The following is a 144,179-nucleotide window of genomic DNA, read 5'->3' as shown; positions in this document are numbered from 1 at the left end:
GAGAACTCTGGAAATATTCTGGCTTCACTTCACTATCTTGATACCACCCCTATGTATATCAAAATCTTATCATTAAGTATTCTAAAAATTCCTGAAAATATGCTTTTCATATATTCAATTTATCACTAATGTACACTAACATTCTAACACTTAATTTTTTATTATAGGCACATTTTTCTTTTGACAAATAGGAACAAATTATCAAGAATTCCGGTAATATTAAAGTCACAGTCTTTACTGAGTCACTGATTTTATTGCTTAGGGATGTTTGACCTTTTTCCTAGACTGTGTCATTCTCTGAGAGTAGATTCTATAATTTTATATTCCCAAAATTATCATTCGTGAGCCTCTATCAGTGCATTTATATTTAATAGTCATCCCCTAAGATACAATTAACTCCAAGTAAAAAAGTATACACTAAGATGGTGGTACAAGAACAATAATAATGAAACATACACAGACATACAATGATAAATCTGGGAAGCGCTTTTCCCAGAAGTATATAACGTAAATGATAACCTAATAGAGAAGCACATGCTCAAGGAACAAATAGAACTGATGGAGCGGAACCCCAAGGCCTTTGTGGGTGGGGGTGATGTCCTCATGCTGATCCCCCAGGGGTGCAGCATCTTTACTAGGCAGGTTGTTCGGCTGAACTACCTGGGCCTGCTTTGCCATTGAGTGGTTCTGCTGCAAAACACCAGGGTTGATGATTCCAGAGAAGAGAAATTCCCTCTTTCTCCTTTCCCCAAAAGTCAAAGAAGAATTTCTTCTTACAGATTGAGTTTTTCTTCCCTAGCTGGCTCCCTTCTTGATTCACATGCCTTGGAAAATCCTTGATCCCCCCGCCCCCTGTTTTTGGGGGATCTCTACCCCCAGATTACTTTGTATAATTGTTCATCTTTCAATTTTCAGCCAAACCTCCTCATGAAGGGAATCTCTGCCCCTGGAAATGCCTTCTATAGGGACCCATCACCCCCTTCTGCCCTTCCCTCACCAACACCCCGAGGGAGTCAGCACCTTCAGCTTTTATGGGTGGAGCAGCTAAAGGCCAGTTTCATCTGGCCACTGTGGGCAACACTCCCACCACTCGTCCAGGTATCCCAGTTTTAGCATTGTTTCCCTCTACATCCTGTCTCCCCATATCACGGACCACAAGAGCCTGTTTTCTAGAGTTTGTTTACAAAAGGAGAAAAAAAACATACAAATTTAGAAATCATACATCAGGCTAAGGTAATTAGAAGTCCATGTAAAGAAAATCTGCCCAGTCCCAGACGGAACGGCACCAAGGCTTTCTGACCTAATTCTTAGCTAAAGTTCCTCAAGCTTTACAGAGCGGATATTTTATTTACAGTGGAAGTCCAAAACCAGAGCAAGAACTGCTCTGCTCGGTGGACTTTGCCCAACCTGGCTCTGTGATTGAACCCATTGGTTCCTTCTCCCAATCCGCGACCAATTCTTCCCAATCCCTCAGCCAATGAGGACATTTTCTGATACCATGGCAAGTCTTCATTGTTCTATTTCTATTACTTCTGCTAAGGCAAGTTTAGATAGTAGATAGAAGGCTAAACTTAAAATCTTGGAAGACTAGTGTATAAATCTTGCACCTGACATTTACTGCTGGGTGACTTTGGATTGTGCTGACCTCTTTGGCCCTCACCAGGTACCCAAAAGGGGCTGAACAAGCCCAGTGGAAATGAAGCAGATCAAAGCTTCCATTGATCAGGACTGTGAGGGGTCGCTGGTTTTCCAGTCAAGGCAACATAGGGAGACCAAGTCTCAAAAAATAAAATAATTTATTAGTCCTAATGATATCTACATAGATGAAAAATAATATATAGATGAGTCACATTATATATTTGTCCTACAGAAATTTATTTATTGATTATGGTGAGTCAGCATTTTGAGGACATAGTGGAAAAAGGGCTGGACCTGGGTGCAAATCCAGGCTCTTTGTTGCAAAAACAAAGTCTGCTCCTTAAGTCTCAATTTTCTCATCTTTTAACAAAAGGCCAATAAGGATGATAAAACCTATAATATCTGCCCTGGGAGCTTGTGCTGAAGTCCAAATGAGATTTTGTATGTAAAGTGTCTTATAAACTTGGAAAAGTCAGGAAATCATGAGCTCAAATATGGCATTGGTCATACACTGGCGATGTGGCCCAGGAGACCTCTCAGTGCACCAAGTAACTCTCTAGGACTAAGCTACAGAGAATCTTTTATGGTGGGTACAGGAAGTCCTTCCACCAAAGAAATCATAGTTGTGGACAAAATACAAATAATTATCAGTTGTTGTTGTTCAGTCGTGCTCAACTCTTCGTGACTCTATTTTGGATTTTCTTGGCAAAGATACTGGAGTAATATGATATTTTCCTCCCCAGCTCATTTTACAGATGAGGAAACTGAGGCAAATAAGGTAAAGTGACTTACGCAGGATCATACAGCTAGTATCTGAGGCCAGATTTGAACTTGGGAAGAAGCTTCTTCCTGACTTCTTCTACCCACTTCACCATCTAGCTGTAAATATCAGCTATTCTTTATTAAATGCTAAGGATTGAAATCACTAGGATAGCAATTAGTGGAGAGAATGCTAGAGTTGAAGTCAGGAAGACCTGAGTTCAAATCCTGCCAAAGATACTTATCTGTGTGATCCTGTGCAAGTCAACTAATTTCTATCTACTTCAGTTTCATCATCTGTAAAACGGGGATGGTAACAGCATCTACCTCACAGGTTGTTGCGAAAAGCAAATGAGATAAACAATGTAAAAGTACTAGTAAATCTTTTTTTTTTTTTTTCTGATCAAGATTTTATTTCTAAAACATACAGAAAACATAGAAATAAGAGCCTTTCCTCAATTGATAAATGTTCAAAGGATATGAACAGATAGTTTTTGGACAAAGTAATCAACACTATCTATAATCATATAAAAATGCCCCAAATTACTATTGATGAGAGAAATGCAAATTAAAACAACTGAGCTACTACCTCATATTTGTCAGATTAGCTAATATCACAAAAATAGAAAATGACAAATGTTGCAGGGAATATATGAAAATAAAAACACTAGGCCCCCGAAATTAAAAAAAAACACACACACACATACTCTTTGACCACCAATGCCACTACTAGATCTGTATTTTTTTTTTTTTTAGTACTAGTAAATCTTAAAGAAGCATATATTGTTATGGCTAACATATTAACCTATGCTATGAATCCTAGAGAATAATAATAATAGTGCACATTAATGTAATTATCTATGTATATGTATCAAATAGCATATCACATATAAATATTATGTATCATATCATATCCTATCATTTTACCTTACAATTACCTTGTAAGGTAGGAACTATTATTATCCCCACTTTACAGATGAATAAATTGATGGATTAGATAACTTTTTCAGGAGCAGTCATTCAACAAGCAATTATTAAGCACCTACTCTGTTCATGGCACTAAAGTAAGTGCTGGGTATACAAAGAAAGGCAAGATAGTCCCTACTCTCAAGGAGCTCATAATTGGTGGGATTGTACACACAATGCACGCACAAGATGTAGATGGGATAAATTGGGGCTCTATTCCAAGGGAAGAAGTTAAAGCACAAGTTTGCTCTGGACTTAAATTATCCATGTATTTACAATACTCAGGTAAGCGACTGGATAGGTGAGATGGGTGCACCTCCAGGGACAGGGACTCACTACTTCCAGGACAGATAGACCACTTGGCCCATCTTCTGCAGAAGGCTCAGGGAGAATCCCAGGGACTCGACAAGAATTATGGGGCAATGTAGCCCCAGAGAAGCTGAAACTCCTGCCTTGTGGGGCTCTGTGCTCTGCACTCCAGGGAATTCAGCCAGGACTGTGAGTCAGGACTGAGGAAAGCCAAGTCGGCTGTCAGCAATGTCTGCTTAGTCACTGAACAACAGACTTGGGAGGATTCTTCTGGGCTCACTCCATTCATAGCCTTCTTTGCTGACACATACTGACACATGCCAGTGCAGACTGTTTCTCTTTTTAATCTCTGTCTCTGTCTCTCATTCTTCTCCTTCCCCGTTCAAGTTCTTAGAGAAGAGAAAATAAAGATTAAATTTTTTTAAAAAAAAATTCCATTTTCCCCTACGTTTCATAAAGCATCCCCGTTAAAGACATAAATTCTGCCTGAAGAAAAGAGAAGTTTGGACAGTCTGGATCCTTAGGATTAGCCCTGCAGGACTCACTGATATCCAGATAGCCCTCAACGATAACTGTAACTAAGATGGAATGACTGAAGAAAAATTCCATTTTCCCTCTACATTTCATAAAGCATCCCGTTAAAGACATAAATTCTGCCTGAAGATAAGAGAAGCCTGGACCGTCTGGATTCTGAGGATTAGCCCTGTAAGACTCCCTGATATCCATATAGTCCTCAACCGTAACTGTAACTAGGGTGGAGTGACTGAAACTTTGCTTCAGGGCACCAAAATTTAAAAGGTGAGGACATTCCTTCATTAGCCTAGCTACAACTGGGCCTATTAGGACCTAGTTAGCAAAAGTACTTAAAACTGGAAGCCAGCCTGGAAGCTGGAAAGAGTCTCTCCCTCCCCTTTGACTATATTTTGGGAAAAGCTTCACAAAGCATGCACAGGATCTACTTTTGCATTGTTTGGCTTAGCCGTGTTTTTTGAAGCTTATCCAGGAGCCAACTTTGCTAGTTATTGAGCCCTGTAATTCCTCTCCTCCTCTGCATCAGCCAGACCGAATTATTAACCATCATGAAAATTCAGTGTCCACTAATGTAAGCCCTATGAGGTTATCAACTCTTGTGCTTCTCTATATCCTCCCATCATGCTTAGCATTGTATCAAAGACATTTATTAATATTTATTATGATGATGTGCTAAGTGCTGAGGATACAGGACATCAATCATACAGTTCCTGCTGTTAAAAAGCTGACTCATACATAATAAATGTTCAGTACAATGTTCGATGACAATTTAAATTTAACAAATATTTGTTAAGATTTCCCGTGTGGAAAGGACTTGCAGGTACAAAAATATCTGTAGCATTTCTTTTCTGGTGGCAAAGAATTAGGAAATCAAGGGGATGCCCATCAATTAAGGAGTGCCTGAACAAGTTGTGGTATAAGATAGTGATGGAATACTTAAGAAATGATGAGTAGGATCTACTCAGAAAAACCTGCAAAGACTTAACACAAACTGATGCTGAGGGAAGTGAGCAGGACCAGAACACTGACACTGTAATAGTCATATTGTAAGACGACCAACTGGAAATGACTTAGTTATTCTCAGCACTACAATGATTTAAGACAAATCAGAAGGACTTGTGTGAAAAATGCCATCCATCCCCAGAGAAAGAACTGATGGAGTCTGAATACAGATTGAAACACACTTAAAAAAAAAAAAAACAACAACAACAAATTATTTTTCTTGGATTTCTTTTTGGTTTATTCTTTCTTTTATAACATGAATAATATGGAAATATCTTTTACATGGCAGCATATGTATAATCTATATCAAATTGCTTGCCTTCTCAATGAGGAGAGTGGGAAGAGAGAAATTTGGGAATTCAAAATGTTAAAAACATATGTTGACAATTGTTTTTACATGTAATTGGGGAAAATAAAATATTAAATAATTTTTTAAAAAAGATTTCCTATGTGCAAGGAAGCATGATATAGAAAAGTCAGAAAGAAATGGGATCAAGTCTATTTCTTGACAGCTTGATAACAGGCAAGTTTTGAAGATGATAAATTGCAAAATAATCCGTGAAACTTTTCTCTTTGAAAGTTCTCATAGTGAAATCATGGTGCAGTTTATCTATACCAGGTCCTGCGAAAATGTGGTGATACAAAAGGGTCTTTGCTGTTTTGTTTTTAAAAAAATATTCCTGCTTTGCCCTACCAAGATTGAAGAGGGGGAGATATAAGGAATAAGAACTAGAATTTATGTAGCACTTTGAGATTTTCAAAGCAGTTTACCCATATTCTTCCATTTGACTCTCACAACAATGAGAGGACAAATGGAAAGATTGAAAGATTAAGTGTCTCATCCAGGTCATACAACTGGTGTCTGACGTGGAATTTGAATTCATTTCTTCCTATTGCAAGCCCAACACTCAGCCTAACACACCACCTAACCATGTGACTGGTGATAAGAATAATACAAAGAAGGGAGGAAAGGAGAGTTTCAGATAAAGTTCCATAGGAAAACCGGAGGGTTCAGAAAATCCTTTTTGCTAGAGGTCGGGGAAGGAGGCAAGCTGGATCAGGGAAGCCTTCATAGGCAGAGAAAGGAGATTTAAGTCCTCATTTTTCAAATTCCTGCTTTTTTTTAGGCTGATCATAGAAAACAGCTATACTTTACGTACTCTTGCCACCAACATATTCCAAGTCAAATGGGGCCTTGGATAAATTCCTTTTTTTCTTTTCATTGCTATGTAACACCAGTTAAAACTGGGCTAGCGAGGTGACCTGTAGGCTTGGCAGCTCCAAGCCTAAATACTTCTGCCTGGTATTTTATTACCAATTAAATAAATGTATTGTTTTTCCACCTGGGTAACCAAGGGTAAAAAAAGCCCATGGCAGCCTCTTCCAATATACAGCCATGCAACAGATGGAGAGAATTTAACTCTCAATACTCTGGGATTAATAAGAGGAAACAGAGAATAGAATTTTGTTTATTTCATCTTGGACTTTCAGCCAAACCTTGGATTCCTTCTTGTCATTTTGCCTCAATTTCTCCATCAGTAAAATGAGAGTAGTACTTTATATCCTAACTCTGCCCCCAAACTGGGGAACTCACTCATCCTCATCAATTTTTGAGCCATTTGGGCTAATTTGATTTTATCAGTCTAAGAAGCTTCCAGATGTAGAAATTTCTTCTAGATCAAAGCAATAAATTATTGTTCTACAATCTATCATCTTAGACAGTTGCCTAGAGAACTAGGGGAAGCACTAGAGGGAAGAAGAAGGACTAAGAAATTTAGTGACTTGCCCAGAGTCACACAGCCAGTATATATCAGTACTGGGACTTGACCAGGACCAGGAAGAAACTGACTGTGAGTCTGGTTCTCCATCTGCCATACTACTCTGCCTCTTCATCTTTCTCTAACAGCCTCAAAAGTTATTATTAATGTTTTTTCCCACATGTGGGAAATGTGGGTAATGATAAATGCTGGGCACATTTTTTTTAAGTAATAATTTTGACCTGCAGGGGATGATAAACTTGTAAAATGTAGTGGGTTAGTAAACTTGGGAATACTTGTGGGTATAATGGTTTTTTTTATTTAAAAATTTCTAAAAAATTAATAGACATCTTCCCATTTTTTACACCCATACCCCATTGGGGAAAAAATAAAAGAAAACAATTCCCTACAAAAAATACAATTTCATCATAGCCAGGCTCTAATTAGCAGGAAAAAATACAATGCAAATTCAAATAACACAGTTGCTTCCCAGCATTCATACCTCCCACTGATGGGAATCTAAGTATGTATCTCTTCCTGCATCCTGAGCCCATCGCTTGTCAGGAGATGGATCCTTTGGCATCATGGATGGTCATTCAGAGATGGCCAATGCGAGTATTTAGAGTTTTCATTTTGCCTTTATGATATTTTCATTAGTGTATAAAACTGCTCACTTGGCTCCTTTCACTTTGCTTTAGGTCATTCAACTCTATGCTACTACAAAATCATCTATTTCTTCAGTTCTTGCAGCACTATAGTATTTCATCACATCCATATATCACAGAACTCCTCTCCGCATTGCAGTTCTGGCAAGCACCAAGGGTGGGGGAGAAGGGTAAACAGAGAGACCTTGGACTAAGCCATCTGTAGTTTAATTCTTACCCAGCCCTTCATCATTGAATGGGTGTTGCTTCAAATGAACTGAGACCTGGGAAAGAACTGATTGAGAAAAGCCAAGGTCACCTACTGCGTTCTGGGCCATCCCCAGGAGGGTTGACTTATGTCCTGCCATTGGACCTCAGTGATTCTGGAGGAGAAAATGAGGCTGAGAGCTTTGTGCAGCTCTGTGTCCCTTAAATCCAGTGCTCATGCAAGTCAGGTCATCACCCTCACAATGTCATGGGTTCCTTTTCAAACATGAAGGGCGAACAGCCACAGCAAAGTCCTGTGGGCAGAGAGACCCCCAGGCTCCTTCTGGGGAGGGAGCAGGGCAGGACCAAAGTCCCTAGTGTTTGGCCAAAGCAAAGGGGGAAGTAGGTCATCTGTTAACTTCTAAACCGAAAAGTCTGGCTAAATAGATGCCCAAGAGTTTCCATGATAATCTAGAGAGAGAGGTCTTTGGAGACCTAAGTAAAGCAGATAAATAACTACTAACATCAGCCATGTGACCCTGAGGATCTCAGTGCTTAGTTAAGTTATAGGGAATGTGTTGATAGGTGCTGGTAGTCCTTCCCTGGAAGTTCCCCATGAGGTGAAAGCATAGGATGCTTATTATTTATTTAACTAATTATTTTTATTTTAAATTAATTAATAATCATTATTCATTCACTTATTTATTCATCTATTCACCCATTTATCTATTTAGTTTGCTACTCACTCACTAATTTATTTGTTTGTTTGTTTATTCATTCTTTCATGTATTTACGTATTTGTTTGTTTATTCATTATTTAACTCATAAAATGAGTTAAAACAGAACAATCTTCAATTCCAAGCTCAGTTATCTCTACCTGCTAAAGAAGTATAAGCCGTTGTCCATTAGATGGCACAATTGATATCATGTTGAATCTGGATTCAAGAAGACAAATTTGAAACAAGCTTTTGAAGCTTACTAGCTGTGCAAAATAGGATAATAATAGCATCTAAATGATAGAGATGTTATGAGAATCAATTGAGATAATATATGAAAATGCTAACTACTGTTGTTACTCAGTCCTGTCCAACTTTTTGTGATTCCATTTAGGAATTCAATTATATTATATTCTCATTATATTGATATTATATATATGATATATCATGCTTATTTTACAGATGAAGAAACTGGGTGTGTACTGGGTTATATAGCTGATTTGGCTGGATTTTAAATTCAGATCTTTTTGACCCTAAGCACAGTATTCTATCCATTATGTCACCTAGCTATCTCTTTCTAACGACCAGAGACAATTAAATTAGAAAAACATTAAGCACCCACTATGCATAAGAAGAATGTCAGCATGAAGGGACCAAAGTCAGAGTCAAGAAGACCTGAGTTCAAATGCTACCTCTGAGTAATTTTGACTCTGAGGTATAACTGCTCAGTGTCCCCAGGAAATTCTGAAAGACTTAAGTACAGAATCCCAGATCTACCTTGGTAGAGGGAATTTGTGTCCCACACAAATGAAACCCTTGATCTGGACAGAGAAAAAAGCAAACCAGACTTTGTCCTGGTGGCTAAGGATACAAGAATATAAAAAGAAAAGCCCCTTTCATCAAAAAATTAAAGTGGCCAGGGCAGTGCTGGGGGAAGGGAGGAGGATACAACTGGATTTCCATAGATGATGTACAATCAAGGCAACTTGAGGAAAGCGAGAACTCAAACAACTGGAGAAATCAAAGATAACTTTTTGTAGGAGGGAACTTCCAAGGACAGCCTGAAGGAAGACAGGGAGATAGAGATAAGGAGGGAGTACATTCCTTGAATGAGGGATGATTTCTATGAGTGCACAGAGACAGGATATGAAGTATCAATTTCAGGAAATGGCTAATAATTCTGTAAGGGAATAGAATATTAAGGGAAATAGTTTGAAACAAGATGGGGAGGGAGGTTGGAGGCAGATTGGGAAGGGCCCCTCTGAGGGATTTGTATGATCACAGAGACCATGGGAAGCCACTGAAGATTAAACAGAAATGATACGGTCAGAACTGTGTGTTAGCAACATGATTTGGCAGCTATGTGGATAATGGATCAGAGAGGCAAGAGCCTAGAGACAGGAATTATCAATGAAGAAACTGTTACAAGAGTCTGGGCAAGAAATGATGAGAGCATGAACTATCATGGTGGTGTCCTTAGTGGAGAGAAGGTTTCAGATGTGAGAAATGCAAATATGGCGGCCAGACTTGGCAGCCAATTGGATATGGAAGTGTAGGGTGAGGGAGAAGGGAGAATCAAGGGTAATAAACCTGTGCACAGTGGTGCCCTCCGGAGAAATAAGGAAATCTGGAGAAGAATTAAAGAGAAGGTGATGAGCTCCATTTTGGTTGATGATGTTCAAGATCCCTACAGAGTAGGCTGGGAGAGATACTGGACAGCAGGTCCCTGATGACACTGGAGTTCAGATGAAAGACTAGGATAGGAGAGATACACAGAAGGGAGGGAGTTAGCACCAGCCATGCTATCTGAACCCATGGGAGATGGTAATATCTCTCATAGAGGAAGAGGGAGAGGGAAACACACAGAGAAGAATAAGAATGAGAACAAGGAGGAAGAGGGAGAGGGAAGAGAAAGAGAGAGAGAGAGAGACAGAGAGAGAGAGAGAGAGAGAGAGAGAGAGAGAGAGAGAGAGAGAGACAGAGACAGAGACAGAGACAGAGACACAGAGAGAAGAACAAGAATGAGAATGAGGAGAAGGAGGGAGAGAAACAGGGAAAGAGGACAGAGAAAGAGAGAAAGAGAAAGAGACGGAGAAAGAGACGGAGACAGAGAGACACACAGAGAAAAAAATTAGAATGAAAGCAAGGAAGAGGAGGGAGAGAGACAGAGACAAAGAGACAGAGACACACAGAGAGAAGAATAAAAACAAGGAGGAGGAGGGAGAGAGAAGAGAAAGTGAAAGAGAGAGAGACAGAGAAAGAAACGGAGAGAAAGAGAGACACGGAGAGAAGAATAAGAATGAGAACAAGGAGGAGGAGGAGGGAGAGAGAAGAGAAAGAGAGACAGAGACAGAGAGATAGACAGAGAGACAGAGAGACAAAGAGATCTGGGATAGATCTCTAGTAATTACTCCAAGTAAGGGACAAGGGAAGAATGAGGGCACAACAAAGAACACAGAGAAGAAGTCATATTACCAGAAGAGAGGCTGACATGGACGCCAAGGGAGGGGAGAAGGTCCAGGGGAAGGGAAAACCAACAAAAGCACACTTTCCAAGGATCAAAGAGGATGGAACCTAAGGTCTGGCTAATAAGAAATCATTTGTAACAGAAGGGGAATTTACCTTGTGCAGTGTAACTAATATAACATTTACCATCAGTACAGAAGGCGACTAAGTGGTGCTGTAGTGCATGCATCAGGCCTGATGTTCAAGAATAACCTCAGACATTTACTAGCTCTGTGGCCTGGGCAAATCCTTTAGCCTTTTTAACCTCAGTTTCCCCATCTGTAAAAAATGATAGGAAAAAATGATAAACCACTGCACTATCTTTGCCAAGAAAATTTTAAATGGGATCATGAAGAATTGGACATGACTTAACAAAGTTCCTAAAAAGCCAATTTTTTTCTTATACTAGACAACCTGTCTTGGTAAGTAGCCAGTAATAGAGCTGGGTCTATAGATTATGTTGGAAGCAGAGATGATATGGGTCTCTGCCATTTTTTTTATGGAAGAAAGCTGAAGTAGGTACCTAATGATTGACACAGGCCTGCCAGCTTTTCCATCTTCAACCATTTTTATTTCACTTTCTTATTTTTATCCCCAGGCTATAAAAGAATCTCTTCTTCTTTTTTTTCTTCTCTTCCTCCTCATCCTTTTCTTCCTGCCTTCCTCCTTGTCTTTCTCAACCCTGCTTCTTCCATCTCCTCTTCTTCCTCCACCTCCTCCCTTTCTCTTTTATCTAAAAAAAAAAATTGTAAGACATCTGTGAAAGGAGAATCTATGCAACAGGATCAGCCATGTGTAGCTAGGTACAAATGGGTACCAGCTCCATCTCAGCCTGTAGGTCCCCCAGTATTAGTTTTCTGCTACTTAAAACTTTCAATGTATTTAATTGTATCTTCCCAAGCTCTATAGCAATTTAGGAATGTGTTTGGATAATTTATTTTCTCATTTAAAAAGTGCGTGATCTCTTTTCATTAGATAATTAGCTAGAGAGCACACTCCAGTTCATTAAATATTAGTTATTTAATGACCTAGAAAAAACTTCTTTTCCTAATAGCAATCACTCTTATTTACCTGTAATTAGGCAAATATTAAAATTATAGCAAGAATGAGAGCAAGAAAAATAAATATAAAGACATATAATTATATGTATTATTTTGCTGGAGACCAATTTCACAGCTTGAATTCCCTCACACTCTCTCTATATAGAATTTTTTGGTCTAGGTTTTCTGCTTCATTTCTTATCTAGCCTTAATCTTTGCCTTGGTCAAATTGAGACCTGTCTCCCATTGCATCTGGGGCCATCTCCAGTCATCCTGTTCTATATCTTGTTACTCCTCCAGATAACTCTGGAGGAGAAAGTGAGGCTGGTGATTTTGCACAGCCCACTCTTAACTAAATCCCTGAAGTCATGGTCTTCTTTGAGAAAGGACAAATAACAACAATAACTCTTCTAAGGTATATATAAGCATCAAGAGACCTCCATGTTGGCTCCTTTAGTTTATAAGAAAAAGTCAAATGACCATTTTAAAATTAATTATTCACTAGCCATTTTTAATAAAATGACTAACTACCCAGAAATTCTCTTTTGAACTTTTCACTCATGACAGTGGTTCTCTGATCAGCCTTTTTATATAGATCAGAAGTCCTCAATTCACATGTCTTACTAGCCTCAGCCTTCCCAAAAAGTCTATATATGGGCATGTATTAGTTCACCTAGCTTGTTCCTAAATATTTAAAGCATCCAGACTCAGTGTTTTGCATTATGAATGTACAATGAATATGATATTAAGATGGGTTTGATGTACCCCTGATTGATTTTTTAGGACACAAACTTTTTGAAGGAAGTTGGATAACACAGTGAGTAGAGCACTGAACCTGAAGTAAGGAAGAAGCAAATTCAAATCCATCTCAGAGAGAGGCAAGTCACTTAATCTCTGTACCTCAGTTTCCTCATCTGTAAAAGGGGAACAGTGACAACACTTCCAGGATTGTTGTGAAGATAGAATGAGATAGTGTTTGCAAAGAGCTTAGCAATCATAAAGCAGTGTATAAATATTTTGTGCTCAGAAAAAAAGTGATCTTATTTTCAAATGTCTATCTCATAGAGGCTAAAGATAAAGTTATTAAAACTTTAAAAGCCAACAAAAAACTCAAATGCAAAGATTACTTAAGAATATAACAACTTTTTTGTGGTTGCAAGGAATTGGAAATTGAGTGAAATGGCTGAATATGTTGTGGTATATGAATAGTATATTATTGTTCTATATAAATAGAAAAAGTGATGAGCAGACTGATTTCAGAAAAGCCTGGAAAGGCTGAGTGAAGTGAGCAGAACCAGGAGAGTGTTGTACACAGTAATAACAAGATTATGTGATGATCAGCTATGAGGGACTTGGCTCTTCTCAGCAATGTGATGATCCAAGACAATTTCAATAGACTTGGTACAGAAAATACTGCACATATCGAGAGGGAGAACTATGGAAACTGAATGTGGTTTGAATCATACTATTTTCACCTTTGTTTTTGGTTTGCTTTTCCTTTCTCATGGCTTTATCCCTCTTGTTCAATTTTTTTTCACAACATGACAAATATAGGAAAATGTTTAAAACGTATACATGTATAATATATCAGCTTGCTTGCTATCTTAAGGAGAGTTGAGGTAAGGGAGGAAGAAAAAAAATTGTAACACAAAATCTTACAAAACAAATATTAAAAACTATCTTTATGTGTAATTGGAAAAATGAAATACTATTAAAAGAAAAAGAGTATATAGCTCGATATTAAATACTCTTTGGAATTATGAAGAAAGTACTTTTTAAAACCCCAACTTATCAGGCTAAATATTTGCCCCACTGACCCTGGAAGTCCCTTGGTTTATCTGATAGTCACAGATGATGTTCTCTAAGCATTCATTGCCCTGATAACATGGTGTGCTGATATCTTGCCAAGCTGCCAGGGCTGAAAAGGAATCTAGGCTAAACAGTGGAGCAAGAGCTTCCAAGACAAACAGTCTGGGACAGCTGGAGTTGTCTTTTGGGATAAAATCCAAAGAGTATTATTATGGCCTTTGGCCTCAGAGTAGAGCAATCTCAATCTTGTTTGTTTGCTTTCCTTCCACTATATTAAGACAATAGGATAGGAAACCAGGAGGGAAGAATGTGTGAGTGAGGGACCAGCTTGGAACAGCCCAGGACTCTTTCTGCTTTGCTGTATCTCCCATCCATAAGTGACTTGTTCATCAGTTATCGCTGTCATAAGTCTTTACATCCAACAGCTGCACATAAATGAGGAGAAAGGGAATGTGTGTGTTTTTGAGTCCTGCAGGTACTTCTTTGAGATGTCTGTGAGACCCAGAAATATCTTATGTTCATAGACACTTAGAATTAGGGTTGGAAAGAATCTTGTGAGCATCTAGTACCCCTCTCGTGTTAACAGTGGGCCGGAGAGTTTCATTGATTTACCCAAATTCATACAAGTAACAAGTAGCCAGAGCTGGGATTCGAACCTTAAGAATACTAATTTATCAGTGTTGTTAGGGATAGTTTGAAGAAGGAAGAAACTAAATGTAGGGAAGCCATTTAGGAACTTATTACAGTAGTACAGGCAAAAATGATGAGGACCTGGACTAGGTTAGTTGTAGTGGGAGTAGAGAGGAGACAGATGCAAGAGATGTTGAAGATGTGGAATTGGCAAGATCTGGCAACTAATCGGAGGCGGCTGGAGGAGAATAAAGTGTCAAAGACAATTTCTAAATTGTGAAACCAGATGACCTGAAAGACTACTCGTGTCCTAAACAAAAATAGAGAAGATGGAAGGAAGAGTGAGTTTTTGGAGAAAGGCAATAAGTTCTATTTTAAATATGAAGAATTTGAGAGACCTGGGGCTTCTCATTGGGACCCTTTATGAGACATTAAGGTATAGTTGTTTGATAGGCTGTTGGAAATATGTGATTATAACTCAGGAGAGAATTGAGAAATGGATATGTAGATCTGACATTCATCTACAAAAAGATAATGGTTGAATCCATGGAATGTGATGAGATTACCAAGAGACAGAAGATAGAGTGGGAGCCTAGGATACACCCCATGGCAAGGGGATGGTACAGAACATATTGATAGTGAATCTTCAAAAAAGAAACAACAAGGACTAGTCCAAAAAGTAGAAAGAGGATCCTGAGAGAGGCTCTCAGATATTGCTGAGAGGGCAATATAGGAAGGAGAAACTATCCAGAGATAGATAACAACAGTGTCAAACATGGAGAGAGGCTAAGAAAGATGAGAGCTAAGAAAAAGGCCTTTGCATTTAACAGCAGAAAGAGTTTTGGCAATTTTAGACAAAAAAATTTCAATCTGGTAGTTCCAGAAGCCAGATTTCAAAGTGTTGATATATTAGTGGGAGGGGAGAAAATGGAATCCAGTGAGTTTAGATACCTTTAATCAGAATTTGACTATGAAAGGAAAAAGAGCAATAAAATGATTGTTTAAGGGTCTAGCAAGAGGATTTCTGGTTTTGTTTTCTCAGGATGGTGTAAGTCTGATGACAGTAATAAGAATCAGGGAATGAGCCAGAGGATAAGAAGATAAAAGTTCTGTGTGGAAGGCATCATAATCAAAGAAACAAGATCCTTGTTCTCTAGGAGGAGAGATCCAGGGAATAAGTAGAATGTTTCAGGTTGGCCAGCAGCAAAGAGGAACAGGATGAGACCAAAGAGGCCAACAAGATCTAGTGTTGCATTAAGAAAGGGATAGTTTCCTGAAATGGAACTGATGTACTCTGCCCTGGTCAGACCACAGATGAAGTATTATGTTATGTTATAGGTTCTACAGATTAGGAAACTGATAAGGACACTGATTAACTGGGGGTGAGGGGCAGGGAATCATCCAGGGGAAGGCAACTAATATGGTGAATGGTCATAAATCCATAATATTTGAGGATGGGATGAGGAAACTGGAATATTTAAGACAAAAAAGAAAGCACCCAGAGAGAACATGATACTTCAAGTATTTTGAAGGAATGTCACATGGAGTATCTGCTGGGCTCCAGTGGGTAAAACTTGGAACTAAAGGTGAAACGAAGAAATATATTCAGGAATATAAGGAATAACTTACCAAAAATTAAGATTCTCATGATTTGGATTGGGATGCTGGGAGTGTGTGTGTGTGTGTGTGTGTTGATGAGGATGGAATAGTAAAAATGTCCCCTTTATTGAAGGTCTATGAACAGTAACTAGATGTCCACTCAACAGCTATGTGATTGTGGCAATTCACATTTGAGGATAGTTTGGCCTAAATGGCTCCTGACATACCTTCCAATTCTCAAAGGCTGATAACTTTATTCACTTCATTAAATTTCATTTTAGTAGATTAAGTTTAATATTCTAGTCTATTAAGTCACTTTTGACTCTGTCTTCCGATTTGTGTCATCTGAACTGTGATAATCACGTCATATGACTTTATCTGAGCATTGATAAAAGAAACAATAGAGCACTAACCATAAATCCTTGGGTCATTCCAAGTAAAGACCTATAGACTACCATTGAGCCAGTGAAGACCAACCACTCTTTGGGTCATCTCTGGGGACACGGAAGTTGTCATTGGATGGGTAGAAACAAAAATTCCGAGTATGGTCACCCTAAAAAGTGGGTATTCATTGTTATAGCAATCAAAAAGAATTTATTATATCAAAGACTGATTGTATATGACATCTCCACATGCGGGACTCATTTTTTATTAAGGGAAACCCCAAGGATCTTTAAAAAGCAAACAAATACAAGCACAGGAAATTCTCTAGGATAGTAGGACAAATAAAACTGGCATTGTGAAAGAGACACAAATCTTCCAAAGCAAGTGGTTATCTGTTAGCCTGATCAAAACTATCAGCTGCCAGTGCCAATGACCTGGATTGGGAGGGGGAGTCTTTGGTTAGGGACAGAGGGTCTCAAGCTCATCTGGCTCAAATAGGAATGCACACAGAAGAGCCTGTGATCTTGGGCAGCAGATGCTCAAAGCTGAAGGGATGGGAACTTCTTCCTGTGGTACGGGTGTTGCCCATTCCCAGTTAAGGACAAATTTGTAACTTCCTCATGTTTCCCGCTAGCTCTCTAAATGAAGTTGTAAACACCCTAATCAGAGGGCTATTTTTATCCATCCCAAACACTAGTCTATTTTCTATCCCTGTAATTTGTAACCTTGGTCACATTGACATTATAATTCCCCAGCAGATGCTTCTCCCTCCCTTGGGGTTCATATCTTTCATTTGGTTTTTGCTGCTTTCCATGGGAGACCAGTCATTTCTAAATATTAGGAGACTAGCCATGAAGGAGAGATGGGAAGAAGAATTTGGAATGAAAGATTCAAATGAACCCATGGCTTTAGGAAATGCCAACACTTGATATTTATAGAATTATAAATGAGACACTAATGTACTGTTGGTGGAGTTGTGAACTAATTCAACGTCTGGAGAGCAATTAGAACTACGCTCTCAAAGGGTTATAAAACCATGCATATTTTTAAACCCAACAATATTAATATTAGCTCTGTATTCCAAAGAGATATACAACAAAAAGGGAAAGGGCTTCTTTTTTGGTGGCAAAGAATTGGAAATTGAGAGAATAGCCATCAATTGGGGAATAGTTGAACAAGTTGTGATGTGTGATTGTAAAGAAACACTACTGGATAAGAAATCAAAAGATGCTCTCAGAAAAATCTGGAAAAATTTGAATGAACTGATGCAAAGCAAAGTGAGCAGAATCAGGAGAACATTATACACAGTGTGGGGCAGCTAAATGGCACAGTGGATAGAGCACTAGTCCTGGAGTCAGGAGGATGAGAGTTCAAATATGCCCTCACACTTACTAGCTGTGTGACCCTGGGCAAGCCATTTAATCCCAACTGCCTTGCAGAAAAAAAGAACATTATACACAATAATAGCAATATTATAAATATGATCAACTGTGAAAGACTTAGCTATTCATATCAATATAATGATCCTAGACAATGACAAAGGTTTTATCATTTTTAAAAAATACTATACAATTCCAGAGAAAGAAACAGTTTTAAAAAACTGTTTACATTTTTTTAGGAATTTTTTTTTGTCTCCTGTGTTTTCTTTCACAACATGAGTTCACATGTGTAATATATATCAAATTTCTTGCCTTCTCAATAATAGGGAAAGAAAGAAAAAGGAAGAGAACTTGGAATTCAAAATTTTATTTATTTTTTTCTGTGATGATGTATTTTATTTTATTTTTTCCGATTACATGTAAAAAATAGTTTTCAATACTCATTTTTGTAAGATTTTAAGTTCCAAATTTTTCTCCTTTTCTCCTAGAAACAGTGTTTAGGTTATATATGTAAATCATGTTAAACATATTTTTACATTAACCATGTTGTGAAAGAAGAATTTCTCCCCTCCCCCCCTCCCCCGCAAAGAAAGGGAAAAACTGCAAGAAAAAAAAGTGCAATTAGTACGCTTTGATGTTCATTCAGACTCTGTAGTTCTATCTTTGGATGTGGATAGCACTTTCCATCATAGCTTTTGGAATTATCTTGGATCATTGTTCTCCTGGTTCTGTTCATGATGATTTGCCATCAATTCATGTAAGTCTTCTCAGATTTCTCTGAAATGATTCTCCTCATCATTTCTTTTAGCATAATAGTATTACATTACATTTATATGCCACAACTTGTTCAGTCATTCCCTAATTGGTGGACATTCCCTTCATTTCAAATTCTTTGCCATCATAAAAAGAGGTGCTATGAATATATATATATTTAATGTAGGTCCTCTTTCCTTTTAAAGTTATTTCTTTGGGATACAGGCCAAATAATGATATTGTTGAATCAAAGATTATGCAATTTTATAACCCTTCAGGCAAAGTTCCAAATTGCTCTCCAGAAAAGTTGGATCAGTCCACAATTCCACCAACAATGCATTAGTGCTCCCAATTTTTTTTACATCCCCTCCAATATTTATCATTTTGTTTTTCTGTCACATTGGCCAATCTGGTTGGTGTTAGAAGGTTAGACTGTGTCAGAATTGTTTTAATTTGCATTTCTCTAATCAAGAGTGACTTAGACCATTTTTTCATGTAACCATAGGTAGCTTTTATTTCTTCATTTGAAAAATACATGCTCATATTCTTAATCATTTGTCAATTGGGGAATGACTTGTATTCTTATAAATTTTTTTCTCATTTTTCTATGTATTTGAGAAATGAGACTATTATCAGAAACACTGTAAAAATTGTTTTCCAGATTGCTACTTTCTTTCTAATCTTGGTTGCATCAATTTTTGTTTGTGCAAACCTTTTTAATTTAAAATATAATCAAAATTACTTTATAAAGCTAGAAAAAAATAATAGCAAGTAATAATATTTATGCAGGTAATTTGTCAATTTGGTATAAAAGACTTCACAGAAGGGGGAGAGGAGGACTATTATTCTATATACATTTCTATAAACCTGTTGTGCTATGGGATAGGAAACCTACCAGATTGCAAGCCAGTTTATTAAAAGAATACTGTACTTTTTCCTTTTAAAAACTTTTTTTGTGACTTTACAAGGTAAAAATTTACAAAATATGTGATAGCTATTTTTGATACAATTACATCATATACAGGCATTCTGTGCTTTGCCAGCAATCCAATCTGATAGGTCTTTAATCAGGGCTGGAGATATTCTATCATAGAAAAAATAATAACAAAATTCATCTGGAAGAATAAAAAGTCAAGACTACCAAGGGAATTAATGAAAAAAATAGGAAAGTGGCCTAGCCATACCAGATCTAAAACTATATTATAAAGTGAAAATCATCAGAACTACTTGGTACTATTTGGTACAGGTTAGAAACAGAGTGGTAGATCAGTCAAATAGGTTAGATACACAAGACACAATAGTCAATTACCATAGTAATCTGCTATTTGATAAAGCCAAAGATCCCAACTTCTGGGATATGACAAAAATTGTTGGAAAAAATTGGAAAACAGTATGGCATAAATCAACATCTCATACTGTGCACCAAGATAAGGTCAAAATGGGTATGGGATTTAAGTAATATCGTAAGCAATTTAGGAGGGCAAATTACCTGTCAAATCTATGAAGAAGGTGAGAATTTATGAACAAACAGGAGATAGAGAACATTATGAAATGCATGGTGGAATTCAATTTTTTTAATGTTAAAAAATTACCTTTGGTAATTGGGGAGAAAGTAAAATATTTAACATCAAAGAATTATAAATCTAAAATAGAAACTTTAGAAGATATAAAATCCAGCCTTCTTATTTTATAGATGAAAAAATAGAAGCCCAGAGAAGTTAAGTGACTTCATTTCAAAGGTTTCTTCAAAGTTTCTGAGTCAAGATTTGAATTGAAGTCTCCCCAATCTAGTTCTCAAGTCATTATGTAACAATTATTATACATGGCATTATATTGTATAATATATATATATATATATAATATGACATTATCATATAAATATAGCATGATATGATATGATATAATATGCCACTATCACATAAATAAAAAGGCATTTGTTATACTGAACATATTACATCACATATGTCTCCCCAAAAGAATATAAGCTCCTTGAAGGAATTTTTGTCATTGATTAGTACAGTGCTCAGCACATAGTAGGCTCTTAACAAATACTTATTGATTGATTGAGTTGGTTCATCTATACATTTCTACATATGGATTTTTTTGGTGCATAAGACCTGCCTCATTTCGTAAGCAAGTTAAGTTCCTCAAAATTTTGTTCCACTGAATTTTAGCCAATTCTCTTTCATTTTTATAGTGCCAGAGATTTAGAGACCAACGAAAACTTAGAGATCATGTAATTCAACCCAGATCCAGAGAAGTGAAATAACTTGCCTAGAGTTATAAGTAGTAAGTATAGTAAATACATGGTAGTATCAGAATTTAAACAAATTTAAATTTAAATTTGAGTTTAAATTCCCAAATCTTCTCCCTCTGCATATAACATTTCTACAACTCTGTACTGAGCTACTCTATCTTCATTGCAGACTATCTGGTCTTCACTTGGCTCAATGCACAAGAAAAAGCTTCTGGTTTAAAGGGAGGCTGCTAGGGGGCACCATAGTGAATAGAGCTCAGGCCTGGAGTCAGGGCTTCCTGAGTTCAAATCCAGCCTCAGACATTTAATAGTTGTGTAACCCTGGACAAGTCACTTAACACTGATTGAACAACAAAACAAAGAAGAAGAAATTATGTTGGGGTCTTTAAAAAAAATACATTGAGTCAAATAACTTTCAGTCAGTTAAATAGTCACTTCCTGATTGGTCATCCCCAAGTTCTTTGGTTAACTAGATTCTATACAATGTGAAGAAATGTCTACCTATTCCTATTGTGTCCTTCCACCAAAACTGCAAGTCCTAGGAAATCTCTTAGGGGTACACAAACTCAGCCTTTGCATCTTCAGATTTGGGATTTAGTCATTACTTCTAAAAATTCCCTCTTTTCTTGACATTCCAACTCTAATGCAGGTATCTGCCCACAGGTGCCTAATAAAGGTGGACCAGCTGTCCAAAAATAAAAATGAAAACATAATTCTCACCAGCATTTTTTAAAGAGGAGGGGAGAAACTCTCATGTAATGTAATGGCCTCACACAGAGAAAGGGAGGGGAAAGCATTCCATTTTAACAAATTATTCTTCCTAACTGATTTGAACTAAGCACAGTTGTTTATAAAAACTGAAGGAATATAAGGGCTCTCAAAATCTTACAGATTTTTGCATTGTGGGACAAAGCTCCAGTTGCTCTACCTTAGTTCTAGTTCTGCTTTAGGCTCTTTAGAGATTCACTGATCTACTATAGTCATAAAAGAATGAGCATTTCTTTTTTGAGATCTTCCTATGGGGGATGAAGACCAGCATTTTAATATGCCTCCTTTGGAGGCATCTCATCTTCAATATGTGAATACTTATTGCTATGCACACTGTAGAGTATAACCTGCTTGAGGGCAAGCACTGTTTCATTTCTACCCTTGTAACTCCAGCACTTAGGACAGTTCCTGGCACCTTGAAGATTCTTATAAATAATTAATTGTTTGATTGATTCTTATTATTCTGTTAGAGCAGTGGTGGGGAACTCTTTTTCTGCCAAGGATTTTGGATAGTTATAACATCATTTGCGAGCCATACAAAATGATCAACTTTTAGAATTCAGGCAGTGAGAGATTGTATCTAACTTTCAGTTCATCACCTGTGGCTGCCTTTTCAGGGACAGACCAAATGATTTCATTGATCTTATGTGACCAATGGGCCTGTCATTCCCCACCCCGACCTAGAGGAACAGAGGGGATAGAGAAAAGGTAAGTAACAGAGATTAAAGTTTCTGATCTCCCAGTTCAAAGACATAAAAGGCAAACCTTTCTGGCCCATTCACTCGTGAGAATGAATCCCTCTATCATACCAAGTGTATTTCCTCCTCTTCAAAACGAGGACATTGCCTTATATGACCTCAAAGTTCCCTTCTCGCTTTTACACCCCATAAACCCAAGCTGTTAACCTAAATTTTACTATCTATGAGACATATGCTTATACTAGCCAATCCTACAGATAGAGGTAAATACATGATAAGACAAGGGTTTTGCTGGGATGCCCAGTAGATAGAATGAGCTGGCTGAATTCTCTTCATCCTAGCCTAAAATTAGGGATAGTAGAAAGCTAAAGAGAAGGCAAAATTGATTTTAGATCTTTGATATAGAATTTTAAAAGGACTTTCAAGGTCATATAATCCATCGCTCTCATTTTACAGATGAGAAAATTGAGATCAAAAGACTTTTTAAAGAGATTCAGGCCAATTCCAATGGTCTTGTGCTGAAAAGAGCCATCTGCATCCAGAAAAAAAAAAAAAAAAAACTATGGACACTGAATGTGGATCACAACAAAGTATTTTCACCTTTTTTGTTGCTGTTTGCTTGCTTTTTGTTTTCTTTTTTATGGTTTTTCCTTTTTGATCTGATTTTTCTTGTGTAAAATGATAAATGTGAAAATATGTATGGAAGAATTACACTTGTTTAACCTATATTGAATTGCCTGCTGTCTAAGGAAGGGAGTGGGGGAAGGAGAAAAGTTTGGAACATAAGGTTTTACAAGGGTAAATGCTGAAAACTATCTTTGCATATATTTTGAAAATAAAAAGCTATTATTAAAAAAGGACTTATTTACATCACATAAGCATCAAAAGTGGCATTTAAGCACAGGTCTTCTGAATATAGACTGCTTTTTTTTTTTTTTTTGCTGCACTAAACTGCCTTTAATCCTTCAGGACCCATTTCTGTTTCAGGCTAATAGTTGTCTGTGGTAGCATTCATTATTAAGAGCTAGGCACTGAAGAAGGTAAAACTACATCCTCCAAGCAGGCTGTCTCACTTAGCACACCAAGGTGTTTAAACTCTGAGTAGAGTTTGGGGAAATGAGTTTCTATGTGATTGGGGGCACATGCTATTTTGTCACAAGGAGGTAGAAAAAGTGGTGGAACACACAAAAAATTCTTACCTGCTTCCTCCCAGTCCAGTTCTAGAAAAGCTCCAGCCACCAGTCCTTGGGACTAGTAGTTTCTGAGTTAGTGTGGACACTTAACTAAGAAAATCTGGGTTCAAATCTTGCCTCTGACAGTTATATGACTACAAGCAAAATACTTCATCTCAGTTTCCTCAGATACAAAATGGGTATAATGAAAAAGCAACATGATATGATGGGCAACAGGCCAGAATTAGAATAACTTGGGTTTAATTGTGTCTCAAACACTAGCTATATGATACTGGATATTTCACTTAATATCTCTAGGCCTAAGTTTCCTTATCTGTAAAAATGAAGATAATGATACTTGAACACCTACCTTACAAGCTTGTGATAAGGCTCAAATGAGATCATGCATGGAAAATACTCTACAAACTTTAAAGCCCGATATAGATAGTAGTTATTATTTATTAATCATAAATAATATATCAACATGCATTATATGTTATTTCATTTTCTCTCTGTATTCAGTGGAACTCAAAGGAAAACCATATTGGGACAAGTCAATATCCTACTATTTTTCTTCATGTGGGATTATGCAGGTGACTCCTATGATGGATTTTTATTTTATTTTAAATTTTTTTATTTCCTCCAGTTACATGTAAAAAACCATATTTTTTTAGTTATACGTGTACATTCTTTTTTTTTTTTTTTAACATATTTCAATATATATCATATTGGGAGAGAAAACTCAAAACAACAAGGAAAAACCATGAGAGAAAAAAAAATGAACACAGCATGTGTTGATTTACATTAAGTCTCCATGGTTCTCCTTCTGGATGCAGACGGTGTTTTCCATCCAAAGTTTATTGTGATTGCCTTGGATCACTGAAACACTGAAAAGAACCAAATCTGTCATAGTTGATCATCACACAGTTTTGCTGTTATTGTGTACAATGTATTCCTGGTTCTGCTTGTTTCACTCAGCATCAGTTCATATAAATCTCTCCAGGTCTTTCTTAAAATCAGCTTGTTCATAATTTTTTATGGAACAATAATATCTCATTACTTTCACATACTATTCAGCTATTTCCCAAATTTTGGGCATCTATTCATTTTCCAATTCTTTGCCACTACAAAAAAGCTGCTACAAACATTTTTGAACATGAGAGTCCATTTCTTTGGGATACAGACCCAGCAGGGGTACTTTCTGGATCAAAGGATATGCACAGTTTTATAGCTCTTGGGCATGGTTCCAAATTGCTCTCCAGAGTGGATGGATCATTTTGCAACTCCAACAACAATGCATTAATGTCCCAGTTTTTCCACATCCTCTCCAACATTTACTATGATATTTTTTTTATTAAAACTTTTTATTTTCAAAACATATACATAGGATAATTTTCAACATTCACTCTTGTAAAACTTTGTGTTCCAATTTTTTCCTCCCTTCCCCCTACTCCCTCCCCTAGATGGCAAGTAATCCAATATATGTTAAACATATGCAATTGTACATATTTCCACAAATATCATACTACACAAGAAAAATCAGATCAAAATGGAAACAAATGAGAAAGAAAACAAAAAGTAAGCAAACAACAACAAGAGCAATACTATGTTGTGATCCACACTCAGTTCCCACAGTCCTGTCTCTGGGTACAGATGGCTCTTTTCATCACAAGACCTTTGGAAATGGACTATGATGGATTTCCAAAAGTGTCAGGATACAGGTTCTTCTCTGGTAGACAATGAAAGCATCACTGGGACAACTCCACTGGAAAAAGAGGTAAGCATACCTCTTTCTTTTCCTATTTGGTTTTGGTTTCTTCTACTAGGTCCTTATGTTTTTAGAGCCTTTTATTTCACATGGTTTAGAAATTATAACTATTCAAAATGACAGATATTTTAAATGTTTTAAAATGTTTGTGTATCCATACTGTGTCTGGGAAATAGTAATAATAATGATAACTGGTCATGCTTCTTTCCAGAAAAATATATCTGTTGAACTTTGAAGAATACTTGAATCTTAGGATTTAGCACTGGAAGAGACCACTAGTCTTCAAAATTCAGAAAGATTAATAATTTGCCCTCAGTCATGTTGCTAGTGAGCATTTGAGCCAGGACTTGAATTCACATCTAGCACCTACCTGCCTTTGAGGCATATATTTGTAGTTCAAGGATTTGCTATTCATTTATTTACGAAAACTAGTAAGCTTCTAGTATAAAACTGTTTTTCAGACAATTGGGGTAAGTGACTTGTCCAAGATCACACAGCTAGTAAGAATCTGAGGTTCAAATTTGAATGCAGGTTCTCCTGACTCCAGGACCAGTGCTCTAATCACTGCACCATGAAGCTGCCCCTCTAGTATATAATTCTAGCTATTATTGTTATTCTTAGGAATTGTAGCAATCATAGACCTATACATCAGCATTGTAGGAGTTAATCTTCTAATACAAGTGCCTTAAGAAAAAAAAATAATGACGCAGTAGACACATCACCAGCTTGGACCAAAATGCAGATATCTAAATCTCCAGCATGATAATTAGAATCAGATGGCTTATTTTATTTTATTATTTTTTTAAAGCAGCTCAGGGCATTCTGGTTACCATAGGAACCCATACCCTTTGCTTCTTTTCTGATGTCATTCCTGGGCAACATTGCAATGAAGCTCAGCTGCCAGGCCGCCCTTGCCATTCAGAGCTGGTTTGAAGGGAAAGAACCCTCTCTGACTTCTGCCTGGCCAGCTGAAACAAAGAGGCTGGAAAGTGAAGAATAGTCATATTTTGATTTGGTTTCCCTACAGTAATCCTGTGAGGGGCATAGAATAAGTCTTATTATCCCCTCAGATCAAAAAAAAAAAACTAGTTTCAGAATTAAAATGACTTGCTTAAGGATGTCTACTAAGTAGCAAACTAATGATTGAAACTTAGGTTATTTTTTCCAAAAGTCAATTCTCTTTCCACTACGCCATATTGCCTCATGATGATTAGTTGCTTCTGAAATGATAACATAGAGGGGACGAGGGCTGAGTCCAGATTCACATGACTTGTTAAGGGTAAAACCTAAGTTTTCTACCTTACAAATCCTTTCTCTTTCCACTAGGCTGCCCTGCCTCCAGTTATTAGTCACAATTTTGTTCTATTTTAGGACAAAATTATAAACATTATTCTCCCTAGGTTACTTGGACAACTTGGAACCAGGGAAAACAGGCTTCTTTTATTCTGTTTCAGTTCTGCTATTTGTTGCCTGTTGAGTCTTTGAGGCTCTGTTTCCCCATTTGTAAAATAAGGACGTTAAACTAGATAACATTCTTGTTCCTTCACACTCCCAATCTATGGTCCTGTGAGCTAATTTAGTGTGGCAATCAGTGTGTTTCGGTGTCCAACTCAAAACAAAACAACCCATCTATAAGATGAAACTTATGGTTTTTCTTGTGAAACAAGGAATGTTTAAAATTATTGGAGAATTGAGGACCAAACTGGGGAATATGAATATAATGGAATTTTTTCGTCCAATAAGAAATGATATAGCTTGACTGCTGTTTTCAGCAGAATGATGATCCATGACTACTCTGACCTTATAATAAAAAATCCTATCTATATCCAGAGATGGAACTGATTGTGTCTAAATACAGATTGAACAATTCTCTCTAAAGTTTTATTTATCATTAGGGATGGGAGAGCTAAGTTTTCTTTCACCACATGACTTTTATGGAAATATTTCGCATAACTTCACATGTGGTTTCTTAATTGTGAGTGGGGATAAGGGGGAGAACCTAGAACTCAAAAATTTTAAAAGCAAATGTAAAAAAAATTGTTTTACATGTAACTAGGGAAAATATTAAATAAATAAATTAAATCCCCCCCAAAAAAGAATGAAAATCTGCACATGAGCAAGAAGTGAGACCAAAAATATTTAAAAAGAAATGATAGCTTGAAAGGACTTAGAGAAATGCAAAAAGATCAGCATGAACTGATACAGAAGACTTCAGAATTCTTTGGGCAGACCCAAAAGAAGAGCGCACACATATATTTTATATATTTTTATGTATATATGTATACATATATAAATGTATGTTTACATTATATATATTTATATGTGTGTGTATATATGTATATGTGTGTATATATATATAATGACTTACAAAAATAGAAAAGAAAGGAACGCCAGCTGAAAAAAGCAGCCTTGAATCTAAGTGACAGATAATAAAACTCTGACTTCTGACTTCTCAGCAGAAGAGAGGGATAAACTTTGGGTGACAAAGTGTCAGATATTGCATCAATTGAGATTGCATTGTTCTTCCTTAATTATTTTGTTGTCAATTTTATAAGAGAAAGATTCATTTTGATATAGAGGAGGGAGAATGGTGAATCTAGAAATATTACATTTTAAATAAAGGCCTTGGGAGAACTTTTTTTTTTTAATGGAACTAATATCTACAATGTAAATGGATGGGGAAAGAATTAACTAATTTATTGTTGTTGTTTTTTGGTATTTCTGATAGAAAATATATATACCCTATACTATGTAACATACTATATAACATAAAGCTTCAGATGCACAGAAATAAAATAATCACCGGAATACTCAATAGAAGGATGAATTAGGTCATGTCTATCTACAATTCCCTTGACATCAATTGGATATAAGTAAAATGAATCATTGATGTTAACACTGATGCTAACAGCATTAATGTGATACACACAAAGAAGGCTGCTAATTCTTAGGAGCTCTTTGCCAATTCAGCTAATGCACTGGGAATCTCAGAATCCAATGCTTCCACTTCTCCCTTTTTCTCAATCTGGGTTGACCTACAGAGCTGCTCAGTCAAGCATTGGAACCTGGAGATCAGAGGGTCAAAGGTCTGAACTCCCTGGTATTGGGGGGGGGGGGAGTGAGAAAATCATGGATTTAGAACTGAAAATTAAAGGCACTAGAGATCCTCTAAACCAGTTTTCTTATTTTACAACTGAGGAACCAGTCTCAGAAATATGAAGTAACTTGCTACAAGTCCCAGAGAAAGCAAGAAACAGAATCAATTCAGTCCAGAAATTTGACTTAGTCTCCTTTCTCCAAATATTAAAATGAATTGCCATGGGGGGTGGGGAGTGGGAGGGGGTCGGACATCTTCTTGGATTACATCTGAGGAACAACCTTTGTGAACCTGCTGGTCCTGAACTATTAGACATATAAGTGGGCCCTGGATTTGAATCTCCTTTCCTTCCTTCCTTCCTTCCTTCCTTCCTTCCTTCCTTCCTTCCTTCCTTCCTTCCTTCCTTCCTTCCTTTCCTTCCTTCCTTCCTTCCTTCCTTCCTTCCTTCCTTCCTTCCTTCCTTCCTTCCTTCCTATATGTTAGCACCTGCTGTTTGGTGGGGTCCACCAGAATTTTGCTCCTTTAGTGTAATCTTCACCTTCACCCACCCAGGGTCTCTTCCCAAATGCACTGAGGTCTGAAAGACTTTAGTAGGAGAATTAGACTCTAATCTTGCCTTTGAGAGTAGAAGTCCCAACGGGTTGAGCAGAGCTCCTCCAGCCTCCGTGTAGGGAATTGGGGTGAGTGGGAGAACGTGACTCAGACTAGGGAGACTTTGAAACTTTCAAAGAGCCCTGAGGATTTTCACAAGGACTAGAGGCTGGGGAGAAAGAAGTAGGAGGGGAGAAAAAAACCTTTTTTTTCCCTGTCCGTGAGGGATCCCCCGTATCCATTGAAGGAGCAGGATGTTCAGTTGAGGGGCGGGGAGGAACAGGGAGAGGCTTCAGAGAGGCAGCCCAAGGAGGGGGATGCAGGGCCGGCCGGCCCGGGAGGCGCGCAGGGAACAAAGGCCCATACAGGGGTCCTTGTTCGTTCTCCGCTCCCCGGAGGAGGGGGTGGGGTGGGGTGGGAGCTAGGGCACTGGGCTCGGGAGGGGGCTCGCGGCAGGCCTGGGGCGGAGGAGGGGACACGGGGCTGGAAAACTCCCCTTCTTGGGTCTCCTCCTTTCTGTGCCGCGGCCGCCTCGGCTCCAGAGCGCCCAGCCCAGAGCACCAACTTTGCGAACGGTTCCCAAGTTGCCGGGCGCGAAAGGGAGCGGGGTGGGGGGAGAGGAAGAGGAGGAGGGATCCCCAGGCGTCTTGGAAGGGGTTCAAGAATCTGCCGCCCGGAGAAAGCTCGGTAGCGGCCTGAGCCGGGGAGGGAGAAGCAGGCGCTGCTGCGCGGACGGACTGGCTCCGGCAGCCCTTCGGAGCCCCGGGCACATGGGACCCGGGCGAGGAGGCCCCTCCTCGGCTCCCCCGCCGCCGCCGGCGCCTCCTCCCCTGGCCCGGTGATCTCCTAGCCCGGTGATCTCCTAGCCCCAGCCGATCCCCGGGCCCGGGAGGTGCGAGCGGAGCCCAGGACAGAGAAGGCGAAAGGGAGGGCTCCCGGGCTCCGGGCGCGGGGGGCAGGCCCCAGGGGACCTTCCTTCCAGAGAGCGCCTGGAAGAGAAAGTTAGCAGCGGATGCTGCCCGCTCCCTACTCCATCCCTAGAGAGCCAGCCATCCGGCCTCGGCCAGAAGAGGCTGGGCGGGCAGGGTAAGGCAGACTTCTTCCTTTCCTCCTTCTTTCTTTTCTTCCCTCTTTCCTTCCCCTTTCCCTCCCTCTTTGACCCACCGCTGATGCGGGGCTGGAAAGGGCCCCAGCTCCTGCCGGTGCGCTCCCATGCCAGTCCCAGAAGAGAGATGGAGCCGCTGCCATTCATGTGCCCCCAGTCTCAGCCCCCTCTGTCCCCCTCTGTCCCATCCCCAGCTTAGCCCCGGGCTCGGGGCAGCGGAGTGGGCTCGAAAGCGCCCAACTAGCTGAATGTCACGACTCCGGACAGCCCTGAGAAGAGAGGCTCCTGCACGCCCCCCCTGGCCCAACCTAGCACAGCCTGGCGTCCTGGAGCTAGGAACCCAGAGATCTTCACCCCTCGCCTGCTCCCTCCCCCTTCCCCTCCCTCCTCCACCCCCTCCCCAGCCCATCGAGCCGGCTTCTTGGGCTGGAGCCAGTGGGGAGGCGCTGCGAACAAGCTGGGTGCCGAGGAGGGGAGGAGTTGGCCGAGTCAGAATCGGGCCCCCAAACTGGTGGGTGGAGGGGAAAGCGGCATTTCGGCCCGGCCTCGGAGTTGCCATTGAGTCTTGGAAAGTCGGTGTCTGGGCGATGTGTCTGGGTGTGCTTGGCGCTTCCGGAGGTGAGGCAGGCAGGCAGAGGGAGGGGAGCCAGGGGAGCGGACAGAGTGATTCACAGCTCCCAGAGTCTGGCAGCTGGGGTCCGTCAGCAGAGTGGGGAACGGAGGCAGAGCCAGAGCCGGAGGGCTGATGCCGGGCCAGGCAGAGGAGAGGCTCGGCAGCCCTTCCCAGTCTTGCCCACTTCCTTCCCTTGTTAAAAGGTGCCTTCCTGACTGGAAGTAAGTTGGGGGGACCTTGCCTTTGGAGAGGGGCCCTGCAGGACCAAAGGGGCCCAGCCAGAGGCCCGGCCTGCTTGGGCACTTCTGGCCTCCCGCTTTTCTGCCCGGCCCCTCCAGCTGGCTTTCTCTTTTCTGCCAAAGACTTTATGACACCCTGAGGACCAGAGCCGGCCTCCGCCGGGGTCAGTCACAGCTGGGTCAGCCAAGCAACAAATACCGCCTTGCCAGATACTGCATATTCACCACCTTATCTGCAGGCTCCTCCCCCTAGTCACTACTCTCAAGCAGATCTGGAGATTGCAGATCCCAGAATCTCTGAGCAGGAAGGAATCTTGGACCATTCTACCTGAGCAGAAATCCCTTCTCCAGCACCGGCCACAGTAGGCATTCAGCCTTCACTTGACACCCTCCAGGGCTGGGGAAGTCCATTCCTCAACACTGGTGCTTGGTGCTTTTCCAGCCTTTGGTGGGGAGGTGTTTCCATGCAGATCTAGTCCCTTCACTTCCCTCTTTTTTTTGTTTTTTAAACCTAACATCTCCATTCCTGGCTGGAACAGAGCTATCCTGACCTTCATCTCTTTCCCTGTTGGTCCCCCAGATTTCGAACTCCCCTGGAGTCTTGGCAACAACAGTCTCCGCTGCCTTGGTGGACGGATGCATCCCTCCCGGCCAGAGCAGGGCCTCCAGACTCAACTTTCTTGTGAGTATATTCTGAGCAGGAACTGGGAAGTGAGGGTCAGCTGAGGAAAGCTTAGCTAAGGTTTCCTGTTATCCAGTGCAGGTCCTGAAATCGATTGATGTAAGGATCTTGGGGGAGAACGGGGGAAGCACAAACAGGAAGACTTGACATGAGCCTTGCCTTTTGTGTTTGAAATTATCCTCCAATTCATTCACTGCTGTCTTGGACACAGGGGAGGACCCTGTCATTGTGTGGCTATAGTTGTGAAACAAATTGGTTTCTAGAAAGGATGTCATTCTGAGATCCCAAAGCACTCTACTGTGTACATTGAGGAGGTGAGCCTTCTATCTAGGAAGTGGCTAACAGAGGCAAAAGGCTCCTCATTCCTTGTGATTTGTTTGCTGTGATAAGCCAGGGGTCCCAGGCTTATATTCTGGCTCAGTCATCTATTAGCTATCAAGTTCAGTAGGCATTTATTAAACACCTGTTATATATAAGAACAGAAAAAAGTCTTACTGTGGGATGGGAATGTACACAGAAAAGTAAATACAAAATTAGTCTGTCGACAAGCATTTACTTATGCTTACACTATGTGTCAGGCAAAGGGGTGCCTGATAAATACAGAATCACTTGGTAGGAAACTGAATCTAGGGAAATGTGGAAAAGCCTTGTAGTAAGTGGTACTTGAGCAGAGCCTGAAGAAGGTACTGGCCATTCCAAGAAGCAAAACTGAGGAAAGAGAATATTGGAGGTAACAGGAACAGCCCAGCCAAAGGTGCAGAGGTGGGAGATGGACTGTTTTGAATAGAGAACTTCAGACAGACCAATTTAGCTGGAACACCAAGTGCATGAGGTGGGGAGTAATGTGTAACAAGCTTGGAAAGATAGGGTGGCATCTGAACTGATTTTAAAGGGCTTTAAAAGCTGTGTGATCTTAAGCAAGTCATCACCTCTCAGGGTGATCTAAAAGAAGATTGGACTAGACAGGGAAACCACTATGGAGGTATATTGTCCTGTTGGGACAAGCTCCAGGGACCAGCCACCTACCAAACCATATTAGTTATACACCCAATTCCTACTGAGGTTGGAGAATAGGCTTTCTCTCTCTCTCTCTCTCTCTCTCTCTCTCTCTCTCTCTCTCTCTCTCTCTCTCTCTCTCTCTGTTTCTGTTTCTCTCTCTCTGTCTATCTCTCTGTCTCTCGGTCTCTGTCTCTTCTGTCTCTCTGTCTCTGTCTCTCTCTGTTTCTCTCTCTCTGTCTCTCTGTCTCTGTCTCTCTCTCTGTCTCTGTCTCTGTCTCTGTTTCTCTGTCTCTGTCTCTCTGTCTCTCTCTCTCTGTCTCTCTCTCTTTCTCTCTGTGTGTGTGTGTGTGTGTGTGTGTGTGTGTGTGTGTAAGTCACAGTACTTTGTCCAGGAGAGGGGCGGAAAAATCTTAATATTAATAGGACCCATCCATCCTTACCACTTCTTGGGTTGATTTTCTGATCTAGCAGGAGAAAAGGAATCGATCTCATTAGATCTACCCATACGCCCACTGGTTCTGAAGAGGAAGGTAGAAGAGAGGCTTAGATTGCTTTCTCTTAGTGATACCGGTGCTATTATGTAAGTGTTTTCTGAGCAGAAAAATTTTGTCCCACATCTTGCCTCACTGGCTTGCTGGGAGGAAAATGTTTTATAAACCTTCCAGTATTCTCTAGTTTGTGGTTTCATTAGTTCTGAAGAACTCCCATGTGTGGAAATTCCCTTCACTAGGGAAGACTAGCCATCCATTTGTAACTGAGTGACATTAAAGCTTTGCCTATGGGCACTAAGATATTGGAACTTGCTCAGGGTCATATACCAGAGACAGACAGTCTTCCCCTCTGGACCTCCCGACTGAAGACATTTGACCGGAATGCCCCAGGAGGCTGCCACATCTGTAGGAGAACATCCAGCTTCACTAGTGTAGGGCAGGGCAAAGGAGTAGGCGGGGAGGGAGGTGCCTGGAGACCAGCCTGCATAGCTCTGGGGAACAAACAGACCTTGCTTTGAGCCTGGACTTCCATCCCCTGGAGCTTTTTCAGGAGGGATTTTAGAGGAACAGAAACATTCCAGTCTGAGGGACCTTGGGTGGCAGGCCATCTTAGAAGTCCCCCCCCCAACATTGGACCAGAGACTCTCCAGATGTGTGGGAGGCTTGGATAGGAAAATACAAGGAACTCGCTCCCCTGGCAAAGAACTGTTATTGGATTTACTTGTAGTTTCAGGCATGTAAACCTGCCTTGGAGATGAAATTAGGAAGAGGCAAAAACTTCCATCCTTGTTGGAAGCAGAGACAAATTCACAACCCACGCTCACTGCCAAAACCCAATTTGGGGAGGTCCTTTAGATCCATCACTATCATCCCATTATTCCATTTATCCCAAGGCTGGAGATCTTTCTCATTTTTTCAGAGGTACCCCAGGAGGTCGCCATAGCAGTGAAAATATCCTGAATTGGGTACTTCCTGATGTAGGAACAAAAAAAAGAAGGGAGGGAGAGAGAGAGGAAAGAACAAATATTTATTCAGCATCTACTATTTTCCAGGCACTTTATATAAGTATGACCTTATTTGATTCTCACAACAACCCAGGGAAGCGAGTGCTATTATTATTTTCATTTTACAGTTGAAGAAACTGAGGCAATAGAGATTTATAGTCTAGAGTCACACAGCCAGTGATTGAGGCCAAATCTGAATTCAAATCTCACTCTAGATTGTACTCCCCATATCACCTAGAATCATAGGATTTTTGAGTAAGAAAGGACCTTGGAGGTCATTTTTGTTCAATCCAACTAGTAAGCATCAGAGGCGACGTTTGACCTAACTAGGTTACTAACTGTAAGTCCCATTTGCTCAGATGGCCTCTGGGCCAGATCCGGTGTTTTCCCACCATGCCTTGCTGAATCAGAATACTTGAGTTCAAATCTACCATTTCCTAACTGTGTGACTCCGGACAAGTCTGAGTGTGGTATCACGCAACCGAGACCATTTGCCGCACCTGACAAGGTTAACTTGAAGGACTTGCTTTGTAAATAGCAAAATGTTGTGTAAATGGCAACTATTTTTGCCACTGGACCTCAGGTCCAAAGCAGGTTGGGCTGAGTCTGCTCTCAAGAGTCGACTGTCAGTTTTTAATGTGAACTTTCATATCTTAGAAACCCACAAATTACAATGGGGTTCTATTCAGCGTTTTTTCTGTTGATTGTCTGGATTTTCAGAAGTGACGGAGAACATGTCAATCCTGCAGATTAAACTGAAAAGGTGCACGACTTCTTTTAATCCCCTTTGGAGGGCCACTTGTTACACATTTACCAGCATAGTGATGGTTTAAAAAAAAGGCTCTAGACATCCAGGGACAATCATGTCCCTTAAAGCCATGTTTGAAGACCTGCTATAGAGGAGCACGGTATCAAGCAGCTCCCTGTTTTCCTTCCCCATCCCCCTTCACGCAGACTGTGGGAACCCAGCTGTAAAGATATTCAAGACTTTCCCATCCCTCTCATTCCCTTCCAGAACAGGCATTACAGTGCCGCCCCAGCTGGGGCCACAGAGAAGCCTGGCGCCCAATGTAAGGGCCAGAGGGAGCCTTACAATGGGGATGGGACAATACTTCTGTAGCCTTGGGATGCCTGAAGAGATTTTAATAATGGAACCTCCCTCCGATCCTTGGACCCCAGCCGAGTTTCTTATTTTGACTCTGAGGATGTTTTTACAGGCAAAGGGAGTCCCCTTCAGCAGAATCTCTTTCTTCCTTTAAGGATAGGTCATGAATCTAGAGATGGAAGAGACAAGAACTCATCTAGTCCAACTGCTGCCTCATTTTACAGATAAGGAAACTAAGGCCTAGAGAATTAAGTGATTTGGCCAAAATCACACAGGTAGTTTGGATGGAAGATAGGAATTTAATCCTGGAACTTTAATTGGAGCAAGTATTCTTTCTAATTATACCAAACTTTCCTTCCCTTCCCTTCCCTTCTCTTTCCTTTCCCTTTCCTTTCCAGTTTCCTTCCCTGTTCCCTTTCTTGTTCCCTTCCCTGTTACCTTCCCCATTCCCTTTCATATTCTTTTCTCTTCCTTCCCCTTTTTTCTTCTTTTTGCTTTCCTTTCCCTTTCATTCCTTTCCTTTCCTTCCTTTACCTTACCTTTCCTTTCTTTTCCATTCCATTTTCCCTTTCTGGTTCTTTTTCCCTTTCTCTTTCCCTTCCTTTCCTTTTTTCTGTTCTTTTTTCCCCATTTATCCTTTTCTTTTCCTTTCTTTTTTCCTTTCCTTTCCTTTCTTTTTTCCTTCCCTTTCCTTCCCTTTTTCCTTTCCTTCCCTTCCCTTCCCTTCCCTTTCCTCTCCTTTTCCTTTCCTTTCCTTTCCTCTCCTCTCCCCTCTCCTCTACACTCCTTCCCTCTCCTCTCTTCTCCTCTTCTCTCTTTTCCTTTCCTTTCCTTTTTCCTTTCTTTCCTTTTTCTTTCCTTCTTTCTCCCCATCCACCATTTCTTCCCTGCCTTTACAAACATCACCTACCTTCCTTCTTTTCACAAAGGTTGCTTGTCTCTTCAGAAGGTTGTCTTCTTTTCCAGTTCCCAGGAAATTTATCAAGTTGGGGATCTGGAGGGCTCTCAGAAAAGGATTTGGAGGGAACGTGTGGAAAATAAACAAGCCAGTCCCAGCCTGACCTCCCCAAGTAAACAGTCTAGGGAAGAAAACTTCAGAGCCCAGCTTGGGAGTTCGGCATTTGGGTTCCAGCTCTCTCTCCGGTTGGCCCTCTCATCTTTAGTCGGCCACCCTGAAGAAGGCAAGTCCTTCTTTCTCTGTTCTTGTGAATCAGACTTCAGCCTCTTCACTTGGAAATTAGGCTGCCCCAGTCAGTATGCTCAAGGCAGAAGACAAGGGGTGGAGATAGACAATGGGGACCACTAGCCTTGTTGGTGGTCTGGGTAAGTTACCAGGAGTTGCCCCTTCTCGAGACATTCAGCTTGTTTTATGTTTTTGTTTGTGAGTTTGGCTTTGAAAGATTTGGGGGAAAGTTTAGTTTTCTTTTGTTTTTTTTTTGTTTTGTTTTTTTAAAGTTCTGGTTTTGTGGAATCTAAAGAAGGATCCTTCTCTGGCCACACAGGCAAACATTTCGATGTCTCATAAATGCTTGAGATTGGATGGGTGAAGAAATTAGATCTGATTCTTCTTCAGTTAGGTCTGTTTAATGGCTGGGCTGGGGGGAGTCTTAGGAACATAGATTTCAATCTGGAAGAAGCCCCAGAGGCCATCTAGCCCAGCTCTTTCATCTTACATATGAGGAAGCCAATGTCTGGGAGAGTTAAATGGCTTGCCCAAGATCACAGAGAACAGAAAGCCGGAGGCATTTATGAACACGGAACCTCTGACACCAGAGCCAGTGAGTGCCCTTTCTGCTGTCTTAAGGCTCCCTGAGGGAGCCTATCTCAAATTCAGAGGGCTGCAGACTTCTTTCTTCATGACTCCCATCTCTCTGGAGCTGTTGTTGGACTCCTCTTCATTTAGGGCATGGTAGCCCAGGAGCTATCAGAACAACAGAGAATATAACCTATTTATTGGCCTCTGAACTCTTCCCTGGAGTTTCTGGCAAAAGGATATAATAGGGTAATAACTGGGACACCAATTATGGTGAAGACTTCTACCACATCCCAGCTTTTTGCAATTGGTTCAAAATCCTGGACCTTCCAAAAACTCCCTGTGGGATGGTAGCTCAGCCCTTCCATAGGAAAAGGAAAGGAATTTGGCTCAGAGACCCCATTATCTGGTCTAAGGGACCCCACTAAGTCCTGCTAAACCCAGCTCAACATCCCCAGTGTGGATTGGGGTAACCAAAGCAGCTCACATTGGAGGGGCAACCTCGGGGATGGCTGAAGCCTTGTCTAACTGGACTGCCAGGCTGCCGCAAATATCAGGTATATCCTGGACCCTCAGAGGTATGGGGAGAAGAACCTGGGGATCAGGAGAATGCACACACACACACACACACACACACCTCACCGTTAAACACACATGTGCAGATGAGCACTCACACATCCTGTTAGACACTAATACACAGGCACTCTCAGACCTGCAAATCCAACTATGATATTCACCAACATACTCAATCATGCCCCCAGACTACTCAGTCCACAAGTAGGAGAGTAGAGAGGTGAACACTCGGCACAGATATATTTGGGTCAAGCTGGATAGATGGAACACTGGCTCTGAAAGGAGCTGGAGGACTGGGATTCAAATCTATCTCTGATGTTTAATACTTGTGTGACTTTGGGCAAATCGCTCTATCTTGCTGAAACTTAGTTTCCTCATTTGCAAAATGGGAGGTGAAGTGGGGGTGGATTGGAGGATCTCTTCGATCCCTCCCAGATCTGGATCTAGAATCTTGTGAATTGTTAGCAATGTATGTGATCAATTAAGGTTGTATTTTTAAAGCTCTCAGATGTACAACATTAGATGTATGTAACTATTCAGAATTTGTAGGATCATAGATTCAAAGCTGGGAGGGGCTTTAGATACTATTTAGTCCACATCCTTCTACCCCCTTTCTCCATTTCATTTAAAGGCTTAATATAAAGAAATAAAGTCTTAGGAATACCTGCTCCCCCCCCCAATATATATTGAAACACAGCTTGGGCAATGTCAGAAAAAAGATTATTTTCAAATGAAAAGAAAAAATATATTTAAATTAATCAGTTCAGAGAGAAGCAGAGGTAGGATAGGGTAGAGGTATCTTATGGCCTGAAGTAGATTGAAATGCAATTGGGAAATTTTAAACAAAATAAATAGAACTACAATTAAATAAATAATGTCACATTTTAAAAGTAAGCCAACATGTGGCCTATTGAGATCCTTATTTATGGTGTCAGTGGCCCCCTTTTCTGTTTGAGCTTGACATCACTGTTAGAGCAAATGGAATGACTCAGTTATAGTCTCTAGATGGGCTCTAGATCAGTCTCACTGGTTTTGTGTGATCCTGGGTGAGGAACAACCACTCAGCTCTCTCAGAAATTTTTGTTAGATTATAATTGCAATGCAAGTATCAACTTGCATTGATAGAGGTAGTTTTCCTGTACCAATGAATCACAAGTTAGTTCTAAATGTATTTGCCATTAAGTCTTTATGATCTCTTTTTGTATTTTCTTGATAAAGATACTAGAGTGGTTTGCCATTTCCTTCTCCAGCTCATTTTAAGGATGAGGAAACTGAGTAAACAGGGTCACATAGCTAGTAAATGTCGGAAGCCAGATTTGAATTTGAATTTAAATTTTCCTGACTTCAGGTTCAGAGCTCCATCCATTGCACTACCTTGCTGTCCTTCTAACTGTATATAGTATGTATATAATGCATATAATAATGATTAAATTAAATAAGCAAGGTATATAAATAACAAGTTTTCCAGAGGTGTGTGTGCTAGGGGAAACAGCATGAGAAGTCTCATTTACAAATGAGGAAATTAAAGCACTGAGTTGTGAATTGACTTGCCCAAGATTACATACTTCTTTAGTGTCTGAGCCAGGATCCAAGTTTCCCTTAACTCCAAATCCAGTGCATTAATCTGCTGTTTGGTGCTGCCGTGGATTGGTCCATTCTTGTCTTCCACGTTGGTGTTCACACACGTACACACACCTGCCCACACTTGCCTGCTTCACACACAGCTGAGCTTCATAGATCTGTTTTTCCTTCCCCTTCTTGTTCCCATCCCTTCCCGTCTCATAGTTTGCAAGGCTCTGAAATGTGCAAACATGGCCAGTGCGCAAAGCCAGTTTGAGCTCAGGAAATACTTTAGAGACAAACGAAGGACTTTTTCTTGCTTGGGTGATTTTGCCAGGAATTTCACAACTCAGAAAATAGCAGCCCTGGCTTTGTAGGGTAAGGGACAACTTGGGAGGGCAAAGGCGTGTCTGTGTGTGTGTGTGTGGGGGGGGTGATGAAAGAAAGAGCCAGGCTCAGTCCTAAAGGAGTAAATGGTAGATGTGGAAGGGATGTAAGATTGGAAATGATGCATCAGGGACTAGAAGCTATCTTCTAGTTTCCGAGAAAGAAAAAATGTGTCACCACAATGATCAGTAACCACAAATGTCAGTAACTGCAATTGACCTGTGCAACTGACATCCACCTCTTCCTTGGCTATTTGTAGAGATGTTACTCCTTTCCACATACACCCCTATCTCTCTCTCTGTGTCTCTGCCTCGCCTCTCTGTCTCTGTGTCTGTCTCTGTGTCTGTCTGCCTGCCTGTCTGTCTCTGTCCGTCCATCTGTCTCTCTGTCTTTCTCTGTCTTTGTCTTTTTCTCTGTCTGTCTCTGTCTCTGTCTCTGTGTCTCTGTGTCTTTTTCTCTGTCTGTCTCTGTCTCTGTCTCTGTGTCTCTCTGTCTTTTTCTCTGTCTGTCTCTCTCTCTCTTTCTCTCTCTCTCTCTCTCTCTCTCTCTCTCTCTCTCTCTCTCTCTCTCTCTCTCGGGGACCAGAAAAGATTTCTAAGAATTCTTTTCTGTGGTTGAGAGAATACAGAAAGATTAGTAGCCTTCTGAGAAGATAAGTGTCTAAAGTGTCTAAGATAGCAAGGAAACCTCTCTTATTTGTGGCTGAAGATCTGGAGATCAGAGACTGGGTGTGACTGGGACAGGGTAACCACTGAGGATAGGAAATATTTCCAAATCAGAGCACTGCAAGAAGGAAGCTTGTGAAACTTAGTTTTTTCCGAGTGTGATTCAGGTGCCACTTTGGGTGACCCTGCTCACAATGCCCGAATCATTTTGTTGTGTAGCTGAAGCTTGTGCAAGACCTTCAGTCTATTTCAGGAAATGGGTTTAATTTGCAAGAGGAGTGGCTTAAGTCTGCTGCATGGGCATGTGGGAGAAATGAGGGGAGAAAAGTTCCTTTTAATTTAGATAAAAAGGCTTTATAAAGGAGGGAATAGTGTTGGCTCTGGAATCAGAGAACCTGGGTTCAAATTCTTCCTCTTATATTGGCCATGGACAACTTGATTTCTTTGAACATTTACTTAGAAAGATTGAATCCAGATTTTTTATTTCATCAATGTGTGTATGGAAACTCCTTTCACAAATGCAGGTGGGCAAGGGTGGGTACTTTATCATTTTAGAGAGCTTTGTGGTTCATAGAGTATTTCGGTTTTGCCCATAGACACATAAGTCTTCCTGAATCCAAATCCTATACCCCAAGCTAGGCTAGATCTTTTACCCTTTAGTAACTGAAGATTCAACAGATTTAGGGATGGGAAGGTCCCCCAAAGAGTCTATGGGTGATATTTCTCTCCTCTTCTCCTCAGGGGATAAGCAAAAGCAATAGCTGACAAGGTCCATCCCTTGCCTTGGATCTTGTTTGCTTGTCACTGTCTGGTGCCATTTATGGCTGCAAATCAATTAAGAAATCTTAGGTAGGGAGATTTAACTGACACGGATATTGTCCAAGAATCCTTAGCTTATTTATCCTTAGGGGATCTCTGATAACAATGTAAAATTTCCCTGAAATATTAGCTCGGACCCCTTTCAGACTGGGGGTTCTCAAACTGTAGGAAGGCTTCTCATGTACTTAAAAGTTAAGGCATCTAGAATATTGATGACCTAATTCATAGAGTGAGAAGGGATTTTAGAGGCAATCTAATCTAACACTCTCATTTTACAGATGGGGATATAGAGACCCAAAGAGGTCTACTTCCCAAGCCCCATCTCTCTCTCTTTATTTTTCCTTTTGCCTCTTGTAGAAGTCAAGGTTATACAGGTAGTAAGTGATATAGGCGCCCAGGCTATTTCCACCATGTTGCCATGATGCCCACTGTACCAGCCTTTGCTCTAGTGGTCTTGTAGCTTGACTTGACTCTGAGTTGTGCAGACAGCATATCTTGACTACTCGTGTTCTTTTAGAAATTTTAAAGGGAATTCTTTTTCTGTACATAAAAAGAAAGTCTACAGGAAATAATTTACCATTCTTCATTTTCAAAGATGACATTCCATCACCATCTGTCAGGCAAGCGTTATCTCAGCTTCAGATTGCATTTATAGAAATGGTGGTGGATTGTCCTGAGCTATTCATGCTCTTGGCTAGTTCCTCCTTTCCATGGTAGTTGTGGTCCTGAAACATCACTGTGCTGAGTGCATGCATTCATAGGACTGGAACCAAGAGTCACGTGTGTTCCAGACTCGCATCTGCTTTTTTGTGTGTCACAAATTAGAGGTGAAAGTCATTTCTGAGGCCATCTAATCCCTCTTCTGACTTTTGAAAAGGAACTGAGACCCAGAGAGGTTAAGAGATTTTCCTAGTCTCATTTGAGTACTTAAGTAGAAGAGGTAGAATTTTAGCCTCGGTGCTAGAAAACTGGACTTGTAATACTGCCCTCAGACACTTCCTGTGTGGCTTTGGGCAAGTAAATAACTTAGCCTCTAGATCTCAGCTTCCTGTTTAAAATAAGAAAAATAGAGGTTTTAGATTTGATGGCCTTGAAAGTATCTTCCAATTCTAAATATCTGATCCTCAAACCATTAGTTTTTTGAGGATCTTCCAATTCTAAATATCTGATCCTCAGATCAGTGGTTTTTTGAGGATCTTCCAATTCTAAATATCTGATCCTCAGATCAGTGGTTTTTTGATGATACTCTCCCCTGCCTTGAATTGTATTTGAGCAAAGCAGCAATAGAACAAGGCCACAAAAAGAAGAGATGGATGTTATGGGCCAGAACTTGAAACAAAATGCTAACTCACTGGAATTGATAGAAACAATGCTTATGTACTTAAGTTCACACCTTTAAGAATTCACACATTAGTTCACACATTAGCATTCAAGATTCACAAGTCAGGATTCAGTCGGGAGATCAACAAGTCCAGGATTTTCACAAGTCAGGAACCCACAATCCCACTCTCTGGAAGGAGGAATCAATCTTTGAGTTCACACCTTTAAGAGATCATATATAAGAAGCTCTTGGAGCCTCAGCCAGGAGTCAGTTGGGGAGATTCAGAGAGAGCTGGAGCTGAAACTGGCAGAGGTAAAGGACTAGCAACGAGAGCTCTCAGAACCAAAGAAAGCTAACTGGGCTATTTTGGAAGAGACAATAAAGGACTGAACTTTTAACTCCTGGCTGCACTTGAAGTGATTATTGATCAGAACTGAAACTAAGGCTGCCTCCAGAAGCGCCCCAAGAAATCTGCTCCCAGAGAACAATTATATTCTAGAGAAGAGAACATTACAGTTGCAGACAAGTACTTTAAAGTTAAAGTTGAGGTAGCTGTCACTGTATCCTTCAGGGATAAAGTAATCTCATTCAATCCCTCCTTCCATTCTCTCTGACAAACTTTGTGACATCAGGAACTTCTCAGGTAGTGAGGTGACTTCTGCTCCCCACTCTCCTGGCCATCAAACCATGGAGGGAGCTAGCCAGGGACCTCTTCTTTCTTGACTTCCAAGTGTTCTTGCTCCTTTCCCAGGGCATTCTTTGTTTCCTATACTTCTTTTTTGCAGCTGTCATCTGTGGCAGGTGATATCCATCTTGCATGCCTTTTGTACTAATGCATTCCCTGCCCATGTTCTCAAAGAACCGAGGCGTGGAACTTTCAGAAAGGGAAGTATGAGGGGAGAAGGTGCGGGCTAGATAGCCACGATAGGGCTCTTCTTACAAAGAGGCTCTGGAAACCTTCCAGGGTCTGAGAGAGGCAGGGATGGAAGCGAAACGGTACATTGGCCCATAGACCATTTTCGGCGTTCTGCAGCATTTCTTTCAGGGGCAGGGAAAGCAGGAGAAATTCGAGCCTATATTGGGATTTGAGTTGGCCATAGAAGTCAGTCAGTGCAGGCTGCCCGCCAGCTTGGGATTTCTATTCTATTAAAAAAAGGGATTGTTTGAGAGGTGCACAGCTGTAGGCTGCAGGCAGCAGCCTATTACTAATGATGCCTTGCCTACCAGAAATGCTTGAATGGATATCATTGAGGGGCTCTGGGATCACAAAGGGAGTGGAGCAGGTCATATAGTAAGAAAGGGGGGAAACAGAGGAAGAGCCATAGGGGTGGACTTTATGAACTCATGGAATGTAAAAAGGTCCAGACATTCTTAACTTCCAGTACATGAATGTCTCGTTTTAATATTTTGGTAACTGGTTTCCTTTGTAGTTCTTTGCATTTTATTTTATGCATTTAAAACATGATTCTGGGAAGGTTCCATAGGCTTTTCCGGGGAGGTTCATGGCACACAAAATGTTAAGAAGTCTTGACCCAAGAATATATAACTTATAGAGAAGAGGATTCAGTCATTTTCACTCACGTCCCAATCTTTATGACTCCATTTGAGGTTTTCTTGGCAATGATTCTGAGTTGGTCGTCCATTTCCTTCTCCAGCCCATTTTTACAGAAGAGAAAGCTGAGGCAAACAAGGTTAAGTGACTTGTCCAGGATCACACAGTTCATAAGTTTCTGAAGCCTGACTTGAACTCAATTCTTCCTAACCAGGTCCAGCACTCTATTGGTGGATGATGTGCTTTGAGACCCTCCTCTCTAAAACAAATCCTGGAAGTATATTGTCTACATGCATTTCACTGATTAGCCATTTTACAGCTGTAGAAACTGAGGCAGACAGTGGGGGTATGACTTAAATAGAAATAGCCCCAGGGTTTTCTGGCAGCAGCAGTAGGTTACATAAGATTATATTGCATGCTTAGCATGAGTCTCCCTGGGGGAAGAGAAGAATTAATATTTCATGACCCATTAAGCCAAAATTGGTAAGAAAAGAAACAAAGCCGTGCTCTTGAAATTCTGTCCTGAGCTGAAAAGTTAACTCAGAGATGCACCAATTACAGAAGGGGTGGTGACTAAGACCCTGAGTTCAGCCTGCCACTAGCCCAGGGCTTATATACTTCTTATAGACTCCAGGGAGATGTTGCCAGACTTGGTAGCCTGGATGAAAAGCAGGGCCCTGGGAGGAAAGAAGCACAAGCTAGTGGCTAATTGTTTGTTATTTGTCTTGAATATGACCATAACGTCAGGGAGGTGTTGCCATTTTATGCAAGTGGGTTGGAGTGAAATGAGAGAGGGCTGAAAAAGGAATGCCAGCCTGAGAGAGAGCAGAGGATCATGGACTTCAGAGATCATGTCGGCCAAGGCTCTCATCTATGGACGAGGAAGCCGAAGCCAAGTGGTTAATGGTTTTGCCCAAGGTTGCCCAGCCAGTACGTTGCAGTGCTGAGAGACGGATCCAAACTGTTTAATTCTAATGCAGCAACCTGATGGAACTTAAAAGTAAAAATGATGAGAGGGATGGAAGGGTGCGTACAGATACCCAAAGAACCCCATCATTTTACCAACTCTATGTCTGTGACTGTGGCTGAGGGTCAGCCTCTGTGCCTCAGTTTCCACATTTGTGAAATAAGGATAATAATGTCTTTCTTGTAAAGACCAGAGAGATCATAAGATCACAGATTCAGAGGCTGAAGGCATCTTAAAAGTCAAAACCAAGATCACTGTTTTATACACGAGGGTTCTGAAGACCAGGGAGGTAAGTGTATAGCCCAAGATCCCACAATAATAAGAGATAGAAATAGAATTTGAACCTGGGAATTCTGCCTCCAGTGATAGTATTCTTTTTATTTTATTTTATTTTTTAATTTAAATTTTATTTTATTTAATAATAACTTTGTATTGACAGAATCCATGCCAGGGTAATTTTTTACATTATCCCTTGTACTCGCTTATGTTTTGTTTTTTCCCCTCCCTCCCCCCACCCCCACCCCCCCAAGATGGCAAGCAGTCCTATATATGTTAAATATGTTGCAGTATATCCTAGATACAATACATATTTGCAGAAGATGGTATTCTTTTTAAAGCACTTTCGTTGTTGTTGTGCAATCGTGTCCAATTCTTCCTGACCCTATGGACCATATCATCCGTGGAATTTTCTCAGAAAAGATATTGGAGTGGTTTGCCATTTCCTTTCACAGAAGTAAAATTACTTGCCCAGAGTCATGACGTTAGTTAAATGTCGGAGGCAGCATTTATAGCCAGATCTTCCAGATTCTTTCCTGATTCTATCTAGCTGTCTCTCTAAAGCACTTTGCAATCCTCAAAGGACTCCACCAGGGCCAACTGTTTCCTAACCATTATCTTTGCTACCCTGAGGGATGTGTCCATGAGAAATGATTTAAATGCTTCCTTCTGCCCCATGCTATGACTCACTCAGATTCATGGTATTTCTCTTGCAATTGCCACCCATGTTACCATACGTAGTAATACCAACTTCGGGAAGGATCTGTGATTTCTCTAGCCTGGAGCAATCCTTCTCCTGTTGCCAGTCAACAACCCTTCTTTGAATTGGTAGATGAATCCTCAGGGATTGCCTATGACACATAAGCACATAGAAATGCCACAGAGCTAAGAAGTGTCAGAGATGAGATTTGAACTCATTACTCTCTGACTCCAAGCCTAACATTAGCTGGGACTCTCACACTGCTGCCCTACCTGCTGTATAAACTTCTGTGTTTGAAAATCCAAGATTAAAGTTGAGGCTAACAAGAGTAAAACTTTAATATGAGAATGGAAGTTACAAGAACTTAGAGAAGAGCACCAGCCCTGAAGTCGGGAGGATCTGAGTTGAAATCTGGTCTCAGACATTTAATACGTCCTAGCTGTGTGACCTTGGGCAAGTCACTTAACCCCAATTGTCTCAGGGGGGGAAAAACCTTACTCTGAGGTTAATTTTCACCTGTTGAAAGGCAAGTCTTTCTGCCTCCAATCCCACCCACTAGGCTATTGTTTTTGTTTTATTAATATTGACACACAATTGTATCAATAATTGTTTCAATGTGTCAACAGTTGTGTCAATGTATATCATATAGTATTTTTCTGATATAGTAGCTTTCTGATAACGATGAACTTTACAAACATTATCTCATTTGATCCTTGAAATAATACAATGAAATCAAGTTAGAAAGCATTATTAAGTCCCTACTATGTGCCAGCCACTATACCAACACTGTGGGCTCAAAGAAAGGCCAAAAACAAACAAACAAACAACAGTCCCTGCTCTCGAGGAGTTTACAACTAATGCAAGTATCACCATCCCCATTTTACAGGTAAGAACACTGAGACTCAGTGGGGATAAGTGATTTTCATATATATCCAAGCAAAGCTGGGACTGAAAACCACAGGTTCTGCTCCACTTTGTGGGAAAGCAGCAGTGGTTGCCACCCTTGCCCTTACCAGGGGTTATGCAGCCACACGCCTGCACAGGGCTGGAGCTTCCTTGTGTAACATTCACCTGACGTTTAGGTTGGGATTGGGTAGCTTGGCTTAGCTTGGCTTCCATGATGAGATTTCCCAGCTCACCTCTCCGTCTCCTTTTCTAAACGGCCAAGGGTGGAAGGGCATGAGAAAGCGGACAAGGTGAGCTCCTCCCCCTCCATGCACACGCAGCTGAGTGGCTCTGCTCCTGGTCTCTGGGGGCTGGAGAGGAAGCATGTTGGAGCAGAAAGAGGGCTCAGGCAGTCTGGGCTGAGGAGACCTGGCTCGGATCACATTTGTTCCATGATCCCAGGCAAGGCAGAACTCTCCAAGTCTCAGTTTACTCGTCTGTAAGACAAAGACAATTAGAAGAGTTGTTGAGGAGCAACAATGGAGGGATTACTCCAGGTTAAGGAGACCACAGGTCCTTCCTGAAGTTGGTACGACTATTAATGAGATGACACTGGTTGCAAAAGCAAAGCAATATCATGAATCTGAGTGAATCACAGTGCATAGCTCTTGTTCACACAAGGTTGATGTAAGTATTTGCTTTGCAAACCCATGTAAACAGTGAGGGTGATGATTGAGTTTTTGTCTCCATCATTTTGTGACTGTGTTGAGATTATTTAATGTCCTGGACCTTAGAGGTTGGACTGGACAGCTCAGGACTCCTTCCCACTCTAGCTCTATACTCTATCCAATGACTTGGAGTCCTGGCTTTGTATAAGTCCCTGTATTAGGTGAAAGAAATAGAAATCTCACCAGCTCTGAAGTCAGGAGGACCCGAGTTCAAATCTGACCTCAGACATTTAACACATCCTAGCTATGTGACCCTGGACAAGTCGCTTAACCCCAATTGCGTCAGGAAAAAAAATTAGGAATCTGAGAAGTTCAGTGCCTTAATGTTAGCCCATGAACAAATCTGTCCTTATTGTTCAGTATTGTGTCTGAGCTTTGTAAACTTTTTTGAAGTTTTCTTTGCAGAGATATTGGAGAGTTTGTTATTTCCTTCTCTGGCTCTTTTTACAGAGGAGGAAACTGAGGCAAAATTAAGCAACTTACCCAGAGTCACACAACCAAGTAAGTGTCCTGGGCCAGATTTGAAGTCAGAAAGATCAGCCTTCCTGGTTTCTGGCCCAGCACTCTCACAGTACCGCCATATTTCTCTCTCCCCCCAAGTACCCAGAATGCTTCTGAATGTCCTCTTCCCTACTTCCAACTGTCATCCTTTGCAAATCATTAACATTTTAATGTACATTTTATCTAGGTATAGCAATTGGGAATCTGAGTATTATGGCAAAACCAAATGAAAATTCATTATTTTGCTATCTATTGTTTGGGATGATCAGGGCCTCCCTGGTCGCCCAGGATGATCGTTGATAGAAATTTAGGCTCTGAGGAATGTGGAACGTAGTCTTTGAACTGGAAGGGACGTCAAAGCTCATTCCCTCATCTTAGAGATGAGAAGACTGAGGGGGAAAGAGACAAAGAATTATTTAAGATCCTCCCCCTACCTTGATAGATAGTAGTAATTGTCATATATCTGATGACCTTAAAATTCTTTATCTCTCTTCCCAGGGACAGTCATAAAGGCAGCTTTCCCTCTCCAGTTTCCCAGAAAGAAAGTCTCCCTCCAAGAGGGTTCAGGACTCAAATGAGCAGGGTAGCTAGAATCAGGTGCAGAGTGGGCAGAACAGTGGCCCATGCCTACAACCTGCTCTCCTTTCTTAGATCCATGACATGCTCCAGAGTGAGAGAGGGATCATGGGATCAGAGATTCAGAAATAGGAAAGGATCTTAGGGATAGATCATGTCTAGCTCCCCACTCACTGTCACCCAGCTCACATCAGAAGCTGGGACCCTGACTCCAAATCTCAGGGTTTTTTCCTTCATGTTTCCTTTCTGGACTAAAAAAAAGCCCTTGTCCTGCTTGAAGAGGGGATCAAAAACAGGTAGTTTCTTACATAATTCATCAATTCTTACATATACCTTCTTACCTGGAGAGCAGCCCCCTTCTACCCATCTCAAGTCCTTTTCCAGATGAGCCTTTCCAATATACCCTAAGAATTTTCAATAATCCAAAGACACCAGGGGTTGGTTAAATATCACAGAGACCAAAAACCAGTTATCTTTCAGCTTTTAAGGTCTGGTCTGTGATTAGGGTGAGATGACTTCCCTGAAGAAATTTCTAGGAAGTCAGCTCACTAAGATAGTGTCCAGTAACTTGGGCCATAGCCTATATCCCACCTTGGAAAAAGTACAGGGAGTACAAGGAACCGGTGGGCCTCTGGTGGGTAGGATGGGACCCATTGCTCTCAGGAAGGGTATCTTTTAGTCAATGATTCTTGGAGGTGCATGTCTAATATAAAATAATAAGCCTGCTTATGGGTTCTGCAAGGAATATTTCCTGAAGATAGAAAGATCACTCTAAAAAAAGAAGAGGGCTGAGAAGATTCACTGTCTGTTGGTCTGCCCCTCTCTCATATGTGAGAATCACATGACATTAGAAATCGAAGGAGTCCTTAAAAACCCCACATGGGAGAACTCCCAAGGTAACGTAGCTAATAGCAGATCCAGGATTAATTGGGCAGGGAGTGTGGTTTAAGGAAGAGTTTCCACTGGTAAAGTCTAAGTAGAGAATATTTTTTAAAATTAAATTTTTTAAGCAAAAATATTTTTCTTCCCTGTCTCCACCATGGAAAAAGAAAAAAAAAACATGTAAGGATATTCATGGTCAAATAAACAAATTCCTTCATTGGCCATGTCTAAAAATATATGTCTCATTCTGCAACTGAGTCATTTCTTTTGCAAGAGGTGAGGGACGTGCTCCTCATCTACCCTCAAGAATCAAGGCTGGCCATCGTGCTAATAGAGTTCTTAAATCTTTCACTGCTGTTTGATTTTATAGTATTATACATGTTCTTTATCTTTGGGGGAAGTGTTCCATAGCTGGTACACCATTACCCCCATGAAGCTTCTCCCAAAGAGTCTGTGGATTTCATTTTGAACCTCAGCTCTACCATTTATTTTGAGGGGAGCCTGAGTCTCCCCCTATTGCCTATATAGGATGTACAGATACCCCATCTCTTACTGATCAACACAGAAACTTGTTCTGTCCTGGTCCGGTTCCCTCCTTTGTAGGTAGCCTGGTGCCCATCCCTGCCTGCAGCTCAGAACTTCTGACCTCAGGTAATCCATTACCCTGTCTCCTCAGCTGTAAGGGTATGTTGATGGCACAGTGCATAAAGGGTTGGGTCTGAAGTCAGAAAGACTCATTTTCCGGAGTTCAAATTCAGCCTCAAACATTTCTAGCTGTATGACCCTGGACATGTCACTTAATCCTGTCTGCCTCAGTTTCCTCATCTGTAAAATAAACTGGAGAAGGATCTTTGCCAAAAAACAACAATCCTAAATGGTTTTATGAAGATTTTGGACACGACTGAAAATGACTGAACCCTCCCCTCTATAAGAATCAGATTGAACAATAATGACTTCTTATCTGTAGCTGCGTGACCTTGGGCCAAGACACTCACCTGTGGAACCTCAGTTTCCACAGCTGTCCATTAGATTAGGAGAATACAGCCTATCCAGTCTTCTTCATAGAATTGCCGAGATAATGAATTTAGAAAACATTTGTAAAGCAAAAATAAATACAAATGGCAGCTATTATTATTATTATGAAGAAAAGTTCATTGGTATTCGCCGTTTCTCAAATTCAAATCAGAGTCACTTGGGGGAAAAGAGTTTTTAAAGTAAGGGAAAAAATAGTAGAGGAATGGCCCCTATTTATGCTCCACTTTGCGTTTCCCATTTTGCTCTTTTGGTGGGTGAAGTGGGGATGAAGGGGAGCAGGGCACAGAGTAGCTAGCCAGCCCTTAGCGGAGATGGTCGCTCCATTGCTTCATGGTGGGTTTCATTAGCCAGACTTGGTTTTAGAGACCCAACTCACCTTCTTGTCCTTACTGGCCAGCTCCTTTCCAGCTTACTTACTAGCATGGTCCAAATCACTGACTCTTGACAGTGTCCTTTGAGATCAGGGCCTGCTATTCCCCACTTGCCATACCACACGTAGGCACATAGCTCCCTGCCCCCTCTCCTGACCTCCTCCCCATCAGACCAGCTCCCGGGCTCGTGGTTAAAAGTCGCTCATTTAGGAGCCGGCCCTCAGCTGGGAGCAGCTTACCGGAGGAGGGGAGTATTAAATGGTACACAGAGACTCTCTGTTCCCATTAACAATGGACCATTTATGACTTAATTCTGCCCTATGGTCCCAGTGAGCTCTAAATGGACTTCTAGGAAAGGAGGAATGGCGTCCCCAGCCCTAGCCCTCTCACACCTCAGGCGGCAGAGTTGCCGTGAGGATGGGGGTCCAGCTCCCCATGAAATCTGTAGAAAATTCCTGCTGTCTCCTTCCCCTTGTGCCGGCTTTTCTTAATGCTTTTGACAGCAGCGAGGAACAGAAGTTGATCGCTCCCAGAGAGCCCAGGGGAGGAGCATTAGCTCTCTACTCACAGCGTGGCTTCTCAGGGGACGGCTGGGTCTCAGATCTGCCTGGGTTTTGTTTGTTTATTTCCACCTCAGTTTCTTCAATCAACTGTCAAATATCAATTGAATGCCTACTATACACAAATCACTATATTATGTGCAGGGATATACAAAAGTCGCTAAGGAAAAGACCTAGAAAAGACCAAGGAAAGCATCGATCAGATTGTAAGGTCCTTCATTTAGAGTGGAAACCCCTTAGCTGTTTTTTGCCTCTTTTTGTATCCCGAGCTAGGACAGTGCCTGGCTCAGAGGAAATACTTAATAAATATTTGATGGATAGCACACTCTTTCAGCAGCTCAAAACAAATGCACTTAGCAATTAGTTAAAATGGGAAACTTCTTTCCTTCCCCATCATGGCCCCCTCTCAGGTGAGCTCAGGCCTGCTTAGGGCAGTGATTTCCCCAGTAATAATTCTTATGGGGAAAGCTAGATGACCGAGCACTGGTTCTAGAGTCAGGAGGACCAGCCTTAGACATTTAACACTTCCTAGCAGTATGACTGTGGGCAAGTCACTTAACCCCAATTGTCTCACAGGAAAAAAAATATTAATTCTTGTGGAAGCTCTCCCTTTGATGCCTTGCCTCTCCCCTAGATCTCCTTTCCACTATCTCCTGCTCAACTGCTGGTGATGTTTCTACTTTAGTTGAAGGAATTCCCCATTAGTATTTGGTCCAGCCCTCAACCCTTAAAGACTAACAGAGGAAATAAGGTGAATACCTACAAAAATAAAACTAAAAGTATAGGTCATATGATGAAGATTATGGTCAGGAAGTACTAGAATTTTGGAAGAAGGGGAGATGAGAAGGAAGGGCTTCAGAGGTGAGAGATGGAAATCTTCAGGAGGAAAAAAGACTTGGCTAGGGTTTAATTAGATGGAGAGGAGGAAACTTTCAAAATTAAGGGGGCATTGCAAGCACAGGTATCGATGAGTCGATCAGCAAGCATTGATTAAGTGCCTGCTGTGTACTGGGCACTGGGATACTGAAAAGATTTAGAACTATTCAGAATTGGACTGATTGCCTCAGGAGGTAATGAGTTATTTAAATCTAGAAGTCTTCAATTCAGATCAACATGAGCATGGTGCTGGTGCTACAGAAAGCAGGGAATTGACCAGATTTTACTAGTACCGGTACCCAAGTGTGGGTTGAACTGCCTTCCAAGGTCTCTTTCAACTCTCTTTCAGGAAGGCAATTAAATTAATTCAACAAGCTTTATTAAGCACCTACTATATATAAAGTATAATACTAGGCTTTGGGAAAGGCAAATAATTGGAATACAAAAAAAGTGCGCATTAGTAAGCAAATATATGTGACCTAAGGGGAAAATTAGGCATTTTGGGGAACCTATGGCCTTGGAGTTGAACTTTAAAGGCTTGATAGGAATTCAATGGGGTTGCCAAGTAGTGCAGTAGATAATACAGGCTCAGAGTCAGGAAGATTCGTTTTCATAAATTCAAATCGGTTTCAGACACTAACTAGCAATGTGACCCTGATCAAGTCACTTAACTCTGTCTGCCTTAGTTTCCTCATCTGTAAAATGAGCTGGAAAAGCAAAAAGCAAACCACTCTAATATCTCTGCCAAGAATACCTCAAATGAGGTCATGAAGACACGACTGAAAAATAACTTGACAACAATAAGGAATTCAGCAGCAAAGCGGGGAGAGGGGACAGCTGGACATACAAGATATGCTATGGGCTTGGCTGGTGTGTAGGTTAGAAGCAGAGAAGCCAAATGAGAAAAACTGAAAAGGTAGGGGAAGGAGTGAACTTCAGCGTCCTTGCACCAGGCAGTAGGATAACGGGGCCAGTTTGGCTGAAACGCTTTGTGTAAGGGAGTGGTAGAAAGGCAGAAGGGCACTAGATTGTAGTGAGCCTTGAATGCTAAAATAAGAAGGTTGGTCTTTCCCACATAGGTCATGTTCCTAATATGGCTCCTTTTTGGAGTCTGGAAAAGCTGGTTTCAGTTCTGGTCTCTGATGCAATCTGAGTTACCTAAGGCAAGCCTCTGCCAGCCTTATTTCCTTCATCTAGAAATGAGAGGCTTAGACTAACAGCCTTGAAGCTTTCTAGTAGCTCTAAATCCGCGTATGAGCCTGAGATTTAGTTTATCAAAATTTGTTTGAAGCATTTTCACCTCTACCCCTGGAAGAATTTGAGCTTGGGAACCGAGCCCCTCTAAAGACCCAGATAACCAGCCAGGTTCCTTTCTCTGTGAGAACACTGAGAGTCAGCTCAGGGGAGATCATTGCTACTGATTGTTATTTCCACAATTTTTTGCCTTGGAGAGGTAGGGAGGTGAAATGCTTTGAGAGTTGCTTTCAGAGACCACCTATGACAGCTGGATATTGGCTATATGACCCTGGGCGAGTCACAACCTTTGACTATGCTCTAAGTCACAGAGCTGATCTACATTGATGGAGCTCACTAGAGCTGTTTTAAACGGTTCAACTAGACTCACTAGAATGGATAAAATCACGTCTAGTGCTTATATTTTTGAAGCCATCCTTGGTTTAATTCAGCATGGGCGACCTTTCTAAGTGAGTCACTTTGTAGACAAAATGAGCCTCCAGACTAGGTCCCCGAAGTTTCCCGAGCACTTATTCTCAATCTTCCCCCCAAGGCTTGCCTTTTTGGTGCCCTTCCTCGGTGCATGACTTATATTTTGCCCTTCCGGGCTTGATCCCAGCTCTGTCAGTGATTAAACATCCTCTCCAGCAGCTGCAACATAGGACCTGTTTAGCGTCAGTGGTGTCAGCTGGGATTTGTCTGATAAGTGAGGATGAGAGCTGACTGAACCTATCTTCCCAGAGAATGTTGAAAAGGGGTGACCTTAACCATCAGCCAGCCGGAGAAAGGTGGAAAAATCCATCCAAGGTCACACAGCTAAAAACAACATTGTGAAAGGTGGAAATGAGAAATGGCCATAGATATGGGGGGGGGGTAAGTATTAGTCCTGAATCCCAATGAGTCACCTGGGGAAGGAGGTTGACTGGGTAGTGAGTGGGGGGTAGTCGGTACTAAGTGACTCAGGCAGAGGCAGCCATTGGGGAGCCCTGGGCTGGGCTATTTGGTCAAAGGACAAAATCAGGATGGTGAGAGCTTGGTAATAATCTGTTCACCATATCATCATGAAATGATGTTGGGTGGGACAACGTCAAGGGGAATTGTGTCTGTGCATTGATTCATGTGGAATACGAAGGGAAAAAATTGAAACCTGAAAAAGTTTTATTATTTTTTTAAATTTAAGCTTTTTATTTTCAAAACATATGCATAGGTAACTTTTCAACATTGACTTTTGCATAGTCTTGTATTCCTCTCCTTCCCTTCACCTCCTCCCCTAGATGGCAAGCAATCCAATACATGTTATACATGTTAAAAACTATGGTGAAAAAGTTTTAGAAAGAAATGTATTTGGTCATTTGGCAGGGGACAGCAAGCCAGAAAGGGTATGGCTTTCTCTTATCTAGGTTCTGGAAGGTTTACATTATATAGGTTTAGACAAGGGCACCTTTATGCAGACCCCCAAATATGCAGTTAAGCAATTTTGCAGAGAGGGCAGCTTCAAAACAAAATTGATTGAGATGGATATTGGTAAGTATAGACATTGGATAAAATTTGGGTCAAAACTCAAGTTTTGGTGGGACATAAGTGAAGGGACCTAAAACATGAATATTTTGGGTGGATCTGTGACTTGGAGGAACTTGAAATTCCTTGTAACCATTCCCCAAATTACTAGAAAATTACGTGCGGCAACATTCTGGATTCAAACAATCTCTTGTCACATAAAGTTAGAATTAAACAGTATAATAATAAGTTCCCCGAACAATATAATAAAGCATTTTCCAAATTTTCTTCTCTTGGATTTATTGAAGCCCAACATTCTCAAACAAGCAGACACATAATTACAGAAGCAAAAAAGCTAGGTTACGGTATCAAAGGGAGATCAAAAAACAGCCTGGATCATTATTCAACTTGTCAAAAGCCTGATATAATCCCTTTAAGGAAGGAGAGTGACAATATTGGTGACAAATTTCTCCCGTCTTATGATCAGAGAAATCAAATTGAATAAGCATCAGTGGCTGTCTAGTTAGGAAGCCTAGAACTGCACAGGGAAACATAACACAGGGAGATTTCCTAGGCATTGAAAGCAACAGCAAAGGATAATACATATACCCACAGATATCACAAATATCATTAGAATCTGTCCAAGTCAGTCAGTGCCATCCACAACCGAGGTCATTGATAATTGACAGGGGAGGATTGGTGGATGCCTAAAGCTGATTTTTGCAGAGCCCTTGGAGGGTTTCAGTAAAACGACTTTTATCTGAAATATTCAAGTAATACACCCCCCCCCCCAATCTTGGCCTCTGCAGTCATGGCTAAGCAAAAGATAATAAGGGCAGCCCTGTTTTCTGAACTGCTCCTCTTATTTCTCCAAATTCTATACTGGTATTAAAGAGGAAATAAGACTGATGGATTTGGTGAGGGCACAGACTGGATTGGTCATAAGAATAAATAACTATGGACACCTACAAAGAAAGCATAAAAATATACTCAGCTTTGGAAATGAGATTGATCCTCTCCTCTCAACTCTCAGGGACTGGTAAGGGCGTGAATGGGATGTGGGGATAAGGCTCTCTTGGATGGGGGAGAGGATTGCCATGGGTCCACCTGGGCTGGTGTGTGGAGATAAGCCACCTTGCTACCCACATAGGCAGGGTGACCTTGGCAGTTTGATCATGTCATTATTAGTATGACCAACACAAGGTTATTCAATGCACAGATTCAGTATGAATGTGACTCATTAGACAGGTGGAACTTAATTGTTGTCTGATCTTATTTTTTAGTAACAGGACCTAAGTTGTTGACATTTCTGTTATGTACTTAATTAGCTCAAGAGTAAAGGGAGCCCCTGACAAGGATGTCGTCGTATCACCTGCCAATATTTCTTCTCCATCTTTGGGACGCCATTGGGTTGGGACCCTTCGTTATCAGTCAGAGGACCTGCCCTCCTCTCCAGCTTGGACATGTTGGGACTTCTTGCTTCTGTGGCAAGGTCCTCTCCCAGCTGGAGCATCCGGATTGCTCCCCAGGTTGGCTGTTCTCTTCTCCATCTTTAACGCCAGGTAGTTATCTCGGAGACGCTGAACAGGGCTCAGGAAAGCCGCCCAGTTCAGGTGGAGTGCCAAAGTCCCGTCAGTCCCAGAGCTTCTTAACAGCCTCCCCGACACACATTTCATCCGAGAGGTTTGCTAACAAGGTGCTAAGGCACATAAACAAGAGTGGAGCATTATCAGTGGTAAAGTGCAGCTGGAGTCACAGAATGGGGAAAGAGGGAGACAGGGCTGAGGACAGGGAGGGATTCCAGCAGACACTCCATCCAAGGACAGGGGGACAGACTCATTAAGCATCGCTCCCTGGCTCGGTATCAGAGTCACTTAGGACAGTGATTGACTCTCTGACAGCAGAGAATTGTGATGATCACCACACTGGGTTATAAGAACTGTTCTGTGATAATCACCTTTCTGTAGTATATTTGTATTCAGTTCAATGTTGTTTCCATTCCTTTCCAGCACTAAATCCTATAGTTCAATATTGGGCCCTATATTTTAGAAAAGATGCTGATAAAATGGTGAATGGGGAGTGAAATGTGGAGGCTTAATTAACTGTCTTCAGCCATTTGAGGAAGGATCCCAGACATAATTCACTTCTCAGGGGACATTTCTCATTTTTCTTGCCTGTGGTGCTTTCTGTTCTTCTCTTCCACATCCTCTCATTCTGGCACCCCTAATGTGATCTTCTCCATTAGAAGGTAACCTCCTTAAGGGCGGAGAACATCTTGTTTATATTTGCATCCCAGACCTTAGCACTGTGCCAGGTACACAGTGGGTGTTTAATAAGTACTTTATCTGGCTCTCCACCTGACGATTTATCCGTCTATCTGTCATGGGGAAGGAAATGGCAAACTATTCTGTATCTTTGCCAACAAAACCCCAAATGGGGTCACGAAGAGCCAGACCTGACTGAAAAGGCCTGAATAATAACAATATCTACTAAGGGTCTTGAAACACAGGCTGGATAGCTACTCATGAATTGTCATCAAGGAGATTATTGTTTTATATTTGAATCCCCTATAGCCAGCAGAGTACCTGAGTCCTAAAGGTCCTAAAGACACTTGTTGATGATCAGTCAGGGGAGAATTGGCTCAGATGGTTCCTGAGATTCCCTCCCACTGGGAGAGTCTATCTTCCTTTCTTTACAACCGCTCTGGAAAATAAGATGTCTAAGCATTGTTGCACCCATTCTACAGGAAACTGAGACCAGGAGAAGGAAAATGATTGGCCTTCAGTATCAAATCTTAGTATCACAAGTTGAACCTTAGACTAAGTCTACTCCTGCTAGATCTGGCGTTCTTTCCCTGATGGCACACCATCTCTTGTTTCAAGGAGTTTAAGTCATGGGCAATCGGCATCAATCTTCTTTATCCTTTTAGCTGAGTTTTCAAGGGACCTAAAGCATTTGCTTTGAAAAAATTTGAGTATACAAAGCAGGCTTCAGCTTTCTAGGTATTCCAGCCAGTAATAATGGAAAAGGACCCATCAGGGATTTGATTTTATTAGTTTTTTGGAATTGTACTCTTTGCTGGACACCCTCCTCGGGAGTATTGTGTTCTGTTCTGCGTTCCAGAGTTTAGACATCAATGAAGAATGACCCAACAAATGTAGCCAAGATAGGGAAGGGTCTTAAATACAGAAAATGGCACAGTTAAACTACCTCACTCCCTAAACCTCACTGGAGCTTGGAACAAATAGAGATTCAAAGCAAGAATCTGACCTTCCGTCTTTGGGGGAAGATTAACCAGGTTCTTTTTGGAGTGTGTGGATGGGTTTTTTTTTTTTTTTTTTCTGAAAGGTTTTCTTCCCAAGAATCATAGTTCCGGCTTAATCTAGCTTGACTCTCCCGAAACTTCAATGGTTAATTAACAATAACCGAGGGAGGCAATCCAAGCAAATGGGGCATATTAACCAGTTTTGCTAATAAATCATGTGGCCAGGATTGTCTCCTTCACCACAATATGAAGGAACGAGGCATGTTGGTCCTGGAAAATAGAAAACCCAGGAAGGGTATTGTTCATGTGTCTAAGTTATTAAATGATTGTCATGTGGAAGAATAGCTAGATTAATCTCTAGAGGAAAGAGCCAGGAGCAATAGGCACACGTTGAAAAAAGGCAAATTTAAGTGCGACAGCAGGCAACTTCTTAGAGCTGTCTGAGAGCTGGACCCGCCCTCCTTGCTGTTCTTCTAGCAGAGGCTTGTCATCATGTTACTGGAGGGGGTTGGAGCAGATGGATGTTAATACCCTTCCAACTCGCAGCTTCTGTGATTCTGTGACTGTGTTGAGTAGAGAGGGGTGCAAAGATACAGTAAAGATAATATAAGAAAAAGGAAATTAGGAGTCTCTTGGCATCTAGTAACAAAGATAAGATACACCCACGTGAAAAGATGATAAGCAAACTCCATAAATGTTGAGTGTCGATGAAGGCCACAGCAGAGCGGTGATCTAGGAGGGTGGTGGCGATCAGGAAGGGTTCCATGGAGTCAAGAAGGGAAAGATAAAGGGGAAAGGCAGGGGAAATTAGTGTAATATGAACCATTAATGTGGGGGAATATGCAAGATACTTTTGTGATACACTTTGGCTGAAATAGAAGATTCCTATAAGCGTTATTATTCTTATTTTGGGAGGCATCTAGGTGGCTCGGTAGATAGAACTCTATGAGTCACGAAGACCTGAATTCAAATAAGGTCTCAGATACTTCCTAGCTGGGTGACCCTGGACAAGTCACTTAAGCCTGCTTGTCTTATTCACTGGTGAAAGAAATGGAAAACCACTTCTGTATCTCTGCTAAGAAAACTTCCTGGGTGGGATAGTCCACAGAGACACAGCTGAACATAAATATCCCCATTTTACGGGTGAGGATACCAAGAATCACAAAAAGTTAAATGATTATCACATAGTCACACAGTTGTTAAAAGCTTGAGTCAAGACTTGAAGCCAGTTCATCAGATTCCGGTTCACTTTCCACTATGTTATAATTTTGCATTTGATCCACAGTGAAAAGACTGGTCTGGGAGCCAAGGGGCTTGGATTTTGCCTGTGAAACTTTGGGCAAACTATGTTGTCTTTCTAAGCCTCAGTTTCCCCAATGGGACTAAATAATCTCCAGTCTCCCTTTGTCCTTCTCTGCTTCTCTGTTTTGAGTCTGACAGAGCTTTGAGTCCCCGACTTAGGGGACAAGATGAAGGACTTATTGAAGGGGACTTGTTAGAATGCTGTATGTAACCCTTCAGGGGGAAACATCTCCTTCTCCAGGTTGTCTCTCAGAAGAAGAGTTAGAATGGAATGACCAGGCTGTAGAGACTACCCGAATATAGGTCTTGGAGCTGTCACTTCCAGTGTTCCACAAGTCCAGGAATTTCAGCTTGTCCTTAGCCCTGAAGGGTGGGAACCTTGGCCTGGCATTCTGGGCACCTTGCGTTCTTATTCTTCTGCCAAGAGTCAGGAAAGAGGGTTACTCTTTGAGTTTTCACAGGTGTCTGATGGCTTGGCTTTTGTTGGGGCTGCTGGGGCACAGAATCAGCCCCATCTGGCTAATGAAGGCCACATGGAATCTTGAACTCCCCCCAAACTCCCCCTGTGCATGGCCAGCTGGGAGAAGGATGGTTGTATCAAAGCAGCCGTGGGCAAGAGGACCCAGTTTGTCCTGGGCGCTCCCTTTCCTGGTGGTCTTCAAGTTATTTGTGAGCAAATAAACTCCAAGTCTGGGAAGGAGGCAAATGAGGTCCTAATGGGACTATAATGGGACTCCCAAAGGGACAGTGACGATTAGGTGAACACTGAATGGGGGATGCTTCTGAGCACTCCAGGACCTAAAGGCTTGTGGTCAAGTCCTGATTCCGCCTGGGATATATTCGCGACAAGGTCAGCTGGGTGGCTCAGTGGTTAGGACACTGGACATTTTTAGGCAATTGATGTCACAGAAGATAGAGTTCTTGACCTATAGTCAGGAAGATCTGACTTCAAACACTTACTAATTGTGTGAACAAATCACTTAATTTCTATGTGCCTCAGTTTCCTTAACTTTTATACAGGGATAATAATAGGCTTTACCTATTTCAAGGTGATTTCAAGGATAAAATTTGTAAGCCTGAAGGCATGACATAAATGCTAGACTTTATTATTTTTATTTAGCTTTTTTCACTCTTTATTGATTTATCCGACCTCTTCCTTCTATGGACATTGACCTGTTTTATAGAAATGGTTGTGCCTGTGAAGCTAGAAAGTGACAAGACACAGTATTTCCTGACAAAAGCATCATGTTATGATGCACAGAACCCTGCATTTGGAGGCAGGAGACCCGGATTCTATACCTCGTCTAGTTGTTCTCTTACTGTGTGACCTTGGAAAAGGCACTTCTACCCTCGCTGAGCCCTGGCTGCTTCAGCTATAAAATGAAGTTGATCTCAAAGGTCCCTTCCATCCCTGGATCCTTGGCTATGATTATTTATTTACTGTGTGACTCTAGGCAAGCTCCCTATCCTGTTTGAGCCTCAGTTTATTCCCCTGTAAAAGGGACAGAATATGTTAGGCACGGAACTGGACCAGTGTTCTCTGGCTCTCAAACAGCAGATAGAAGCACAGACACATATGACAGCTTGGGCAAAGTGACAGAGAAACAGAGCTAAAAATCTGGCTCCCAGGCTAGGGCTGTCTCCGTTGGATCACGCAGCCTCCATTGTCAGAGATCTCTATTTGCCCCTGCTCCCTCATTCTTAATCTGGCATCTGTGAACTTCATAACTGTTTGATTGCTTCACTAAGTGTATTCCAATATAGTTGGTTTCTCTGTACTTCTACACATTTGATTTTTTGCATTTAAAAATGCATTTCTAAGAAGGGCGCCGTGAGCCTTCACCAGACACGGACCAAAGAAGTGCATGACCCAAAACAAGTTAAGAAGCGCAGATGGAACAATAGAAAGACCACAGTGTGAGAGTATAGGGAACCTGAATTGGAGCCAGGAGGACAAGAGTTCAAATCCTACTTCAGATACTTATTATCTGGGCAAATCTCCTACTCTCTCTCAGTCTCAGTTTCTTTATCTGTAAAATGGGGATCATAATAGCACTTACCCTTGGCAGGTTGCCGTAAGGACCCCCAGGGATAATATATTTAAGTGCTGTAAAAGTGTTAGTTATTATTGTGAGAAGGGACCTTGGAAGTCACCCAATACACCTCCTCTTCACTTTATAGTTGAGGAAAGAAAAGCTTGAGATATTACATGATTTTTTTCACTAGATTGTGATTCCCTGGGGATGTTGCTGTGGTTCAGCTGTGTCCAACTCTTCATGATCCAATTTGGGGTTTTCTTGGCAGAGATACTAGAGTGGTCTGCAATTTCCTTCTCCAGACCATTTTATAGATGAGAAAACTGAGGCAAACAGAGTTAAGTGACTTATCCAGAGTCACACAGCTAGGAAGTGTCTGAGGCTGAATTTGAACTCAGGAAAATGAGTTTATCCGGGGCCAGAACTCTATCACTGTGCCACCTCACTGCTCCTTCTTGACACAGGGATTGTCTTTTATCTTTCTTAGTACCTGACACCTAGTAAGTGCCTCACAAACATTATTTAAAATCACACAGGTAATATGCAACCAGAATGGGACTTAATTCCAGGGCTACTCAGTCACTGTGCACTGCAGAGAGGGATGTAAAGTCCTTGAGGACAGAAAAGACCTTGTATGACCCTGGGCAAACCACTTAACTCTGACTGCCTCCAAAAAAAGAGATAAGCAGAGATAGAGAGGAGGAAGAAGGAGAGGAGACAGCCAGAGAGGAGACAGAGAGAGACAGAGACAGAGACAGAGAGAGAGAGCGAGACAGAGAGAGACAGAGACAGAAGGGGGAGAGGGAGGGAGAGAGAGAGAGAGAGAGAGAGAGAAAGAGAGAGAGAGAGAGAGAAGAGAGAGAGAGAGGAGGGAAGGAGAGAGGGAGAGAGACAGAGAGAGAGACAGAGAGACAGAGAGACAGACAGAGAGACAGAGAGACAGAGAGAGAGAGAGAGAGAGAGAGAGAGAGAGAAAGAGAGAGAGAGAGAGAAAGGCAGGAGGGAGGGAGAGAGAAAGGCAGGAGGGAGGGAGGAAGTGAGGAAGGGAGAGGAGGTAAGGGGGAGAGGTAGACAGAGACAGACACATGAAGAGACATCTGGGGGAAGGAGGAAGGAGACAGACCTGAGTTCCAGATGCAAACAAGTTACCAGCCACATGACCACAAGCCAGTCATCCCCCCCTTCCATGGCCCCCAGTTTCCTCATCTGTGGATGACAAAGCTGGACTCGAGGCAATATGGGGCAGTGGGTAGAGAAATGGCTGGCCCCAGACCCGGCTCTCGGGGCCCCTCAGATTCTCCCTTGAGTCACTTGAGCCCCCGGTGACTTGTGGAGGGCTGGTCTGACTCGGGGCTCCCAAGGCTCCTTCTGGCCCCTGGCTCAGCCCTGACTCTTGAGGCCCCCGAGGGTGACAGGCCCCTCTGTTGGGGCTCCAAGTCTGAGGTTAACAGAGGATGTGAAACCCTCCTAGCTGGGTGGGCCCAGATAAAGCCACTAGCGCATCCCTGCAAAGAGAAAGAGCCGCAGTAAGGGCCCCCTCTCCTGCCCCAGGCTGAACTCATCCAGAGTGCTCACAAGCTCAGGGCTCTTGCTGGGGCACTCAGGGGCTCTTGCTGGGGAGCTCAGGGCTGCTTGATTCTGCATCTTTCTCTGCTCATCTGAAACCCCACAAACCCAAGCCCCGGTTCCCAAGGTTCAGTAGCAGCCGTCGGCCTTTCCCACCAGAGCCAGCCTTACACCTTCTCATCATGCGGCCCATCGGGCGACTCCGGCCAGCATCTCAGAGCTTCCCATCATCCCCTAAGGAACGGTACTCTTGATTCTTGCAAAGACCTGGGGTTTTATAGACCTTCCAAACTGCTTCTCTATGATGAGTGTATTATTTCTTCAGAGGAATAGGCAGGTCAGGGGTTGCAGGTCCTAGATGGGGAAACTTGGACTCAGAGGTTGAGGATTACTTTCCAAATAATTTTTGAACATATTTATTGATTTATTTTTCTAACTATGCATGTATATTAACTTTTAAAATATACATTTCTTTATGAACCATATTGAGAGAGAAAAATCAGATCAAAAGGAAAAAACCACAGAAGAGAAAAATAAACAAAAAAAGAAGTGACCATAGCCGGTGTTGATTTACATTTAATCTCCATAGTTCTCTTTCTGGATGCAGATGGCGTTTTCTATCCGAATTTTTTGGGGATTGCTTTGGACTTTCACGAGATTTTCAGGCAGCAAAGTGCAATGTATACAACATTATTCCTGATGACCAGTGACTAGTTATTCCGCGTAAGGGCCATTAATATGTGTGGAGCACGTAGACAAATCCCTTTCCTCTGGGGCAGGAACTCCCGAGCTGCAAGATGGAGCAGCTGGATTGAATGATTCTGAGATGGGAGCCAGTACAACCGTTCTGGCTTCCCTCCTCACCACCCCCCAAATCATCTCTAGATTGAGACTGAGAGAGAATCTGGGCTGGATGAACTTCTGGTCTCACCCACAGCTTTTCTCATTTCCTAGCACTCTTGGACTGAAAATTTTAGTCTACAGAGCACTTTTCACATGTTATCTCCTATAATCCAGAATAAACTAGAGGTTGTTACTATTCCTTTTTTATAAATGAAAAAACAGAGGGTAAATGATTTACCCAACGAGTAACTGAGTCATGATTTGAACTTGGTCTTCTTGACTCCAGACTCTGCCTTGAATTCAGTTTGCAAAACACTTGGCCATACTTGGTCCCCATTCACTTCATTTCAGACAATGCTATCAAAGAGATTCATTTAACTTCCCTCTCTCTATTAATTTAGGAGATAAAATGCTTCAGGAGGACCCGGGCTCAAGTGCTGCCCCAGATGCTCACTATTTGTAGTTCTCTCATTTAACCTCAATATGCCTCAGTTTCTTACTCTGTAAAATAGAGACAGTAATAGTCCATACCTCACAATAAGCATAGTATTGTTCAATCAATTGAAATGATGCACGTGAGTAATCTTAGATGGAAACTGAAAGTGGAGGAAAGTAATATTGCCTTGGCTTCCAGGCTTCCAGCAAGCCAAATGTGAGTTTTACACAATAGAAATGAGAGTTCTCCTCCTCATTATCATCATTCACTCTTTTAACTCAAAATCGATGGCCCTAGAGCTCAAGCTAGTTATTTTTCTCTCTATTGTGTCCTACGAGCTGAGCATCCGGGACAGTGTCACATCTGAAGGTTATTTCTCCCCTGTGGCTTCACACCGGAGCTGTAGCAATAAATGTTTGTGGCTTGACCTTGAATCTGCTGAGCTTCATCCATCTCTGCCATTTCTTCTGCCCTTTCCCCCTCTCTCTCTGATCTTTCTTTCCCGGCTATCAGAAAGGATACTTATAACCAACAACATCTGATAACACAAATCTAAAATGGATTTCCTGGCTTTTGAACTGAATTGATGAGTTTTCTTGACTGATGCAATCCCTGGCAGAGTTTCTCTTATTTTATCAGGGGCCTGAGACATACTCACCCACTAATTGTTAAAAAGCCAGTCTTTTTTTCTTTGCAGTACAAAGAGAGGGAGGAGCCTGCCCTCAGCCCCTGGTGATGGGTCAGACACGTGAGCGAGCCCGGCATCCGTCAGACTATCTCGATATAGCCGTGGCATTGGCGTTGACGCTTACCTGTTTTTGTCATTCAGGGAACTAAATCCTGGCTAAAGAGCTAGGTGCAGAGTGGCCACATGTTAGAGTGAAGGGCCAAGAATCCTTCTGGGACAGCATCCAATTATAGAATCCAATGTATTCGCTTTTTAAAGATTTTTTTTTGTTATAAACTTAATAACCATTAACAAAACATTGAGATAATAATACAAATAATAGAATGTTTTATTTTATTTTTAATTTAATTAATTAATTTATTTTATTCTTTTCCATTTTTATTAAAATTTTCATCCTATAAATCTATAATTCACTCTGGATATGCAGCAAACAAATCTAGAAATTAGAGTGAATTTAGTAAGGATGATAATAACTTATATTTCTGTAGCACTTTAAGGTTGACAAAATATTTTCCTCACTACAAGATTAGGAAGCAAGTATATTCCCTGTCTCATTTTTCCATTACTCATCTAAGGATCAAAGGAGGATTTAAAATACTTATTATTTAACAGAATAAAAACAAATACTTTAACAAAACAATATAAACAAAAAAGTGCTTTTGATCTGGTTGCCATGTTAGGGCTTTCTGCAATTCTATTAAACATGGTTTTCTCCTTTCTTTTTTTTCTTTTTTCTTCCTTCCTTCCTTCCTTTTATTTTCTATCTTCCCTCTCTCTCCTTTCCTTCTTCCTTTTCTCCCTTCTTTTCTTTCTTTCTTCTTTCCTCTCTCCTTTTCTCCATTCCTCCCTCCCTTCCTTCTTTATTTCCCTCTCCCCCTTTATTTCTTTTTCTTTCTATCTCATCCTTTCTTTCTTTGTTCCTTCCTCCTTCCTCCCTTTCTCTCTTTTTCTTTCCTTCCTTTCTTAACCTTGATGATAGAGAAGTTGATGGTGCAATCAATAGAATTTAAAACATGGTTAGGTGGGCTGGATTTAGGAAAAAGATAATGAGTTCAGTTCAGGACACATCAAATTTGAGGTGTTGGCAGGATATCACAATTACAGAAGTCCAAAAGTCAATTAATTGGTAATATGGGACCAAAGCCTGAGAAATTGAATGGAGGGTGGACTGACAAATTTTGGAGTCTTATGTGCAAAAGGTATAATTGAAACAATGGGAGCTGATGAGATCACCAAAGGACAAACTATGTAAGGAAAAGAAAAGAGGACTAAAGATAGAACCTTGGGGTGAGTAATCTGCATTTAGCAGGATGCTGATCTTACCAAAGACAACCAAGAAGGAGCCATCAGTCAGGTAAGAGGAAAGCCAGAAAAATATAATAGAAGTAACTAAATGCAAGAATACCCTGAAGATTGCAAGCTTCAGGGAGATGATTAGGATCTATACATTAAACAGATGCCAGGAAGAATTAATGGTTGGGTGTGGAGGAGAATCTGGAAGGGATGGTAAAAAAACAGAGAAGACCCAAAGATGGCCTTCAAGGCAAGCCTAGAGAGCTGAGAGTGCCATTGACTGATTGAACCATTGATGACCACTGAGGAGTTTGGGCTCACCAGAAGATCGGGGAGGAAGATAACAAACTTAGTTAGAGATACTAACTAAATATCTTAAATATCCTAGAGATAATATCTGACACCCAATTCTGTAAAAGAGGTTGCAGATCTGAGTGAAAGAATTTGAAGATAGATTAGGGAACAATCTCTCTATGGGTACAAACAGAACTGTGCCCCAGGGCTGAGGCCGGGAGTGAGGAAATGAAAAGCTGAACATAATGCAGACAGAAGGGATTCTTGTTCATGTATGGATTGGATTAATAGTCTCTGGTGTCCCATCCAGTAGAAAGAAGGGCTTGGGTTTGAATCCTGTTTTCCTGGTTGTTCTGGGATCTTGGGCTGATAATTTCTGAGCTTTGTTTTTTTCAAATGAGAAAATGGGGAGGGAAGGGTTTAAGTCAAATCCATAAACATTTATTAATTGCTTGTTATGTGCCAGGCACTGGGGATACAAAGACAAAATTAAAGGTCTTCCCTGAAGGAGCTCATCTTCTATTGGGTTGTACTCTGTAGGGCATATTCATAATATATTATTAATGATAATAATATTGGTTGGTGGGTCCTCAATCTGCCATTGACCCCAAACAAGTCATTATTCCTTTCTGGATCTAAGTTCCCTCATCTGTAAAATGAGATGATTGGACTAGATGGTCTCTGAAGTCTCTTCCACTATTAAATCTATGATTTAATATAAATATAAAATATAAATCTATTGCAATTCCTGTTCACAAAGGAAGTCAAAGCAGAGGAAAGCACAACAATTACCTGGAAGGGAAGGGCCAGACACCAAACTCTAACCCAACAACTTTCTTCTTTCCTTTGCTGTCATAAACCAAACCATCTCTGTATCACTTAAGTCCTACCCACTTCCACCTAATGCCTCCTGTGGGTTTTGACATTCATATCCACGAGTCTATCAGTGCAGAATTATGAGAGAAGCTTGCTCTTTGCAAAAGCAATTGAATAAACAATGATTAAGTCCCTCCTGCGAGCCAGGACCTTTGCCTAAGTACTTCAGATACATAATATGAAGGTTCTCTCTTCAAGAGGTTTCCAATCTAGGAGGAGCAATGACAAAGATTTATGTGAACGTGTCATTTGATTCTTTTTTTCCCACCTAATAGTATTTTTTGGCAATTACATGTAAAAATAATTTTCAGTGTTTATTTTTGTAAGACTTTGAGTTCCAAATTTTTTCTCCCTTCTTCCCTTCTCCCCACCTCAAGACAGAAAGCAATCATTATACATGTATAATATATATATATATGCATTATATATGTATACCCATACATTAATATAAATGTAATCTAACCACTAAATGCATATATGTATACCTTATACATGTATAATCATGGTAAAAATTTTCATGTTGTGAAAAAAAATCAGAACAAAAGGAAAAAACCAAGAGAAAAAAGTATATAGAATATGCTTTGATCTGCATTCAATTTCCATAGATCTTTTTCTGGATGTGGATGGCATTTTCCATCAGAAATCTATTGAGATTGTCTTAGATGACCTTGTTGCTAAAGAGCTAGGTCTGCCATAGTTGATCACCCCACAATGTATACAATGTTCTCCTGACTCTGCTCACTTCACTCAGCATCAGTTCATTTAAATCTTTGAAGGTTTTTCCTGAAATTAGCCTGCTCATCATTTCTTATAAAACAGTAGTATTCCATTGCATAACTTATTCAGCCATCCCCCAATTGATGGGCAACTCTTCTAATTCCTTGCCACCACACAAAGAACCACTACAAACATTTTTGTAAAGTCATTTGATTCTTAAAGTGACTCAGGAACTACCTGAGAATTACTATCCCCATTCCAAGTATCCAGAAGCCATAAATATTAAAGAATCCCTTTCCTTATTGTTCTGCCTTCTTTCCTGATGCTGTTCCCGTTTCATTCACCAGACCTACTAGCCTTGAGTCTCCAACAGCCCATAGTATTTATTAACCTTTATAACCCCTCCAGGCTTTTAAAACCTTTACTTTCCTTTTGAACTCTTTAATCTCCCTCAATCTTTTCCCCCTTTCTGGTTTGAAAAGCAGACACAGCTCAGTTTTAGCATCGTCTGCCCTTCAGCAGAGTAGAGGGTCAAGAAAGTTTGGCTTATAGGTGGTTGTTGGCTAGCTCTCTTGTTTTCCTTCTTTTGTTTTTCCTTTTAAAGCAATGCTGAGAAGGAGTTTATTTTTGCCCCAGAGGAGGACAAAGATCTTGGGGATTTTGAAACCAGATCGAAAATAGAAACAGCCTCTGGGAGAAGGAGGCCGGAGTTTGATCTGAGCAGGAAGCTCAGACAGACAAAAGAGAAATCTTCCTCTCCCAGACCACCTTGCTAACCCTTCTTTACGGAATTTTAAAACTGGCAGAGACCTTGGCGGATCAGCTGGGGTAGGGGGTCCTTAGTCTTTTTGGGGTCATGGATCCCTACTGAAGTTTATGGTCCCTGCCTCAGAATAATGCTTTAAACTCACAAAATACCCAAGATCACAATGGCATCCAGAGGTTAGAAAAAATATAATTGAAATTATTTCCTACCCAAATTCTGTCTTTAGGATTTAGGAGGACTACACTGCCTTCTTAAAAAGTTCTAGGGGACTTTTTCCTCTTTCTTGAGTTACTTTCCCTTTCTCCTTTCACAAGGAAGTACTGTTCTCTCTTCCCTTTACACTTTGTTCCTTCAGGAATCTGTCTTTCCCAGACCTTCAGTGATCACCCTATTGATATGATATAGGTTCTAGGAAAATATAGCCGTGGTTTTGGACAACAAGTCAGTAGTCGTAAATCTTCTGGTTTTGAAAACTCCCAGGCCCAATCTGTCTGATTCGGATCACTCCTTAGTTAGATAGCTTCTGGCCTCCGGAAACTCCTACAGCTCAACTCCTGAGACAATAGTCTGACTGAAAATCTGGCCAAGGAGAACCAATCTTCTTCCTACCCATGAGCCATAGAATAGCATATCAATGCTAGAAAGCTGGATAAATGTGTCTCCTTGCTTCTGTTTCTCTACTGAATTCTCTTACAATTCAGTCCTCTTTGTAATGGTGTTACAATTACAATTAAACTTTGCCCCTTCTCTAAGGAGATGAGTGCAAGCTTGCAATTCTTTTGAGACACTCAGAACACTGGTGTGGGACCCCAAACTTTTGGGGTCCCCATTCCCAACCTCAACACTATTCAGATTCATTCAGAAAAGTTCTCAATCTGTACCTCTAGTCCGTACCTCTCTCCAAAGCTCCAGATCTTCATTTTTGACTATTGCCTCTACATCCCCACCTGGATCAATCATTCTATCAACAAGCATTTATGAAGCACCTAGTATGTGCCAGATACAAGGTTAGAGATAGGAATACAAGTACAAAGAATGAACAATCCCTGCTCAGCACTTACATTCTAACACAGGAGCCACTTTGGACAGTGTGTGTGTGTGTGTGTGTGTGTGTGTGTGTGTGTGTGTGTGTGTGTGTATTTGGAGAGGGAAGTCTCTAGCAGTGGGGAAGGTGTGCAAGGTATAAGAGGAGGTCAGGAAAAACTTTATGTAGAAGGCAGTGCTTGTGCTGAATTCTGAAGGAGGAAAAGAATTATATCACCATTACTTCCCACTCAACATGTCCCAAACCATCATCTTCCCCTCTTCCTCTGTTTTTGTCAACAATATCTCCATTCCCTCTTTTATCCTGTCAAATGTACTTCAAAATCAGTCGTCTTTGACTCCTGTATCTCTTGTCCTTCTCTCCCCCAAAATCTGATGTTACAAAAATTCCTGCCATTTCTGTCTAAGCTCCTTGATCCCCTTTTTGCCATTTTTACACCACTTTCCTCAGTACTGAAGGGACCTCAGCACTCCCCAGCCTGACTCATGCCTGAGCAACATCCACAACTAATAATCATCCATTTTTAAGGGAAATCACCATCCCCTTGGGGTAGCCTATTCCACTTTAGCACAGCTCTAATCATCAGGAAGTTTTTCCTGACCCGTCACCATAACCTAAATCTCTTATATCTTCCACCCACTGGTCCTAATTCTGTTCTCTGGAACCAAAAAGTCTAATTTCTTTCCCACAGGACAATCCTTCAAATATTTGTAGAAAACCATCATTTCCCCACCTCCCAAAATTTCTCTTCTCTAGGCTAAATAGCCCGTGTTCCTTCAGCCTGACATATGGTAGGGGCTTTATAAATGCTTGTTGACTTCTTGACTTGCTCTCCCTATGGGATGATGTTAAGATCCTTTATCATTCTGACTGGATTCTTCTGGAGTCTTCATTTTATCAATATCCTTTTTCTAGGGGAACCTTCCCTGATTGTTCTCTCCCCACAAAATATTCTGCTTTCTCTTCTGAGTCCCCACTGTACTTTCACATCCTAGCTGGATTTTCAGATGTGAGTCTCATTTCTTCCGTCACACTATAAGCTCCCAGAGGGCAGAGATCAAGTTTTATTCTTTATATCAATCCCTGCCTGATGTAAGAATAGGTCCTTGCATGTAGTTGATCCTCAGTAAGCACCATTACCATATGGATAGATGGATGGATGGGTGGATGGATGGATCTAGTCCAAATGTCTAAATTTATAGACAACACTCCCAAAAGACTATGTGGTTTGTCTCAGACCATGTAACAGAACTAGGATTAGACTCTAGATCTTCCTTATTCTGAGTTTAGTCATTTCTCCCCTTATGCAGCTTGCTTCAGCTCAAGTCAAGATTCTACAGGGGGTGTATGTAAAGAAATCTCACTGAGAGCAATAAATCTTTCTTTCTTATGTTAATGACCAAATATTGAATTAAGACCAAGATTTTTTCCCCCTTTTCTACTTCCTTATCCATGAATCAACTACGGGAAATCTCAGGCAAAGAATTACCCAGGCTAAGATCTAATCAAAGACGATTAAAAAAAAATTCTAAGTCTTGACAAATGGAGGAATTTCCTGCTCATTGTGTTTGCAAAGATAGGTATGGGGAAATATGGATTCTCTCTTTTGTCAGCAGGTGATATTGAAATTGATAAGTCTCTTTGACCAAGACTTGGGGGATCCATGTCACATAACCCCAAAATCCTCATTAGAATGAGCCCACACCTCATTATAATATCCATTTTCTCATTAATTATTAACCAATCAGAGCCAGTTGTCTCCCTCTGTAAGTTCTGCCCTTCCAAGGGCAATATAAGCAGTGAGTGGGTTCCATGAAGAGCCTTTGGCATTTGAGAGAGCCACTGACCTCTCTAATCAATAACATGTTAGTATTATTAATAAAATGATTAATTATCTAGAATGATGTCTCTCAAATCTTTTAAATAACACAGCACAGTGAGCTGGATGTAACAGAAAGAGACCGGCTCTCTTACTAATCACCATTTGCCGTGCTGTAACCACCATACGTTCCCAGCAGATGGATTGAGTCATAACTCTTGCTGGGAACCATCCTCTCACTTGTCAGTGGGTCACATGTGATATCATAAAATCCAGGACGACTTGTTCCCATTTTCCAGGGTGTCACAGGAAGAGAGATCACTTTTTCTCTAGGGAAATCTACTCTAGCTTTTGCCTCCCTTCTAAGGCAAAACAACGTGTCCAAAAAGTCTTCCTCCAATCAAAGCATCCGCAGGGACAGGAAGGACCGTCCTTGTCACATGAGTCAGAAATGAGGACGGAGTTAAATGTGTTTTGTTCTTGACCCTTCACTTAGAAATTGCTTGTCCCGGGGTCATAGCTCTAGATTTGGAAGGGACTTCAGAAATCATCCAATTCAACCACTTCATTTGTGGCTGTTGTTCAGACACCTTCAAATCTCTGTGACTCCATTTGGGGTTTTCTTGGCAAAGATTCTGGAGCAGCTTGTTAGTCCTTCAGCAGCTCATTTTACGGGTGAAGAAACCGAGCAGACAGGGTTAAGTGACTTATCCAGAGTTACACAGTTTTCACAGATGAGGAAACTGAGGTCTACGGAGGGTAAATGACTTGCCCAGGAGTTAACTCACACAGGTAGCAAGTGTCCGAGACAAGATTTGATTCCCAGGTCCTCTGATTTCAGAGCCAGATTATTTTCCACTGTACATGGTACAGAGTCAAAATGCTAAAAAGGACAATATCAAAACAATTATGACCATCCTGTAGCATGAGATGGGTTACAAAAAAAATAGTTCATTCTCTGGAATTCTGACCTGTTTGGGCACCTGCAACACAATTACCTCATTGTTTCTTCTCTTACTTGTCTATCCACTCTTCCTCTCATTATCCATACTGTGCTCTCTAATTGTGGGTATCCCCAATGTTCTGTTTTAAGCTCTCTTTTTTCTCTAAAAATCTCTCTTGGGGATCCATTGGCTCCTAGGAGGTCCATGATATCTCTGTGTAGATCCTTGTATCCAGCTCCTCTGACCTCTGGTTCTGGATTACCAGCCACCTGCTGGACATTTCCATTGGATGCTGCATTCATTGGCTCTCAAACTCACCGTGTCCAAAACACATCACACCCACACCCACATTCTCTCTCTCTCTCTCTCTCTCTCTCTCTCTCTCTCTCTCTCTCTCTCCTCTGTCTTTTTTTGTCTTTCTGTGTCTATCTCTGTCTCTGTCTCCCTCTCTGTCTGTTTTGTGTGTAGGTCTCTTTGTCTTTCTATCTCTCCTTCCCTCCTTTCTTCCCTTCTCTCACTTTTTTCCTCTCTCCCTCTTTCTCTTATACTCGAATTCCTTCCTGCACCCTCAGTGAATTATCATATGATTCTCCAAGGAACATAAACATTTGAAATCAGTAGTCCAATCCAGTTTCAGAGAGAAAAAAATCACTCAATTACTTAGTAAGGTTATGATACACATAGTCATCCTATGAGTCCAAATCCAGTATTCTTTTCCCTCCCTCTCTCCTCCCTCATTTCTCTCTCTCTCTCTTTCCCTCTCTCCCTCTCTCTCTTCCTCTCTTCCTTTCTCTCTATCTCTCTCCCCTCTCTATGTGTGTATGTATATATATACATAATACACATATATTAAGCTATATGAAAGTAAATATATGTAGAGAGATATCTATATAGTTACTCTTTCTTTTTTTAATATGAATTTACTAAACATAAACAAACCTGAATATTCACATATGCAAACAAACTAAAAAAGATTATACATGAAACCATGAACTTCTGTTATACCATTTGTTGGTTTTTCCCACTGTGTACTATTTGGTAGATTTGGGGTATATTCAAATTTACCCTGGTAGCTTTGACTGCTCTGCTTGTCTGTTTCCTTCTAATCTTCTGCTCTCTTCTGTTTATTTTTAAATGTTTCATTAATGAGCTTATCATTTACATATCACTATTATCACCCCTTAATTTCTCTCAATTATCCCCCACCAAAAAAGAGGTTTTCCCCCACCACCACTCCCCTGGTTTGTAACAAATAAGTATAATCATGCAAAAGAAATCCCCAAAGTGGCTGTGGCCAAAAATGTAAATGTCACCCTGCATGTCTGGTCTAGCACTTCTGAGCCAAAAGGTGGCAAGTGTGTTTATTGCCAGAGCTCTGGAGTTGTGAAGTCACGGCACTCATCGGCCTTCTTAAGTCTTTCCCAGTGCTTTTCTTTGCCATTACAGTCCCTGCAGGAATTGTTCTGGTTCTGCTCTCTTTATCCTCTGTTACTATGCAAGCCCTCCCAAGTGTTTCTGACACTGTCCCATTCATAATTTCTCATGGTGAAATAACAATTCACTATATTCTTTTGCTGCCCCAGGTCATTCAGCCAATACTAGTTGTGTATTTATAAGATGATGGGGCTGGGCTACATGACTGTCCACATTCTTTCCATCTCTAAGTCCCATGTTCCTGTGAAATATCACTGAGGCAAGAAAATCCAATCAGCTGTTTCTCTTCCTCCCTTTTTGGGAAGCTGCAGAAAACTCCCAGTCCCTTGATAATTTCTGGCAGGGAGTGGATGGGAAAGATCTACTCTGATTCAATCAATTATTTGGTTTCATGGTTTTATAACTATAAGGAACTTCAGGGTATCATCTAGTACATCTTACATTTGAGGAAACTGAGGTCAGAGATGTGACACTATTGCAAATGGCAGAGCTGGAGCGTGGATGAAGATCTCCTGGTTTCCCAGCCTTTGGGCGTATTCCCACTATATTGAAAAAAGCCAGTGCTAAAGATTCTACCCTGCTAGGAAAGTAGGACTTCATCCTCCTTACTTGCCTCCCCAAACTGCACAGCATATGGCCTTGGACTCTGAGGGAGTCTCCTGAACGCTGCTTCCTGTGAGCCGTTGAAAGTGTTTCCAGAGGTGTGGAGGAGATATCTCCCCAAGAAGCAACAAGAGTCCCCAGAGGCTGCTGTCCAGTGTCCCTGGTGCTGGGTGGATACTGTGATGGGAACCAGTTTCTATAGACTTCCTGCCAGGTGACTCCAAATGCTGTTTTTTTTTTTTTTTTTGGGGGGGGGCGGATTTTGAGGAAAGGAAGTTGGACAGTTTTCTCAGAAACAAAATACAGCTGTCTATATGCTTCCTCAGGATGGTTTATAGATGGGTGGATTGACAGAAGAGTTCTCAGGTACTCAGTATGGGGGGAAGCCCCCCTAGTAGGATGCCCTCATCTAGGAGGGACCCTAAGAATGCTTGAACTGGGTGATATAATGGGAGAAGCATCAGATGAGAGTGGAGATAGAAGTGGGTTCCAATCTTCCATTAAACACTTACTCATAAGGTTTGAACTAGTAGAGACCTTAAAGGTGGTTCTATGACCTTATGCAAGCCAATCTCCCTGAGCCTCAGTTTACTCATCTGTAAAATGAGGATAATACTTCACAGGGTTGCTACAAAGAATGAGTCAAGTCAACAAGAATTTTATCAGGCTCCTACTATGGGCTGGGCACTGTACAAATGATGTAATGTGTGTAAAGTACCTTGCAAATCTTAAAGCATGATAGGGAGGGTTCTTTTAATAAGCCCAGCCTGACTCTACTGTTATTGCAGAATTACCAACTTTTGCACTCTCTCTGCCTCCCCACCTTATTCCTTGGAATTGTAGGTGTTTAAGGTTTGTAAAACACTTTGTATGCATTTATTAAATCATAAAAACAATTCTGAGCATAGGAACCATTATCATTCTGTTATAGATGAGGAAACTGAGGCGAACAAGGCTAAGGGACTTGCCCAGGGTCACACAGCTAGTCTCTGAGGCAGGATTTGTACTTGGGTCTTCCTGACTTTCTTTCCTCTGCCTTCCTTTCTTTTTGCCTTTGATTTCCATGCTTCTATGAGACTTCTTTGTCAAAGAACAGTTTAGTGACTTTTCTCACACATTTACAAATTATTTTTCTGAACAGTTGGAACAATTCACAGCTTCCCCAGCAGTGCATTAGAGTGTTTAGGCAGATGTGGCCTGTTTTCCTCCTGAGTTTAATACTTCTCTCATTTGGGCTGTGAGCCCTCCAGGCTAGAGTCATGTTTTCTCCTTCTGGCAAGGGAGGGCTCTTATTGATGTTCAGTCAATGCTAATTGTACTATTAATAACCCTCTAAATGAGCCCAGTGCTCTTCTCAAGGTCGCCCAGACACTCAAGATAAAGTTGTTTGCTCTCTCTTTTTTTTTTAGATAGTTTGGAAATTGGAAACTTAAACCTGAACTTGGGAGATCATGAGACAGGCAGGGGCACTTGGTGGCTTAATTTCATGGCGTGTTCATCATAAGACAAGTCTAGCATAGAGGATGGTGGCCTTCTGTTCCCTCTCATCTTCTACCATAGATAAAAACTTCTGAAGATTGGGGCACTGTCCCCCAAAGCCCGTAGTGTCTCAGTCTCTATGCTCATGTCACCTCCCCTCAGCCCTTACCTGCAGCCCAGAAGCTGCGCCAGTTCCACATGGAACTAAGTCTAGAAAACTGCAGGCCTCCCATGCTTAAAGTTTTCTAGCATTCATTAATAAGCTGGGGTTTTTTTTTTTTTTTTAACAGGAAAGCTTACATTCCCACAGGATCTCTCCTGACTCTGTAGGCAAAAAGCCAATTATATTTCTTTGGAAGGTTAAAGATTCTCATGCATTCCAGGAAAGTAGTAAAATGTTCAAAACCCAAAAGGATTCATTCATTCTCTAGATTATTTCACTCTTCAGATCACCTCCTGAGAGAGGGTTTGAATTCCATTCCCTGACCCGCTTTGTTGTTCTTTCTTAGACCTAAAGTCCAGAAGATTCCACCAATCTCTTCCTCTGTCTTTCTCTCTCCCTTTTTTTCTTCTTCTTCTTCTTCTTCTTCTTCTTCTTCTTCTTCTTCTTCTTCTTCTTCTTCTTCTTCTTCTTCTTCTTCTTCTTCTTCTTCTTCTTCTTCTTCTTCTTCTCTTCCTCCTCTTCCTCCTCTTCCTCCCTCTTTTCTCCTTCTTCTCCTTCTCCCCTCTATCTTCCCCCACTCCCCCTTTCTCCATTTCTTTCTCTGTCTCTCTCTCTCCCCTCCCACTCTTGGAATTCTGTTCATGTAGAGTCCATCTTATGAGGAAACGCCTGCCTTAAAAGATCCATACCTACTCTTCAAGTCAAAGTCTTAGGAGTTGCCCAGGTACTCAGAGAGTTAAGTGATATGTCCAGAGTCTCACAGGCATTCTGTGTTGAGGCAACAGTTAAATCTTGGTCTTCCTAACACATTCCAAGGTGCAGTCCATCCACTATGCCAGGATTCCTTCCTCCCCTCCCTTATTTTACACATAAGGAAATATAGACTCAAAACTATAAGATGACTATCAAAGTAGAAGTTACAAAGAGGTGAATATAGAAAGTTAACTGTCTGGAGTCAGAGAACCCAAATTTAAAACTATCTCTGCTGTACTTCTTTCCTTGGGCAAATTAGAACCCCACCTGAGCGTCAGTTCCCTCATCTATAAAAGGAGAGGGTGACCCCTGATATCCCTTTCAGCTCAAAATTTGCGATCCATCTGAGAGGAGCAGGCAGCCTTCTAAACTCTGTCTTAATTTCCAACATCATTGTTCAACCAAAACGTCTCTCTACAAAGTTACCAATTGAATCTTAATTGACAATGGCCTTTTCTCAATCTTCATTCATCCTGTCTTCTCCACACTCTTTGTCATAGCTGATCACCCACTTTTCTATGATATCCTCTCCTCTCCAGGTTTCTGGGATGCTATTCTATCCCACTTCTCTTCCTCTTCTTTACCTGATTGCTTCTTCCCAGTTTCTGTTGCTGAATCTTCATCTGGGTCATTCCTCCAGAGCAGTTGTCCCTTAGGATTTAGTCCTGGGCTCCCTTTTCATCACCCTCTTTACTTAGAGATCTTCCCAGCTCCCATGGGTTTGATTTTCATCTCTATGCTGATTTTCTCAATTCCACTTATTTATCCCTAATTTGTCTTCTGACCTTCAGCCTTGCATCTCCCGTTGCCTGTTGCACATTCTGAACTGAACATCCTCAGTTTCATTCTCTACTCCTCACTCACCCTGTCCAATCTGTTGCCAAATCCTGTTGATTTTATCTTAGCAATCTCTCTTAGATATGCTCCCTTCTCTCTAACACTGCCCATCACCTTATCCACCTGCAGATCTCATCACGTTATCTACTTGGAGGTTCAATAACCTGCTGATGGCTCTATGCACTTCAGCTCTATCCCCAATCCACTCCGTTTTCCACTAAACTATCAAAGTGATCTCCCTAAAGCACAGATCTGGCACTTTTAATCAATAGATTCCAGTGGCTTCCTATCATTTCCAGGAGCAAATGTAAAATATAAAATACTTGTTTGGCATTCAAAGCCCTTCATAGCCTGACTCCCTTTTCTTTCCCATTTACTTTTAGATATGGACACTGGCTTCTTTGTTATTGTTCCCAGAAGAGACTCCATCTCCCAATCATCCTCACCTTCACTGGCTGTTACTCTAAACCAGGAATCATCTCACACTTTATCTTTACATCTTCTATTCCCTGGCTTCCTTCAAGTCTCAGCTAAAGTCTTACCTTCTCTAAGAAGCATTTCCAAATCCTCCTTAATCTCAGCAGCTTCCCTCCCAGGCTGTCCCTAATTTATACTATATATGTCTTGTTTGTACACAGTTGATTACACATTATCTTTTTGAGATCTGTTGTTAAGTCATTTTTCAGTCATGTCTGACTCTTTGTGACTCTTTGGGGTTTTCTTGGCAGAGATACTGGAGTGGTTTGCCATTTCCTTCTCCAGCTCATTTTGCAGATAAGGAAACTGAGGCAGAGTGAAGTCACTTGCCCAGGGTCACACAGCTAGCAAGTATCTGAGGCTGGATTTGCACTCAGAAAGATGAGTCTTCCTTGTTTCAGATGTGACACTTTAACCACTATTCCATCTAACTCCTCCAGCTCCTTGAGAACAGGAACTGATTTTTTTGCTTTTCTTTGTAATCTCAGTAATCAGCACAACACCTGGTACACAGTAGGCACTTAATAAATGCTTATTGACTGACTAACTGAACAAAGGGTGACTGAACAAAAGTCATCTATGTTGCAGAGAAGTAGAGGGATTCTTATTCAGAGAGGGATTAAGATGGAATGCAATAGGAAAACATTATTTGCAATTAAGTAATATTATTTGTAAAGCACTATGCTAAATACTGTAAATACAAATTAAAAACCAGAGTTTCTGCTCTCAAGGAGCTTACATTCTAGTTGGGGGGAAGGAGAGCACAATGCCCTGAAGAAGATAGAATTAGATTCTCTGTGGTCTTTGGCAGGGCAGGTGGCAAGGTTCTTAAAGCACATGGTTGGAAAGGGGCGATCCTAGCCAAGTCTGAATGGGCAGAGTTTAAGCGGGGACCATTAGAAGATGAAAGAAAGGCTCAGAGTGGTCCATTGGGTACTGCCCTCTAAGCAGGTGGAGTTTGACCTTCGATGGTTTCTAATGTCTTCAAACATCAAGTTTCTATGATTTTCTCTAAAGCAAGATTCCAGGAACCAGAAATATCACAGGCTATGTAACCTATAAGAATATCTGGATAGAGAGGTTTGATAGGAACAGACACTATCCCTCTAGAATGAAGACTCTGGGTGAAATTTGTTGCACCACCCCATGTCTCCACCCACCCACCCACAGTTCTCCTTACCTCTATCCAGAGGCCAGAACCAGGATGGGAATTCCGAGAATTGGAGCTCCTCGGCTGAAGGAAGCTCAAAAGAAGGTGCTGTGCTACGGATTCCCTTTTCTAGCAAAGCCTCAGGGATCCTCTGGGGAAACAGCAGGTGCCCAAAGATCCTGAACCCATGAAACATGGAGTATTTTGCACAAATGAAAATGAGTAGGTTGTTCCCAATAGGAAGGAAGGAGGGAGCTTTTCTGGGACGATAGTTTTGCCTCAGGAAATAGGTTGCTGGTGTAAGATGTTAGGGGAGGTCCTTATTGTTTCTAGGAATCTGGCCTCTCTTGGCATAAGGACCAGGAAGGAAAAAAACAACCACCTTCTTACTCTTGAGAAAAGAGCTCTCCATATGTGCAGCACAGCAGACGTGCTCTCAGGCTATTTGAGTGGACAGCTTCTTGGCTCTGCTGGGGACAGAGGCTGGGAAGTAGCTTCACATCCTCAGTGATCACTCTTACTTCATGGACTTTCAGAAGTTAGCTACCATCTCTTCAAGTTCTTCCTCAAGCTCCATATTTTTTGATCTCTGAGGTTATCGACCATCTGTTCAATGCTCTTCCTCAAGTTCCATCTCCTTTGACCTCCAAGATTATTGACCATCTCTTCAGGTTCTTCCTCAAGCTCCACCTTCTTTGACCTCCAAGGTCATTGACCATCTGTTCGATGCTCTTTCTCAAGCTCCATCTCCTTTGACCTCCAAGATTATCGGCCATCTCTTCAGGTTCTTCCTCAAGTTCCATCTTCTTGATCTCAGAAGCTTTGGAAGATGCTGACTGCCCCCTCTTCCTAGATTTTTTCTCCTTTTGGCTTCCATTTCTCTTTCCCTGAAGTTGGAGAAGTGGGTAGGATGCTGGATTCTGATCTGGACATACTAGGTTTGAATTCTGCCTTAACCGTTTATTAGCTATGTAACTCTGGATCATTTGTTTAACCTTTCTTAAGCATCAGATTCCTTATCTATAATATAGTTCATAGTAACAATCTCACAAGGTTGTTGTGATAGGTCAGATGTGATAATATAAGTGGTTTGTAAACTTTGAAATTTAATATAAATTTTAGAAACTATTATTCCTTAACATTGCTCTACTGAGTGTCTTATTTCCTGTCTCACTTTAATTTTTTTTTTCTGGCACTCAGGGTTAAGTGACTTGCCCAGCTAGTAAGTATCTGAAACTGGATTTAAACTCAGGTCCTCCTGACTCCAAAGCGGAGGCTCTATCCACTGGGTCACCTACCAATCCTTGTTTTGCTTTTCTTAAAATGTTTTGTTAATTCTTTAAAAAAAAAATCATTGTGACTCCCAGTCAACTCTCAATAGAATCCGCCTTTGTAAGAGAAGTGAAAGTGAGCAAAACAGTCAACACATTGACTCCTCCTCCTTAGCTCCATATCTCTTTTTTTGTTTTTAAGTTTACCAATCTTTATTCAAATGTTCTTCAATTTTCCCATTTGCTCTATCAAATGGTACATTTGTTGCATATCTTTATGATATATATTAAAATTAAAGGTCATAAAGATAGTCGTATATAATCATAGTCATTTTTACTTGTATTCATACCTAGAGTCATAAAGGTTTTTATACCTTATACTTTTCTTTTTTATTATTATTATTATTAGCGCCATATCTCTAATTCATCAGCTCTTTGCTGAGAGTGGGGCATGTTTTACTCAGAACAGAAGTGGAATGGATGGCCCTGGGAAGCAGCAAAAACTGAGTGAGCACTGGCCACGTGCCTTACAGAGGAGGTAGCTCTAACCCCGCTGAGGAGCCATCCCTTCCAGCTGGGAGAATAGGCAACTCCATCATTCTGAATGCCCATGTCAAGGTTAGGGTGAGAATGAGGGGGAGACGATGTTATTCCAACTTTTTCTGGTTTTAGAAATGCTTAAGTTATTGATTATCCTTGTTTTTAGGTCACCATCATTTGCCAAACAATCCCTTCTCCCTCCCACACCTACATAGACCTCTCATATAAGAATTTTTTTTTCCTGCTGCTGAGGCAGTTAGGGTTAAGTGACTTGCCCAGAGTCACACAACTAGGAAGTATTAAGTGTCTGAGACCACATTTGAACTCAGATCCTCCTGACTTCAGGGCTGGTGCTCTATCCACTGCACCACCTAGCTGCCCCTCATATAGGAATTTTTTTAAAAGAGGGGAAAAGCAGTTCAGCGAGCAACAACAGTGATAACCAATCAGTCCTAATTTGTTAGTATTCCACTTCCATAGTCCCCACCTTTACAAGGAAGGGAAGGGGAGGTGTGTTCTCATGTCTCTTCTTTGGGACAAAGCTATAATTATATAATGCTCAATTTGGATACTATGTTGTTATTGTTCCTTTCATTTACATTATTATTTTAACTACTATGTACACTTGTGTAAAATGGGGCAGTGAGGTGGTACAATGGATAGAACACTGAATCTGGAGTCTCATTCAAATCTAGTCTCAGACACTCACTAGTAGGGAGACCTTGGGCAAATTACTTAACCCCTATTTGCCTCAATTTCCTCATCTATAAAATGGGGGTATACTGGAAAGAAAAAGGGAAATATTTCCAGTATCTTTACCAAGACAATCATGTGGACAAGTGTCCATGGGTTCATATGGAATTGGACACGACTGAATGACTAAACAACAACAACAATAATTCATTGTATATATTGTTTCCCCAATTTTGCCTACTTCACTTTGCATCAATTCATAAAAATCTTTCTGTGTATCCTGATAGTCTCCATATTCATATTCATCTACTGTAATGACCGCGTATTTAAAATCAGCTGGAGTCAGGAATTCAGGTTAAGGGAAAAATCTTCAATCTTTATTGAAGTGAAGAGGTGAATAAGGATTGCAATAGCAATATGGGCAGCTGCGACAGGAAGCCAGCTAACAGAGGGGGATCTGAGCTGAACAGCCGTCACAATGGCAAAAGCTAGCAGAGAAAGTGGGGCCTGAGCTCTCCTCCCCTTCCTTTTTCCCTCCCCTGTCTCCACCCACCAAAATCGTCATTTCCTATACAACACATCAGGACTTACACAAAGAGTGGGCAGGGGTCATTCTTTCTCCAAGCTTATATATTAATAGAGTATGGTCCAATTACTATTTAGCCTCATGTGCTTGGGACCTCAGTGCATCAACTCAAGCCTCAGCCCATTACAATCTACCACTGCTGGTTCGGCTATTCCTTAATTCAATGGGCATCCCATCCTTTGTCCAGTTCTTTGCTATTACAGTAAGCACCAGTAGGAATATGTTGGTTTTCCCAGGATCTTTCTTCCTCTCCTTGACCTCCTTGGATTACATGCCTAGATCATAAGGTTTTTTTTGAAACATAATGAAGAATAATGCTGCTTCTGTTCATAGCTAAATAACAATTGTATTGGGGGTTAATTCTATTTCAGATTCTAGCCAATCCATTATTCATCTGGCCTAAGGTTCACTTTGCTTTAGATTTCCATGCTTAGGGGCTGTCGTTGTGTAAAGCCCCTGGAAGGATGGAATGCTGCATCAACTAGCTCCAACATCCTTCTTCCCCTTGTTTCAAAATGTGAGCTGTTCGGCTGACATCATTTTTTCTCTTTTTGCAGGACATGGGTGTCCTCTACCTGATGGCAAGATCTAAGATGTGGTCCAGCTAACCACACAAGGCTAGGGGCTGGGCAAGTTGTGGGGAGGGGAAGGAGCTCCCAGAGCCCCTCCCTCCCTCTCCTCCAATCGATCTCCATGGAAAAAGGACATTCTTGGCCTCAGGATACCCGGGACATTCTTCACAGCCTGAGAATGAGGAGCAAATATGCTCTTTTCCTGCTGTTTGTGGTTATTGTCTTTGTCTTCATTGAGAAAGAAAATAAAATCATATCAAGGTAAGAAATGAGGGAAACTTTCCCCTTATTTTCACAAATACCCTCATTCATTGAAAAAAAGTGCCCATTGTATATAAAGCATTATGCACATACTGGGACCCAAGCAGACTTTGGATAAGACATTAACCCTACCCTCATAGAGCTGGTAATCTTATAGAAGGACAAGACAAAACAATGACCCAAACTCACTGACTTTCATTTCATTTGTCATTCTATCCATCTGTCTCTCTATCTACTTATCTTCTATCCATCTATCTATTTGCCCATCCATCCATCCATCATCTATCTACCTGTCTATCCATTCACCATCCATCTATCTTCCTATTCAGCTATCTACCTACATACCTACCTACCTGTCTGTCTATCTGCTTATTCATCCACCATTTATCTATCTTTCCATCCATCTATCTATCTATCTATCTATCTATCTATCTATCTACCTATCTACCTGTCTGTCTACCTATACATCCATCCAATCATCCACCCATTCATTATCTCTAGCTACCTACCTGTCTGTTCTTCTGTCCATCCAACTATCTATTTGTCTATCTAACCATCCATCCATCTATCAATCTGCCTACCTACCTATCATCTGTACCTGTTGTTTCATTGATTTAGGGTATTCCCAGTGAGAAAACTCCTCCCAATGCAGACTAGTACCTGCTTCACTTTTGGGGGACCAAAATTAAATATTATACATATTTATCAAAAGGGTTCTCTTTTTTTTCTTTTTTTCCAGGTGGGTTAAGGGGATAATGGAAGGAAGAAAAAATTGCTTGATGTTAAGAGGAAAAATAGATTTAATGTTTAAAAAGATACCTAAGTTCCTTTTTTTTTTTTGCCTTGAGGGGAAAAATCTTTATTTCTTACAGTTTATAATGTTCCTTTACATTCCTAGGCCACATTTGCTCACTTTTCCCTATTTGCTGTGTACTCACTTTGTTCCCAGTTAATATAGTACTTTTCACTACAACAAAAGGTGCTGCTTTAAATACTTTGTGTGTATGGGTCCTTTCCATTGGTATTGAGGACAATAGTTTTATATCATTAATTTTTTTCTAGTGTTTTTTAAAAATAATTGTTGGATTAAATTGAGTTTCTCTTAGCTGAAAATCTTTTTTTTTTTATAACTTTTTATTGATAGAACGCATGCCAGGGTAATTTTTTACAGCATTATCCCTTGCATTCACTTCTGTTCTGATTTTTCCCCTCCCTCCCTCCACCCCCTCCCCTAGATGGCAAGCAGTCCTTTTACATGTTGAATAGGATACCTAAATTCCAGTCTTAACCCTGTCACTAATTTTTATTTCATGGGAGGGGGCACATAATTGAAGTTAAGTGTCTTGCCCAGAGTCACACAGTTACTATGTATCTCAAGTGAGATTTGAATGCAGGTCCTCCTGACTCCAAGGCACCTAGCTGATCCTGCTACTAACTTTAGCTTTAACTATGAACTTGTGCAAATTACCAGATTTTGTTGGTTCTCGCTTTTTTCCTTTGCCAAATAGACACTTCGAATAACCCTGGATCCTATTTCTCTGAGTCAGGGATTAAAGTAGAAAGAATTGCTCCCAGAAGGTTTCCTGAAGGAAATGGCTTGTGTATTGGCATTTGACTGCTTACACAGACATTAACTTTAATAGTGATATTATTTTATTTTTTGAGAGGCAATTGGGGTTAAGTGACTTGCTACACAGCTAGAAAGTGTTAAATGTCTGAGGTCCTGACTCCAGGGCAGGTGCGCTATCTACTGTGTCATTTAACTGCCCCTACTGATATATTTTATTTTTTCTTCCTTTTAAAATTTTTATTTATTTTTTAACACACATTGCTTTATGATTCATGTTGGGAGAGAAAAATCAAAGCAAAAGGGAAAAACCATGGGAAAGAGAAAATAAAAACAGAATAAAGAAGTGAAAATAGCATGTGGTAATTTACATTCAGTCTCCTTAGTTCTTTTTCTGGATGGGGATGGCATTTTTCTGTCCAAAATCTATTGGGATTGCTTTGGATCACCGAACTGTTGAAAAGTACCAAGTATTTCATAATTGATCATCTCACATTCTTGTTGTATAGTGTACAATGTATTCCTGGTTCTGCTTGTTTCACTCAGCATCAGTTTGTATAAATCTTTCCAGGCCTTTCTAAAACCAGCTTGTTCATCATTTTTTATAGAACAGAAATGTTCCATTATCTTCATATACCATAACTTGTTCAGCCATTTCCCAACTGATGGGCATTTACTCCTTTTCCAATTCTTTGCTACCACAAAAAGAGCTGCTACAAACATTTTTGCACACGTGGGTCCTTTCCCCTCCTTTATGATTTTCTTGGGATACAGATCCAGTAATGGCACTGCTGGGTCAAAAGGTATGCAGACTTTTTTTTATCGCCCTTGGGGCATAGTTCTAAATTGCTCTCCAGAATGGTTGGATCAGTTCACAACTCCACCAACGATGCATTATGCATTAGTGTCCCAATTTTCTGACATTCCCTCTAACATCATTTTCTTTGAAAACTAGCTTTGCGTATATTTTGAAAATGAAAAGCTATTATTTAAAAAAAATAAAGTGCTTTGCAAAGCAGAGTTGTCTGTGGATTCCATTATTATTAATTCTTCTTCTTTATGCTCGCAGGGTCTCGGACAAGCTGAAGCAAATCCCACAATCCCTCATGGACGCGAACGGCACCGACCCGGCGCTGATGCTCGCCGAGAACGCGTCCCTCCTGTCCCTGAGCGAACTGGACTCTTCCTTCTCCCAGCTCCGGCAGCGGCTCCGGAACGTCACCCTGCAGCTGGGGGGAGAGCCGGCGGAGCTGCCGCTGGGCCCGCGACGGCACGTGCTGCTGATGGCCACCACCAGGACGGGCTCCTCCTTCGTGGGCGAGTTCTTTAACCAGCAGGGCAACATCTTCTACCTCTTCGAACCTCTGTGGCACATCGAGCGGACCGTGACCTTCGAGCCCGGGGGCGCCAACGCCGCCGGCTCCGCCCTGGTCTACCGGGACGTGCTGAAGCAGCTGTTCCTGTGCGACCTCTACATCCTGGAGCACTTCATCAGCCCGCTGCCCGAGGACCACCTGACTCCGTTCATGTTCCGGAGAGGGTCCAGCCGCTCGCTCTGCGAGGAGCCCGTGTGCACGCCCGCCGTCAAGAAGGTCTTCGAGAAGTTCCACTGCAAGAACCGCCGCTGCGGCCCCCTCAACCTGACCCTGGCCGCGGACGCCTGCCTGCGCAAGGAGCACATGGCGCTCAAGGCCGTGCGCATCCGCCAGCTGGAGTTCCTTCGGCCGCTGGTGGAAGACCCCCGCCTGGACATGCGGATCATCCAGCTGGTCCGGGACCCCCGCGCCGTGCAGGCGTCCCGCATGGTGGCCTTCTCCGGCAAGTACGAGACCTGGAAGAAATGGGTGGCGGAAGGGGAGGCCCGCCTGCGGGAGGACGAGGTCCAGCGGCTCCGGGGGAACTGCGAGAGCATCCGGCTCTCGGCCGAGCTGGGCCTGAGCCAGCCCTCCTGGCTGCGGGGCCGCTACATGCTGGTGCGCTACGAGGACGTGGCCCGCCTGCCGCTGCAGAAGGCCCGGGAGATGTACCGCTTCGCGGGGATCACCCTCACCCCGCAGGTGGAGGACTGGATCCGGAAGAACACCCAAGCCCCCCAGGACAGCAGCGGCATCTACTCCACCCAGAAGAACTCCTCGGAGCAGTATGACAAGTGGCGCTTCAGCATCCCCTTCAAGCTGGCCCAGGTGGTCCAGGGAGCCTGCGCTCCCGCCATGCGGCTCTTCGGCTACAAGCTGGCCCCCGACCCCGCCACCCTCACCAATCGCTCCATCAGTCTGCTGGAGGACCGGGGCACCTTCTGGGTGACGTAATGGCGAGAGGGGCCCTGGATCCTCGGCCACAGCCCCGTCCCCACTCCCCTGACCTACTCACGTCAGCTGCCAGACTGAACCGCCACCGCGCAGGCGGAGCCGTGTCAGCCTGAGAGATGGGCTGTGGTGGCAAGGGTCGTCCAGTACGAAATTAAATGAGCCAGGCGCGTCTCTTGCGAGAGAAGCAGGCCTTACCCCGCCCCACCCTGCGCCTTACTCCCCCCTCCTCCTGCGCCTTACCCCCCCCCCCGCCCCACCCCCTTCTTCTCCTCTTGCCACCGGGATTTCCTAGGACAGAACGAGACCGGAGCAGCTCCCGGCCCTGCAAACCTCCATCCCACCCGGAGGAATCCTGCCCGGAGGCTGGAGGCTGGACTGCCTCGATCTCATTTTCACCCGCCCACAGCACACTCTGCCTCGCTCCCCAACTTCCTACAAGTGCCTCCCCGTCCCTGCGGGGGACCTCTGCCCTAAGCACTCCGAGAGACTCTCTCATTGTGTTTATCCTAATTGTTGTAGAAGAGGGACTGGAGGTGAGAGATAGTCCTAGCCTGATCCACCTGCCGCAGAAGGCCTCATGGGAAACTCCCAGCCCCAGGGAGGCCCCTGCAGGCTCCTGGTTCTCACTACTACCTCCTTTTATCTGTAAGTTTACTCACTTTTGTGGCAGACAGGCTGCCTTAACCTGGCTTTTGGCCAACCCTTTTACAATTTATTTATGACACACACTCACCCCCAAAGACCGTTTGACTCCTACCGGGCCTCTCTCCTTGAAGGCTGCCGGGGCCTCCCTTTGGAAGGCATCATCAAAACCAGGGGGACAGATAAAAGGTCTCTTTGGTTGATTGGCTGAAGCTGGACCAAGCCTGGGGAAGGTACAAAGAATATGCAGGAGAAAGGGGGGAAGGGGCAGCCCAAAGTCTCTATTTCTCTCTGGAAGACAGTAGTCTTTTCCTACCCCTTCATCAGACCACAAATTAGCCATCAAAGTGACAAACCAGTATCTGGAAGCTCCCCTCTCCCCCACTGAGGTTTCTGGGGAGAAAACTGTATAACTTAGTAGGGGACCATTTGGGGCTTTAAAGTTATTTATGATTTAGTTTCTTCTTTTGTTATTTTTCTTCCAGCAAGAAGTATTGGTTGGAGGTTGTTGGTAGAAAAGTCAGTTGGGGTCTTGAGGGAGACTTAGAAGAACCAAAGGCTGAGGTTTCCCTTAGCCCAGGGAGCAGGAGCCATTGCCACGGGGGTCCCCAGAAAAAAGTGAGGCAGCTGGAGTCAATTTGAGCCTGCTCAGCTCTTCCTCCCCTCCTTTCACCAGTCCTGCTTTTCAGGAGACTTGTCTTCTTTACCCCATTGTTTCCCTGTTCTTGTTGTTGGGGTGCTTCTCCCTCTCCTTAGAGAGGCACCCTGACCTCAGAATGCTGTCTCCGTGTACATGTTTTGCTTCTAAAGACAGTGTTCAGTGACAAACTCCCCCTGTCCCCTCAGAGCCGTGGCCTAGAATTTAGCAAAACACAAAAATTTAGCATTTGTTATACAGAGTTAATTAATTCCACCAGCATTTATTCAGGTGCCTTCAAGTGACCAAAGCTCTGCATCAGGGACTGGGCAGCCAAAGACAAAAAACAAATAATTAATGCCTGCCTTCCTGGAGCTTACATTCTCCTGGGCAATAGACAAGTTCCACATCTGGTCATCCCAGGCCACCATATTTGGTGAGAGGAGGATGACATTCTACTTTGAGATTGGTCACCGCTCAGGGGAGCCTAAAGGCAGCCAAGTTACAGTGTCCAGAACCATGAGGGGTTCATCCTTGCTGGGTGGGGCTACTTCCATTTGGGGGAGCCATGGCTGTTGCCTTTCTCAACTTCATATTCCATGGATGGGCAGTGCAGTGACGTGCCTCCTTCCCCAGTAAAGAGAGCTTCATTTTGAACAAACTGGACTGACATTCATAGAACCCAGTAACACCATCTGGGAACCTCTTCCCACCTCAGGATGTGGTGTTGCTGAAGACATCTCTGGCAGGCCCAGAATGTTTTTTTCCTAATAAGGAGACTACTTTCCCCCTCCTCCCTGTCCCCACTCCTCCTTTACCTCCTGGTTCCCCAGAGATGGAAGCTATCAGTTCCAGCTAGCACTGTGCTAACAGGCATAGAGGGGTGAGGGGAAGCCCTTCTCTCCACTCTCAGAGTTGCTTTCTGGGGCTGCAGGCTCCCTGCTCCCTACACCATCATCTCTCTCCTCCCACCAGAGATTTTTGGAGAACTCTATTAAGAATGAACTTGGGAGGGGAGGGTTTCCTATCTTTGGGATATTGTTCACTGCAAATTGAATTAATTTATTTATTTTGTGAAGAGATGAAAAATAAAAAATAGTTTATTTGCAGGGAGTCTGTGTCATATATATAAATATGCTGAGAGAGAGAGAGAGAGTTAAAAATAGAAATGAGGAAGAAAGCAAGAACTGTTAGTCCAGGATAAATCCCTGATGACTCATCCAGGATAAGCTTTTATTAGGAAAAGATCCATAGTTATTCTTCTGTTCAACTAGTTGGAGGAATCAGAATTCCCAACACTTCAAATATTCTCATTCCAATTTTTATATTAATCATTATGCCTGCTTATGAAACATGGGAACTGAGTATACTGACTACCTAGAAGGGAGGAAAATGAGGACTTAAAAAAAAAGATAATAATGTTTTTATTTTTAAAATACATACAAAGATAGCTTTCAACCTTCACCTTTGCAAAACCTAGTGTTCCAAATTTTTTTTCTCCCTTCCTCCCTAGACAGCAAGTAATTCAATATGTTAAACATGTGCAATTCTGCTATACATATCTCCATATTTATCATGGCACACAAGAAAAATCAGAACAAGAAGGAAAAAAATGAAAAAGAAAACAAAAAGCAAGCAAATAACAACAAAAAATGAAAATACTATGTTGTGATCCACACTCAGTTCCCACAGTCCTCTCTCTGGATGCAGTTTGGTTCTCTCCATCACAAGTCAATTGGAATTGGTCTGAATCACTTCATTGTTGAAAAGAGCCATGTCTGTCAGAATTCATAATTGTATAATCTTGTTGCCATATACAATGATCTCCTGGTCCTGCTCATTTCACTCAGCATCAGTTCATGTAAGTCTCTCTAGGCCTTTCTGAAATCATCCTGCTGATTGTTTCTTATAGAACCATAATATTCCATAACATTCATATACCACAGTTTACTCAACCATTCCCCAGCTGGGGCATCCACTCAGTTTCCAGGTCCTTGCCACCACAAATGGCTGCCACAAACATTTTTGCACACGTGGGTCCCTGTCCTTCCTTTATGATCTCTTTGGGATATAGGCTCAGTAGAAACACTGCTGGATCAAAGCGCCTGCACGGTTTGATGGGCCTTTGTTCATAGTTCCATTTTGCTCTCCAGAATGGTTGGATCACTTCACAACTCCACCAATAATGTATTCCTGTCTCAGTTTTCCCACATCCCCTTCAACATTTATCATTATCTTTTCCCATCATGTTAGCCAATTTAAGAGGTATATAGTGGTACCTCGGAATTGTTTTAATTTGCATTTTTCTGATCAATAGTGATTTGGAGGGTTTTTCCATATGACTAGAAATGATTTTAATTTCTTCCTCTAGAAAACTGTTTTTATCCTTTGACCAAAATGAGGACACTTTACAAGGCCTTGAATAAAACTAAGAGAAAACAGCAGTTATGTTCTGAGAACTCTCAGATCCTAAAGGGGGTCAGGAGCCAATCATTGACTTTATATCCTCAGGATCCAAACCTGAAATCTTGGAAAAACCATATTTGGTGCTTTCTCTTCCTTCCTTTCCAGAGCTGGATACATGAGAGTCCCTGGCAAGAGCAGCAAGGCTAGGTGGGGGCCCAAAGGAGAAGAAGGAGGCAGTTCACCCCCTCTTAAGACCCCTAATTCCTCTTCAGCACTTTGTGATTCACCAAGGGGAGAAGGGCTGATCTCACAGGGAGGACACAAAGATAGATGAAGCCATTCAGCTTTTGCTTCAGCTGGTCCTCAGCTTTCCACCAGCACAAGAGACTCATTCAACAATTGGCCTATTTATTTAGTTCCCTGGGAGCTGATGGACACATCTTCAGCTCAACCTTTATAAATAGTACGGAACATTCCAGCCTGTGGGTGTGAGAGGGCAGCGGCTAACACCTCACACATCACGCCTTCTCTCTTCCTTGCCCTCCAACAGCCCTATTAGATGTGCTGACACAATTGAGTTATTTTCACAAGCCTATGAGGAAAAATGAGAGTTAAGGAAGTTTGGGCTCCCTACAGAAATAGCTATCTTGCAAAAGTAGAGATCCCTTAAAGGAGAAGGTTTCGGGCAACAGGATACCCATAGTCCTGAATGGAGAAAGGGGAAAGAGGAAAAAATGAAAAAAAGTTGCTGAGTAATAGAAAAATGACTTGGGTAAAAGTCAGGAAAGCCAGGGGTCCGATGGTGACTTTGCCACATCAGCTTCGTGGAGCTCCTGTCCTCATGAGAGAAGGAGGGAGTTGGATGAGTGAGCTTTCAGCCACGCTATCCTGTGATATTATACCTCTCAAGGTATGTTGGCTGTTTTGGAAAGGATGTGAGAACCTCAGGACAGCAGAAAGGGTCTTAGGAGGTCACGTTCCTTTCATCTCCCTCTTCCCAAGAATTATATGATAATATAATATAAATATATATAATTATATATGGCCACCACTTGTCAATGACGACTCCTTTCAGGGTGTTTTTTTCCTTTGGCCACCGACCTCCCACCCATTTGGTGGGTGCTAAATGAGGTGCCGTCACCCCAACTTCTGCCAGAGAGCTGAGGCAAAGCTCACTTTCCCGAATGGACAGAAAAATTCAGCAGGGAATGGAGATAGGCTAGTGAGGGAAAAGAAGCCTGACCAGAGACCATGAGAGGAAACCCCTGGCCAAAAACTGGTGGGGCTGCAGGAAATGTGTGGAGACTGGGAAAATACAAAAGTTTCTGGTTTGTTTATTTATTTGCTTGTGGAGAATTCCTAAGCTCTGAAGCAATTGATTCTAGCTATGACAAAGCACCAACCTACGTGTATACATCTGCTGGCCCCGCAATCAGTCCTTGAACACACCCCACATCTGTGGTCCCCAGAGACTCCAGAACAAGAATGCTTAACCCTTTTTGTGCCAGGAGAGCCTTTTGCTATCTTGTGAACCCCATGAATCCCTCTGCAGATTTCAGGTTTGGATCCTGTAGGTATAAAGTCAGTGATTGGCTCCTGGCCCCCTTTAGGGACCTGAGAGTTCTCAGAACATAACTCCTGTTTTATCTTAGTTTTATTCAAAGCCTTGAAAGATGTCCTCATTTTGATCAAAGGATATGAACAGACAATTTTTATATGAACTTAAAATCATTTCTAATCACATGAAAAAACACTCCAAATAATTAAGTGTATAAGATATAAAAAATTACCAAAAAACAATTTTGCTGAAATACACTTATCAACATACTTTTAAAAAATCAAAGGAAAGAACAGCCCTGAAGTCAAGAGGACCTGAACTCAAATCTGGCCTCAGATACTTAACACTTCCTGACTGTGTGATCCTGGGCAAGTCACATAACCTCAATTGCCTCTGAAAAAAAAATCAATTTCACTGACCTTAGTTTAAGAACTCCTGTTCTGGTAATAAGAACACTAAATTTTAGAAAAGGGAATTAAGATTCCCAGATATTTCAAATCAATATTTAAGTCTTCTATGTTTTCAAGACAATTGAACCAGTTTGCTATTGTGAAAGGATATAGGAAAATAGATTAATAAAGCCTTGAGATCATCATATCAATTCAGATTTATAATTAGATTATATATAATCATATATTATAAATTATATATTTAAATGGTCTTACATATATAATTATAGATACAATACATACAGTGAAAGTTTGATCTACCATAACTCTTCTAAACTATGTGCTTCTACTTGGATAATTAACCAATCATGTGACTTCTCTTCAGTCTTAGTTTCTTTGCAAGGTCCTTTCCACATGGATTCCTCTCTCCTTTCAATGGTGATTGGTACTGCTCACGCTTTTCACTGTATTATGTGTAGTGTCAAAGATTGAGAGCTGGAGAAGAATTTCAACATGATTAAATTCCACCATTTTACTTACGGTTGAGGAGAACAAGACCTGGAGAGGTTAAAGATTTACATGATCTGACTTGTGCATCATGGCCAGACAGTATCAATCATCACAGGAATTAATTTTGCCAAATGGTTGACAAATTCAAGTCCAGGTCTAGGGCAAACCCAGGCCCCAGTGAAAGATGTAAGGAAAAATTCAGTGGAATGGTAAAATCAGCAATGAAAAAGGACACTAAATTTGGAGAACTTGTTTATTTATTTGTTTGTGGAGAATTCCTAGGACTCGAGTTCAAATTCTGACTCTACTCTTACTACCCATATTACTTGGGACAGGTCACTTAAATCTCACTGCCCCTCAGTTTCCTGGTCTATAAAATAAAGAAAATGTGCAACCAATTAATTACATAAAACAATAAAATCCTTTTTAAGATAAAGGGGTCTCTAAAGTTACTTACAATTTTAAATTAATGGTCTATGGGCTCTTTAGTGCTTCTACATGAAATCATGGGTGACATATTTTCAAAGCTTCTATGTCAACTGGAAAGACGGTTTCTAATCAAGTGTGGATTCAGATGTTATCGATATTAGAAGTCATTTAAGCCAAATCCCTCATTTTACAGATGAAGAAACTGAAGACCAGAGAATGATTTGACTGAAACCACTCAATGTCAGAGGTGAGATTTGAACTCACACCTTCTGATTCTAAAGTCAATGTTCTTTCTATAGGCATTTATGAAGTCTCCTACTCAAAAGGCACTGGGATAGCCAGGGGAGAAATAAATTTTTTAAAAATTCAGTCCATTCCCTCAATAAGATTATATTCTACTGGGGGGATACATAAAACACTGTATATCTGTAAATGGATACCCTGGGATTTAAGACAAGAGGGAGGGAGCACTGGGAAGAATGAGGGAAGACCATTTATAGGAGGCAGGACATTGATCAAACCTTGAAAGAAGACAGATTCTGAGGGGCTGAAATGAGGGCTCAGCCTGTACAAAGATTTGGAGGAAGGAAATCATAGGATCTGAGCACTGGAAGGAACCTCCAAGGTCTTCTGGCCCCCATTCCCTCATTTGAGAGTTGTGACTGAGGAATATCAATTAAGCCAGTATGGCTGGAACTTAAAGTGCATGAAAGGTAGTAATGGATGATAAAGCAGAGAAGCAGAATGTGGAAGCAGACTGTGTGTGATTGTCTTGAAATATCAGGAGAAGTTTCTATTTTATCCTGCTCTAGATCTTGGGCAGTATAGCCTGGTGGAAAGTGCCCAGGATCAGGAGCCAGGAGAGCTGAGTTCCTATTCCAGAACTGTAGAGCCAAGAAGGGATTTTAGTTTCACAGATAACGAAATTAAACAACTTACTTCAAGTAAATATAGCAAAGTACAGGGACCTCCTGACTTCTGATACACCTTTATTCCTGCACACCCCACTGATGGATTCACTGTGCTTTTTATGGTCCTCTTAAAATGATCTGGTGCAACTAAATAACCTCAAAGTTCTAATAATTTTGATTCTATAGAGATATTTTCCCCATCCAATAGCATTGAATGCTGTTATCAATCATTCATAGCTTCATATAGATTCATTTATTCAATGCTTTCCTGACTGAATGGAGTTCCCCAGGGAAGGAAAAGGGAAGCATCATTTTGGACCCTGACAGGACAAATCTGAATACAATGATCCAGGGAGGCTCCTGAACTCCCAGAACACATCGTGAAGGGCCTGAGTGAAGAGAAGACCAATGTAGAAAGGAGGATGGGAAGCCAATCCTTCAGTCCTCCATCTCAAATCAGAAGGTTATAGGAAAGAGGTGGAACAAATCTTAGAAGTCAGCTAGGCTGGGGCTTCTTAAACTTTTTCCACTCATGATTCTTCTTCACCCAAGAAATTTTACGTGAACCCGGGCATATGGGTATATAAAAGAGGCATTTGAATCAAACAGTTACTGATAACAAATCATCACCATCCCTATATTCAGTTACACAATCTCAAATGGGATTGCAACCCAGTTTTAAGAAGCTTTGACATAGTCCAACCCCAGACCCATTTTACAGTAGAAGAAACCGAGACCCACATTGGGTCTGTGTCTTGCCCACGTTCATACAGCTAATAAATGCTCCTTTCTCCATCTTTCGATCTGACTCACTCAGGAGCTAACTGTCTTGGAATCAATCTTGAGAGGAAATGCTTCACACTATTAAGGCAGACATGACAGTGTCAGGTATCAGGACTGAAATAGAGCTCCCAGACCAGGTGATGTCTCAGTCTCCACCTAAAAATATTGATTTCAGTGGCTGGTTTGTTGCTGTTTTTTTCCTGACACAAATGGCATCCTGGAGAGACAAATTGTTCCTAATCATAGGGCAGGGAAGTGGCTCTGATGGAAAAACTCTCCACCCTCTGCACCACAAACCAAGCTGGAATCTCCATCTTGTCTTGCCTTCAGCTGGCTTCTGACTCCCAGACATTTTCTCCTGCTGATCTGCCACAATCCAAGCAAGTTTTGAGTGAGCAGGTGCACCTGTAATCTCCGAGTCCCACAGGAACACACTAAAGCATTTCAGCACCCCAGGGAAGACGGATAGCTCTCCGACTGGAAGGATGCTTCTAATGAGATAGCCTAGCCCTGGATTTGAATCCTAACTCTGCTGCCTTCTAATGATAAGATCTTTAAAAAGTAATACCTCCTCTTTCAAAGTCTCAGTTCCTCATCTGTAAAATGGAAGGGTTGGACCAAATGGATGCAAATGTTCACGTCTATTCTTCATTCTGTAATTATAGGTGATAGTGATGTGCTGGGAAGGGGGGAATATGCAGGATACATTTTAAAATTTAATTTGCAGTATTAACATTGTCTCCATCATTTTCTTGAATCTAGATAATAAACAAAACAATAAATCATTTAATGGGTAGGGGAGGAAGAGAATTTGGAATGGAAAAATTAAAAATTAATGTTTAAAAAATAAATCAAGCCTTAATTCATAGTACTTGTCAATTTCTGAGGTGTCAATACTCACAGTGAAAATTTAACTACCAATTCTCTGACTTTCATGAGTCAGTATTACCTGGCTCCTTCCTTACCCACCCTATACTGCCCTTTAAGGTTTACAAAGCTCACCATACTCATTATCTCTTCTGATCCTTGAAACAATCCTGTGATCTGATTACAGTAAATAGTATTGTGCCCATTTTACAGATGAGGAAGAGGAAGTCTAAAGAGATTAAATAAATTGTCCATGACCACAAAGTTAGTAAGAGTCAGAATCAGATTCTGTGAGAATTGAGTTGGAAGCCTTCTTGAGGGGAGAATCCTCAAATCATTTCCTTTCCATATTATGATAAGGTAGAAACAATTCATTCTCAGAACCATGATAGAACCTTTAGAACAGATGATATCTGGATATATATTGTATTTAACATATACTTTAACATATTTAACATGTATAGGTCTGCCTGCCATCTAGGTGAGGGGGTGGGGGAAGGAAGGGAAAAGTTGGAACAGAAGGTTTTGCAAGGGTCAATGCTGAAAAATTACATGTGCATATATCTTGTAAATAAAAAGCTATAACAGAAAAAAAAGAACAGATGATATCCTCCAAAAAAAGAGAGGACAATCAGAAACATCGTGCTAATAGTTCTATGCTAATAAAATCGAGAACAAAAAAGAAATAGTTCAAAAATATAAAAATACTCAAACTATCAGAAGACCAGAGAGAGATCTTAAATGATCTGACCTTAGAAAAGGGAAAGGGAAAAAAAACTCTTGGACTTAATGAATTCTATCATTTGAAGAACAGTCAGTACCAAGGTTTCACAAATTATTCTCAAAAACTAAGAAAGAAAGCATCTTACCTGTTGCAGCTAGGTGCTACAGTGGATGCCTAGAGTCAGGATAACTCAACTTTATGAGTTCAAATCCTGCCTCAGACACTTACCAGCTGTGGGAAGTTGGGCAAGTCACTTGGCCCCAATTGCCCCTGAAAGAAAGTACCCTATCAGAATCCTTCTATGGTGTAACTATGATCCTGATATTTCAACCAAGGAAAAATTAAACCTGGGGGAAAAACATAAGCCAATATCATTCATGGACATTGATTCTATATATGTATATATATATATATACATATATATATATATATACACAAGAGATTTATTTAAGAAATCATTAATCATAATCAAGAGAGATATATACCAAGAATGATTAAATATGAGGAAAATAATCAACATAATTCAAAGCCATCACATGCCTGATGTGAAAGGAGAGCACAGCTGAATGAATGGTCAAGGGGAAGTCTCCACACAGCAGAGACTTTAACCTTAGTTCATCTCTAGAGCTATTTAGTGGCTTTTTAGTCAGGATCATGACTAGTCAAGGAGGAACTTTTGGAGAAGCGTTCAATAGTGCCAAAGTTTCCACCTTATTCCTAGCCACAAGACCACCCAGTTATCTCAGTCACAGAATAAGGGAGCCAGACAAGATGATCTCTAAGATCTCTACTACCTCTAAAGCTGTGACCCTGTGTGCCTCTTCTCCCCAGCCAGGTTGACAGTGATAAGAGAGACAATGACAACAATCAGTGTTGGAAGGATCTCTGGAAGGGACATCGCCAGAATCCCCTCCATGACATCCCCAACAAGCAGCCACCCCTCTCCTACTTGAAAAGCCTAGGAGACAAGGGGCTTCCTGAGACAGCATGGGCCCTTTTAGGGTAGCTCTCTTGGTTAGCTTTGCAGTCCTCAGAACTTCTCTTCAACATCAGTCTTTAGTTCTATCTCCTGGGACCAAGCAGAATAAGTCTAATCCCTCTCCCATGTGTCTAGCTTCTCACATGCGAAAGCAGCTAGTAAGTTTCCTTATATATCCCCTCTTCTATTCAGTGGAGGACACAGTGGGTGGAACTCTGTGTCTGGAATCAAGAAGATCCAAATTCATTGTAGCATCAACCACATACTAGCTGTTAATCCTGGGCGAGACACTTAACCTGTCTGCCTCAGTTATCTCATCTATAAAATGGGGGTAACAATAACACCTACTTCTCAGGATTGTTATGATGATCAAATGAGATAATTGTAAAGCACTTAGCACGGTGCTTGGCACATAATAGTCACTAATAAGTATTAGCTATCATTATTATTATCTTATATAAAATATAATATCTCATATTATTATGTAACACTCATAGAAAAGGGAGTGTCTTGGGGGGGTAAGTAATGGCTCTACCCCAGATAGTATTTCTTTTTGAGACCTTTTCTTTGGGTGGTTCTTAAAGGACAGGTTCTAAAACTGTCAGACAAAGGTTACCAATAATAAATAGGTCCCCTGGAGGTGTAATCCTTTTAGAACCAGTTTTTTTTTTAAAAGCTCACTAAATGTCACTATACAATTCACTGAAAGAACCGGCAGCAATAAAAGCCCAGCAGGATAGGGCTTACCCAAAGGAAATCAAAGCTGGGAAAAAAGGGCCTTTGACCAAGAACAAGCTGGTTCCCATCTCCAGGGCAGCTGAGCAGAGGCACTAGAATGGTTTCTATTGGTACAATTGCATTTTGTAATTGCACGGGCTCACTTGATGAAGAGCTTTACATTTATTATCTGATTTGACCCTCACAATAAACTTCTTAGGGCAGTAAAGCAAGTATTTTTCAAAGGATATTTGTGATTTATTGGTTCAAGGTGCAATGTCTCGCCCGTGGTAGAGTCAGAATTTGGAGCACTTTTGAAAATTCCCATTTAGCATCACAGAGTAATGGAGGAACAGAGAGTTAGAGCCGGAAGGAAATGTTGAGGTCATTTAGGATAACCCTCTTACTGATAGATAGTTTTTCAACAGTTAAGTAAACAGCTTCTGGAGGTTAAGTGATTTGCCCAATATCACACAGGTAAGAGGCAGAGGAACTGGAGTCTGAGCACAGTCTTGCTGGCTTCAATTCCCAAGCTCTTTCTATTGTACCATTTCCCACATATATGTGGACTTCTCGCCCACATAAAAGCCTTATAGCCCCCAAACTCTGAGGCATTCTTAACCCCATCCTAACTCTGACAAGTTGGTTCCCTAGAGGTTTTCTATATCTTCCCCTCAAAGTTCTAGGGGTACACCTGAGGAGTCAGGGGTGATCCTTAATGTCATCGATTTGAGCCCCCACTGGTGTACTTTTCCCCAAGATTATCAACTGAAGATCATGTAATTTATCCCTTCCAACTATGCAGGGGTTAAGGGATGTGTTGCTCCCTACTTCTCCAGCAATCTGTAAAATCTTTGTAAATTGGTTTTTCTTTTGTCTTAGAAGATAAAATGTATTGATATTATACAATACTACACATATATTTTATGCACTTCTGAGTTACTAAACTTTTTCTGTGTCATCTGTCAGCCTTCATCCGGATACAGAAACTTGGCCCTTGGGATGCTTGCCTGGAACATGTCTAGTGCCAATCATCACCAAACAGCACCAAGGTTCAGAGCTATCTAATTATTGTTACCATTGAAAATTCCAAGTCTTTCATGATGGTTCATACAGATGAAAGGGGGGGGGGAGGTTGGGGAGGGAGGGGAAGAAAGGCCGTTGCTGACCATTGGTGAAGGATGCTAAGTTGTTTTCCAAGCTTTTTCATAAGCAAACCAATTACTCAAAGTTTCCTATCCTTTGTCAGATACATGAAAGCCTGTAAGTGGACATATGAACTTACTCAAAGTTTTATATTCTTTACAGGGTACAAAACGATCCCCTCAGATGCCCTTTGATTGGGAAATTATTAAATAAATTGTGATATATGAATGTAATGGAATACTATTGTTCTATAAGAAATGATGAACAAGTGGATTTAAGAAAAACCTGGAAACTCCTACCTGAATGTATACATTGACAACAACATAGCTCTTCTCAGTAATACAATGATCCAATACAATTCCAAAAGACTCCTGATGGAAAATACTATCCAGGTCCAGAGAAAGAAACATGGAGTCTGAATGAAGATAGAAGCATACTATTTTCATTTTTTTATTTGGTTTTTTTTTCTTTCTCATGGTTTTTCCCTTTTCCCCTTGATTCTTCTTTCACAATATTACAACATGGAAATATACTTAATATGACTGTATATGTATAACCTATACAAGATTGCTTGCCATCTTGTGGAGAAGAGAGGGAAGAAGATGAAAACTGAAAATCAAAATCTTAAAAAAGTAAATGTTGAATGTGATGATTCAAAGTAATTATCATATATTAGGGATGGAAAGTGTCATTCACATCCAGAGAGAGAACCACGAAGATGGAATGTGGTTCAAAGCATGGTATTTTCATTTTGTTGTTGTTGTTTGGTTGGTTTTTTTTTCTCATGGTTTTTTCCCTTTTGATCTGATTTTTCTTACACAGCATGATGAATATGGAAATATGTTTAGAAGAATTGCAGATGTTTATTTATTTATTTATTTATTTATTTTGCTGAGGCAATTGGGGTTAAATGACTTGCCCAGTTGTCACACAGCTAGGAAGTGGTAAGTGTCTGAGACCAGATTTGAACTCAGGTCCTCCCGACTTCAGGGTTGGTGCTCTATCCACTGCAGCATCCAGCTGCCCCCCAGATGTTTAATTTATATCAGATTGCTTGCCGTCTTGGGGAGGGGAGAGGTGGAGGAGGGAGAGAGAAAAATTTGGAGCACAAGATTTTGCAACAGTGCATGTTGAAAGCTATCTTTGCATATATTTGGAAAAATAAAAATACAATTGAAAAATAAGTAAATAAAAGTAAATGTTGCAAACTATTTTTTAAAATCATACATATATAGATGTATACATATATATGCATAAAACAAAACAAAACAAAAATAAAATGATTCCCTCCAATCTAAAAGTTTCATCTTTCACAAAATACACTCCTAGTCTAAATGGGACATGTCTTCCCATCTCATTGATACTGTGACTTAAACTTAAAGTTCTACACAAGTCTGAAAAGGATGCACCCTTACATATAGTCTGACTATAGATCAATAGTGCACTTTTTTTTTTATTCTCGATTTTGTTTCTCCCTCTGAATTTTAGCTCTGGAGTCAGAGAAGCTGAGTTGGAATCCCTCTTCTAATGTTTACTCCCTATATTAGATTAAGTAAACAAGTCATTTAATATCTCTAGATCTCAGCTCCTCTTCTGTAAAGAAGTGTTCTGTAAAAGAAGGACACTAGATGGTGAGCCAGGAGTCTGAAAGAACAGAGGTCAAATTCGGTCTCAGACACTTAATGGTTGTGTGACTCTAGGCAAGTCACTTAATCCTGTTTACCTCAGTTTCCTCTTCAAAAATCCTTCCTGGAGAAGGAAAAGGTAAACTTAGTATCTTTGAGAAGAAAACCCTTAATGTAGTCACAAAGAGTCAGGCAGGACTGAAATGACTGAACTCAGCCTTGATGGTTTCTAAGGTCCCTTTCAGTTCTGGACCAATGGGTTTATGATCCCTGGGGCTGCGATAATGGAGGGTGATCCAGTAATTAAATCAAAAAGTCCATTCAGGAGAATGTAGTCAAGACCCATTCTTCCCCCACACCCAGAGTAGTCAGGCGCACCCTCAGCTTCCAGAGAGGTTCTTCTGGAGGGAATCTGAAGCCTAAAAAAGAATCTGTTTTCAGAACTCAATGAGCCAGTCAAGACTGAAAGTAAGCCTTTGTATTTGGTGTTTGCCAGAAGGGCAGGAGGCTTCAGTGGGGACACGGAAGGGAGCAGGGAAGCTAGAACAAGGAAAGGCACGAGAGCATGTCAATGAGCTCCTTACACTGTGATGGGGAAGACCACCTCTAATTAGGGCAATGGGCCAACTCCCTCCCAGTCACTGGGAAGGGCCACTTCCAAGCTGGGGTGGTCCACTGACCCCCTCCCACTGCATTCAGGACTCACAACTCCAAGGGCCAACTGGTCTGTGATCTCATACAATATAGGTTTGCAGCTAAAAGGAGACTCGGAGGCAATCTTGCCCAACTCTCTCCTTTTACAAATGAAGAAGTGGATGTCCAGAAAGGCTGGGACTTCATAGACTCACAGATTTAGATCTGAAACGATCCATGCAGTCCCATCCTTCCATTTTTCAGAAAAGTAAACTGAGGCACAGATAGCGTAAGTGATTTGTCCAGGTAATGAATATCAGAAGGGACATTTGAAGCCAGGTCCTTGGATCCCAGCACCAGTCTATGATATCTGGGAGGGGATGGAGAAGAATTAGAAACAGGGATGTTGTCAAGGATCTCCCAGACCACGGCAGGGAGTCCCCAGTTGCCCATGGCTTGGGGTCCATGCTCCAGGGCTGCAGCTGGGAGGTCAGGGTCATCCTTCAGTCGGGGGAAGTATCAGAGTCGGTCAGCTGTCTTCTTAGAGATGGGCAAGGTCCTACTCAGGGGTCTGTCATCTCAGGGATCCAAGAGGCAGCAATCAGCTGGATGTTTCTGCCCTGGATAATTCTAGTTATCATAGGACTCTAGAGCCAGGTCTGTAAGGGAGCTCCAAGGCCATCTAGACCTACTGCTTTAATTAATCAAACAAAGAATTACGGTCCAAATTAAGTGATTTGTCCAAGCTCTCCCAGGTAGTAGCACAAGTGCAATCTGAAACCAGTTTCTCTAAGTCTGTGTCAGGGGCAAGCCAGAAGGAGAGATGGCAGATGCACAGCCAGAACTATTCAGCCTGATGGAACCAGAAAGACTTGGAAAGCAAATCTAAAAGCTTTTTTTCCCCTGGACTACAACACAAGCCCTGTGCTGCTCAAGGCCATTTTACTCAAGGAGCCCAGGGGTTCATAGTGAAGGCAATACACTGAGGGGCTTTTATTCAGCTTAGCAAGGGGGTTAACAGCCAAGAAAGGAAGCCCATTGGGAGCAGTTAATCACGGGAAATGGGGTCTGGGGATTAGCCACAGTGACACTCAGAATTGAGAAAAGGCATTTATATGCCCTGGGTGAGGTCTGAAAATTTTACATTCAGCATGCCCCTGGAAGCTTGAAATCTCTGTTTCAAGCCATACTCCAATACAAATGAATGGAACAGTTCAGCAGACATTAAATGCCTACTGTATGTAAAACATTGGGGATTCCAGATAGCTACATCATAGATCTCGTTCATAGGGGATAGCCGTCAGTCAGCTGCAGTCAGATATCAAGGGGGCTCAGGGCACCAACCTCTGCCCTCTCTGTACCAGTCCTGCACTGCTTTCTCTGCTTGGGGCTGCTTCCTTTTCTTTTTTTTTTAATTATAACTTTTTATTGACATTATCCCTTGCACTCACTTCTGTTCCGACTTTTCCCCTCCTTCCCTCCACCCCCTTCCCCAGATGGCAAGCAGTCCTTTACAAGTTAAATAGATCACAGTATATCCTAGATACAATATATGTGTGCAGAACCGAACAGTTTTCTTGTTGCACAGGGAGAATTGGACTCAGAAGGTAAAATAACCCGGGAAGAAAAACAAAAATGCAGATAGTTCACATTCATTTCCCAGTGTTCTTTCTCTGGGTGTAGCTGCTTCTGTCCGTCATTGATCAATTGAAATTGAGTTAGATCTTCTCTTTGTCGAAGATATCCACTTCCATCAGAATACATCCTCAAACAGTATCGTTGTTGAAGTGTATAATGATCTCCTGGTTCTGCTCATTTCACTTAGCATCAGTGCATGTAAGTCTCAGTTGCCTCCTTTTCACTAGGGGAAATTAGGATTACTAGGGCTTCCTTCCATATCCATCTCAAATACCCAAGAAAAATTGCTACTTAGGGAGTTACTAATTACGGAAATGGACTCAAAAAATCCACAATCGAGGCAGTCAGAGGTGTAACCCAGTATATATGATACCTGGAGTGGGTCTTTTTTTTTTTTTTTTTTTTTTTAAAGAATCTCTTCCTTTATATGGCAAAATAATGATCAGGAAAGGAAACCAATGATAATAATGACCAAAAAAAGAAAATCAATGTCAATTGAATATTTTATTTATTGAACTTCATGTATATAAAAGTACCAGTAAAAAAAATATTGGGGCAGCAAGGTGGCACAGAGGATCGGTCCTGGGGTCAAGAGGACCTGCATTCAAATATGGCCTCAGACACTTAACATTTCCTAGCTGTGACCCTGGGTAAGTCACTTAAAACCAATTGCCTCAGCAAAATAAATAAATAAAATAAATATTACAGCATAAAAAAGGGGGAAATGTGGAGGAATACTTTTAAACAACATTAATGTGGGTTTTTTTAACAGAAAAAAATTTTATAACTACATTTTGATCAATTTCAGGAAAAAATAATATTAGAAAGCTTTGAATGCCAGACTAAAGAGTTTATATGGTCAGTTCTGCTATAATGTAACATATTAAGTATGGAGCTATGCAGAATAACAAGAAAAAACAAAGGGTTTATGGGGGAAATGGAGTTGGGGCCAACACTCTAAAACACATTTTTTTTTTAAAAGATAGGAATCTAATTAAAATACTAGCAAAGTTTTGTACATGTTAAATGGTTCAGAAATACATAAATATCACAATAAACAGCAGTGGTAGCTAGGGCCTCTGGCTGTCTGTGGTCTAACCAAGTGCCATCTCTGGCCTGGCCAAGTCTCAGTTGGGCAGACTGGAGGCCATAGGGGAAGAGGATTTGATGAAGACCAGCCCTCTTCCTCCCACAGTTCCAGCTGCACCAAAAGATAGAACATCTCTGGCCCTTTAGCTTGATGAAAATTGAAAGTTTGCTCATGGGAGGGGGCTTCGGAAGGTCTGCAGGTTGTAAATTACTGTCAAGCACTGCCTTGACCTTTCTGAATTCTCAGTATTTTAGAAGAAATGTACAAAAGTAAACTTGGAATCCCATTGGAACAAATTCACTTTTTCTAAACAAGGATCACAACAGAAGGGACTGTATTTTCTTTTTTAGGCGATGGAGAGCTAATTAAGTTTTTGTTTCTGTTTTTAGTTAGACCAAGGTTGTAATCAGAACCTTGTATTATGAAGATTGCTTGGGCAGTAGAATGAAGGATAAATTTAGAAAAGGGATAGAATGGAACCAGGAAGACCACACACAATAAAAGTCAATGTTCTATAAAATGTGGATTTTCTGGCTTTATTTTACAAATATAAAAAATTGTTCCTCTCCTTTTGCTGTGCTCTAGACCATGAGCTCTTCTTGTAACAAAGAGAAATTCAAACAAAATCAATCAATAGAACCATTGCATGTGTTCGTAGCTATTAAATTTGATCTCCTTCCAGATTCAATATTGGGAATTGCATGCTTGGTCTCAGTTCTGCTAGTCCCTTGGATTTTTTTTCTTCCCCATTAATTCTGGACTTTAAATTCCTTCTCCCCTCCTTTTCTTCTAACATGGATAAGACAGTATTTTATACATAGGTTTTATAAAGCTCTGGCCACCCAGCAAGTTCTCCAAATGGAAAGAGAACAGGTTCCTAGAGTCCAGGGGGGCAGAGTACATTCTCATGAATCTCTTGTCCAGCTTTGAGAGAATCCATTGGCTTTCTTCCATTCAGTGTATGAAACAATAAGAAAAATCCCCAATTCCACAGAATTGTTTGAGTTTAAGAAGACCATTACATCAGGAAGGTGACATCACAACATGCGAGTGAATTGGATTTAAGTGAGAGTTAGTTGTGCAAGGTCACTTGCCTCACTTTCCCCTCCAGAGCCATCTGGGTCCAGATGTAAGATATAGATCAGGATGCCTGGAGATAATTAGAAGGCTGCTGTGGTAATTCACAGAGTCGAAAGGCAAAGATTCTGTCCTTCAGCCAATGGACATATCTTTGTTCAACAGGGAAAGGGGGAAGATCTCAGAATAACTGAGAATGAAAACGTGGATCAAAAAATGGTGAAAGCTTCCATCCTCTCACTCTCTCTCACCCCATAGAGCACCTGAAGTTATTATGTCTTGGAAGCTGTTGAGAGGCCATGAATTGGTTGAGGAATTTCTCTCAACTCCTCTTTAAACTGTTTTTATAGTCTTTATGTTTTCATGTCACAATTGTTTTCCTATCTACCCTTCTGTACACACTTCTCAGAACACTTCCTTGTAATGAAGAGAAATTCAAATAAAACCAATTAATATAACCATTGTATGTGTGTGTGTCTATTAAGTTTGATGTCTTTCCAGATTCAATATTGATAATCACATTAATTCTGAAATGAGTTGTACATTCCCTGAAGGCACAAACTGTTCTGTCTTTGCATCCCCAGAACCCTGTAATATGGACACTTAGCAAATATTTGATAAGTGATTGCTGATTAAGTGATTGAGAGTTGAATTTCCATATAGTTGACATTATTATGGTCACTGTGTGTAAAATATTCTCTGGATTCTAATTTTTTCATTTGATTTCAATTCATATGAATCCTCTCATGCTACAGCTAGCTAATTGCTAGCATAGATATATATTGCTTTAAAGTGCTTTATTATGTCTTAATTCACTTGATCCCCACAACAACCCTGTGGAGAGAGTACTATTGTTATTCTCATTTTGCAGCTGAGGAGAAATGGAGGCAACTGGTAAAGACCTCAGTCAGTATTCAAATTCTGGTTTCCTTGGAGCCATGTACAGCGCTCTCCCCACTGCACTGCCTGGATGCCCATGTTTTATTTGTTTTTTCTTTCAGTTTAATAATATTCATTACATTTCTCTCCCATAATTTTTCAGCCCTTTCCCCAATGAATGGACATTCACTCAATAATAATCAATCACAATGATAGGAGCTGTTGAGGGTATATCTCTCTCAAGGAGTTTACATTTTATCAGCTGAGACATGTACATTTATAATCATACATAACATAATAGATGCAGCTAGTGGGCACTGTAGTGGCTAGATCACCAAGCCTATAGTCAGGAAGCCTCATCTTTGTGAGTTCAAATCCAGCCTCAGAATCTTACCAGCTGTGTGACTTTGGACAAGGCACTTGATCCTGTTTGCCTCAGTTTTCTCATTTGCAAGATGGAAAAGGAAATGACAAACCTCTTCAGTTCCTTTGCAAAAAAAAAAAACAAACAAAAAATAAAAAGGATCACAATGGGGTGGATATGACTAAAATAAGATAGATAGCAATAAATGCAAGGTAATTGGGGGGGGGAGGCAGGGTAGAAAAAACTAACAGCTAAGGAGAATCCTTCTATTTTTTGCTTGCAAAGTTAAGTGGCTCTCTGAACATTTGGGTATATATACAGGCTTTCTTTTTACCCTTGACTTCCTTGACTACTGAAAATGCTGGATCTAAGGGAATATAATATATACTATAGTCATCTTCTTCATATAATTCCCAATTGTTTTTCAGACAGTTTGGGCTCCCAGAACTTTTCCCTGAGAAAGTACATGCAAGATTCTGTTCCTGCACATACTGCACATGACCCCCAAACTCTGACACTCTGAAAGAAAGCTTTCTTTGACTATGTCAGTTTTCTGAATGTTCTGTGCCCTATTTACCTGTCAATTTATTTAAGAATCCTCTTTTCAAGAGAAGAAATAACTTCTGTGCTCTGGCTCACACCAGGAGCCAGAGAGGCCAATACCTGAGAACCAAGAAAAACCCAGTTTCAACCAATAGAACCAACATTCCTCATTATTAGTCAGAAAACGCCTTCTCCCTTATTCCTCCCCATAATCATCACTATAGCAGCCCCAGAATCATTTCGTTGGTTTTTAATGTCACAGTCATTTGTCATTGCCCTGAAGACTATAGCTGCCAGACACATGGTTCCTTTAACAGGAGAGCAGAGAGGCAAGGCTGATATAACATGGGACATAGTGAGCCTCTGGAAGAAATAACTAGAGAAAAAGATGGAAAAGAGTATTAACTAAAAACTTTGCTTCTCCGTGGACTGCCATATCCACTTTTTCTTCATTGATCTTAGGTTATGGAGGCAGGGGCATTACTCTTTTGGGAGAATTGCTATCTCAAAGATAGAATGGATTTTTATCTTCTTATTTGGTCTGAGTTAGAAGTGATTTCCCTTTTTAGTGAATAATGCCTTTCTTTCTGTTCCTCAAAATCTCTCCTCTCCTTACTTTTACATGTCTCCCATGCCAACCATTGCCATCCTTCCTCAGCTCTTGGAATCCATGGTTTTCTTCAAGACTCAATTCAAATAAATACCACCTTCTGCAAGAAGTTCTTCTCAGTCTCCTTTAGCTTCTTGACTCTGCCCCTCTAAAGTTATCTTCCACCTGTTCTTCACATACTTAATATTCCATCTATTCTGCATAAACCTACTATTTATAAACTCCCCCACTGGAATGGGAGTTCCTTGAGGGTAAATTTCACATGTTTGACTTTCTTTGTATCCCCAGTGCTTGGAAAAAAGCCTGGCATATAGTAGGTGCTTAATAAATGCTTACTGATTGATAGCTTCATCTTGATCATGATTATTTCTGGACCTATTGAGTACAAAATTCCTGCAAATGGCCCCAGTAAGTCTCAGAGCAAAGACAAGTTAATATTTAAACCCTTGCCTTTCCCTATTTAAGATAATTTGTATCCATTTGTAACTTGGATTAGAAGTCAGGGCTTCCTGACTCCAGGTGTAGTATTCTAGCCAATGCATAACCTAGACACCATCAAAAACCATAGAGTAAGGTCTCTAGCCATTCGGTAGCTCCTTTGTAGTAGATCCATGACAGGATATGGACTAGAGCTACATGGGTTGGGAGTTCCTGTGTGGAAAAACTCAACCCTCAGATGGTTGGATGTGACCCAAACTGATGGAGGAAATGCCAACACTGATGAAGTCCCAGGTCCTTTGGAGCCTGGAAATATGTACTAGAGTCTTTCTCCAATACTCTTGTCCCACAAGAATGGCATCCTGATGGATGTCTAAAAAACAAAGCCTTTGAAGAAGTAAGCATTTGTGAGGCAGCTAGGTGACTCAATGCAGAGAGCACCAATCCTGCAGTCAGGAGGACCTGAGTTCAAATCTGGTCTCAGATACTTACCAGCTGTGGGACCCTGAGCATGTCACTTATGCTCAGGTCACTTCCCCAAAGGAAGCATTTGCAATGTGGATTTTGCCACCAGAGGAAATCCTTCTGCCTCTTTCACTCTTGATAGCTCTCCAGATACATAAATCTGACAGCCCTATTGTGACATCAAAGTGTTTTCAAGCATATTTTCTATTGACTCATAGTTCTGAGTGGAATTATGGAAAGGAAGCTGGATTTGGAAGGGCAAGATCTGGGTTCAAATGCTACTTCTAACATGACATGACCAGCTGAAGCATTTAACTTCTCTGTTCCTCTGTTTCTTGCTCTATAAAGTGGAGATAATATAATAGTTATAGAGGTGGTTGTGAAACTCAGACAAGTTCTTTTTTTTGCCAACCTTAAGTGCCAAAGGAATGTCCAGTTGTTACTACTGTTATTGTGAAGTTAATTATTATGATTATTACTATTAATAGTTATTGATTGGACATCCACATTGGCTGAGGCTTTGGACAATTCTTGGCAAATGGTGATTGGTCTCATGGGGAAAGGCTGAAGGAATGAAGACTTGTTGCAAAAAGAAACAACAGAAACAAGAGACTATAGGAGACAATCCCAGGAAGCAGCATTTAGGTGGTCAGAAGCCTTGCATTTGAATCCTGCCTCTGATACTTATCAGCTTTTTCATCTGTTAAATGGGAGTAGGGATAGGGTAAAAGATCTTTAAGATCTCTTTCACATGAGAACTTCACTTTTTACTTTATATTTAACTACTTTGTATTATTTGTCTATATTTATTTCTTATTTGTATGTATTTATTTGGATTGCCTACCCAAATTGGAGATCCACAAAGCTGCTTGCCGACCTCATTGTTGTATACCTGTGAAAACTGGACAGTGTACCAGCACCGTGCCAGGAAACAGAATCTCTTTCGTTTGAATCATCTTAGGAAGATTCTGAAGATCACCCGGCAGGGTAAGACACCACACACTGGGTCCTTTCATTAGTTAAATTGCCAGGCATTCAAACTCTATTGCAGAGAGCACAACTCCGACGGGCTGGCCATGTAGTTCAAATACCACAAAGTACATTTGCCTAAAAGACTATTTTACAGAGAACTACACATATAAGGAGGACAGAGGCAGCAATACAAGGACACTCTCAAGGTCTCTCTGAAGGTCTTTGGAATCAGTTGCACGACATGGGGGATACTGGCACAGGATCAACTGCCCAGCACCGCGAGCCCTCATCAGAGAAGGTTCTGTGCTCTATGGGCACAGCAGAATTGAATTAGCTCAAAAGAAAAATGAGATGTGCAAATGTGGGGAATCCAATCCATTGTTCACACCAACTATTTGTGCCCAACCTGAGGTAGAGCATTCCAAGCTCACGTTGGTCTGATCAGTCACAGTCTGACACGTTGTAACTTGACTCTAACATAGTGAGTCATTTTCAAGAACAAAGGACAACAACCAACCAATTTATTTATATTTATTCTGTATATTCTTACATATGCTCCAATCAAGAAAATGGAGGTTTCCAGGAGAACATCATACACAGTCAAGCAAGATTATGTGGTGATTGACTGTGATGGACTTGGCTCTTCTCGGCAATGCAATGATCTAAGACAATTCCAATAAACTTGGGATGGGAAATGCCATCCCTATCTAGAGGAAGAATGATGGATCAAAACATAGTATTTTTACCTTTTTTTGTTTGCTTGTTTTTTCTACCTCATGTTTTTTTCTTTTGTTCTGATTTTTCTTGCACAGCATGATTAATATGGAAACATGCTTTAAAATATTGTACATTGGTTGCTGTCTTGGGGAAAGGCGAGATAAGGGAGGGAGGGAGATAAAACTTGGAACACAAAGTCTTACAAAAATGAATGTTGAAAACTTTCTTTACGTGTATTTGGAAAAATAAAATATATTGAGAAAAAAATTTAAAAGACAAGAAAATGGAGGTTCTTTTCAAGTTGGGATTGTTTCATTCATTAGATTTGTATCATAGGCAGGAATCATAGGGCCTGGCAAACAGATATTTAATAAGCACTTGACGGTCGGTTGCTTGATTATAATGTTAGTGATGAAAACTTTAAAAACAAAAAGAGTGCCTAGGACAGGGACAGAAATATGTCAGGCTGAGACTAGAATGTTTCATAATTTCTTCAAGATGTTAATGTGTCTTTGAACAGCTGGCACCAATATGGCTGTTAGCTGCCTTTGCTCTTTTCATCCCTGCCATGAAGCTAGGGAAACCACCATTCTTCCATCCATATAGCTTGCCAAGTTTTCTTTCCCTAACATGACCAACTCGAGTTTTTGACTTTCCCATAAGACTTCTGAAGGCTGGGTTTCTTGGGTTTCTTAGATCTATCTAAAAGCCCTTGTGTTTTTTTTAACAGTTATGAGAAATTCATTCAATCCTCATCATAGAATTGAAGCGTTACTTCAGAATATGAGAGCAGTGGGGATTCCTGGAGATCTCAATTCTTTATTATTTTTAAAAGCATTTCTTATCTTTCTCAATGCTCCCCCTATTAAATAAGTTTTTTTTTAAATAAGCACCTCATAACAAATATACAAAATCCAAAAAAACAAATCTCCATGTTGTCCATGTCTTGATTTTAAGTCCCTCATCTCTCTGGCAGGAGGTGGATTGTAAGTTTCATCTATAGCTCTTTGGATTCATGTGAACCTTTGCTTTGATTAAAGTTCTAGAGTCCTTCAAAGTTCTTTTTCTCTAGAATGATGTATAAATTGCTCTCCTTCTGCTCTCTTCACTCTAGAGGAATTCATGGTGAGATTCCCATTTTATTCTGAAACTATTTCATCATTTCTTGGAGTACAATTATACTCCATTATATTTAAATGCCATCATTTGTTTAGCTACTTCCCAATAGATGGGCACTACTTTAATTTCTATTTGGGGGTCAATATAAAAACAACTGCTATAAATATCTATGTATGGATAGGTCCTTTTTCTCTTTTTTAATCACTTTGGGGTATAAACCTAGCAGTGGTATATCTCAGTCAGAGAGTATGCACAGTTAGGTAACTTTTCCAACTTTTTTCCAACAGTTTCCAATTGTTTTCCAGAATGGTTGGACCAGTTCATAGCTCCACCAAAAGTACATCACGTACGTTTTTCCTCAGTCCCATCTACATCTGTCCTTTTCTTCTTTTTCCATTTTTACCAATCTGATGGGTTCTTACCACTTTTTAAAATGATATTTACCTCACTTTTTTACGGTCCATTTTCTCCAAGGTTTCTCCAGCCTCTGTCCAGAGAGACCAGTTAGAGCTGTCCAGGCCATATTCATGAGCTGGCCCCAGAGTGAGACATGGAAGTTTACAAAAATGTATTTGGAGGGATGAAAAAAAACACGACTAGATGTTTGATTTGATCAGACAGAAGGAGCATTGACAGGACAAAGAAAGACTGGGAATGGAAGGGGAAAGGACCTTTCAAAGAAGTCTAGGAGAAGCCTGTCATTGCTCTGGCTTCAAAATGTGTGTGTGTGTGTGTGTGTGTGTGTGTGTGTGTTTGTGTGTGTGTGTGTGTGTGTGTACTTGATTTTTAGTGATGGTCACCTCAAGTTCAGAGCAGCATCTGGTCTCAATATGTGACTGATTTTAATAAATCTAAGACATCTTCTGTAATCCAATAGACTTGGAAAGAATTGGCAAAGGGCAGGGGGATGCAGAGACCCTGTAGTGTTGCTAGAAGAAACAGAGAGAGAGGGAGGGAGAAAAAAAGTGATCTATGTGAAAAAAACAGCGAGCCATACATGGCTTTGGGAGGGAGGCAGGGTTTGTATAGATCTATGTCCCATCCCTAAAATCTGAGGGATAAATATCAAGTTAGATGGGCTGGATGCCTTATCAGACTAAGTCAACAGTGGCCTCTGGCAAGAGTCAGACTATTTCCTAACCTACTGTGAATCCCATTCCTCCATCTTTTCCTTTGGTCTCAGGCCACCATTCCCTTTGTTTCTACCATAGGGAGTACTCCTTCCCTCCTGGATTGCTCCTATCTTTCTCTAGTCAGCATTCAACATCTATAAGGCACGGATTTCTCCTCCTGGGGAAGGGAGGAGGAAGATGAGGAGAAGGAAGTGGAGAAGGAGAAGGGGAGGAAGTGTTATTTTTTCCCACCTCCAGGCTGGGAAAGTGAAAGGTTAAGGAGTTCAACAGGATTTCTTGCAGATGTTCAGAACAGGGAGGGGAATTTGCAGCCTGCAATCCTTTGCAATGGCAAGAGAATACAAGGGAGGAGCTGCCAGCAAATCCAGTTCTGTTGGCTTCCATCCCTCTCTTCTGTAGTCAATTGAATCCTGATGACAGAAGAGAAAGAAGGAAAATGAGGAAGACAAGGAGGAGGGGGAAAGGGAGGAAGAGGAAAAAGAGGAGGAGAAGGAGGAAGAGAAGAAAAAGGAGGAAGAGGAGAAAGAGGAGGAGGAAGAGGGGAAGAGGGGGAAGAGAAAGTAGAGGAGGGAGAGGAGAAAAAAAGGATTTGTAGTAGGTAGATAGAGAACCTAGGGAAAGATGGATTTTTAAAAAAAAAAAAAAGGAGGAAAGAATTTTCATTAAAAAGTGATGAGGTCCCTAGGAATCCCCACTCCTCCCACATCCTGCTATAGCTCTCTAGTCATTCCATGATGAGGTGTGAATGAATTCCTCATGGTCATCTTTTACGATCATCATTTGAGCTTATATTACCTTTCCAGATTTATTCCATGTTGCTCCCCTTCCCATGCCCTAAGTTCTAGCCAAACTGTCTATTTACTGTTCCTAGAACTCAGCTTTTCACCTTCAATCTCCTGACCTTTGTCTGTGTTGTCTCAAACCTAGATTGACTACGTCCAGGTGCTCATGATTCTGGGAGCCCTTTCTCGATACCCTGTAGGTTGACATTCTCATCCTCAAATTATCAGGTAAATGCTCACCTATCTATTGTCCTGTCTTCCTATTCCAATTTACGTTTCCTGAGGGCGAGGCCTGTGATTTTTGCCTTTGAATCCCTAACACCTAACAGAATCCTTGTACTTAGGATAAAGGCAGAAAATGGGTGCATGCCAGTGACTCGACTGCTATAGGGAATTCCATTTTTCTACCAACATAGCCTGGACCTTCCTTTCAACTCATAGACTTAGTTTTCGGAACAACGAGAATTTAATTGTCTTATCCCTGGTCACTCAGTCAATACATGTCAATAACTGTTGGTTGGATTGAATTACATTTTATTTATAGCCTTAAAGAGTTAACAAGGAACTGGATCTACACTCGAAGACCCAAATGCAAATCCAGCCTCAGACGCTTATTAGCTATATAACCCTGGGTACACCATTTAACCAATGTCTGCTAGACAGACAGGGATGATAATAGCATCTTCCTTCCATAGTTGTTGTGAAATTAAAATGAGATGATATTTGTAAAATGCTTTGTAAATCTTGTTTTACTGTTATTTTGCTTCCATGAACACATGAAGACTATGTAGGGTCATTAATGTCATTAATTAGCTCCCTCTGCCACAAATTGTAGAGAAGAGGACAGCCTTTTTATGAGTTAGGAGATCAGTGCTAGAGAGTTGCCAAAAGCATTTAAAAATAAAATGACTTACCCAAATTCACCCAGTTAGTGTCCAGGGTAGCATTATTACCTTAAGGTTTCCAAAGTGCTTTAGATATGTTAACTCATTTGATTCTCATATCCTTGGGATACAGGTTTTATTCTTATCTGCTTTTTACACATGAGGAACTTGAGGTTTAAGTAATTTCCCAGAATTCCATAATTAGGAAGTATCTGATGCTGGATTTGAATTCAGGTTTTCTTGATCCCAGACCCACCACTCTATCCACTGAACTGCTTAGTTGTTCTGCCCCTCTGCTGGTTTAATTATACACATAAGTATGTTATATACATGTATGTATATACACACAGATGTATATATATATATATATATATATATATATATATATCTCCATGCATATATTGTAAATATTCACATAAAATATGGTATGGGGGTGGGTGTGCACATGCAAGCGTATGTGCCCTTAGGATAAAGTTAACAAAGTTAATTTACTTACTCTATGATTTTTGATGGTATCTAGATGGACTAGAACACTACAAGTGGAGTCAGGAAGATTTGATTTCAAATCTATCTTCAAATGTCCCCAAACTTAGCTTTCCTTTCATTGCTGAGTTGATTTTCTGAGTAAGTTCTCAAACTATGATCTTCAAAGACAGCCCTGCCTCCCAGCAGTCAGTGGGATGGGCTCTTGTATTTTTATATTGATGATCTTGTTGTTATTCAATCATTTCTTGAGTTGTGTTCAACTCTTCACAATCCCATTTGGGATTTTCTTGGCAAAGATGCTGGAAAGGTTTCCTTCTCCAGCTCATTTTACAGATGAGGAACTGGAGCAAACAAGGTTAAGCGACTTGTCCAAGGTCACACAGTATGTGTCTGAGGCCAGATTTGAACTCATGAAGATGGTCTTCCTTGCTCCAAGCCTAGCACTCAATGTATGATGGTCCCACCTACCTACTCCATATTAGCAATCTAGTCACGATTATTCCAATGAATGAATTCATTTAATTGGAAGCTTAGACACAATGGAAAGAACAATGGCTTTGGAGTCCAAGAATCTGAATTCAAATCTCACCCATTTACCCAACTATACAACTGCCTATATGACCTTACTTCCTGGAGCCTCAGTAAAGTCCAGGGTTTGGACTAAATGGTCTCTGCAGTCCCTTCTAGCTCGAGCTGGATGATACCACGGTCAACTTGGCACATTCTTCATACTGGTAAAACACTTGATCTCCCTGCCAAGTTTAGACTTAGATACAGCAGCCAAGGGCAACATCAATTTAGAATATAAACTTATTTGTAAAATCTCTGGGAGAAGGATGATGGGAGCTGATGAGCGGCACTGCCTTATAAATCAGGAAGCAGGCAGAGTGGGGAAAATAAATAGACAAAAAGCTTGGCGAGAGACCCACTGATGCCAAATTATTGCAAGAACATTGAACCGACAGACGACAAACAAATTAAAAATGCACAAAAGGTCTATCGACATTGCCCTGACAAACTGTTTTCTCCATCAAAGACTGGAGAAGCCACGTCTGAATTTTAAAGTCCCATTCAGTACAGAGGGAAGGAGATAGGACGCGAAGGGAAATGCAGCCTGACGGGACCAAATCCACACGGAGGAGGTCTGTGCTGGAGGCAACATAGCTTTGAGGGCACTGAGATCCGTTTTTAAGATAGCTTTTGAAATGGTTGGGAAAACACATGGGAGCATCTGCCAGCAAATCCAGTTCTGTGGTCAATGTGGGAATTTGTTTTGTTGAACAATGCATATTTGTTGAAGGGATTTAATTTTCTTTCTTTTTGATTGTTCGAGGTGGGGGAGTGGGAGGAAGGGATAAGATATGCTTCATAAAAAATTTTAATAAAAGAAAAAAAGAAAGTTTAAAAAAAAAGAAAGAAATTCAACCCTGGTTGGCTTCCATCCCATAGCTTTGTTTTCACTCCCCAGACTAGCCTGTAACAACAGTTTGGGGACTATGCAGGGCTGTCGTAAAAGAATCAGAGAAGCCAGTAATTCTTAAAGCAATAGATCTTCAAAATGGTACATTTTAACCCACATAAGGGAAGACTTAAGTCTTAACTTGAGATACTCAAAGATGGCGCCAAGAGTGATTGAGGTTACAACCAAGGAGATTGTCAGAACTGGTCTGATGATCTTCAGACCAAGGCAGGAACTGGAAGGTGAAGGGGAGGGAGGGCAGAATAGAGAGACCGGAGTGTTAAATGTTGAACAATCAGCACTCCTGAAGGGATTAGGAATTTGTCTATTAGGAATTGTAATCTCTGAGTCCTCTTCAAGAACTTTCTTGAAACTTGTCCAGGCCCTAGTGAAGTGACTCATTGACTGATCAGATTAGAGAATTATAAGAGCCATACCTAGTGATTTTTGTACCCAGGGAAAGCAGCAGGAAATTTTCTTGATTCAATAAACTAGGAGAAGCAAAGCGAAGTTGAGAATTCAACGGGGACTTTGGGAGAGGAAGCTGTCTATCTTAGTAAATTGTTACCCAGGTGCTGAGTTTGGTTATTTCTACCTCCCTGAAGGACCCAAAAAGTGCTTTCAGCACCTCTTCCCTGAGGGACAGCCCCAGTCACTTTGCCCTAGCTTTATCTGGCCCAGACACAGCATTTTGCAAGACCCAAAAATATTGAGACAGTTCTACCCAGGATTACAAAAAGATGTTAAAATGACCGAATCCAGCCACACTATAGATAGTCTGTTTGAGGTGGGGAGAGTGTGCGTGAAAAGCCTCCTGGGCTGGTGTTTCCCCCGCCCCCTGCCTCAGCTAGGACTCCACAGAGCAGGGACCCCCAACCCACTCAAGGTCAGCCAGGATGGGAGTGCAGGTGTAGACCTCCCCCAGAGACCAGCACACCTTCCTAAAGCACCACCAGACCCACCTGGTGCACGACACGGGGATACTTGAAGATGGGGAAAAGTGGCACTCTTTCCCATTTCAGTTTGTCATGGGCAGATAGAAACAGTAACAACAATAATAATAGCTAACATTTGTGTGTCTCTGAAATTTATAAAGCACTTTATAGAAATATCTCATCTGAACCTCAGAACAATTTTGCAAGACAGAGGCTGTTATTATTCCCATTTTATAGGTGAGGAAACTGAGTGTGGCAGAAGTTAAGTAGCTTGCCCAGAACCACATCATTCAAATTCGGATCTTTTTTACTCCAAGTCCCATATCTCATTCACTGTGCTACCCAGCTCCCTCTACAAAGCAAGACATTTTATACTGTTTTTTATTAATAAATATGTAAATATAAATATTTTAATTAAAATTTTCTATATGAATGAAATAAATCATTAACATTTGTTCTCTATCAAGCACTATGCTATGTGCTAGAGATACAAAAATAGAAACAGCACACATTAGAATTAAGGAATACAGTGACAAATAAAGGAAAGACCACCATTATGTTGGTCCTTAGGTCAGAAACAGCCGTTGATTTCTGCTCATTCACATGTAGGAGCAGCTCTGTTAACAAGTGGAAGTTTGCTTCCCTTGGATCCGGAGCAAATCTGTGACAATTCATTTGGAAAAGAAAAAAATTTGCAGAAATGGAAATAAAGGTCTAAAATGTCCCTACATTGAGTTTTTAAATAATAATTTAATATTTTTAATATTAATATTAAAATATTAATAAATTTAAATATTATACAATGGTAGAAAGAACACAAAATTTGATGATAAGGACCTGAGTTCAAAGTCTGACTTAGCTACTTGCTACCAATGCTATTTTGGGCAAACAGATACCATGTTTGGGCTTTTGGCTTTACACTCATAAAGAGAGGGGTTTGGATTAGAACTGAAGTCTCTTCAAGCCAGAATGTCAGCTCCTTGAGGACAAGGCTGCTTTGTTCATGTCATTGTATCCTCCTTACCTAGGCACAGAGTAGGTTTACAGTAAGTTTTATTGAATTGATTTGAATTTTAGCTCTAAATCCCATGATTTTTTTTAGTCTGAGAGTTTAGGGCAAAGGAGAGAGAGCATCAGGAACAGTATCCATGTGGACAAATTAAAAGAACTAAGTCCTCTGGAGCAAGGCTGCAAGTGACCAGGCAAATATCCAGGCAAGAAGCTATTTGACTCTTGGTCATTGAATTTTTCCTAGAAGGGGACAGCTGCTAACACAGTTCCAATTTGACCAACCAAAGAGTCAATCATATTCCTTGGTCCCACACCTTTTAGAAGGAAGAAATTCAATATAAGATCTTGGACTTTAAGCTAGAAAGGACTTTTGAGATCATCTAGTCCAATGTCTTCATTTTGTACAGGAAATGAAAATTATGTGAAATTAAGAAATCAGTATTCTGACTTGCTCAGAGTAAACTTGTAGGACCTTATATTTGGGACTTTCTTTACCCTAAAGATAGAGAGAGGCCTCTAGGGCAAAGCTTCCTTAACTGTGGGTTATGACTCCATATAGAGTCATGTAATTGTATGTGAGAGTCGCAAAATTATGATTTATTACCAATAAATATTTCATTTATATAGCTATTTTATAAACTAATATATAACTATAAAAATTTCTCAGGCAAAAGGGGTCATGAGTGAAAAAGTTTAAGAAGCCCTGAGAGTCTAAGGCACTGAGCCCTGTTCCACTTTCAGAAATCCAACAATACTCACTGATGTGGAATGACACTAGAGACAGCGAGATGCAATGGAAAGAACAGTGAGTGAATTGTCTGGATTTGAATCGTGGCTCAGTCTCTTAAACCTAAGTGATCTTGAATAGATCACCTTCCTCATCTTTCTTATCTCAAAGTTACAATCCTATGACAGAATTTTTTTCTTTAAAGAATCCTCCAAATATGCTCCATGATTTAGGATTTTGGGGGTAAATTGTAATAGAAGAAAACATAGTGACAATCTTGGAGGTACAGGGGCAGCCGAAGAGAAGGAGAGGACAATGGGAGAGGGTTTTCATCGATGAACATCATCACTTTCTCTCTGGAGTTGTGTTCTTCCTGGGCATGGGAGGCAGGCCTTAGGCTCATGGGCTACTCCCAAAGGCCTGGATTCCTCCACCAGGGATTAATCCAAGGCAACATGCTCAGCACATGCTTTTGGTTACTGGACATCATGTAGGTCTGACGAACACATCTGAATGTTGTTTCCCTACCCAAGACCAACTGAAACCTTTTAGGGAATACACTCGGTTCCTTTACTAAGAGACGACACAGCTATTTCCAGTCCGGGCTCAGCTGTCTCATTCCTTGGGAAGAGAAGGCTTGTGTGAAGTCCTTTGGTAAAAGCCGTAGGTGACAGAGGCTGCAGTCACAGATTCCATGAATGAAAGGAAGGTTAAATGCATGAAGGAAGAAAAAAAGAATCTATTAAATGCCTACAGTGAGCTGAGCCCTTGAGGGTGCAAAGATAAAGGTGAGATGATTCCTGTTTTCAAGGAGTTTGTGTTTTAATGAAGAAGATGTGAGCAACATGGAAGCTGGGCAAGAGAAAAGCAGGGCAGGAATGCCTGAGGTAAATGACTGGCTGGCTGGGTTGTGAAACATGAACCATCAGGGTTAGGCAATCAGGGGGATGGAAAGAGGATGGATTAATCTCCTCATTTAGAGAGAGCTCTGATTTTTGGACAACAGGAGAGAAATCTTCTGGATTGAGAGAAAGGGGATTAGTCAAGGTGGTAGGGGTCTCCCCACATGGGCTATCTCAGCTCTTTGAGATAGGAGGAAGGATCAATACTAACTGGCCATCTCTGAATCAAACAGATCTGTGCTGTCACAGCACAGGAAGAGGAATCCACTACTTCCTGAAACAGTCCATTTAACTGTTAGAAAGTTTTTTTTTTTTTATGAAGCAGCTGATGGCGCTGTGGATAGAGTACTGGTCCAAGAATCAGGAAAACCCGAGTTTAAATCATCTTTACCTAACTAGTTGTGTGATTCTGGGCAAGTGACTTAACTGCATTCTGCCTCAATTTCCTCACCTGTGAAATGGGGATAATAATAGCACCTGCCTCCCAGAGTTCTTATGAAGAAATAAATGGAACATTTGTAAAGCTCTTAGCACAGTGCCTTCCTGACATCACACCAAAATTTTTCTCCAACTTCTATCACTTTCATTTCTGCCAAATGGGAAAAAAACTCACTCTCTTCCACATGACAGCCCTTCAAATACTTGAAGGTCACCCCCTCTCCCCAACCTTGAGTCTTCTCAACACTCCCAGATTTCTTCAACCAATCCCCCTATTCACTTATCCTGGTTGTCCTTGTCTGACACTCTCCAAGGTTATTAAAGTCCTTTCCAAAATTATGGCAGCAGATCTGAACATAATACTCTCTGAATCCAGTCCCCTAGACGGGCATTGATTAGAGCAGAGTACGTAGGTGGCTTCTTGTTCTGCAATGATCTATGATATACCATAACAAAACATCTTGTAAAGCAGCTGGCCGATGGGGATGCCAGCCTCTGCCTGCAGCCTTCGGTGGATGCTGGGTGCTCCAGGACACAAAAGGAGGAAGCCTTATTTGATTGGGTCACTCAGGAGTGAGGGATTTTACATTTTACCAACTGAGAGTCTGAACAACCTAAAACATGGTGGGCCAATGTCCCCCAAATCAGGAGTGGGCCCCTCGAGGGGTTCCCCAGAGGTTTCTATTTTCAGATGAGATTCTGCTTATTGCATTAATCCCCAGGACATTGCAGGGTCTGGATGAGACTATAACTGTTCAAAAGAGTAAGCCAAAAGAGTACGTTCAAAAGAGTATGGTTAGTACAATAAGGAAAAAACAAAATAAGGGGATGAATGTTCTACATATGAACGGCTATCAGTATATGTATATGGGTGTATGTGTGCAGTCAAGCCTATGGAAATGATAGAAATAAAGCCATAGATATACATACTGAGAGAGATGATACAGATACAGATGGCAGGATTATATAATGGAGAGCTGCCCTCAGAGCCAAGAAGATCTGCATTCAAATCCCATTTCTTACAGACACAGGCTGGTGTGACTCTGGGCAAGTCCTGAGTCTCTCAGGTTTCCAGAGTCTCACTGACTTTAAGTGGCAGAGAAGGCACCAATCTGAATTAGTAAAGGAAGTTCCCCACCAGAAACTCCCTACAACAATGAAATCACAGACCTACCCTCTATAGTCTATAAAGGCATAGATATAGACACAGTTACAAATACAAATGATGTAGACAGAGATATAAATAAACAGAGACACAGACATAGACATGGACACATGGATGGAATCTCTTAAGAATTAAAACTGAGCATCCCTAAGGGGTCAAAATATGCAAACACAAGAAGAAACAGAGTAAAGGATGAGCCATCAGAGAAAGATGTGATTGAAAAACATGGGATGGTTCTATGGCAAGATGAAGTGGTGAGTCTCCTCAAATCCAGGCTTCTTTCCACTAGAATACACTGTTCACAGAATTACAGCATTTCAGATATTACCTAGTTCAGCCCATGCCTGAACAAGAATCCCCTTTGCTACGTACTCATCCAGAAGACCAGTGAAGAGCATGTTTCCCACAACAGGAAAGCATGAGGGATTTAAATGACATGAAATTTTCCATATGGCTAGTGTAGGAATTTGTTTTGTTGACTATTCATATTTGCTACAAAAAGAGGAAGAGAGAGAGCTGGGAATGGAGGACTTGACAGAAAGCGAGAGAGAGAGAGAAGAGAAGAGAGAAGAGAGAGAGAAGAGAAGAGAAGAGAAGAGAAGAGAAGAGAAGAGAAGAGAAGAGAAGAAAGAAGGAAGGAAGGAAAGAAAGAAAGAAGAGAGAGGGAAGAAAAGAAAAAAGAAAAGGAGGGAGGGAGGAAGGAGGAAAGGAAAGGAGAAAGAGGGGAGGGAGGAAGAGAGGAAAGAAACAAAAAAGGAAGGAGAAAAGAAAGAAAGAAAGAAAGAAAAAAGTAGAGAAGGAAGAGAAGGAAGGAATGTCCTCTCAAATGTCCTGACACCATCTCAAACTCAACTTTTTCATAATTGGATGTATCATCTTCCTCCCTATTCTCCTCTCCCTCTCCTCAGCTCTTAACTCACTCAGTGACCAAGCCCCAGCTCAGATTTCCCGCTTCCTTCATCCCATGTATCCAGGAGGTCTCCACATCCTTTCAATGGCTGAAGAATTTAACCCTTTTCTTCTGTTCCATAACACAATGTGTCGAATGACTAATGACACGGTCCCGTCCTTAAGGAATTTCCATTCTAGCTGGAGAAATCACACACTCGCAAAATAGCTCATATTTAACAAAGGCTCACCAAGAGCCGAGAGGTGTTTGTTATCTCATTGTATCTTCACGACAAATCTGAGATAAGCACTATTAGGGTCCCCATTTTGCAGTAAGCGAACAGAAATTCAGAGTTTCATGACTTGCCTAGCTCATCACAGCTTGAAAGGACATAAGGTATGAACTGAGATCTTCCGAGCCCAAGTCCAGTGTTCTATCCATCAGGGAATCCTGCCTCTCACTTGACGGTGCAAGTGATCCGAAGACAAAATGAACAGGGCAGAAAGTCAATGCTGGAGGAATTCTGGGAAGGTTCATCAGGAGAAGGTCAGGGACCCCAATCCCTTTGGAAACTGCAGTCCGGCAGACTCTGAGGCCTTAAATCAAACAGGCTGAGGCAGCCGCTCTGAGGGATGCGCCCCCGCTCCCGCACCCACTCGGCTTAGGGCTCTGGTCCCTCTGGGGATGAATCACGCAGCTGAGACCGCGCAGCGGCTGCTCCGCATCTGCGAATACTCAGCCACGTATTCTTTCTGCTCCTGCCCCGAAGCTGGCAGTGCTTAGCAAAGGCCGGACAGCTGCTTCTGAAGATGACTTCACCAGTCTGCGGCCCAGGCTCTGCCATCAGCAAGGCTTTGGGAGCCGATGCTCACCCGGCCAAGTTCAAGGGGCAAATGCACAAGCACCGGGCCAGATGTGCTGTCTGTGTTTTTTTTTTTCCAGACCTCAGTTTCCCCCATCCTTCTTTGTTTTTTCTTCCTCCAGTGCCTTCTGGAACTGAGCTAATAGAAATGTCGAATCTAGGAGACAGCTTATATCATAAAACTCCTTTTAACACATTCAAACTAAAGAAATAAAAATGCATCAATGAATTACAATACTAGTTTCTACATATTGTATGTCAAATTTTATAAATTGTTTTACATTTATCATCTCATTTGAACCATCTCAACCCAAAATAATCAACTCTATGAGGGCGATGCTATTATTGTTCCCATTTTATAGATAAGGAAACTGAGATTCAGAGAAATTAAGTGACTTAACTAGGTTCATGGAGCTGGTGAGTATCTGAGGTAAGATTCGCACCCAGGGTTTCCTGGCTCTCAATGCTCTGTCTACTACACCACACTACCTTCAAAGGGGATATTTCCAACTTTTAGGAAATGAACATTTTCCTCAAAATATGAATGAGTGTCAATCTGAGGACAAACAGTCCTACAGCCTGAAACCTCACAGATTCTCTGAAACCGGATTCCTTTACTGTTTCTCCTGTGTGGTGAACAAGGAAGACAATCTTTGTCCTTTTTGTCTTTGTCAATCAAAGGGATGGATCTATTTACATGTGAGAAACAGCTGATCTGCCCCCTTAGTGACTAATATTAAATCAGCTTGTGATAGGGAAGGAGATAGTGACAAATGCTCCGTTCCAAAGTTTGTCTTTTCTTTTCCTTTAAAAAAAATTTTTTTTTACATCACTTCATTTCTGAATAAATCTCTTCTACCTCCTCTACCCAGAAAACCATACTTTGTCATGAAAAATAAAAAATAAAGAGAATAAAAAGCAGTTCAGAGAAACTAATCTCCACAAGTCTGGTTGTATAGACAATTCTATATCCATTGTCCTTTTCCCTCCTATGCACAAAGGAAGGGAAAGCATTTGCTTGCTTCTTTTATGAAATGAAGCTTGGTCATTATAATTATATGTAATAACTGGTGCAGTGGATAGTGCATCTGGATATAGAATTAGGAAAGACATGAGTTCAAATTCTGTCTCAGACGATTCCTGGCAAATCACCTAACCTTTCTCAGCCTAAGTTTCCTCATCTATAGAATGATGGTTAATAAGAATATCTACCTTATAAAGGATCCAGTGAGATTTATGCAAACTTTAAAGTGCTATGTATAATAAGTTATTGTATAATATATAACAATACATTATATACAATACATATAATAAAAATAAGGTTTTTTTTCCTTTTTTTTATTAAAAAAAGAATAGAAAAAAGAAAAATTAAAAAAGGAAAACAAAACAAAACAGGACATTGTCATGTGCCCAGAAGAACATGAGGGAGTTTCAAAAGATATAACAATAAGTTACCAGTTCAATAAAAGATATACAATAGTAATAGAAATTATACTCATGAGTGTCCATCTTTTCTTTGTTTCCTTGTAGACTGGGTTTTTGTTCCCTATTGTGTACTTTTTAAACTTTATTCTTTTTTTCCCTTTTCATCCCTTCCATTTTCCCCAAGCTGGCTTATAGGTAAGCACAGATAATAGTTATTATTATTATCATTAATACTGTTGTAGTAATTGTATATTATATATTAATATATATTTACATTGTATATATTATTTTCCTGGTTCTCTTTACTTCACTCAGCATCAGATCATCTAAATTTCCCCCAAGCTTCTGTGTATTCTTCCCATTCATTGATTCTCACAATTTAGTAGTATCCCATTACGTTCACCTGCCATAGTTTGTTAGTCATTCCCTAATTACTCATCTCTTATTTTTTGTCTCTTTCTTTGTCCTTCATGCTCCTATCAGATTTCCAAAAGAAGAAACGATATGTTTAACATATATTGAACAACTTGCCATCTAGGGGAGGGGGCAGGGGAGGGGAGGGAAATTGTAAGACAAGGTTTCGCAGGGGTCAATGTTGAAAAATTATCCATGCATATGACTTGAAAAATAAAGATAAAAAGCTTTAATAAAGAAAAAAGAAGAAGAAGAAATGATAGAATGAAGTATGATTCTAGAGAGAGGAAGACCTGAGTTCAAATCTGATCTCAGATTCTTGAACTGTGTGACCCCGAGCAGGTCATTTAATTCTGTTTGCCATATTTTCCTCATTTGTAAAATAGGGATAACAGCATCTACCACCTACTTCCCAGGTTGTTGTGAAGATCAACTGAGTAATATTTATAAAGTACTCATATATAAAGACTAGTTAGGAAAAGGAAGAGGAGGATTTAAAAGAGCAAGAGAAAGAAGAGAAGGAGGAAAATGTTTATTTTTCTATTTAAAAGAGCAGGAGAAGAGGTTTTATTGAGTGTGTGGGATTTTAATGTCATTTTCTCCCTCCAAAGACCTCCTCTGGTACCTCACCATGATTTGGAATGGAATTGAGTCTGGTTCTCCAAGGCTAGTCCGGCAGAACCCACACTTTAGCAGACCCTCCTAAAATGGAAAAAGCATCAAGGATGAGGGACTCCTATGTCTGGATGGTCATTGCCTTCGTCCTCCAAAAAGCAGCCTAGCCAAGTAAGGAGAAGTTTGCTGGCCCTGGAGGGATGAATTTTTGGGGCCCAGAAACCCATGAAATGTCTGTGCTGAGAAATATTAGGATCTTGATTTCCAGCAGTGTATCTCACCCTCAAGAGGAATTAAATCATGGGTCTCTGAAGCATAGAATTCATCTCATTGGGTAGCTGACCACAAGGAGCCTTCTTGCCCTATCTATAGCTTGTATATACAAATATTTGCATTAGAATATGAAGTCTTTATGAGCAGAAAGGATGCTTGTTGCCTTTCTCTGTATCCCCAGCACTGAGCATAGAGCTAGGAATGCACCTTAAATGCATATTTTCTCACCAACTGGCTAAGGTCACTTGGGTTTCCACTTCACCTCCCTACCACCACCTTCAGAGAAGGCTTATCCAGGAAGCGATTCCAGGCTTATTCATTTCTTCTTCTTCAGTAATTAACCCCCTCCTTCTGAGGATACTTCCCAAGCCTGACTCATGCAGAAATGCACTGTGGAAAACATGAGGAAAAAATTGTTAACTTTCCTTGTATGAACCACCAGCAAGGGATAACTTCACAATGTTGAGGAGAGTGGGAAGGGAATAAGTTCAGGCCAGAGACCCCATCCCTTGGCTCCCACTGAAGATCTTTCTCAATGTGGACTTGCAGTTTTTAAAAGTGAAACTCTCCCAAATTCCCCTCCAAACAACTAGAAAACCACCTGGAATTGACCTAAGAGCAGGGAGGAAGCTTACCAGCCTGCTGGAGGGTCTGTCTCACTAAGGCAGAGATGGGAGGGGAGGTCCAAGAGCAGCTGCAGCCAGCCTCACAGCAGAGGGCCTGCAGAAAAGCTCCAAGTCTGAGGCAAAAAGAAATGATACTATGGAGTATGATTCTAGAGAGAGGAAGACCTGAGTCCTACCTTCTTGCAAACCAACTGCCCCCTAAGTGAGCAATATGTGCAGCACAGTGGTCCACCCCCAGGACAAACTACCTTGACCCTATTACTGGCCAGTGGTAAAGCCTCACCCTGGACATGGCCAAAATTGGGACCCCACCCCTATCAGCAGAGAGCTCTTGTTTCCATAACAACTTAGGAGTAGGGTTACATCCCTGGGGCAGACCAGCAACAAGATCCCTGTCCACCGGCAGCCACAGAAAGACTTTGTTACCATAGCAATTCAGCAGCAAGGGCCCACTCTGGTACAGGCTAGCAGCTAAACCCCACACCCAGGGGGCCAATGGAGAGGCCCCATCCCAATACCTCTAGCTGTAAGGGAAGCCTACCCTCCAGAGAAAGCAACAGCTAAGCCCTAAAGCCCAATGAAAGCCAACAGGACATCCAGAGCCCTAGCACAAAAAGCTTGGAACAGTGCAAGACCAGAGGCTGACTCTCACATAAAAACACCAAATCACAAAAGGCAGAAAAACTGAATAAAACAACAACAACAAAGATCTCCACTATAGAAAGTGACTAAAGTGATAGACAGAATCAAGGCATAAACTTAGAAGAAGATAATAGTGTCAAAGTGGCTTCATGTGAAGCTTCAAAGAAAAAAATTGCAATTTGGTCTCAGGCCTAAAAAGAATTCCTGAAAGAGTTTAAAAGGAATTTTAAAGAGTAAATTAGAGAAGTCAAGGAAAAACTGGCATAAGAAATGAGAGCAGTTTAAGAGGATAATGAAAAAAGAGTCAATAACATGGGAAACGATATGTAAAAATTTATTAAGGAAAATGGCTTCCTAAAAAATAAAATTCACCAAATGGAAAAGGCAGTACAAAAGCTCACTGAAGAAAATAATTCCTCAAAAATTAAAATCGAACAAGAGAAATCTAAGGATTTTATGAGTTATCAAGATAAAACAAAACAAAATTTTTAGAAGTTTTTTTTTTTTTAAATAGAAGTTAATGTAAAATTTCTCATTGGAAAAACAACTGACCTAGAAAAGAGTCCACAAGAGACAATATGAAACTCACTGGACTACCTGAAAAGCCTTGATTAAAAAAAAACAAAAACTGAACAACATCTTTCAAGAAATTATCCCCAAAAAACTGCCCTGATACACTAAAACCAAAAGGCAAAATAGAAATGGAAAGAGTCCACCACCTGAAAGAGATCCCCAAATGAAAACTCCTAGGGACATCATAGCTAAATTTCAGAGCTCACAAATAAAAAGGAAGTATTGCAAGCAACTAAAAAGAAAAATTTAAATTTTGTGAAGCTACAGTTTGGATTACACAGAACTTCTCAATAGAGCATTAGAGAACTTGGAATATGACATACCAGAAGGCAAAAGACTTATGATTAAAACCAAGAAACATTTACCCTATTTTTTTTAAATAAAGGATTTTTAAGCATTTCTAATTAAAAGATCCAAGCTGAATAAAAACATGACCTCCAAATCCAAAACTCAAGGAAAACATAAAAAGGTTAAAAAAAAAACTAAGAGAAAACAAAAATTCAATAAAGTTAAGCTGTTAATATTTCTATATGGAAAAATAATATTTGTAACTTAACAATCTTATTACCATAATAACAATTAGAAGGAGTATATGTAGACAAAAGGTGTATATATAGGGTAACGTTAGTGAAATGGTACCCCCCCAAAAAAGGGGTGAGAAAAATTGTTCTGGAAGAAGCAGGAGGGAGATTGAATGGGGTAAATTATCCCCAAGAAGCATGAAAGAAGTATTATAATGAAGGAGAAGATGGAGGGCGAGGAGTAGTGGCAGGTAAAACTTAAACCTTACTACTGAAAGAGAAAATAACATATATTCAGTTGAATATAGAAATCTATTTTTCCCTATAAGGAAGTAGAAAGGGATGGGGATAATAGAAGGGGGAGTGGGGACTGATAAAATAGAGGGTTTACTAGGGAAAGCAGTGATCAGAAATAAAATACTTGTGAGGAAGGAAAAGATGGGGGAGGTAAGAGACAGAAAGGGATAAGCAAATTAAAAGCAACATGGAAGGAAATTCACAGTTAATTATCATAAATATAAATGTAATGGGATGAACTCACCCAAAAAACAGAAACAGATAGCAGAAAAGATTAAGAGCCAGATTCCTACAATATGTTGTTTATAGGAAACACATCTGAAGCAGAGAGATACATGCGCACAAGATAAAAGTAAGAGGCTGGAACAAAATCTATTATGCGTCCTGTGATGCAAAGAAAGCAGAATAGTGATCATGATCACACACAAAGCAAAAGCAAAAGCTAGATCTAATTAAAAGAGATAAATATATCTTATTGAAAGGTACCATAGACAATAACAATATATTAAACATATATGCACCAAATAGTATAACATCTAAATTTTTGAAGAAGTTGAATGAGTTACAGGAGGAAATAAATGATAAAGCAATACCAGTTTCCCCTTTTAGAACTAGATGAATCTAACCAAAAAATAAATAAGAAAGAAGTTAAATAGGTAAATAAAATTCTAGAAAAGTTGGATTTGATAGAAATAAAAAGGAATAATCTTTTTCCTAAGCAGAATATAGCACCTATGCAAAAACTGATTGTATTAGGACATAAAAATCTCACAGGCAAATGCAGAAAAGTAGAAATAATAAATACATCCTTTTCAGATTACAATGCAATAAAAATTACATTTAATAATGAACAATGGAAAGAGAAATTTAAAATTAATTGGAAATTAAATAATCTAATCCTAAAAAATGAGTCAAAGAACAAATCATAGAAACAATTTCATCAAAGAAAATGACAACAATGAGATAATATACACACCAGGGAACATGGGAATAAATTTATTTATTATTATTTTTTTTCTGTTGGAAATCTTTCTTTCTTTTTTTTTTAATTTTAATTTTATTTTATTTAATAATAACTTTGTATTGACAGAATCCATGCCAGGGTAATTTTTTACAACATTATCCCTTGCACTCGCTTATGTTTCGTTTTTTTCCCCTCCCTCCCTTCACCCCCCCACAAGATGGCAAGCAGTCCTATATATGTTAAATATGTTGCAGTATATCCTAGATACAATACATATTTGCAGAACCTAACAATTCTCCTGTTGCACAGGGAGAATTGGATTCAGAAGATAAAAATAATTCGGGAAGAAAATCAAAAATGCAAATAGTTCACATTCGTTTCCCAGTGCTCTTTGGGTGTAGCTGTTTCTGTCCATCATTTATCCATTGAAACTCAGTTAGGTCTCTTTGTCATAGAAATCCACTTCCATCAGAATACATCCTCATACAATATTGTTGTCGAAGTGTATAATGATCTCCTGGTTCTGCTCATCTCACTTAGCATCAGTCCATGTAAGTCTCTCCAAGCCTCTCTGTATTCATCCTGCTGGTCATTCCTTACAGAGCAATAATATTCCATAACATTCATATACCACAATTTACCATGGGAATAAATTTAAAGTGATAAGTAATATTTATCTTAAACCATCAACAAGAATTATTTGAAGCTAGAAGTCTTCCCAGGACAGTCAGGGATGAATCAATGATGCTCATTATCAACCTTTATTATTTAATATTGTAGTAGAAATCTTAGCTATAGGAATAGGAGAAGAAAAAGAAATTAAAGGAATTAGAATAGTCAATTAGGAAACAAAACTATTGCATTTTGCAGATGATATGTTATATTTTGAAAATTCTAGAAAATGAACTAAAAATTACTTGAAATTATTAACAACTTTAGCAAAGTAGCAGGATATAAAATAAATCCACCCTAATCATCAGCATTTCTATATATTACCAACAAAGTCCAGTAGCAAGAGATAGAAAAAGAAATTAATTTAAAATAATTGTAGAAATTTTGCTTAGAGTTAAATGATATGGAGTCTCTTCCACTTTATTTAGATTAGGGGTTCCATCCCTACTTTTACATTTGTGGAGGGGTTTGCAAACCTTAAAATACAATTTAAATACCAGTTGTTATTAATAATAATGATCAATGATAATGATAATAATAAGGTTTATAACCAAATTCAAAAAATAAAATAAAATAGGTATAAACAACATAAAATACTTGGAGTCTACCTGCCAAGACAAACCCAGGACAATATGAGCACAACAATAAAACACTTTTCACATAAATAAAGTCAGATCTAAATAATTGGAGAAATACTAATTGCTCATGGGTAGGCCAAGCCAATCTAATAAAAATGATAATTCTCCTTAAATTATGAGGAAAACAAAAGACTGGGAGAGACGGGGTTTACAACAAGTATCTCTGATCAAGGCCTATTTCTCAAATTTATAGAGACCTGAGTCAAATTTATAAAAATACAAGTTATTCTCCAAATGATAAATGGTCAAAAATACAAATAGACAGTTTTAAGACAAAGAAATCAAACCTATCTATGATCATATGAAAAAAAATGCTCCAAAAATAAATGCAAATTAAACCAACTTTGTGGTACCAACTCAGACCTATCAAAATGAATAATATGACAAAAAAAGGAAAATTTTGGACGTGGGAAAATTGGAACACAAAAGCAATGTTGGTGGAGTTGTGAACTGATCTAACCATTCCTAAGAGCAATTTGGAGCTATGCCCAAAGGACCATAAAATTGTGCATACAGTTTGATTCATCAATACCACTGCTAAGTCTATATCCCAAAGCTATCCAAAAGGGAAGGAAGAACCTATTTGTACAAAAATATTTATAGCAGTTCTTTTCATGGTGGCTAAGAATTGGAAATTAAATGAATGCCCATCAATTGGGGAATGGCTAAACAAACTGTGACATGATTGTAATGGAATATTATCATGCTATGAGAAATGACAGGCAGAATGATTTTAGAAAACCTTAGAAAACTTACATGAATATGAACTAGTGAAGCAAATAGAACCAGGAAAATGTTGTACACAATAGCAGCAATATTGTTTCAAAAAGAATTGTGGATGACTTTAGCTATTCTCAACTAATAATACAATGATCCAAGAAAATCCCAAAGGACTAATAATGAAGCATACTACCCACTTCTAGAGAAAAAATTGATATTGATTGAATACAGATTACAGCATAGTGTTTTTCATTTTCTTTCCTTTTTTCCTTTTATTCAAGTATTCTTATGTAAAATTACTAATACAGAAGTGTTTTATATAATTGCACATGTTTAACCTGTTTTTAGTTGCTCATTATCTCAAGGAGGGGGAGATAGAGGGAAGGATAGGATTTAGAACTCAAAACTCTGAATGAAAATATTTAAAAACTGGGAAATTTTAAAGTATGCCAGAATAAATAAGGCCCCTAAAATTGTTCAGTAGATTTTCCCTATCACAACATGGCAGAAAAAGAAGTTAAATAGAAAACCCAGGAAAAGGGCATTATAGATGAGGATGGAAGGAGATCACAGAAGAGTGATAGCTCTGCCATGCCCTGCCCTGCTTATCACCTCCAGAGTATTCAGTCCAAGCCTTCCCAAGCTGTGGACAGTAAAAACTGTTTGGTTGACCAATTTGACTTACTCTTGATTTGGCCCTGCCTTGGACTGAGCTCCACTTGTCCCATCCTAGTTACAGCTTTCTTTAGGTTAAACATCCCCAAGTCCTTCCTCTTCGTGTGGTGTGATCTCAAGGTCTCTTTATGAGAGATGAGAAGCATATTTCAGGAAGGACATTGATAACTGGACAGCTTCCAGGGAAAAGCAATCAATGTAAAGATTTTGAGTTCCTGCCATAGGGAGATTGCTTCAAGGATCTCAAATAGCCTAGTGCAATGGAAAGAATACTGGATCTGAAGCAGAGATCCTGGGTTCAAATCCTGACCTTGACATTTGCTTTCTACATGATCCTGGATAGAGCATTTAACATCTCTAGAACTCCGTTTTCTTATTTATAAAATGAGACAAGATAGACTCTGGGACTCCTATGGTCTCATATTCCCAGCACAGTGCTTGGAGCATGATAGGTCCCTGATAACTCCTTACTGAATTTGACTGAAGGGCCAGCATTGCTTTTTATTGTCTCTGGGACACAGGGCAAGGGACTTCCATTCTTTAGACTCGGTTGCCTCATCTGTAAAATGAAGACGTGGGACTAGATCTCTGAGAACCCTTCCATCAGTACCACCCATATGGGGAGAAGTCCCAGCCTCCCAGCAATAAAAGCAGGAAAAGACATCTTCTACAGCTCTGGATCACTGGCTGAAAGATTGTGGGAATCCCAGCTCCAGAACAAGAAGGATCGAATGACGGAGCCCATCGAGTGCAGCCTCTTTATTTTATAAATTAGGAAACTAAGGCCCAGAGAGATCGAGCACTTGCCGAGGTTTATCCAGCAAGTAAGGCATCAGGGTCAGGAATTGAACTCGGGTTCTGGGATTTACGTTTATCACTCTTCGCCAGGAAGTGAGGACAGGGGTCAACATTTTTCAAATAGGTAAAGTTGGCACATGACTATTGACCTTCTGTAGAATTGCATCCAAATGAATCTTCCAAGACAAGAGTGGCTGCCTCCATACCAGCCCATTTTAGGGACCTCCATACATCTCACATCAGTCCCTTTTCTCCACTCAAATGATTCTCCTCCTCCCTACTCTCCCCTGGAGTTCAAGCCTTCAGCAGCTCTCATCTGCACTAGCTCAGTAGTCTATAGCTCAGCTTCCAGCCTCTACCTCTCCAGTCTACCCTTCTCATAGCAGATATTTGATCAAGCCACGTGCCTGCTTGAGAAACTTAAGTTTCTCCCTCTTGCCTCGGTGGCAAACTAAAAAGACCTCGGCTTGCCTCAGTCTGGCTCCAGCGTGCCTTCTCAGGCTTGCTTCTCCATGCACTCTCTGTTCTAGTCGAACTAGAACAAGTAGTTGCGATTCCTAATTGTTCTAGCCAAACTAACTGCTTTCCCTGAATTTGAATTTCATCTCCTACCTCCATGCTTTTGCATGGCGATCACCTACACCTGCTCTAGGTACTTTCCCTTTCTCATGTGGATATTTTACTTACTGGAGGGAGTAGGAAAAGAACATTATGTGAGAAAAGCAGACAGAGAAAAACACTGACTGAAATAAAGTAAAAAAAAAAAAAAACTGTGTTATTGTCCATCAGCTCTTGGGTAGAAGTTAAAGAGGAAGCGCTTTATGCTGTCAAAAGTTTTTGAACCTTTGGAGCTGTCCCCAAGGGGAATGGGTGCTTGGGTGGGTATGAGGGATGTACTCCTCTCTGGAAATTCTCAGACAAAATTTCTCGTTGGTATGTAACACTTGATTATTTGTCTGTGGACAGTTAAAGCATTTATAATTTTTACATTGTTTTTTTTAATCTCTGGAGATGTAAGGTGATGGTAGGAAGGTAGACCTAGAGTACATCGGGACATTCCCCGGGCTGGTCTATGAACCCTCCTTCTTGTCTCCTCCAGACTTGAGGCAGGCCCAGCAGACAGGCTGCCCCTCCTCCCTGGCTCCTCAGAGACACTCCCGCTCTGTTCAGCAGCGGGGCCTTGGCCAACAAGTGGACAGTGCTTGTTGGACTTGGCCCGAGGCCCAGGATCTGGCCGGAATCCCAAGAATTTCTCACCTGCAAAAAAAACATCAACAGCCTCTCTTTTTTTTGTTGCTGTTGTTAGGGTGGTTTTAAAAAATCTCCATTAAACAAACGAAGCAGCCCTCCCAAGCTTTCCCTCTTCCCCTCTCCCTTTGTACAAATTACACTCTCATTCCCATAGCAGTATAGCAAGCCCTTTCTTTCCAGGCACCCACAGCTTTCTATCCAGGGTCCAAGGCAGAGATGGACTGAACACTACACTGAAGCTGTTGAAGGATGAGAGAATGGGGGGTCCAGTTCAATCAACCAATACTTCTTAAGGACCTACTATGTGTCAGGCATTGTGAGAAATACTGAACACCTCAAGAAAGGCAAAAATAGTTCCGGCTGCTAGGAACTCACAGTCAAATGTGGAAAATAACAAGCAAACAGCTCTGCAAATAAGATATGAGGAGGAGAAGTGAAAATTTTGGAGGGAAGACTCTCCAGGAAGGACTTTTTGCAGAAAGTGGGATTTTAGCTGATAGGTGAAGGAAGTGGAAGGCAGAGATGGGGAAGGAGAGAGTTCCAAAGTCAGAAGATGGAGCGTCTTGTTCAAGGATAAGTAGGGTGAATGTCACTGGATCTCAAAGAATGTGGTTTGAGGTATGAGAAGACTAGAAAATTTAAGGGAGAGTGGGGGGCCCAGGCTGGGAAGGGCTCTGAACCAGAGGCTTTTATATGTGATTCTAGAGGTACCAGAGAGGGGCTCTCTGCATAGGTCTGAAGAAATGGATTCATGGAGTGGAAAGGGACCTTAGAGGTTGTACAGTCTCACCTTTCACTTAATGAGGAATCCTGTTAATAGTCTCTCTGAGAGACGACCGGCCATTCAGCTTCTGCTTGATACTGAAATAAAAATGTTCACTACCATCCAAAGCAGTCCGTGACATTATTAAGTAGCTCTAATTGTTCAAAAGTTATTCAATCCATCAAAAAAAACCCATTTATTAAATGCCTACTATGTGCTTGGTTATTAAATGCCTACTATGTGCCAGTCACTGTGCTAGCAGTTGGAGATACAAATTAAAAAACATAAACAGTCCCTACTTAATGTCAAATAATTGGGCACAGAGAGGTCTTCAATCCTTCTCAAGATCAATGTAAGGAGCCCCATCAGCCTGTGTAGTTCTTTTTTCAGGTCTAACCCATGAATCCTCCATAAAGGATCTACCCAGGGTGCCAGAGGCCATTTTCCAGTTCTTTGTTGTTGTTCCATCATTTCAATTATCCAACTCTGCATAGCCCTATTTTGGGTTTTCTTGGCAAGGAGACTGGAGTGATTTGCCTTTCCCTTCCCCAGCCCATTTTACAGATGAAGAAACTGAGGCAAACAAGGTGGAAGTGACTTGCCCAGAGTCAGACAGCTAGCAAATAAGTCCAGATTTGCACTCAGAAAGATGCAAGCTCAGCGTTCCATGCACTATGGTTGCCATCGAACTGCCCCTTCCAGGTCTTTGATAGTCTGTTAAAAGGAGCATCTGTTTTAGAGATTTCCTGAGCTAGAGAGTATTTTAATAAAATGTCCACAGATTTTAGTTAGCAATGCGTTTGAGTATAAGAGAAAATTCTGATAGAATCTTAAAATACTGCCAAGATCTTTGAGATCATTCAGCTGCCATGGGAAGCCAGGTGGTTTTCGGGATGGTGATCCTCTTGAGAATGGAGTCAGGAAAACTGAATTCCAATTTGGCCTCCAGACTGTGCGCCTGAGCACGTCCCTCTTGGGGCAGAACTGCTGAACTGGACTCAGATTCCACCTCTTGACATTTACATGACTGAGCAATCCACTCAGCCCCTGAGAGGGGGTCTCGGTTTCCTCATATGCAAAAAAAGGGACAATGACCCACATGGCACTCTTCTCACAAGGTTGTTGGGAAGATCCAAAAGAACAAATAAATATCATATATTATTATTACTTCATACTTCCAATGCTGGGGAATCCAAATTCTGTAGCAAGTGATCACCCAATCCCTGTTTGAATGTTCACACAATAAAAAAAAAATCTTTTTTTCAGTCCTGGGAAGACTTCTATGAACTGATGCTGAGCAAAGTGAGCAGAACCAAGAGAACATTGTACACAGTAGCAACAAGATTATGTGATGGATTTAGCTCTTTTCTACAATGTGGTAATTCCAGGCAGTTCCAATAGACTTGGGATGAAAGTGCCATCCACATCTAAAGAGAGAACTATGGAAACTGAATGTGGATCGAAGTATAGTATTTTTACTTTCTGTTTGTTTGTTTTCCTTCTCATATTTTTTTCCCTTTTTAGTCTGGTTTTTCTTGTACAATATGAAAAATAGGGAAATAATGTTTAAAAGAATCACACAGATTTAACCTATATCAGATTGCTTGCTGTCTTGGGGAGGGGAGGTAAGAGAAGAAGGGAGAAAAATTTGGAACACAAAGTTTTACAAAAATGAATGTTGAAAATTATATTTATTTGTATCTGGAAAAATAAAATATTGTTGAGGGGAAAAAAGCTGTAAAACATAAAAATAAATTTCATCTTTCAAGATCTTACCTCTGTGGGACTTGAACTTGGCTTTTCTGGACCTAGTTATAACATAAGGGGGTTGGACTATATGGATGCTTAAGGTCTCTTCCAATCTACAATCCTGCAAATTTGTTCAATGGTCTTATAGCCAGACTAAAGAAGTAAGTAAGGGTAATTCATCTCGTAACCCCAGGCAGCCAGAGAAGGCAGAACATAAACTCCCAGCCAATAGCATCACTTCTTCCATGGTATCTATTTATAAGTTGCCAGTATACATCAGCATTCCCATCAGTGTTTATCTCCTGCTGCCCAGAAGCAAGCTTGTGACACCTCCCCCACCCCCTGCTTTCACAGAACAAGAAGGACCCTTAGTGATGGGAAAACAGCTCAGGGTCTGGGGTCTCCTGCTAGGTACCAGGGATCCACACTCCCTATTTCCTCGGGCAGAAGTAAGGATTCCCAGGTCCTCCAGATCCTAAAGGAAGCAGCCTCTGTCACCTTACTCCTGCCTTGAGCTCCCCACGTCCCTCTCCAAGGAAGGACCAGTCCTGGATCTCCGCTACTTCTTTATCCCTCATCTCGGGCTTGTGGTTCCGCTTTCCGGAGCAGCACAGAGCAAGCCTCTTGCAGACTGCACACAGGAGGGTTTCAGATTTAAATGCCAAGTTCATCATTTCGAAAGGCTTGCCAGAGACAGCCTGCCTGATAGACCGCAGCTCTTGATCCTTGGCCCGTATTTACCCTGTAGCTTTCACCTTGAGACAAAGGGCCCTTGTCTAGGGGACTGGTTTTTAAGGACACATCTTTTTTAAAAAAATAAATAAATAAGATTTTAGCTCCCTCTCTTATAGAACCAGTCAAAGGGAAAAAATGACTCCCACCAATTGCACAGGAAAGTGAGTCCCCATGAAGAAAGGGAACAGCCCAAGCTGCTAGGATTTCCCTGGGCCTCAGCTCCAGCTTCCTGCCTATAAAGCAAAATCCATCTTGAAAAAAATTGGCCCACCTCCAACACGAGCATCTGACCCCCTCTTCCCTTCTGAGGCACGATGAAAACACGGGTCACAGAATCCCAGAGTTGGAAGTAGATGGGGTCTTAGGAGGTCTCCTAGTCTCCTAGTCCATCGCTGACATTTTCTAGATGATGAAATTTAAACCCACAGAGTAGAATTGACTCACCCAGGCAGGAAGTGGCAGAGCCAGCATTCAAATCCAGCCTTTTTTCCACCGCCCCGATGCGGATGATGGTACCATTTGGACTCTGACTGACCCTCCACTCCCACAATGAGAATAAAGTCGTGTTTGACCATGAGGATCAGGGTTCTGGAGCTGGAAGAGATCTCAGAGGTGACCTTGTCCACCCCTTTCACTTCACAAATGAGAAAACTCAGGAAGAAATGAGACCTAGGGAGTCTGCTGTCTATTCAGACTCATCCTTCAAATGATGATTACTTTACCAAGACTATCTCATGTGGTTCTCACAATAACCCTGAGGTATATGCTACTCTCGTATCCATTTTATAGATGGGGAAACTGAGACTGAAAGATGTCAGTGATTTTTCTAGAATCACACACATGAGAGTATTCCTAGCCAAGGTCATAGAATCTCCAAGCTGGATTGGACCAAAGCCCTGTTCAATACATGAATCCCCTGAATAATACTCCTGCCTAGAACATCCATCATCTACCTAAGTACCTCTATCCATTGGTAACTCCCTCTCTTACAAGACAACCTATTACCTTTTTGGACAGTTTTCATGTAGAGAGATCTTCCTTATCCCTCAATCTCCCCTTAAGGACAGAAGGGTCCTCACTTTCCACCTGATTGCATTTATTTCAAACTCCTTTGAAGCCTCCATCATGAAACCTTTGTTACTTCCCACTCATTTTTTCAGCTTTATTTTGTGGGGCTTTTTTCTTCCTGTCTTGTCTTCCCCCCATTAGATGGAAAGCTCTGATGGTTGTCTTTCTTTTTCAATTTATATCCTACAGTATCTGACACATGATAGGTGCTTTGTAAACATCAATTGAAATTTTATTTACTTATTTTTTTGCTACTAAATTTTGTTACTAAATAAAAGGTTTATTTAGGAGAAGAGGTTACAGACAAAATGAAGAGGTAAAACAGGCACCAAGAGTGGTAAATATGAAATAGGTTTGGGAGAGCAAAAGGGTTAGCAAGGAAAGGAGTTTGGAAGAATCCGTTAAAGGGAAATGCCATGAGACCTGAGTATGTCATTGTCTGGCAGGTTAAATCCATAGAGGAGTCTAACAGACTAACCAGAGTCAGTTATATAGTAAAGAAAAAGATGCCATTAAAGATGCCATGAGGAGGGAGAGAATACTTCATAGTGAGCTTAATCCTGAAAAGGACTGAGCCAATAGAAACTTTGTTTAAAAACAAATGTTAAAATTGTCTTTACATGTGATTGGAAAAAATAAAATGATATTTAAAGGGGGAAAAAAGAAATATATTTTGCATGACTACATATGTAGTCTATATTAAATTGTTTATCTTCTCAAAGAGAGAGGGAGAGAATTTAAATTTCAAATTTTTAAAAAATGAATGTTAAAATTGACTTTTACATATAATTGGAAAATAAAATATTTAAAATGATTTTTTAAATCTGACCAGTTGACCAATTTATAGTGGACATTTATTTCACTCCTATAACTTTTGTCCAATGATCAGACATTGCCATAGACTCTCTCAGTAGGATTGTTGGGTTACTGGAAAATAGGGTAGACGTGGCTTGCTGACTGAGAAAGAAAGCAGTCAGTCTACCATTTATAAATAATGACTCACATTTATAGATGTCTTCAAAGTTTCAAAATTCTTTCCTCACAACTACCCGTACTCCATTTCGCCTATGAGGAAACTATATACCTGTCTTCATCAGGGTCCCTCCGACTAAGGTCTTCACTGATTGGGAGATTCTGGGGAAGGCTCAGTTTGGACTCAATGGGCTCTGAAGATTTTTCCAGCTCTGAGAGTTTATTATTCTGACCACTGCTTAGTCAATATGAGTTGGTTTGAGGATGAGTTGAGTTGAATATTATATTTAGTAGAGTAATACAGTAAAGAAGATCATTAATTCTTCAGTCAGGCTCCAAGCTGGACCCTCTCCATCATCACCCCATGCTTACTAGCTGTGTGACCCTGGGCTAGTCATTTAACTCTTTGTTCTCAGTTTACAGATGAGGGGGTAGGAAGGGATGACCTCTAGATTTCTATACCTCTAGTTCTGTGTTCCTAGGAAATGCTTCAAGGGCCAGTCCAAGAACCACCTCTACTCTCTTCCTTGCCCATGATTATTCTCCCCTCTGAACACCCAGAATAAGACATATTTTTGGACATGGCTGATGTTGAAATTCATTTTACTAGACTACACATGGTTGTTACAAGGTTTGTGTTTTTGTTTTTCTTTTCCCAAAAGGGTTGGGATGGATCAAAGGGAGAGAAAATAAATACTTGTTAATTGAAAAAATAAAGGCATAAGCCTCTTGCAGGGCTGATCTTCCCTAAGGGCAGGTCTTGGAGACAGGAAGACTTTGGCATGGATCTTGTCTCTGCCACTTCCTGGATGTTTAACCCTGGACCAGTCCCTGAAATTCATTGATCTTAGTTTTCTAATCTCAGAATGGAAATAATAAAGCATCTACCTCACAGGATTGTTGTGATGCATGAGAAGCTCTTTGCAAAGCTTGAATTCTCATATAAAAGTATAAACAATTCATAGTAGTAGTAGTAGTAGTAATAGCAGTAATATCAGGAGTAGCAAGCAGTAATAGTAATAGTAGTGGTGGTGGTGGTTAGTAGTAGTAGTAGTAGTATGGTAGTGGTGGTTAGTAGTACTAATACTAGTAGTAGTAGTGGTGGTGGTGGTAGTAATAGTAGTAGTGGTAGTGGTGGTTAGTAGTAGTAATACTAGTAGTAGTGGTGGTGGTGGTGGTAGTAGTAATAATAGTAGTAGTGGTAGTACTAGTAAGTAGTAGTGGTAGTAGTGGTTAGTAGTAGCAATATTAGTAATAGTAGTGGTGGTGGTAGTAGTAGTAGTAATAGTAGTAGTAGTGGTAGTGATGGTTACTAGTAGTAGTACTAATAGTAGTAGTAGTGGTGGTGGTAGTGGTGGTTGGAGGTAGTTATAGTAGTGGTGATGGGGTAGTGATAGTAGTAGTACTAGTACTAGTACTACTTAGTAGTAGTAGTAGTAATAGTGGTAGTGGTGGTAGTAGTTAGTAGTATTAGTAGTAGTGGTGATGGTTGGTGGTAGTAGTAGTAGTAATAGTGGTAGTACTAGTACTACTTAGTAGTAGTAGCAATAGTGGTGGTGCTAGTAGGAGGGGTGCTGATACTGGTGGGGTTGGGAATAGTGGGAATAGATGAATTAAAGATGTCAGGTGCGGTGGGATAAGATGTGCCCAAACCTTGCTTTTCATTCTTACTGCTGAAGGCACTTGGGCCAATCCCTTAACTACACTGAACACGGGGTTAAATGGCTTTTAGAATCCCCTTTCACTGTAGATTGACAGCCTCATGATCCCATTCACTGATTTTCCCCTGCTGGGGAGAGGAATGACCCTCAGCTTTCCTTCTTTTATTTCTCCCACCTGATTCCACTGAACTTGGCCAACTCACCTCGCTGATGGAAGATGGCCATGGCCGTCCCCACCTATGTGGTCAGGGAGCAGTTGACAGGGAGATGAGGAACAGAGTTTAGAAAAAGCACCTGGGTTGACTGTGAAGCTTGGTTCCACCATGCACCAGGTCCATAGAATTTTCAGAGGGCAGGAGCCCGAACCCACCCCAGAGGAAGTATTCGACTCCCCCCTTTATACTGCTTACAGCTCTGAGTCTTCTTAATAGCCCTAGAACAAGGCAAATATTCTTAGAGTTAAACCTAAGAACAGAATAGACCCTCCTCCCCCTTTGGCAGGGATTTTGAGTTTTGTTTTCGTTTTATTTTACTTTGTTTTGTTTTTGGCTACTGCTGTTTTGAACCTTCACAGTGGGATGTGCTGGAGAGAGGAACTGGTTAGAATCGTAGAATGAACCATATATAGAATGATAGATTTCGAGATGGAAGCTATCTTAGAGATCATTTAAAGAAGCTCTTTCCCGTTAACAAAGGAGAAATTGAGGCTCAGAAAGCTTCAGGAACTTGCCCAAAGTCACTTAGCTAGTAAATGGCTGAGACGAGATTAGAACCCAGGATTCCCAGCTATAGTTTGATCCATTTCACCGTGCTGCCCTTCAGCATCCTTTTCTTTAAATTTCCTGTTGCATTTGATCCCTCCTCGTTGCCTTCTCACACATCTTTCTATACACTCCTGACCTTCTGCACCTTACAAATCGACATCATCAGAAGGAAGACCATCTGAGATGGGAAAAATCCTCTCATAGGTGACTTTGGGTGATGTCACCCAGGAGCTGGACATAAGGAATTCATTTCTGGACACAGGAATAAATGGGTTTTCTTGAAAAAACAACACAGACACACAAGCATCTCTTTAAATGTGGAAATTTATTCACCAAGCAAAAATAGTTAATATTGACTCTGATTGACCAGCCAGGAAATGATCTGGGGTTTTTTCCTTTCCTCTCCTTGGCTCTCTGGTCCATACTGACCTCATTCGATCCCCCCCACAATCCAAGTTACTACAGGGATGGTTTCTGTATCCCCTTCCTTCTCAGTCCCAAAGGGCTTTCCATCCAGACACACTTTAAACCATCTCTATTATCCATTCAACCCTCTTAGAGGTTACTCTGGAAAACAGAATCAACCCTGGCTTCCTCAGTCAACATCAGTGACTATCATGGGATCATCAAGGATCAGAGAGAATCTCCTTTGGCATTTAAGCCCACCCCACTTCCATCCCTACTTACTTTTCCATCCTTGTTACACCATTTTTTACCTGATGAACCCTTTACTCCAAATACACTCTTCTTTTTGCTGTTCCTTCTACATGATGCTCCATTTCCATCTCCAAACCTTCGCACTCGCTGTCCCCCATGCCCAGAATGCTTTCCTGTCTTGCTTCTGCCCCTTAGAATTTCTGATTTTCTTCAAGGCTCAGCTGAAGTACCACTTTTGCACAAAACTATTTTCCTGTCTTTTCCCAAAATTATCTTGTATCTATTTTGTGAGTAGATATAGATGCTAAATATATAAATGCATATAATTATAAATACTTATACACACATACTCATGTGTTGATTTTCCTAGTAAAGCATAAGCTCCTAAAGAATAGAGATTGATTCATTTTTGTCTTTGTGCCTCCTGTACCTATTTTAGCTATGCAATAAACACTTATTGATTGATTAGGAATGAGGAGTTTGGGTTGAATACAACCTGAAAAGCCTTTAAATCCTCCCATCCCTGTCTCCTTGTTTATAATTTATCTATAATTCACAAGGAAATTTCTTTATATTATTATATTACGCTGTTATGTTATGCTATGCTATATTATATTTCTTGTGTCATAACTAGTTCTACCTGAGA

At 40.9% G+C, this 144,179-nt stretch overlaps 1 protein-coding gene across 3 annotated transcripts; it reads left to right on the top strand.

The window, feature by feature from the left end:
• The first annotated feature begins 29,589 nt into the window (after positions 1–29,589).
• Positions 29,590–89,911, top strand: CHST3 (carbohydrate sulfotransferase 3). 3 transcript variants are annotated; one of them, XM_051982190.1, is made up of 4 exons: positions 29,590–30,065; positions 31,517–31,618; positions 83,368–83,643; positions 86,280–89,911. In XM_051982190.1, exons 3-4 carry the CDS (start codon positions 83,504–83,506, stop codon positions 87,517–87,519), a joined length of 1,380 nt encoding a protein of 459 aa, XP_051838150.1. In that variant the 5' UTR covers positions 29,590–30,065; positions 31,517–31,618; positions 83,368–83,503; the 3' UTR covers positions 87,520–89,911. The 3 variants fall into 3 exon arrangements, with proteins under 3 accessions (XP_051838150.1, XP_051838151.1, XP_051838149.1); XM_051982191.1 differs by lacking the exon at positions 29,590–30,065 and adding an exon at positions 30,525–30,702; XM_051982189.1 differs by lacking the exon at positions 29,590–30,065 and adding an exon at positions 30,525–31,298.
• The last annotated feature ends 54,268 nt before the right edge of the window (positions 89,912–144,179 follow it).

Source organism: Antechinus flavipes, chromosome 2, assembly GCF_016432865.1.
Source record: "Antechinus flavipes isolate AdamAnt ecotype Samford, QLD, Australia chromosome 2, AdamAnt_v2, whole genome shotgun sequence".
In the NCBI taxonomy this organism is placed as follows: Eukaryota; Metazoa; Chordata; class Mammalia; order Dasyuromorphia; family Dasyuridae; genus Antechinus; species Antechinus flavipes.
The sequence above is the reverse complement of the archived record's forward strand: the minus strand, read 5'-3'. Positions and strand labels throughout refer to the sequence as shown.

What these genes read in the sequence shown, in the direction of transcription:
- CHST3 (XM_051982190.1), top strand. Translation starts at nt 83,504, where the DNA reads ATGGAAAAAGGACATTCTTGGCCTCAGGATACCCGGGACATTCTTCAC. An exon ending in GAAAATAAAATCATATCAAG is followed by an intron (nt 83,644 to 86,279) that starts GTAAGAAATGAG and finishes TTATGCTCGCAG; the next exon opens with GGTCTCGGACAAGCTGAAGC.